The 144,179-nt window shown below is 31.8% G+C and overlaps 10 protein-coding genes and 3 pseudogenes across 17 annotated transcripts in view; 4 read left to right on the top strand and 9 right to left on the bottom strand.

Moving 5' to 3' along the window:
* LOC125849765 (DNA repair protein XRCC2 homolog) overlaps window positions 1-9,378 on the top strand; it is a 12,584-nt gene extending 3,206 nt beyond the window's left edge. The window contains exons 3-11 of the mRNA XM_049529737.1: window positions 3,181-3,338; window positions 4,294-4,364; window positions 5,089-5,151; window positions 6,091-6,228; window positions 6,690-6,792; window positions 8,692-8,728; window positions 8,813-8,901; window positions 9,002-9,136; window positions 9,231-9,378. Coding sequence (XP_049385694.1) covers window positions 3,181-3,338; window positions 4,294-4,364; window positions 5,089-5,151; window positions 6,091-6,228; window positions 6,690-6,792; window positions 8,692-8,728; window positions 8,813-8,901; window positions 9,002-9,025 — 683 coding nt within the window. The 3' untranslated portion in view covers window positions 9,026-9,136; window positions 9,231-9,378. The remainder of the gene's footprint in view (window positions 1-3,180; window positions 3,339-4,293; window positions 4,365-5,088; window positions 5,152-6,090; window positions 6,229-6,689; window positions 6,793-8,691; window positions 8,729-8,812; window positions 8,902-9,001; window positions 9,137-9,230) is intronic.
* An 826-nt stretch (window positions 9,379-10,204) lies between these two features.
* Window positions 10,205-17,563, bottom strand: LOC125849754 (phenylacetaldehyde reductase-like). The gene is made up of 6 exons (XM_049529724.1): window positions 17,331-17,563; window positions 15,891-16,060; window positions 14,548-14,739; window positions 12,309-12,471; window positions 11,322-11,508; window positions 10,205-10,668 (listed from the first exon to the last, which is right to left on the bottom strand). The coding sequence occupies exons 1-6, from the start codon at window positions 17,446-17,448 to the stop codon at window positions 10,512-10,514; spliced, it is 987 nt and encodes a 328-aa protein (XP_049385681.1). The 5' UTR covers window positions 17,449-17,563; the 3' UTR covers window positions 10,205-10,511.
* A 1,695-nt stretch (window positions 17,564-19,258) lies between these two features.
* LOC125849756 (phenylacetaldehyde reductase-like) lies at window positions 19,259-24,009 on the bottom strand (annotated as a pseudogene).
* Window positions 24,010-26,010: 2,001 nt separating this feature from the next.
* LOC125849755 (phenylacetaldehyde reductase-like) lies at window positions 26,011-30,329 on the bottom strand. Of its 3 annotated transcripts, none has more exons than XM_049529725.1 (6): window positions 30,048-30,329; window positions 28,730-28,899; window positions 27,696-27,887; window positions 26,769-26,931; window positions 26,449-26,635; window positions 26,011-26,296 (listed from the first exon to the last, which is right to left on the bottom strand). In XM_049529725.1, the coding sequence occupies exons 1-6, from the start codon at window positions 30,163-30,165 to the stop codon at window positions 26,149-26,151; spliced, it is 978 nt and encodes a 325-aa protein (XP_049385682.1). In that variant the 5' UTR covers window positions 30,166-30,329; the 3' UTR covers window positions 26,011-26,148. The 3 variants fall into 3 exon arrangements, with proteins under 3 accessions (XP_049385682.1, XP_049385683.1, XP_049385685.1); XM_049529726.1 differs by having other exon boundaries at window positions 26,011-26,287; XM_049529728.1 differs by having other exon boundaries at window positions 26,011-26,250.
* A 19,553-nt stretch (window positions 30,330-49,882) lies between these two features.
* On the bottom strand, window positions 49,883-66,072 carry LOC125849757 (phenylacetaldehyde reductase-like). Its single transcript, XM_049529729.1, has 7 exons — window positions 66,055-66,072; window positions 53,141-53,281; window positions 52,076-52,245; window positions 51,548-51,739; window positions 50,612-50,774; window positions 50,292-50,478; window positions 49,883-50,131 (listed from the first exon to the last, which is right to left on the bottom strand). Exons 2-7 carry the CDS (start codon window positions 53,250-53,252, stop codon window positions 49,993-49,995), a joined length of 963 nt encoding a protein of 320 aa, XP_049385686.1. The 5' UTR covers window positions 53,253-53,281; window positions 66,055-66,072; the 3' UTR covers window positions 49,883-49,992.
* LOC125849758 (phenylacetaldehyde reductase-like) lies at window positions 61,442-66,084 on the bottom strand. The gene is made up of 6 exons (XM_049529730.1): window positions 65,916-66,084; window positions 64,524-64,693; window positions 63,225-63,416; window positions 62,272-62,434; window positions 61,952-62,138; window positions 61,442-61,776 (listed from the first exon to the last, which is right to left on the bottom strand). The coding sequence occupies exons 1-6, from the start codon at window positions 66,025-66,027 to the stop codon at window positions 61,638-61,640; spliced, it is 963 nt and encodes a 320-aa protein (XP_049385687.1). The 5' UTR covers window positions 66,028-66,084; the 3' UTR covers window positions 61,442-61,637.
* A 9,320-nt stretch (window positions 66,085-75,404) lies between these two features.
* On the bottom strand, window positions 75,405-84,528 carry LOC125849773 (NAD(H) kinase 1). The gene is made up of 11 exons (XM_049529748.1): window positions 84,379-84,528; window positions 82,313-82,460; window positions 82,100-82,219; window positions 81,086-81,279; window positions 80,251-80,364; window positions 79,981-80,075; window positions 78,565-78,671; window positions 77,985-78,058; window positions 77,791-77,869; window positions 77,258-77,565; window positions 75,405-75,937 (listed from the first exon to the last, which is right to left on the bottom strand). The coding sequence occupies exons 1-11, from the start codon at window positions 84,424-84,426 to the stop codon at window positions 75,629-75,631; spliced, it is 1,596 nt and encodes a 531-aa protein (XP_049385705.1). The 5' UTR covers window positions 84,427-84,528; the 3' UTR covers window positions 75,405-75,628.
* Window positions 84,529-90,807: 6,279 nt separating this feature from the next.
* LOC125849772 (rust resistance kinase Lr10-like) lies at window positions 90,808-93,384 on the bottom strand. Its single transcript, XM_049529747.1, has 4 exons — window positions 92,516-93,384; window positions 92,359-92,391; window positions 92,251-92,280; window positions 90,808-92,111 (listed from the first exon to the last, which is right to left on the bottom strand). Exons 1-4 carry the CDS (start codon window positions 93,324-93,326, stop codon window positions 90,973-90,975), a joined length of 2,013 nt encoding a protein of 670 aa, XP_049385704.1. The 5' UTR covers window positions 93,327-93,384; the 3' UTR covers window positions 90,808-90,972.
* An 896-nt stretch (window positions 93,385-94,280) lies between these two features.
* On the top strand, window positions 94,281-96,632 carry LOC125849776 (rust resistance kinase Lr10-like). 3 transcript variants are annotated; one of them, XM_049529755.1, is made up of 3 exons: window positions 94,281-95,025; window positions 95,173-95,253; window positions 95,360-96,632. In XM_049529755.1, the coding sequence occupies exons 1-3, from the start codon at window positions 94,434-94,436 to the stop codon at window positions 96,448-96,450; spliced, it is 1,764 nt and encodes a 587-aa protein (XP_049385712.1). In that variant the 5' UTR covers window positions 94,281-94,433; the 3' UTR covers window positions 96,451-96,632. The 3 variants fall into 3 exon arrangements, with proteins under 3 accessions (XP_049385712.1, XP_049385711.1, XP_049385710.1); XM_049529753.1 differs by having other exon boundaries at window positions 94,283-95,025; window positions 95,333-96,632; XM_049529754.1 differs by lacking the exon at window positions 95,173-95,253 and having other exon boundaries at window positions 94,282-95,106; window positions 95,333-96,632.
* An 11,972-nt stretch (window positions 96,633-108,604) lies between these two features.
* Window positions 108,605-110,067, bottom strand: LOC125849760 (fe(2+) transport protein 1-like; annotated as a pseudogene).
* Window positions 110,068-120,709: 10,642 nt separating this feature from the next.
* On the top strand, window positions 120,710-124,843 carry LOC125849775 (zinc finger CCCH domain-containing protein 53-like). 2 transcript variants are annotated; one of them, XM_049529751.1, is made up of 9 exons: window positions 120,710-121,571; window positions 122,641-122,823; window positions 122,908-123,087; window positions 123,179-123,282; window positions 123,360-123,617; window positions 123,704-123,845; window positions 124,070-124,300; window positions 124,380-124,456; window positions 124,548-124,843. In XM_049529751.1, exons 1-8 carry the CDS (start codon window positions 120,751-120,753, stop codon window positions 124,411-124,413), a joined length of 1,953 nt encoding a protein of 650 aa, XP_049385708.1. In that variant the 5' UTR covers window positions 120,710-120,750; the 3' UTR covers window positions 124,414-124,456; window positions 124,548-124,843. The 2 variants fall into 2 exon arrangements, with proteins under 2 accessions (XP_049385708.1, XP_049385707.1); XM_049529750.1 differs by having other exon boundaries at window positions 124,067-124,300.
* A 2,462-nt stretch (window positions 124,844-127,305) lies between these two features.
* Window positions 127,306-128,021, top strand: LOC125849759 (fe(2+) transport protein 1-like; annotated as a pseudogene).
* Window positions 128,022-132,053: 4,032 nt separating this feature from the next.
* The window catches only part of LOC125849767 (glucan endo-1,3-beta-glucosidase), a 77,262-nt gene continuing 65,136 nt past the window's right edge, over window positions 132,054-144,179 (bottom strand). For 2 of the 3 annotated variants that reach the window (XM_049529741.1, XM_049529739.1), the window contains exon 3: window positions 132,081-132,469. In XM_049529741.1, coding sequence (XP_049385698.1) covers window positions 132,111-132,469 — 359 coding nt within the window. In that variant the 3' untranslated portion in view covers window positions 132,081-132,110. Of the gene's footprint in view, window positions 132,788-144,179 lie in introns of all 3 variants that reach the window. The other variant, XM_049529740.1, reaches the window with a different exon arrangement.

Genomic DNA, 144,179 nt, shown 5'->3' with positions numbered 1-144,179 from the left:
TAAGGAACTGAGCTGCCGTCTTCTGTTTGCTTTTGTGAGCATCTTCTGAATGCTCACAGATTTCAATTTGAGTAACTTTGATAGATGAGTTTTCAATGTCAGAGGTGTCAGGTTAGCTATTTAACTCTAAGCTCTATAGGTTAATATTTATTGGAAAAAAAGTTTAAAATTCAGTGACTGCACAGAAGATTTGAAATCGTGATAAGATAGATGTAACACAGGATTAGGAGTAGAGTTGTATAATAACGTGTAGGTATTGTAAGCGCAAGAAAGGAAGGAAGGACTCTAAACATTAGGTTCTTATTTTTTTGTATGTCATGGATCTTTTTAGTATGGTGTATTCCATATTTAATATATAATGGGCACTCCGTTAACAGTTGTTGATGCTCTCAGAACATGGAGGTTGAGCAGAATACGGAAGGAAAGGAAAGAAATGAGGTTTTGGAATATGGCATCGTTATGCATCTACTGGATGATGTGTAGAGAATGAAACAGGACGTTTGAAGGAGTTGACAGACCCATGTGGAAGATCGACAACTCTGTTTTCAAGATCCTTTTATCTGTAGATAGTTGATAGATTTTTAGAGTTAAACACTGAACACTTTTATCCATATAGTTTGACATCATCTTGGTGCACATTCATGACATTTCATGGACTTTTCAACAGGAAAAAACATAAATGAAGCACATAGGTATCACTTAAAATTTGGTAAGAGTTGAGAGCTATGCTCCCTTGATTGTAGAGGTTGGCGTTTCACTAATAACCAATATCTTTTTGAGATTTTCAAATGAGAAACTAAAAAGTAGAAAAAACTGTTGTGCAAGGGTTAGAATTATAAAGGTTCCAAATTATGATGTCCACTGAATTTCCACTAGCCCTTGGAGATTTCTTGGTTATCAAAAGAAAAAATTCCAAATTCTGAATGCCTGTAGTGCAAATTATAAAGTGTAATTCAAGTGACAAGCTCGATGCTTAGCGAGGATAGGTGCAAATGAAGCAGAATAGGGGCTTATCCTCTAACCACGACTTATTGTCTCCAAAGGAATAACTTTGCCCCATTTCACCATAACTGGCCCTTCCACAAATGAAGAATACACACACACACACATGTTCATAACAGTAGAGAAACTGGAACTACCTCTGGAAAGTTCTGAGTGAAATGGGGTTTGGAAGGAAATGGGTGAATTGGATCAAGTTTTGTGTGTCAACAGTGAAGTTCTCAATTATTATAAATGGGAGCCCTGAAGGTTTTTTTTAATCACAAAGGGGATTGAGACAAAGAGATCCCATGTCTCCTTTCTTATTTCTCGTAGCAATGGAGGGACTCAACTACATGGTCAGAAAGGCTAATGAAATGGGGTGGATTAGAGGTTTTGGTGCACATATAAACAGAGCCAATAATATGGAGGTCACACACCTTCTATATGCGGACGACTCTTTAGTGTTCTGTGGTGCAGAAGTGTCACAAATTAGACATTTGAGGGCAATACTAACCATTTTTGAAGGCATATCAGGACTACATGTGAACTGGCAAAAGAGTTGCTTGTTCCCGGTTAATCAAGTTAATGACATGCAAGGCCTTGCTGACAACCTGGGCTGCCAAGTAGCTTCTCTTCCCACCAAATACCTGGGGATGCCCTTGGGCGCCAAGAACAAAAAATTGGAAGTATGGAGTGAAGTTTTGGAGAGAAGTGAAAGGAAGCTGACAAGGTGGAAGAGTCAATATATATCCCTGGGAGGTAGATTGACTCTCATAAAATCAGTTCTGGATGCACTTCCGACTTATATGCTAAGTCTTTTTCCACTACCAAAAAGTATTGGAAAGAAACTCGACAAGCTGAGAAGGGTTTTCCTCTGGCAAGGAAATAAAGAGAAGCAAGGATACAACCTGGTTAAATGGGAAGAGGTGACAATGAGCAAAGCACAAGGAGGTCTGGGCATTAAGAAGTTGAGTACTCACAACACCAGTCTGCTGCAAAAATGGTTGTGGAGATTCTGTTGTGAAGATATGGCATTATGGAGGAGGTTTATTGCTGAGAAATATGGCCTACAAAGCAACTGGATAACTGAAGAGGTGAATGGCACTTTTGAGTGCTCTGTATGGAAAACCATCAGGAGAATGTGGCCTGAATTCAGTGCAAAGGTGACCTTCAGAGTGGGGAATGGTTTGAAGACCAGTTTCTGGAACGAGACCTGGTTAGGTGATGTAAATCTGAGGATACTTTTTCCTGATCTGTACATTATCAGTCTACAGCAGAATGACACTATAGCGCAAATGTGGACCCCTCAAAGTTGGGACCTTATGTTCAGAAGGGCTCTAAATGATTGGGAGGTTGGAAGAGTAGCAGACCTACTGCATGCTTTAAACTTGTTTCCAGGCACTGTCACAGAGCCTGACAAACCAGTTTGGAGACTGGATAGCAGAGGGGTTTTTACAGTTAAATCATGCTATTGGGAGAGGAATACCAATCATTCATTGACAACAGTTTGGCCCTGGAAATTAATCTAGAAAATTAAGGTTTCATTAAAAGTTGCATGTTTCACTTGGTTTGTAATTAGAAGAGCTTGTCTCACCCATGAAGTGCTACAAAGAAGAGGTATACAGATCTGTTCAAAGTGCTACAGTGCGGACAGAAGACTGAAGTAAATGGTCATCTGTTTCTGCATTGCAAGATAGCTACAGATCTGTGGAACATGTTCGTTTGGATACTCGGGGCTAACTGGACAATGCCCAGAACCACTTTTGAGGTCCTAACACACTGGCAAGGAATCGGAAAGAGAAGATCAAAAGAAGACTGGTGGAAAAATATTCCTGCTTGCATATGGTGGACACTATGGAAGGAAAGGAATGGGAGATGTTTTGAAGGAAAGGTTAGCAGCCCAGAGGAGATCAAGATGAGATGTCTTAGTCTTTTGTATTTTTGGTGTAAGCAAAATTTAGTGGGGGAAGTAGATAGCCTTGTGGAGTTTAAAAGCCAATTGTAAAGTTAGTTTTGTCTTTTTGGATTTGAGTTTGATGGCACCCCCTGGGGGTTTGTAAATCCCACCTCATCGATTTTGATGAGTTCTTTTGTGTGAATACAAAGTTACCTATTTCAAAAAAAGAAACTAGTAATTAAATATGTTTATGGCCTCATACATTTGATGCAAGTAGTATTTGGTTTATTTTGTCTAATCAGGCAATGGCATAGGCCACAAGCTAAATAAGGTGGATAATTCTCCTAGTGGATCAAAGGATGCACACACAGAATATGGCAAAGAATTGTTCGCTGTCAGCATGAGAAGGTTCTTGTACATCCGCTGTTATGATAGTTTTGAATTTCTTGCTACTCTTAAGGTGAGTTAGAATGAGTACTTAGGTTTTAACTTCCTCATTTTATCTATTTTTTGCTTTCCTACCTATCTTTTCTCTCTTTTAATAAGTCTATCTCTCCCGTCAATAAAGTATAGCTTTTGTTCCTTCAACCTTGTTAATGCTTTGGTAGATCTTTTTTTGTTAATATTATTGTTAGAACCAACACTCAAGACCATGTCTGCAATCTCTTTGAAGGTAGTGATGTAAATAAAGTGACTGAATGTTTGATAGAGGTTGAGATGGTTCTACGTTGACATTGTCTTGTCAAAATATATTGGTGTAAAAATAGAAACTTGTACCCCCTTTCCATTTATCGTAGATTTGTGAGCTAGTTTCGTTTGAGGATGATAAATGTCATTATCTTAGATGTATATTATGAAATATCCCGAAGATAGGGAGTGGGGGTTGGAATGTTAACAATTACATATTAAGGAGGCTTGGCAATGTTGAGCTCCATGGTTAAGAATATGAGATGTAGTCTGGTTATGTGGTTTTGACAATCTGCCTCATGCTCTAATTTTTGGAGCTGCATAAGGCTCAATGTCCATTTTTTTTAAAACATGTTATCAGAGTTTGACATAGGTCAACATTAATCTTGAGTTTAAGCCTCACCCCCATCATTTCTAAAAAGATGTCAATGTGCTTGACTTACCCTAAAGAATAGGGGGTGTTAAAGATATGATTAGGTAAAAAGAAGTGTATCCTTTCAACATTTTAAACTTTTAGACAAGCTGGTCGTGTAATTTGACATAATCCAACACTTCTCACTGTGAATATATGTTGTTAATTTATTTTTTATTTATCATTTTCTGTATTTCTACAATGTATTCTTTTGATTGGATTAGTTTGTGAGATACTTTTTTTTTATTTTTCAATATAAATAATTCAATTTATATACAAGTATGTCACCTATTCTTTCAATCTCGTTTTGTTGCAGACATTGCATTTCCAACTTCAAAAGGAAAAAGAGGCACATGGCAGTGGTGTTTATTTGCTTATGATTGACAGGTTCCTTCTAATGCTCTTCTTGATGTTGAATTTGGTGGTTTAGTTTCATACAAATAATAAAGAGACACTTGAAGTTTTAACAGTAGTATCATTCAACCTACAGAATAGAAGTATTCCTAGGATAAGTATACGGATAGATAAATCAAACAATTCATGATAAGGCATTATTCTTGACTTATCTTTGCTGTTAGGCAGTTTGCCGATTTATTCATATGGCCATGTTAAAACAGCCAATCCTATGGTACTACAGTATGATAGTCTTATAAAGTGACCTTTTTCTTTATCAGGGGAATGTCCAAGGAAGGACACAACTAATTTATCAAAACGTGTCTTGTTATGGGAAAAAGCTTATGTGTTCTCTTCCATTTTTATCATTAATTCCTTGTCCGATTCTTTGGCATGCTCTGTGGGGTGGGGACTATAATCAATTCCTGTTTCCACTTGGACTAGATTTTTTTATTGACTAGATTTGTCATGTAGGTTGCAAGGACTACTGGTTGTTCTCTGTTATTCACCAGATCATTGTCAGGCATTAGGATTGTACTTCATAATTACTACCCATTTAGTGATTATCTGTTAGGCATCAGATCTGTGTTCAGACGCTCCATCTATGTTCCTCTTCCCTTTGTTTCCTTTGGTTTTTTCCTTTTTCTTTTGATATTCCTTGATGGTGTAACTAAGTTCTGTAGTTTATTAAGATATGTTGTTTCTCTTGTATGACCAGTATTGGAGCTTTTTATTGGATGGATCGTGCTTCACCATCTATACCGCCAGGGAGCAACAACAGGTTAGAGTCCACAATAATATCTTACATTTGTAAAGAGAGAAAATAAGTGAAAGATGCAGTTCAAAATGAACAGCAAACAGAGGAATTATGGAGAACCCTGAAAGTTAGTTTATCTCCAAATACTTCCTGCAAGCACCTTAGTTTGTAGCATTTTTGTGGTGTTAAGAAAGCCTGCAGTTTCTGCTACCTATTTATTAGCTGGAAAATGACCATTGCCTGTCAAACATTGTAAGTAGGTGATTAGAAATGCAATTGTTTTGCTTAAGATATTTGCATTCTACTCTCTATGGATCTTTTTTTTTTTTCCTTGGATGAGCTGGGAGAGTACTCGGATTCATCTTAACAGATGAACCTGTTCTTGGTCATGCTAAAATGCTGCATGTGTTATACTAAATTCACATGTAAGATAAATAGTTCTTGGAAACCTGTCTCAGCTCTTGGAGAGTGCTTAAAAGTTTTGAAATATAGACTTTATCAGTTTGAAAGTGGTGCTTCTTAAGAGCATTTTTTCTGCAGGCATGAGCACATAAATGTAGTCTTTTAGAGGTGTAACTCTATTCCTATAATGAAGGTTGCAGTTCAATTGTCTTTTTCTTTGTTTTTGTTGTTTAGCCCCACCATTTTGAATAAACCCCAGTTGTTCAGTTGTCATTTATTTTTCTTCTTTCTCCTGGAGGTTGGGATGGTGCAGGTTGTGGTTTTGGTAACCTCACATGTCATCTAATCAAGTACTATATATATGGTTACAAGTTTCGTTCTGTTTGCTTTCATCTGTTCATGTTTTTCACCTAGCACTCCTCATGTTAACACTTGGTTTGGTTCTTAGGAGAGAAAAGGATTCAGTATGTTCCTTTGCTTTCTGTATAGGTTGCACCATTCTTTTTTGCTTCTTATTCTCAAATTGAGTATTTTAGCATTACGTATTTGTCTTATTACCAGGAGAAGTCTGTCTTTGCAAAGTGTGTCAGACATTGCCGTTCAAGAGATCCAGAAGATTCTTGTGGTGCATCCGATGCTTGTTCTAACTACAAAAGCAGCAAGTTTACAGGATAAATTTACATCTCGCGAAGTTATTAGGTTAGATTCAGTTCATTTCCTTTGTCCAAATTCCAAAATAAATCTTGTATTGCGCATTACTAAAATCTGGTTACAAATGACCAGATAAATATGATAAGTATCCTGTGTATAGAATGTGGTGGAAAAATTAAAGCTCAATATGTGCTGTCTGTCTGTAAATGTGCCCTGGTTTAATTCCATATTCTGGGCTCATTGCTTTGGACAGTTTGTGTTCTGATTGACTAATTTTTAAACTATTCAAGTAACGTAACATGTACAGGACTTTCTCTGTTTGATCATCAATAGTGGTTACTAGCTTGTCCACCTTTGAAAGTATCAATTTAGGATCATTTTGTATACCATATTTATGGAACTGTTCAGTTGTTCCAAAGATCATTTCTTGACGATTTTAAGCTGCTAAATCATACAAATAGTTCTCCTTTCACTTTCATCGTTTTCTGATTTGCAACCACTCAAAACAGGAGTACAGGGCAGTTGTCTATTGAGAGTAACTTGGACTCAAGGACCATTAGGAGTAGTACTAATGCTCAACTGTATCGGGAGTATATGCCTTCAGTATGGCAGGTAACCATATTATATATGAAAATCTTGTGTATAGTCAGCATATTCTTTTGTTTTTTTGGTGTTCTGCGTTTTTAGTTAAAGAGAGCAAGGATCCATTGTGTTTCATATAGCATAGCAACCTAAGAATGCAAGAGTTCAAATGTTCTAGCTAAATTTTAGTATTGCCACTTCACTCTATAGTAGAGGGTTCTCTTGCATTTGCCCTATCAGAGAAAGAAATTCTAGGGATGGTTTATGGATATCTTTTCCTATCTAAAAAAATTATTTGTTGGCCATCTTGTTCAGGCTAAGCATTATAATAAACTATTTCTTTTTAAAGTTATAGTGATTTGTTAATAGAGATGAACTGAGAAAATTCGATGATGAACCATCATGATTGAAGTGTTGGAAGACAATGTGGACCTAAAATCAATTTAGCAAAGTAAAGAACATAATGGAAGTAAAAAATTCATATAGGCGAAATATATTAGATTCAATATTTGCTAGGAATCTTTTAGTTTTTTTTCTTATAAACAATTTTGCATGTCAATGGAAACACAAGAGAACTCAAAAGGGCCATGTTTTTGAATTTTGGGATGGAATGGGTTCTCAACTGAAATGGATATAGTAAGGATTCATATAGCAGACCCAATAGACGTTCTTCACACACCTCATACCCACGGCTGGACATTTGGTGCGTGGACAATTTGGTATGGGGCCCAAAATCAGAAATGAGAAATGGAATAGGTCCTACTCTGATACCATGTAAAGAAATGGATTTTGGGCCTAACTCAACCTCAAGCTGAGGATTGCCCAAGCCATAATAAAGAGACCTCTCATCCCTTAAAGGGACAATGTGGGGCTCTTCACAGCTCTGAATGTGTGTCGTGTTAATTTCTTGCAAATATAACATAGGGTGGAAATATTTCAGTGTTAATATCTTGCATATATATTGTCAGATGGAAAGACTATTATATTGAAAATGTTGTGATAAAGGAACAAAATCCAGAAACTAAAACAGAAACAATCAAAGAATGGTGGAGTTTCTGCCGAAATTGGTGGTTCTTGCAAGTGGTGGTTTATTACGAATCAGATGGAATTGGAAATCTTCCACTATAGGCCTTGAATGTTTGGAAAGTCGGACATAATTTATGAATGAGAGTGTCAGTAACTTCCCTTTCTCCTGATATGAATTAAGTGTGGACTGTGATGTATAGATGAGAAATAGGTAACAGAAAGGCACTATAGCTATATAGGAGTAGTGGCAAATTTTCATAGCACCTCTCTGGTTGAACATCAAAAGAAATGTTAATGCATGGTATGTTGATTCAGGGAGCAGCAAATTTAGTTTGATATTTCATTCATTGCAGCTTTTTGGATGAAGTCGGACACAGACTTTTTATGCTGGGAAAGTTTTTGTTTATGAAATGCTTTTACAAAAAATAAGCGTGGAAGAACATGTGTATTTCTCTTGTAGAAGAATGTCTGAGTACTTGGTGTATTTTCCCTTTTATGTTTTGACCTTAAACATCAGGAATCATGAGCTTCTTAAATTAGTGCTCCATAAATAGATGCTTTTTCGTTCCGTCGAAAATCGATTTTAAGGTATAGATGCTTGTGACCTCTCCCTCTATGCCTTGTCGTTGCAGCCTTTGACAGGAATCCCAGGTTCATTTTTTTTAAGTTACAATCTTATTAACAACATGGGCATAAAGAGGCACCCATATACAAGAAATACACCCAAAAAGTAGAAAACCTACAAAAAGATATGGTTTTCTACAAACGACACCCAATCATCTATATATAAAAGAATGTGGGAGATTTGACAGGAATCCCACATTTATATAACTGTTTTTCTTCAATTGAACATTGGACTTTAAGGGGTTTATTAACCTTAATAATCTTTTCTGGTTGTTGCAGTCCTTTGTTTCACACAGAATACTTGTGCGCCCTTCAGGTATGGCTCAAAAATCATTTAAGCCAAGACCATTTCTTGCTCTTATCATGGATAAAAAGAATTGGCTTTGTCATTATTCTGCAGATAATAGTAAATATCAAAAGAAGCCCATCTATTTATCGGAATGGCTGTTGCCATCCTTGAAGTTATCAGACAAATTCACAATCAATGATGTATGTGCAATCTAAGATTTGAGTTTTTTTAAAATGATGTTCCATCTGTATTCAAGAAGTCATTCTCCTGCTTCACTGATGTGCTTGCCTCAACATGTAGGATGGCGCATACATCGTATCGTGAAATTCAAATGATTTTGGACTGGCTTTTCTCAACCTGAGGTCAAGCATTTAAACTGAAGCCCAAAATGAAATTCCGAAAATGTCACTTGCTCTTCTGGCAGTAGTTTCAACTGTAAGTTAATTTCTCTTCATATCCCTCTCTCTTCATATATACTTGGGTTTGTGTGGATATATTGTATTCAATTACTCTCTGTGGCATGCTGAAGGAAGTGAGATGCAATTATGGAAGCTTTCTACCTATTCAGATTCTAATGAGATGCATACCATAATGAGACATGTTCGGCATGAAATGAACCCGGAATGGAAGCCACTGGAGCAGGAGTGGAGAGAAAGCAAAAGAGGAAAGGTGTTTTCCCATTCGATTGATCGATTCAGAGTTGGTCCAAATTTTAGAGTGATGTGAAAGGTGATTTGTAGGACTCAAAGGTCTTTGCAAGTTCTGGCAACCTGAGAGATGATGGCATCCATCTACTTTCCACCAGCCAATGTAAATGACAATGAAAGCAAGAAAGAAAAGACGTTAGATAGTTCCCGCGTAACTTGATGATTCTTGAGATACTTTCTGTGTTTGTCACACAAATCTGGAGAAGAAGAAAAACTGGACAGTGAAGCAGATGCTGGAGAAAGAAGTTAAAGCTGGATTTTTTTCTAATTGGCAATCTTTCTTGTTGCTGTTGCGATGTTTTGTACATTAAGATAATAACTAGGAATGGCAAGAAGTCTTGTTGGGAAGTTCTTAGGATATATGCTGTGTTTTTAGATAAATTAATGAAATGACTCTCCAGAAGAGCTGTTGAAAGCTTCGTTGGCTCGACTCACTGACCAAAATGGTCATTCGGAAAAAACTTACTCATACCTGGTATTTACACCAAGCAAATGAATGCAAGACATGTATTTTAGTCCTATGGTTAAAATTCTTTATTTTCAGTAAGCATCAGGATGATTTCTTTTTAAAGAGAGTTAGAAGTAGATTAGTTTAATCTTTTAAACTTTTCATATACTCAAGATAATCTGGTTATGTTGTTGCTTTGACAATAGCAAATCCCAAAATCTGAAAATAGTATAACAAAGGACAAAGTTAACTAATAAATGAATCCAAACGATCATCATAATTTACACAGAAATTTCAATAACATGTTTTGCTAAATGAAAAATAATCCAAATTGTTTCAAATCAACTATTAATTTGATATCTGAGCCTGAAAATTTTGGATTCAACTCAAACCTTCAAATATCAATAAATCCATTTGGTCTTCTTCTACAAACCAACTCAATAAAACACAAATTTCTTCTATCAAACCAGTCTATGAAATTCTCTAGATATAGAACAAATTTCAACCTCATCTGATCGAAATTTATTAACGGATATAGCATTCGACTTCTCGATTCTAAAATTAGCCAAAAGAAGGAAAAAAAAGTGTGTGGGGTGGGGCGAGGGGGAGGGGAGGGTACTATTGTTCAACAACCAAAAAAGCTTTGAGAGGCCTTTTACATAGCAGATGAACCTCCAAAAAACTTCTTTTCCTTCAAACTTTCAACAGTTTCTTTGATGCTTTCTTCAAGAGTAGTAAATTCAACACCCAAACTTTTTGCCTTTTCCCTTGATACTTGATAATTTTGCATCAATGGGTTGTCATCAGCACACCTACAGAGTTTATTTTGGAAAGAATGCAGTTCAAGCAATTTCATTGACAAGCTAATAGTATCATATATATTCACAAAATCCTAAGCAACAATGTAGCGAGCCAAAGAATTTCGTTTGGAGGCGATAAATATGATAACAAATATATAAAATCAAAGAGCATTCAATCTATGAATGACTCGGAGTGGATAAGCAAAATATCATATTAAGGTGACATTAGGAGATTGAAATTACACTAAGATCAAATTTGAGAGTAAACTGCCTCCCCTNATCCTAAGCAACAATGTAGCGAGCCAAAGAATTTCGTTTGGAGGCGATAAATATGATAACAAATATATAAAATCAAAGAGCATTCAATCTATGAATGACTCGGAGTGGATAAGCAAAATATCATATTAAGGTGACATAGGAGATTGAAATTACACTAAGATCAAATTTGAGAGTAATCCCCTTCATTTTAAGAATAACACTAGACTTTTCCACAGTCTCTTGTGCGCTCCTCTCTCTCTCTCTCTCTCTCACATACACACACACACACAAAGTGAACAAGAATGAATCTACACATTCAACATAAAACACTATCAACATATTCATCTAACCACATTTGTGTGATAAAAGCTCAATATAGAAGTTCCAACACAAGCAAAAATACTTACTTTTCTGGAAGTTGCATAGTAGGATAAAGGTCACGCAATATCTTCAATATATCAGAATAGTGTGCAACTCTCTCAACCATTAAGTATCTCCCATTAGCTGAAGGGTTCTCAAATGCGAGAATATGTGCATTTGCAACATCTTTCACGTTAACCCACCCAAAAGAGGAATTTGGGTATGTCTCAGCACCTAAATAGCATGGAAAAATGAACATTTGAAATGATGAAAAGAATGGTTGACATCCTTATGGTCAAACAGATTTTATCGTAAGAAAAAAGGGAAAAAGAAAAAGCACGAGTTACTGACCTATTAATACATTTTCATCATTTATATCCTCCACCTCAATTGTTCTGTTTAGTTTATTCTTTGGTTGAAATTTAAACTTATAAAGGTAAATTACTTCAGAACTCTTCTAGCTTAAAGGGAAAAAACATTAACAGTGACTTCACCTCTAGCTCAACAAGCATATCACCCAACCATCATCTTTTGCATAAACTGTAGTTACCATACACCCACCTGTTGTCTAGCCCCTCGCCCACGTATCCTCCACATTCAGGCCAAAGCAACAGGAGAACATTCAACTAGAACAAAAAGACAAACAGGCCCAGTATACTCGATGAATTACTCTCAAATTTAACCGCATTTTTATATGCCATAAGAGAGTGGATGTTTTCGTCATATTCATATTAGGAGGATGATCCATCTAGATTAGTAAAATTATTTGGAGAAATCTAATTAGGTTGATCAGAAAGACAGAGATTTTTTGCCTTGACCTTGCAAATGAGCTTCTCCTTAGAGCTGATTATGGTGGCCTACGTATTCTTCTACTTATGTTAACCATAAAACAAAAATATCACAGCATATATGTTCTGCATTCTTGGCACTCCACATGGCCTTGGTATTCCATTTGTTATATTTAAACATTTTCAAGCCATTTGACCACACCAGATTGAGGTAAAGATCTAACTAATTTAAGTTTAAAAACATACCATTTACCAAGCTCAAGACTGCAGCAGAACTGGTATTAAGTGTAGGCTGTAACAAAGGACCAATAACCATAGCAGGGTTTACTACAACCATATCAATGCCTTTCTCCTTCACAAACTTCCACGCAGCATCCTCAGCCAATGTCTTTGAGAGGACATACCAGAGCTAAAAGGAAACAGGAGAAAATAGAGAGATGTTAACAATTGAAATCTAGGAAAGAAAAAATGGGATGTGAGTGCTTTATTTACACATGCAAACAAACGAGGCCACTTACAGGACACATTGCAAATAATATCATAGCTTTCAATCATAATAGATCAATGTCACATATAAAACAGATGATATAAGCGACAAAGATCAGATGATTCATTATACTTGAAAAGTTAGTGAAACGGCCTAGCTTTAAAACACGCATCTCCAAAAAAAATGTGTCTTCCTAATTCTACACCAAAGTGCTTGGATGAACACCTAAAAGTAAGAAATTATCAAAAGGCTAAATGGTTTGATGGACCCCTGTACTTGTATCCGTTTGTATTTTGGACCCTTTTACTTAACCATTTGTCAACTGAACCCTTAGATTCAATTAAAATGAGACTTTTAAGCACCTCCAACCATGTGTGTAGCTCACTCTCCTTTACATAAATGACATGTCATATCCACGTCATATATATTAGTGCCATGTCATAATTATTTTTTAAAATTATTAACCAAAATTATTTTATAGAAGGTATTATATACTCTTCATATATTAACAAATGTCTGTAAAATTTATTTGTTAACCAAAATTATTTTAAATGAAAGGTAACCAAAATTTGATTCTCCATATAATGTTTTAATAAAAGGTAACATGTACTCTTCATATGTATAATTTAATTAAACAAAATTATTTAATAAAAGGTAACATATACTCTTCATATAAAATTTCTAATAAATGTTAAAAGAGATGTAAAAATTGTTAGTGCCATCTCATTCTCCCCATTCACTGTTCACGGCCAAAATCAACCGGAGAAGCCATTGCCATTTTTGCCGGCGAAATTGCATATACTCTCTCCCTCACCTATCTTCATCTCCGCTGCACACCATCATCATTTTCCTTTCCTCCTCCAACCTCCACAAAACCAACAACCTAAGCTACCGCACCACTAGATCTGACCGAGAAACCTCTTCGTCGCCATGACCTCGCACCCTCACCCCACCTCGTTCTCCTCTCCACTGACCAGTGCCGCCTCTCTCTCTCACTCCATTGCAAAGCAGTGGTCTCCGGCGTGCACCACCAGCGCCGCTTTCTCCCTCCGCGGTTAATCAATGGACTCAAGATGTGCCCAAGATCTGATAAATTGATGTTAATAGATTGTGGAGAAGAAGAAACAAGGGGTGGGTATGGGATGAAAATGGTTGAAAAGGACCAGATAGTGGGTGAAGAAGAAGAAGGATTTTTTTAATTAATTATTTTAAAAAAAATTATTTCTTTTATAATTTTAATATTTTTTAACCCAAAAATGTTATTCACTCGCTTAAAGAAGCGTGTAGTTACACATATTTGCCAACTCAGACATTCTAATGCCACATAAGCTTGGTCAATGGTCAGAGGGATTTGTTACATTGTGTTTTATTTAGTTTAAGGGTCCAGATGACAAATGTTTAAGTAAAAGGATCCAGAATACAAAGTGATACAAATACAAGGGTCCATCAGACCATTTCGCCTTATCAAAATCTTAAGTTGACATAACTGCAAAAATAGAAACTTATGATATTAATAAGAAATAGTGCAGTGACTAAAAGCACTTGGAAATTCTTTAAATTGGATCAACTAGTCATGTTGTCAAGAACCACGGTTAATGAGCTCTTGTTGACCTTAAAATAATAGAAATGTGCCTGGTCCTTCTTACATCCATACCAAAATCAAACCATGATAAAGTAACTTTAAGCAAAGTGCATCTAATTCATCACAAATCTTGATAGCACTTATACAGAGTATATTTTGTTACAAATGTTTTAGGTAACATCTCCGGCTCCTGTTTTAGAACTTTTGTAGATCCCTAGCCTTCCCAGCTCTCACATTTATGCAACAGTATTACACTTTAATTTGTCAAGACAGACGTTGACCACAAATATTATAACACATACAGTAATGGTAAGACTAGCCAGAAGAATAGCTCAATACTAGCTATTTCTATGAGTAATACCTTCATTTGTCTTTGAATGTGCTCAAAAAGAAAAAAGAGAAAAATATATGCACACCTGTTTTTCTTTGCAGTAGTCTGGACTGGTCCACCAGCTCTCATCAACCACAACCTCAGGTGTCCGAGGCTGACCACTATAAGCAACTGCAGCTATGGAAGAGGTTAAAACAACTCGTTTTACTGATGGTGCTTTGGCACATGAACCGAGAAGATTGAGTGTTCCCTTAACAGCAGGATCAAGTAATTCGGCCTGAAACATGGGAAGACGTAGAGTTGATTTGAAATGGGAACCAACTCTAGAAGGACAAACAAGCTAACTTACTTTGAGTACCATTGAAAGCAAGTCGGATGTCGGTTTCATAAAATGGCTACCATTAACATTATACACATTTCATTTTCTAGAGAATGTGATTAATCTTATGTGTGACTACCAATTGTGAACTATATCAACTAGTAAAAGTCCATAAACAAGATCCATGATAAGATTACAAAATTCTTAAGCTTCATAATTACACATCAAGTACATTGAAAGGAGAAAATAGTTATTCCAATAGCTGTATGCTATAATGCTATAATTTAATTATCCTCTCATGGTGTTCAAGCTCGCAACTTTTCCATTAAGGAGGAGACCCCCTACTCACTGATAACTTTCCTCAACCAACCATAACTGTATAGTTTTATAACCACTAGACATGAGTTGATCCAAAGCAGAGAGAGGACTGTCAAGGAGAATTTATCTTACAGATAAAATTCAAAATTTTCTCACACTATTTCTATCAAGTACAATATATTAATTTGAGAATTTCACTCTAGTAGGATGTAACAACTAACTTAATTTACAAGAGGGGAGAAGAAACAATGATGAAAGGATTTCTTGAAACAAAACTGTTACAGCTTTCTATCATAGTCTATTTTTTTTTTACACATTCTTAGTTTTATTTACTAAACAGACAAGCATACAGAAGGAACTTGAAAGAAGAAGAAGAATATATAGTGAAACTTCAATCGGAAAAAGAGAAAGAAAGAAATACAAGTGTGACCGGGCAAATGGAAAAAATGTCAAGGAGTAGAGTAAATGAAATGCAAGTTATATAGTATCTGATTCAAAGAAACAGGACAGATGCTATGGTTCATCAAGCATAGCATCTAGCTCCTTTAATGTACCAGAAGGTTCATTTGTCACTTGTGTTATCCGAAACAGAAGACTGTCCTGTCTTTGATGAATAGCAAATGAAATTGAGTTTGTCATAACTAAGGTTACTTGATATTAAGCTAATAAAGATGCTGACCGTAATACTTTTATCAATACATAGAAACCGCCATTATACTTTGGACTTCTTTCAGCACTACCTAGAATGAACGTAAGCAGTTCAAAATCAGATTTACGAGAACGGAAAGGACCTGTGGGTCTGTAACGGAGTAGTAAAAAGGAGACGCTGTATGGAATACACCTTCACATCCATCAACCACAGCGTCAAATGAACCTTCTTCTAACAGGTTTGCTTTGAACAAGTGAAGCCTCTCCTTGGCCCCACCAAGAGAAAGCAAGTGCTGCGTTTTCTTGGGATCATCTGCACAAAAAAATCACAATTCATTTAACACATAAGCAGTAAACATGACCTATAGCACGGGCAAAGAATGAAATATCTAGTTTTCCCGTTGTCCAAATTTTAAAATAAGCGGAGAGCTGAAAGTTTAAGTCCCAGTGATGAGCGAAACAAGATCAACCTTAGGATATTTTTTCTTTACTACAATCTGACTCAATTTATTTAATAAGTGTGCTAAAAGGAGAAAATAACACTCTAAATAACATGGTGGGATTGTCTCAAAAGATCTAAATCTCTCTAAATCAATACAGGCATAGCTCAGAACACAATACAAAATGGAAGAAAGGGATCTGCATAGGCACCATATCACTTAGTTCAAGAGCGAGGCATGGTTAATTGATTAACTGTAACCAACGCTGGAACTGCTTGCGAGTTGGTTTGCTCTAAGATGTATTTTTACTGGACGTCAAAAGATTATCTATTGAGTATAAAGTTTCAAAGTAAAGAATTAAAAAAAGAAGAGGGAGGGTATGAATCTAGAGGTCGCATCCTTCATAATTTATGAATCTAGGTACAGATACGGGTGTGGGGATTCGGCTAAATTAATGAGAACTCTCAGCAAATGATTTTGCTTTTTCTCCCCAACCAGGTGGATTTTCTCATTTCCCATGAGAATGATTACATGAGTGGTGGCTTTACATGGCAAAGTCAGTCCACCATAATCACAACATCACTTATATAGCAAATTGAAAATCTGTTGTGATTATGGTGAACTAGCAAAGTCAGTTCACCGTAATCACAACCACCATTCCACATACCAAACCACCCCTAATAGTTTAAGCTTTTAGATAAGACAATCAACATAATCCAACAAACAATCAAGCATATGATCTTCATAACCTAAAATTCCAAGATCCAAACAACCCAACACCATCATAAACACAACATATCAATTACATGACACACAAACAAACCAACTTATTTCTACCATTTTTTGCAAAAATCAAATCCAAGAATCAATACCCACAAAAAAAAATCACAAACCCATATCCCCATTTCCCCATCAAATGAATCCAAACCCAAATAACCCAGAAAAAAAACACTCATTTTCCAAGTATATCAACTGCATGGCACACACAAACCAACATTTTAAAAAAAAAATTCAAATCCAAGAATCAATACCCACAAAAATCACAAACCCATATCCCCATTTCCCCACCAAATGAATCCAAACCCAAATAACCCACAAAAAAACAGCATTTTCCGAAAATAAAAAGAGAAAAAAGGTACAAACTTGGATCACGAACAGAAGCCTTCACAGTGTAACCACGATGTAGCAAGAATTTGACTAGCCATGAAGCTATGTAACCTGAAGCTCCTGTTACACACACTGTTTTCGCTGTCAGACTCATTTCTCTCAGCAAAAAAACAAGCAGAAACAGAGGAAAAAACAAAGAAAATGTGCAGTATTATTATTTTAGTATATAAAGAATTGATGGAAAAAAAAGTAATCTGAGAGATTATCCTTAAAATTAGCCACCTATATTGTCTCCTTTATTGGTAGGTATATATTTGGTAGTTTCTAGGTAGGTAGTCCCAATTTATTTATTTTTTAAAATAATTTTTTTTCAAAAAATATATAGAGTATAATATAAAAATATTACGTTACATAACTCAATAACTAATATTATACATAGTGTATCGACCTTATCTAATAGTGTTTGTATACACATATAGGCTAAATCGAGTATAATATTATATATGGAACTATGTGGTGTAAATATTTTCTTTTCGGTATACGTAGACCTAAGTTTTTCTTGTTTTTTAATCAAGGCATGAGTTTCTTATTATATTGACATTATATGTAGCTAATTTCTTAAACTTGTTAGGATATTCTATATAGATATTTGAAGTAAACTCTGTTTTAAGTAAATGTCTCAATTCCTAATAAAATGTTCATAATAGATACTTTTGATTTCAAATTTTGAAGAAAAGTTATGTGTGTTTTCATTTGCCTATTAGATAGTTTAGTTAATTGTGTAAAATATATTAGGGTGATATCCAAAATTATAACAATTATAGGGTATTAAATTGTTAAGTCACAATACTATGAAGATTTGGGAGAGAGTGGAGGTGATGAGGGTAAGGAGAAGGGTGTCCATTTTCGAAAATCAGTTTGGTTTCATGCCGAGATGATGGACTACTGAAGCCATCCATCTTGTGCGGAGACTGGTGGAAAAATATAGGGAAAGTAGGAGGGACCTACATATATATGGACCTTGAAAAGGCTATGACAGAGTCCAAAGAGATGTTCTCTAAAGGTGCTTGGAGGCTATGACAAAGTCTCAAGAGATGGTTTGGGCATGTGAAGAGGAGGTGCACAGATGCCCAATGAGGAGATGCGAGATGCTGGTTGTAAGGGGTGGGCGAAGGGGTAGGGTAAGCTGAAAAAGTATTGGAGAGAAGTGATTAGAAAAATCATAATGCAACTTCATATTATCGGAAACATAACCCTCAATAGGAAGGAGTAGAGGTCGCATATTAGATTAGAAGATTTGTAGGGGTAGAGTTTTGTCTTGCCTTGAGAAGGTTTAGACTTGTTAGTGTATGTCGTAGTACTAGTCGTACCCTTGTAGTTCTTTTCATATGTAGTTATTGTTTCTTTTTTGTAAACTTTACACGACTTTCTTATTAGCTGCTATGTTTTCTTCATTTATTTCTTCTTTCTTTATTAAGATTTGATACACTTGAACTGTTGATCTTTCACATACAGTCTCTCTACCTCCATGAGGTAGTAGTAAAGTTTGCATACACTCTATCTTTCCCAAACGCCACTTAATGAAATTTTACTGAGTATCTTATCGTTGTTCTGATTCACTTATCCTTTTATTAGTTTGTGTTAGTTCCTCAATTATAGAAATAAATGAATCATTTATACTCTATCCGTCTTATTTTCCTTGGCCCCTATATCAAAAACAAATATTCATTTTACTTGCCCATGTTAACAAATTAATACAATTTTTTTATTTTTGTTAGAAAAAACAAGACATGATACCAGTATCTACGCTAGTAGAGATAGCAGGTACCCCGTGAAATAATTGAAATACGACCATGACGACCCTACACCGTCATTATTAAAAAGAGAAGAAAAACATCCTGGAACAGTTCTTTCACAAACATAAACAACAGGCTAAATGCACATTTTAATAGTAAGTTGCTAAATATTATAACAAACACATGTGACTTCCAAATTCAAAAGATAACATGGCTTAAAAGTAGCTCTAATAGACCAAGATAATCGTCGATACAAGGGACGCAAGCTATTTCTACTACATACATGAAGCGTTTACGCCATTAAAATTCTGGATCACAAATCGGCACGTAAGAAAAATTTGTATTATATCAATCTATCCAAGGTATGGTGAACATTAAGGTACAGAAGAAGCATGCTCTCTACTTGCTATGCATCTCAATAAAATTTCTTCTCTTTCAAACTTTCAGCAGTTTCTTTGATGCTTTTAGCCAAGGGAGTGAATTCAACTCCCAATGTTTTGGCTTTTTCGACGTTAAACTGGTACTTTGGCGGAAATGGCTTATCATCAACACACCTGGAGAGTTTAATCGAAAACTTTGAGCCAACTTTATGTATTTTGAGCATGCTATAGTTACATTGTGAAACATCACTTCAAAATTAACGATGCACATTTCGTGAAGATAAACCTTATCGAAGATAGTACTACACGTAGAAGAAGAAACTTACTTTTCTGGGAGCTTCATTGTAGGATAAAGCTCGCGTAATATCTGTACTAACTCAGAGTAGTGTGCAACTGACTCAACCATTATATATCTACCATTAGCTGAAGGATTTTCAAATGCTAGAATATGCGCGAGGGCAACATCTTTAACATTAACCCATCCAGATGTAGCATTTGGGTATGTTTCAGAACCTGTAGTAAAGCAAAACGAAACTTTACCATGAACTCCAACACATAGTAGTAACATAAACAGAACAAAAATAAAAACAACTAGGTTCAGATGACGAGATCAAAAGACAAATCAGCTGCGGTAAGATAAAGCATACCATTTAGCAATTGTAAGATGACAGCACAAGTTGTATTAAGTGTTGGTTGTAACAAACTGCCTATAACCATTGTTGGATTTATTGTAACCATATCAAAAGTTTTCTCTTTCACAAACTTCCACGCAGCATCCTCAGCCAATGTCTTCGAAAGAAAATACCAGAGCTGGCAAAAACAACAATAGATGGTCCATAATTAGCTCCACAAACCCCAAAAGAGCTATCCCACAATCCCTCTTAAAAGACAGTCCCTCATCATTTTCTCGCGCTCATAAAAATATGTTCTACTCTTATCTTATAAAGAAAATAAAAACAAGAAAATGGCCTACTCTAATACGATGGTGTTAGGTGATCGATTATGCCATATGTAAAAAAATTCTGCAAGAACAAACAGCTAACCTTACCTTACGGTCGTAGTCATCTAGAAGATTAGCGTATATAGATACTTACCAGAAAATAGCACATTAAAGTTCAAAAAATGTGAAATCTACGATAGAAATGATTGAGCACCAGTTCAGATGATTATAACGAGTATTTCTGATTTAAACATTTTGGCAAGAATTTGTAAGATGTAAACGAAACACTATACATAACTTCTTTGTAATTGTTAGAGTAAATGGAATTTTTAAGCTAAGGCACCTGTGATTCTCTGCAAAAGTCAGGATCTGACCACCATGTCTCATCAATCACCGTTTCAGGCGTTCTTGGCTTGCCATTGAAAGAAACTGCAGCAGTAGATGATGTCAAAACCACTCTTCTAACAGTTGGTGTCTTCGCAACTGATCCTAAAACATTAAGTGTCCCCTTCAGTGCAGGATCAATCAGTTCCGCCTGCACGTTAACAGTAAGGCTAATCCATTACATCAACAGATGGAAAACCAAAAACTAGAACAGAGAAATAGGACTAACAGATCGAAGACCACTACAGCCAGCTTCATAGGTGAAAGTTTCTTACATTTAACTAGTAAAGGTGAACAACAGTAGAGTGCTACACCTCGCTTATGTGTGTTTTAGTGTCGTCATCAACGCTTAAGGCATACTTTTCCTTGACAATGAGCCTCTTCTGAATAGACGGCACTAAACAATTAATATTTCATCTTATCAAAAAAAAAATAAAAAAAATCAGTTTCTTTGTTCATATATTTTTCATTCAATATCTGTACTCCCTCCGTCCCATTTTATGTGGCAATATTTNTAGAACAGAGAAATAGGACTAACAGATCGAAGACCACTACAGCCAGCTTCATAGGTGAAAGTTTCTTACATTTAACCAGTAAAGGTGAACAACAGTAGAGTGCTACACCTCGCTTAATGTGTGTTTTAGTGTCGTCATCAACACTTAAGGCATACTTTTCCTTGACAATGAGCCTCTTCTGAATAAACGGCACTAAACAATTGATATTTCATCTTATCAAAAAAAAAAAAAATCAGTTTCTTTGTTCATATATTTTTCATTCAATATCTGTATTTTTTTCTCCCTTTGTGCCTTTTTTGAAGTCCACATTTTATTCGCGCTTTGCACTTAACACCTCAATGGACCTTAGAGCTTTTATGCGCTTTTTTGCTTTTGATAAGACTGCTATAGCTAATATAGCTTTGATAGCTCTTTCTCAACTATTTAGCTCTCAAGTCCAATCGCCATTTTAAGTCTTTCTGTGTCAATATACACTACGAAAAGAATTTACTAAGCGAATTCAGAGGCAACAGTTTTATCATGGAAACTGGAGCACTTTTCTCAGTAAATTTTATGTGAAGACATATCATGTAGGCATTGACTAACTCGTGCATAAAATAGGAAGTAATCAAAAAATGGTACTCAGAAGAACAACCCCTTCATCTAGATAATATTTCTACGTCCCAATTTATGTAGTTCTACAACAAGACTAACTACGTAACTCCAAAGAGTAAGCTTGCAAAGTAGACGTCAAAACCTATGTTGCTCGTACTGATCCTCCAAAATGCACTAGTTTTAAAGTATCCGGACATTTTTAGAGAGTCTCAGCAACATAGATCAAAACCATATTAATCAGGAGAATGAGTAAGGAACCTGTGGATCTTTGACTTCAAGGTAACAAGGAGATGCTGTATGAAATACACCTTCACAGCCATCAACAACAGCATCAAAGGAACCTTCTTCCAGCAGGCTTGCTTTGAACAAGTGGATTCTCTCCTTGGCTCCATCAAGAGATGTCAAGTGATCTGTCTTTTTTGGATCATCTACAGGCGGATTCGAAAATAAAAAAAGATTATTACATTAATATAACACAATAGAAAAGCACTAATATAAGGAGGTGATTGTCTAAGTTTATAAGTCGTCAAACTAGCTTATAAACACTTTGGTTTATTAATTCTGAGTGGATGTAGGTCCTTTGAACAACTTCCTTTCTTATGATTCTATGTTTAACTCGACTCTTTTTTAAATCTTGATTCCTCAGACTTTTCACTACGGATTTGCTAAACTACTTCTTCTTCTTCCGCACAAATAAATTAGAGTATTTTGCTCACACTGGTGAGTAAAATCATTCTATCCTAAGAGGATATATTCCATTAACCTCGAATACGTGAGGGAAATAATTTTCTTAAGGTCACACTCTGTATTCAGTGGGCTTAATTTTTTCTTATTGATATTATTTCTGATTTGTTACAGATTTTATTTTCTTTACTAGTTTTAACTTTCTGATTTCGGAAATATGCTTTAAACATTGTTGTAATATAATATTTTTAAAAAATATATCATTTAATATATACTACTTCCATCCCGAAGTAATAATATTTTATTTAATTTTAATTTTCGTCACTTAAAGTGATATAATTTGATATTCCCTATTATTATTAATTTTCACTATGAAGAATGCACAAAATTTTAAAAATTTAATTTAAAAATACAATATATAGCATAATAATTTAAATATAAGATAACAATACAATACATAACAAAAATAATTTAGAAGACCAGTAGATCGTTTTCAGATTTAACAATATCCGAAAAAACCAGTCTATGATCCAGAGAATTGTTATCGTTGTAATTGTGGCTATGCTTTTCTTTAGAAATCTGAAATAAAATAAAATTTTATATTATATGAAAATTATATAGAATGAATTATTTGGAAAAAGGAAAGAAATGATTTATATTCGTATGAAATAAGAAAATAAAAATAATAATATAATAGTCCCTCCGTTTCAAAAAGAATAATCTCCTTTCCTTTTTAGTCTGTTTCAAAAAGAATGAATTTTTTTTTTTTAACATTTTAACTTCAGTTTTCCACGTGGCATGTTTAAGGCCACAACACTAAAGGGCAATTTTGTACATTTGACATAAATTTAATTTAAAACCACAAGATTCAAAAGTCTTCATTATTTTCTTAAATTCCGTGTCAAGTTAAACTAGGTCATTCTTTGTGAAACGGAGAGAGTATCAAGAAGAGAGATTTTTTTTTAAAAAAATGGATTAGAGTTGATTGTTCAGAAAAATGAAAGAACTCTGTATTTGGAGAGATTACTAACACAAACAACCCAAGACAATCATAAACACAACACATCAATTTCATGAAAAACACACACAAAACAACATTTTTCTGCCATTTTTTTTCAAAAATCATAAACACATATCCCCAATTTCTCCATCAATTGAATCCAAACCCAAATAACCCAAAAAAAAAAACCAAATTTTTTTCAAAAATCACAAACCCATATCCCTCCATCAAATGAATCCAAACCCAAATACCCAAAAAAAAAAGCATTATTTTCTAAAAATAGAGAGTGAAAAAAGGTATAAACTTGGATCACGAACAGAGGCTTTCACAGTGTAACCACGATGGAGCAATTATTTGACTAGCCATGAAGCTATGAAACCTGAAGCTCCTGTTACACACACAGTTTTTGCTTCCACACTCATAATGATAATATGGAGTTTTTTTTTTAGCCACTTACCCAATTAGGTCATCTCCAACTCTATACTCTATTTTACTCTTTAAAAAATATAGAGTTCTCTATTTTTTCAGACAATCAATTCTAATTCAATTTTCTATTTTATTTTATAAAAATGAATTTTTTTCTCTCTCCTTAATATTATATTATTATTTTTATTTCATTCTTATTTTCTTATTTCATAATATAAATTTTATATTTTTACCCAATAATTGCTTTATATAATTTTCATGTGATATAAAATTTTATTTTTTCAATTTTTTTATTTAATATAAAATTATATTTTATTCTAAATTTTAAATAACATAAATTGCAAGAAAATATTATATAATATACAAATTAATGAACAGATTCATATAAAAGTGAAATACAATTACATAAACATTATATAAACACTCAATTTTTGAAATAATTACATTACTCCCATAAATGCTCTATTAATGCATTAAGGAGTTCAAAATGAGCATTTTTGTCCTTAATTTTTTTATGTCTAGCTAAAAATTATTCAAATCGGCGATTTTCATCTATCACCATTTCTGTCGTTGGAGTTGGAGCCTCTACGACATTTTGAATTGGTGCATTAAGATCACTTCATCCTCAATTATCATGTTGTACAATATAATATATGTATCATTATATTATGTAGCACTTCCTTTCTCCAAAAACTCCGAATGCACGTTGAACATCTTTTCGGCATGATTCTTGTTTCATCGTGAATTAATTATTATGTTATGTATTGTATTTGATCTTGTATTTAAATTATTATGTTATGTATCATATTGTCATCTTGTATTTGAATTATCATATTATGTATTGTATTTTCAAATTAAAATTTTCATCTTATCATTTTAATTTTGTGTATTCTTTATAGTGAAAATTAATAATAAAATCAAATTATACTATTGTCGAAAATTAGAAAAAATTAAAATACTATTAATTTGGGATGAAAGTAGTATGTATTAAATAATATGTTTTTTAAAATATCATATTACATTTAAAAAGAATTGTGAATATTAAATATTTAATTAATGACATTATATGTAAAATAATATGTTAATTAGAAAGTAATAGAAATAATAATAAAATAATCAAAAAGTAAAATAGAGAGTGAATAGTAGTTCTCCAAATTTGGAGAATTACTATTCATCTCTCTAAATATGAAGAATAGAGAGTGATATGAAGATGGGTTGGAGTGTTCCTTCTCTATTTTACTCTCCAAATATAGAGAATAGAGAGTAAAATAGAAGTGGGTTGGAGATGGTCTAGTACCATTCTCTATGTTTCAAAAAACAAAAATCTTTTTAGTTTGTTAAAATAAACGAACGGAAATGGATTTGATATATTCTTAACTTTGTGTTTTAGAGCTGATATATCTTGTTACAAGGTCATATATAATTCTCTCTATTAAAAAATCAGCTCACATATATTCATATCATTACAAATTGATTCATATATAAGGGTGTACAAAAATTGAATCGACCGATAAATCGAACTGAAAAAATGTTATTGGTTATTGAATTTTTAATGGATTTATAAAAAAAATTATTGGATTATTGGTCGGTTTTAATTTTTACTATTGGGATATTGAGTAGACCGAAACCCAATAAAACAATAATAATTTACTACTTTACCTTTCCTAAATATTAAATATTAATAATTTAATATATGTTCATATCGTTACTAAATGCCTCATATATATTCCTACTGTAACAAGTAATAAAATAAAATTAATTTTAAATTATTTTCTATTTTTTCACATAAATTTTTCAACTTCTTTTGGTTACCTTATTGTTTTATTAGGTTGTGCTGGTTCCAAAATTATAGAAATAAATGCATCATTTGTGCTTCATCTATTTCATTTTACTTTTAACCCCTATACCAAAAATAGATAGACATATCATTCAGTACTTTGCAGTTCAACCACTCTAAATTCTTGCAAGAATATATTCCTTTGCTAAATAATATGTGTCGAAACGTTTACACTTGACGACACCATTAAAGTTGCGGATCAAAAAACGACATAATACGAAAGGTTTTAGTAAAACATGAAGGTACATAAGCATGTTCTCTAGAATTTGCAGATTCATTCACAGTAAGGCTAAGCATTTCAGTAAAATTTCTTCTCTTTCAAGCATTCAGCAGTTTCCTTGAGGCTTTCAGCCAGGGGAATGAATTCAATACCCAATTTTTTGGTTCTTTCGACGTTAGCCTGGTACATTGGCGTAAATGGCTTATCATCAGCACACCTGGAGAGTCTAACCGAAAACTTTGAGCCAAGAAAAGAATTTCAAGTAAACCATATGAAATCAGCTGCTAGTCACTCAACTTTATGTACTTGAGAAACACGGCACGTCAAAATCAAAGATGCACATTTCACAAAGATATTACACACGTAGAAGAAACTTACTTTTCTGGAAGCTTCATTGTAGGGTAAAGCTCGCGTAATATCTTTACTATCTCAGAGAAGTGTGCAACTGACTCCACCATTAAATATCTACCATTAGCTGAAGGGTTTTCAAATGCTAGAATATGCGCGAGGGCGACATCTTTCACATTAACCCAACCCAATGTATAATTTGAGTAAGTTTCAGAACCTGCAGTAAAGCAAAATGAAACTTTACTAATGAATTCCAATATATTGTAATAACATGAACAGGACAAAAATAAAACAACTAAGTTCAGATGCCGAGATCAAAGACAAATCACCAGCATTAAGATAAAGCATACCATTTAGCAATTGTAAGATGGCAGCAGCACTTGTATTAAGTGTTGGTTGCAACAAACTGCCTATAACCATCCCTGGGTTTATTGTAACCATATCGAAAGTTTTCTCTTTCATAAACTTCCACGCAGCATCCTCAGCTAATGTCTTCGAAAGCATATACCAGAGCTGGTAAAAGCAACAAAAGATGAGTCCATAATTATCTCCAAAACCCCCAAAAAGAGCTATCACCGGGATCTCCCCAAAAGAAGATACGAGAATAAAGATACTTGACAGAAAACAGTAGAACAAAGTTTAAATATGTGAAATCTAAAACAGAAATGATTGAGCACCAGTTAAGATGATTATAATGAGCATTTCTGATTTAAATGTTTCGACAAGAATTTGTACGATGTAAACGGAACCACTTTACATAACAAATAAATGGTTTAATTGTTTAAGGAAGTGGAATATTCAGGTGATACTAGAACTGACTTCAACTGTGTTCAAATTTCAAACCTGGCAGTTTGTGACAGTGGAGCTTTACCATCACTTCCCTCCGCCATAAATACTTCTATATAATATTGGAGAATTTGAACCATTTTAGCCAAAAGTAAAAATACAATCCTAAACCATGCCTTGTGAGTTTTGTAATCAGAAACATTCAGTTCTAATCAGACTAAAAAGTTTGTGAAACTAAAATATCACAATGGCGTCAAACCCCCAACTTCTATTAGAGAAGCAATGCACTTCACCACTGGACTAGAAAGCCGAGTACTCTACCGCTGAGTTAGCAACCCGAAGAAAATATCGAAAATAATGTGTAGATCCAATCCAAAGAAAAAGAAATAAAGAGATTAACACTAGTTGTCAAGTAGTTCTATTTTATATTGCTCAAGGGATTATGCAAACAACAGCGCTGCAGACGGAAAACGAAAAGTCAAGTAAAGCACCTGTGATTCTCTGCAAAAGTCAGGATCTGACCACCATGTCTCATCAACCACCACTTCAGGGGTTCTTGGCTTGCCATTGAAAACAACTGCTGCAACAGATGATGTCAAAACCACTCTTCTAACAGATGGAGTCTTCGCAACTGATTCAAGAACATTAAGTGTCCCCTTCAGTGCAGGATCAATCATCTCCGCCTGCATGTTAACAATAGGGCTAATACATTACATCAACAGATGGAAAAAACAAAAACTAGAACAGATAAATACGACCAACAGATCCAAGATAACTACCACCAGTTTCGTAGGTAAGATTTTCTTACATTTAACTAATAAATTTCCAAAAGAATAAGCTTGCAAAGGTAGACGTCAAAACCTATGTTGCTCAGACTCTTCAAAAATGTTGTCGCACCCATGTCATATCCTCCAAAACACACTAGCTTTGAAGTATCCAACATGCACCAGGGGACATTTTATAGAGTCTCAGCAACATAGGTCAAAGCCAAATTAATCAAGAAAACTGAGTGAGGAACCTGTGGATCTTTGACTTCAAGGTAACAAGNGAATAATAATAATAATAATAATAAAATAATAATAATAATGATAATAATAAAATAATAATAATAATATAATAATAATAAAATAATAATAATAAAATAATAATAATGATAATAATAATAATAATGATAATAATAAAATAAAAAAAATTATAATAATAAAATAAAATAATAATAATTAAATAAAATAAAATAATAATAATTAAATATTAATAATAATAATAATAATAATTCAATATCGGCAATTTGGAAATTGTATAAAAGAATTAAGGGAAAAAAGGTAATATACTTGGTCAACATAAAAAAACTTTTAAGTTAATAAAAAAAAGTTCCCCTCCCCTAGCTTTTAGCTTTTGGCTTAAAATAAGTCACTTTGATAATTGTCAAACACTCTAATAAGTCAAAAACTGACTTTTAAGCCAGTTTGACCAGCTTAAAAGTCCATCCAAACAGGCTCTTAATCAAGAAAACTGAGTGAGGAACCTGTGGATCTTTGACTTCAAGGTAACAAGGAGATGCTGTATGAAATACACCTTCACACCCCTCAACAACAGCATCAAAGGAACCTTCTTCCAGTAGGTTTGCTTTGAACAAGTGGAGTCTCTCCTTAGCTCCATCAAGGGATGTCAAGTGATCTGTCTTTTTTTTATCATCTGCAAGTAGATTTCAAATAAAAAAATATATTATTACATTAATAGAACACAATATAAAATCACTTAAACAGGGTCAAGGTAGCTTACAAACACTTTCGCATTATCTACACGTTTAGGGCATAATCAAACCATCTTAGGCTAACTCAATACTAAAAGAATTATTACATCAGCTTGTAAGTCAAGCCTCTCTACTTCTACAAGGTACGAGTAAGGTCTGTGTACAACTGTACATTCTACCCTCCCCAAACCCTACATTGTGCGATTACACCGCATATGGTATTGTTGTTCTTACCATCCAACAATTAACAAATACTATTATTAAACCAGTCATTCTCAGAAAACTATTTCAACAGTAAAATAAAAATATTTATGACAAACTCAGAAAGCAAAACTTTTTGAAAAGTAAAAAAAATAATAATAATAAAAAAATAAATAAAAATTCAGAAAGTAAAACTTAAATATCAACAATTTCAATATTCTCAAACTTGTAGTACTCTTCAATTTATTTTTTTTAAAAAAATTATCCCTAGCTTATCTAAAAGAACTAAAACTATACAAATTGAACATCAAATCATTCAAATATGTGTATGCGATGAAAAACAAAAAGATCACAAATGATCAACTGCAGGTGGATTCAAATAAATAAAAAAATTATTACATCAATAGAACATAATATAAAAGCAATAAACAGGGTCAAACTAGCTTACAATCACTTTCGCTTTATCTACACGTTTAGGGCATAAACAAACCATCTTAGTCTAACTCCACACTAAATAAATTACTACATTACATAGCTATTTCTGAAATTGCCTCTCTACATCTACAAGCTAAGATCCGTCTACATTCTACCCTCTCCGATCCCACCTTGTATGTATGTTGTTGTTGATTGTAATTTACATCCAATAATCAAACAATATAAAATTATCAAACCAGTCATTCTCAAAAAAAAAAAAACTTTAAAAAATTAGCCCTAGCTTATCTAAAAAAAAATACAAAAATTACAGAAATTGAACATCAAATCATTCAAATGTTCATATGCGATGAAAACACAAAAATCACAAATGATCAGATAACTCCATTTTTCACAATTCTGTTCAAGGGAAAATGAACTCTTTTTTTTTTTTACAGAGAGGGATAAGAGTACAAACTTGGATTGCGAACAGTGGCTTTGACAGTATAACCACGCTGAAGCAAAATTTTGACTAGCCATGAAGCAATGCAGCCTGAAGCTCCTGTTACACTTACACACACTGTTTTCGTCGCCATTTTTGTGAGCTCTCTCTATCTATTTTCACCTAACAACACACTCTTTGTTGAGACTGAGCGGTGTGAAAGTCGACAAAAGCTATATTTATAGGGAAGGAAATGTTTTCCGTCCGTTTTATATTACTCCGGCCGACACATCGTGTACGTTCCACTACATCGTAAAGTGTGCGTAAAGTAAACCGACTGATACATGCAAAGTGGAGACTTTTTTAAATGGTACGGAATTTTAAAGAACTAATAAAATAAATTGTATGTTTAGGTAATTTTTCTATCAATATATTTTTTAATTTGGTCTCATTTCATTAAATATATACACATGAGTTCTATGTGGCATAATACACATAAGACACCATATAGATTTCACATTATCATATAAGATACCATATAAAATATGTGTATCTATTTATTTAATTTTATATAAATTTAAGTATCATCTAAAAGAATTGACGAAAGGAACCTAACGTTGAATACTAGGTTTTTTGGTCTCTTACGTACTATAGTTTATTAATTGGTATACACTTCAATTTTGCTTGGTATGTATAATAAATGAAAGGTAAAATGACCGGGATGACTCTTATACTTGGCTTTGTTTGTCAGTTGGACCCTTGTATTCATGATTTTGTCAATTGAACTTAAAACGCTATACTTTAAATCTCTTTCTTATTCTATGTGTGTAAGTGTAGCACAACTGCTTACACATGGAATTTCACGTCATTTTGTAGAATTTCATGTCATTTTTAATGCCACATAATAAATTAAATGTTAAAAATAAAAAATAAATTTGCACGTTAAAATTTTCAATATCATGTTTCATATTTGCTCATAATTGAGCACTAAATTCATGTCAAATTGGTCTAATTCTTCCTATTTTACATGAAATTTTTTACAGCTTAAGCTTCCCAACACAAACCCAATAATTTTCCATCATAATTTTGAATTAATTTCATAAATTCACAAAATTCATTTGTTTTTCTTCAAGCTTTTTCATGAAATTTATCAACTTTTCAGTATACACTATTACTCTTCAAGATTTCAAAATTATCTAAACTTCAAAATTTCACAAACAAAATTTAAAAATCCAAATTTTTAAAAGTGTGTAAATCAACCAAGATTTATAGAGAAGAAATTTGAATCTCAAAATTAAAGAAACTTACATAGTTGAGATAGAGATTTGGTTGGGTGAGGTGAGGGGTGGGGTGGGGTGGGGTGTGAAGAAGAAGAAGAAGAAGGGGTGGGGTGGTCGGTGGTTTCAAGGAAGAAGGAGAGGGTGGGGGTGGGGGGCTGAAGGAAGAATAAAGTTGTAGGCGAGGGAGTGGGGTGGGATTGGGCTGATTGGTTGATTTTAAATTATTTTTTTAATGATTGTTAATATAAAAAATATATAATCAATTGCTTTAAGGGGCGTGCAGTCAAGTATTTTTCCAATTCAGCAATATTAGTGTCACATAAGTTCGGTCAATGGTCAGATGTGTTTAAAATATTGCGTTTTAGTTAGTTTAAGGGCTCAATTGGCAAAGTCGTGAGTATAAGGGTTCAACTGACAAACAGAGTTAATACAAGGATTTCCTCAAGTTATTCCGCCTAAATAAAATAGAAATAACTTTTCCTTGAAAAATGTCTTTACAAAGACAAATTTAGCTCTAAAAAGTTTGATCATAAAATAAGGGAAAACTAACTAACTAGTCAATATTCCGAACATAATTATTAAAAATATCTATAGTTTGAAATAATTGTTAAAATTGTCAAAATGTCAATATTTTAACAAATAAAGCGTATCCTAATATAATTCATTTATCTTCCTTTTATTTCTCAACTTGGGCCCTCCTGTGACTAAATTTAACTTCGTTATTTTTGAAAAAGAAAAAAAAAGACTTTATTGTCCACTTTTCTCTATTAAATTTTTACCCACATTCTCTCCTTTCTCACGATTTTTATCCATACTCCCTCATCTCAATTCCTCCATTTTTCTAAGAAATTTCAATAATTTTCAAAAGATTTTCAACCTTTGATACAGGTAAATACATGGTCATGAAGTGTTTTTTTTTTTTTATATTCTATTTTTCTATGTTTTCGTCTGAAACTATTTAGGTTATTGTGTGTTCTTGTGTTTTTCAATTTCCCCGTTTTCAGTTAGGGATCAGATAAGGGAAAAACACAAATATTGCAATCCAGTGCTTGATTCAAAGAGGACTATAAGAGGTATCACATATAATCATCAACTTTTTGGGGATTTTTCCTCCAAAAATGTAGGCTCTACGGTTAAAATGGCTCAAGAGAGGAGATCTAAATTTCTTCATGATTCTATCCGCGTTCAAGTTCAAGATAGCAATGTCACGTTCAAGATAGAAATGTCAGGGTAAAGACACTATTAATAAAAATAAAATAAAATTTGGGTGCAGAAGATTTCGAAAAACATGATGAAGACCAAGGTGAAGAACAATTTCCTATTAGTTTGTTTTGTATTTTTAATTTCTTTTAGAATTTTGTATTATTTCTTAATTTGTATTCAAACCATTATGTATGCTATTAATATTTGTATTCATTCAAAATCTCATGTTGCATAGTCCATGAATCTTGTATTTGTTTCTAATTTGTATTCATCCTAAAGGTATGCTAACTAGTTATGTATTTTATTTATAGGAAGAACAACTTTCTATTAGTTTGTTTTGTTTTTATTTTATTTTTCTTCAGAATTTGGTATCATTTCTCGATTCGTATTCAAACCAGTATNTTGATAGGGAGGGGGGCGAGGGTAGTGGGTGGGGGAAAATAAAAAATTCAAATTAGAAATATCTTTTAAAAATATTTTTTAATACTTTTTTGGGAGGGGGCGGGGGTAGGGGTAGGGATGAGGGTGGGTAAAAAAATTGAATTTAAAAACAAGCTTTAAATTATTATTTTTTTGGGGGGGTTGGTTTGAGGGTAGGGACAAAATAAATTAATTTTTTCAACAAAAAAATAATTATAGTTTGAAGTTGGAAGAGAATTTTGGAAAATGTTTTCCTTAAGTTTTGAAGGGAAGTCATTTTCCTTAAATTTGAGGAAAATGAATTGATTTGGAAAACATTTTCCAAAACATTTAACCCAACCAAAGAAAATGTTTTCCTTCATACCAAACACACCCAGAGATTTGGTTGGGTGAGGTGAGGGGTGGGGTCGGTTGTTAAGAAGAAGAAGAAGGGGTGGGGTGGTGGGTGGTTTCAAGGAAGAAGGAGAGGGTGGGGGTGGGGGGCTGAAGGAAGAATAAAGTTGCAGGCGAGGGAGTGGGGTGGGATTGGGCTAATTGGTTGATTTTAAATTATTTTTTTAATGATTGTTAACATAAAAAATATATAATCAATCGCTTTAAGGCACGTGCAGTCAAGTATTTTTTCAATTCAACAATATTAGTGCCACATAAGTTCGGTCAATGGTCAGATGTGTTTAAAATATTGCGTTTTAGTAAGTTTAAGGGTTCAATTGGCAAAGTCGTGAGTATAAGGGTTCAACTGACAAACAAAGTTAATACAAGGATTTCCTCAGGTTATTCCGCCTAAATAAAATAGAAATAACTTTTCCTTGAAAAATGTCTTTACAAAGACAAATTTAGCTCTAAAAAGTTTGATCAAAAAAATAAGGGAAAACTAAATAACTAGTCAATATTCCTAAATAATTATTAAAAATATCTATAGTTTGAAATAATTGTTAAAATTGTCAAAATGTCAATATTTTAACAAATAAAGTGTATCCTAATATAATTCATTTATCTTCCTTTTATTTCTCAATTTGGGCCCACCTGTGACTAAATTTAACTTCGTTATTTTTGAAAAAGAATAAAAAAAAGACTTTATTGTCTACTTTTCTCTATCAAATTTTTACCCACATTCTCTCCTTTCTCATGATTTTTATCCATACTCCCTCATCTCAATTCCTCCATTTTTCTAAGAAATTTCAATAATTTTCAAAAGATTTTCAACTTTTGATACAGGTAAATACATGGTCATGAAGTGTTTTTTTTTTTTTTTTTATAGTCTATTTTTCTATGTTTTCGTCTGAAACTATTTAGGTTATTGTGTGTTCTTTTGTTTTTCAATTTCCCCGTTTTCAGTTAGGAATCAAATAAGGGAAAAACACAAATATTGCAATCCAATGTTTGATTCAAAGAGGACTATAAGAGGTATCACATATAATCATCAACTTTTTGGGGATTTTTCCTCCAAAAATGTAGGCTCTACGGTTAAAATGGCTCAAGAGAGGAGATCTAAATTTCTTCATGATTCTATCTGCGTTCAAGTTCAAGATAGCAATGTCAGGTTCAAGATAGAAATGTCAGGGTAAAGACACTATTAATAAAAATAAAATAAAACTTGGGTGCAGAAGATTTCGAAAACATGATGAAGACCAAGGTGAAGAACAATTTCCCATTAGTTTGTTTTGTATTTTTAATTTTTTTTAGAATTTTGTATTATTTCTTAATTTGTATTCAAACCATTATGTATGCTATTAATATTTGTATTCATTCAAAATCTCATGTTGCATAGTCCATGAATCTTTGTATTTGTTTCTAATTTGTATTCATCCTAAAGGTATGCTAACTAGTTATGTATTTTATTTATAGGAAGAACAACTTTCTATTAGTTTGTTTTGTATTTATTTTTTTTCTTCAGAATTTTGTATCATTTCTCGATTCGTATTCAAACCAGTATGTATGCTATTAATATTTGTATTTATTCAAAATCGAACGCTGCTTAGTTTTTGAATCTTGTATTTGTTCCTAATTTATATTCATTCCTAAGGTATACCAACTAGTTATGTATTTTATTTAAGAATGATTACAACAAATATTCATTTATTCCTTTTCAGTTTTATTTTCACTTTTCCATCATATTATTTTTGTATTTTATATATCATTTATTCAAAATACAATATAAAAACTAGAATGAATACAAATACAAATAATATACATATTGGAATTAATACGACTTAGGAAAGGAAACAGGATTCTAAAGAGAAAAATAAATACACAGTGAAAAATACATGAATACAAATATATTTCTTAAATAACTTCAGATTCATTTGACATACCTATTGGAATGAATACGAACTAATAAAGAAATACAAGTTTCATTATACAAAATACAACATGGAAACTAGAATGAATACAAATACAAATGGTATGCATATTGGAATGAATACGATTTAAGAAAGGATACAAAATTTTGGTAAATAAAATAAATACATTGTGAGAAAAGTGCCAAATAACAAATAAAACTATAGGTGTTCAAATTTGTAAATTTAAAAAAATCAAATTTAATAGATAAAACTCTAATGTACTATTATAAAGTTTCATAAAAATAACTAGTTTTAAAAGACAAGGCCAAATAATGGCCTTTAGGAAGAAGGAAGAGACCACCTATTTTAGGTCCCATAATCTTTTGTAATGGAAGTAATGATGATTTTCAGCAAGTTAACCTGATTTGAAATATTCCATCCCTTGATTTTCTCTAGTTTGCTCTTTCTTAATTATATTATGTTAAGTTAAATAAAGAAAAAAAATACATAAATCAATCCATAACAAACTAAAATATTGATATTTTTAATAACTATTGAAAGTGTGGCTAAGGAGTCCTATTAAATGTTAAAATATTGTTATTTTAAAAAATTCTCAAAAAATAATGCTTCAAAAAAGTTAGGTAGTGGCTTTTATAGTTGGGGATATAAAGGAGTGATTATTTTATCTTATGTAGTTATCATATTGAACTTTTTTTACGGTTTAAAATAAGTAATTAAATAGTAAGATGTTTAAGAGAGTTGTTAAATTTTTTCTATTTTATCTTTTATTTATAATTTTTTAGGTTATAATTTTGAAAGAGCTAATTGTTCATATTGATAATTTTACTTTAAATTATTTTATATTTTCAAGAATAGTTTGAGGATAACTAAAAGGGCAAAAGTGGAAAGTGATGTTCAATTTATGTCCTAAACTTTTTTTTTTCTTAATGATATGCATTAATTGCCTTAACAATTCACTTATTTTGAAATGGATGAAGTAATAAAGAACAATAACGAAGATTTTTTTTTTGGATAATAAAGGATTTATTCATTAAAAATAGTTAAGATGTTGTAAACATATTTATATTAAGGTGAATATCAGAGATTTCTCTGGAGAAAACTAAGGAATTCTAGTTGAAGATCAAGTTAGTTTTTCCCTATAAATAAAGGATTTTTCAGCATTATAATTCATATCTAAATATATCTCAAATGTGTATATCACTCCCGAGGAATAAGAAGTCTTCTGTTTCCTTTTACTTTATTATTCTTATTCTCATTGATTTATATATTTGGTCCTTACTAGAATTAATAACACAATGAGGACCAAATTCATTTTTGAAAATGTAAATTTATTTTCTAACATTATTGATATGTCTGAATGAACTAAAAAGCTATTGGTAACATTTTGAAAGGTGGAACAATGAAAGCATTCATAACTGATGGGCTTTTATATAATTTTTGTCCGTTAATAAACATTATTCCTATATATATAATTTTACTGGATAAAAAACTAAACATGCATCGAAATTAAGGGTGACAAAATAAGCAATTTATATGAGTATCTATTTAAATTATTCATTTTAAAGAATTAGATACTCAACTCATTTAAAATGGATAAAAGGTAAGTCAAACTCATATTATTCATTTAAAAGTGGATAATTAAATGAATAAAATAGCTAAAAATAGTGCATTCATCCAAAAAAAAAAGGTGATATTAATATTTTTTTGAGGTGTAGTAATCGGGGTAGAGAGGGTGGGATAAGGAAAAAATCTAATTTTTTTCTGAAAATAATTTTTTTTTAATTAGGGGTTGGAGAGTGGTGGCTAGTAGTGGGGGAGGGAGGTAGTGGTGGGGCCGGGTGGAGTTGGGGACTCAGGGTAGTAAAAAATAAATTAATTTTTGAGGCATTGGAGTTAGGGGTGAGGGTAGAGCCGTTAATATGGGCTAGGGACGTTGGACCGGTCTATCCTAACTCGTGATTTAATAGGGCTGGGCTATGATTTTGTGGGGCTTATAATATGAGTAGGACCAGCCCGTGGACCAAATAAAAATCAATTAAGGAATAAATTAAAATAGAGCATTAAAAATAACAAGGCTCCAAACTCAAAAATTATATAAAATTTTAAATATTAAAATTTAAATACAAATTATGTTTATAAAATATGTAGTTATGCAATACTTAAAATAAAAATCCCTAAAATTTCTAGGGAATCTCCATGTAGACTGTAACTTATTTACCGGCAGTCATCTTCTCTTGGTATTTTCCATTTTCTTATAAACTACTGATGAAAATGGAGATGCTAAGACAACCTACCACAAGTTGATTCAAATGTGCTTAATGAAGATAATGTTTTGGCGTTAGATACACCATAAGTTTTATGAAATTTTTCTAAGAAGTTCATTTATCACTTTTTTATGGATGAAATAATGTCATATTTTTTTGTGTTTTATTTTGATCATTAAAAAAAATTAAGTTAATATTTCTATTTAGTTATTTTTACTTTTACTTGAAATCAAACTTAATAAATATTCTAAAGATAATTTTATTTGTAAATTTGATTAACAAGTAATAACACTATCACGTGTAATGATTTAAAAAAAATAGTAACACTAACACATGTAGTATTGTTTTGTCGATAATTATGATAATATTTTTTAATTATAATTTGATTTAAAAAATATAAAAATATACTATTTTAGAAAGTGGATTGGCTCGGCACAACATGTAGCCCACGTACTTGTGGGTTAGGTTGACCATTTTCTAGCCCACAAGAAAAATAAGTCAGCTCGGCGTGACCCGTCAAATTTCAAAACATGTATGGCTTGGTCCGGATAGGGTAAGTCAGTCCATATTAACAGCTCTAGGTGGAGGGTGGACATGCAGGGGGGTTGGGTGCCGGGAGAGGGGTGGGGGTGATATAAAAATAATTTTTAAAAGTTCTAATTTTTTTTTTGTGTGTGAGGAATGAAGAGTGAGGTAAGAGATTTTGCTTTTGAAGCTTTTAACGTGATCCTTATTATAACATGAATATCTATATTTACTCATATTATTCATTTGTAACTCATTTTAATTCATTTAAAATATGAGTCGAGTCGAGATTTTATCCATTTTTATTTAACTAATTTTTGATCGATTTATATTTGATTTGTTGTCACTCCTAATTAAAATAAATAATTAAAAAAATAGAACAATAATTTTTATTATACTTTTTACGATATAATCATTTAAAAAAATCAATTCAAACATACAATTCTCATCCTTGCCGTCAAATAATTAATAAATACTACAATATTATTAAACCAGTCTAAATGTTTCAACACTTAAAAAAAAAATTTGAGTTTCGTAATTCGATAATCATATATATATATAAAAGAAAACCTTTGGTCTGCCTACGTGGCGCCATCCAAACCAGAATTCTCTTTTAATTTATTTATTTACAAAACTAGTCTTCCCCTTTCATGAAAAGTTGCGAAATTTATGAAGAGTTGCGACGTTAATGAAGAGTTGCGATTTTTATGAAGAGTTTTGACTTTTATGAAAAATTGTGAATTTTATGAAAGGTTGTGACCTTTTTCGAATGGTTGCAACTTATCCAAATATCCAAATAGTTGTAACATTTCCGATAAGGCACAATAAACATTAGTTCACATTACCCTTTGTTGTCTATAAATAGAGGGATTTCCTCTCATTTTAAAACAACAAAAATTATGAACCTCTTCTTCTTTTTCTTTACAATTAAATAGTTGTGTACTTTGCTCCTGTTGAGAGGCTCACTGACACCATTGCTTATGTTGCAGTTCCTGGTATATACTTTTACAGTCATTAATTTATGCTTATGTTATTAAGGATAAATGATAAAATGTAATAATTTTTATTTTCCTTTACATTATTAATGTTTGTTACAACGTAATCTTGTATGTAAGATAATATAGTGTTTTAATTTTAATGATTGATAGGTTTTGAAGTTAAAAGTGGATATCAAATGTAAAATTTTTAAATTCTAGTTTGGTAATTTGATAATCGGTAAATTAAATTTTGACTTTGTATGGTTTTTAGTAATACCGTATTAAAATTGTTGCCGATTGTATTACAAAGTTAATACTATTTCTTTAACTATTTCTATTTTTTTTATTCGTAGGAACATACATTAGAAAATCCACAAGTAAGAAGACATCAAGAAAAACAAATTGATATTTATTAATTAAATAATTCGGTATTCGAAAAATACCGAATACACTATGTCACTAATGTATCATACCAAATCCAAACCCGAACACCATAATTTTAAAATTTTGCTCCCTAATACCATACCGAATTATTGAATATAAAATTACCAAAAAAAAAACAGTTCGGTTTGAAAATTCGATTTTCAGTATTTTACGCCCAACACTCAATCAATAGGCTTGACACACCTTTTAAGATTGTCATTTAGTAAAGCGGTGCATATATATTTTTATTGTTGCAAAATTGGCTTATATATATACTAGAAAGTAATGGCCCGTGCCAGCACGGGCCCAATATTATTATGTAATATTCTTTTTTTAAAAAAAAATTGTTTTTACTGTTTTATTTAAAAGATATATACAAGGAAAATGACTGAGCTTTCGAAAAGTCGATTAAACTTATGGTTTAAGAGAAATCGAATTTCCAAAAGAACAGAGTCGCCACTTAATTTTTAGTAAAAAATCAAGAAAAAATATAAGGTTTTCAAAAGATTTAAACAGATAAAACCAATTGAAAATAAAGAGGGTTCGAAGTTCAATGTACATTCCAAGAAGGTGTTAGGCCCTCGGAATGCCCGCTAACTTGCGGTTGACCGGCGATTTGACTAAAAATAATTTTGACTAATTTTAAAATTTTAACTAAGCAAAAGAAAAAAACTCATTTATTTTAACTAATTTTTGAAATTTTAACTAAGTAAAGAACTCATTTATTTTAACTATTTTTTGAAACTTTAACTAAGTAAAAGAACCTATTTATTTTAAACCCCTTTTTTAATTATTATTTTAATTGAGTTAAATGACTCAAATTATTTTGACTAACTTATTTATTACTATTACTACTTTTATCATTTTATTTATCCTAAGGGGGAATGAACTAAAGGGAAATTTTCTAAAGAGGCATAACATGTGATAAAACGAAATATAAAAGTAAAGCTAAGTATAAATATTTCAATTTGGATATATATATAAAAGGAAATGGCTATCTTCGGGAGTTTAATTAAGTTAAAACCAATTCGTAAACAAAGGTTAGTCAACATAACAAGCAAATAAATAAGAGCAAAAGGGAAGAGAGATATAAGATTTGGGCTTTGGCCCAAATTCAAATTCGTCTGGACCTTTGGTCCACCTGCCTTAAAACTAAAGTTTGCCCCCCAAAAACAATGGAGTTGAGGCCATTTCGATTAGAAATCACTGCTGGCCATTTTTGGGCCTCGCCTCCACACTTCAAAACCTGTATTTTTGTACTTTGACTTTATGTCGATGTATACAGCGTGTATATCACTATATACCAGCTGCCTTTCAAACTTTTTGGAGCTCTAAAATTCAAAGTCCAGCTTGGTTTATCCCCCGGAAACCTGTGTTTCAATTTCCTACTGGCCGACTCGAGGAACATGAATATTGGGCCATAATGGCCCAATAGGAAAATGCAAGGAGGAGAGATATAATCCATGAGGATTCGAGGAAATTTCACATGCAATAAAAATGATAATAAGGATTAGCTTTTGAGGCGAAGAAGAAAAGAGCAAATAAGACACAATTTAATTAAATAACGTAGCGCATGCAATCTGAAACAATATACTACCGAATTCACCACATGACATGGAGTAAATGAATTTAAAACCACATTATTAAGAGCTGAAGTATAAGGAAGTTCTAAGCAAAAATATGCACACAAACATGGGTATAACAGTGAAGTCCTAAGGAAGTAAAAAATGGGTCCAACAAGGGCAACTTATTCAATGAACAAATGATTGGTAAATAATAAAATTCACCACACAAAAGAGGTAGAGGACGTGTTATATATTAGGCAGAAATCATGTTTCATTTGGTCATTTTTTATTCGGACAAGTTTCCAATTTAAGAAGTGACCACTTTAAGAAATTTTATGCCAAACAAATAAGAGACCAACTTAGGCAAGGCAAAGGCAAATTAGTAGCTGTCAAATAAATAAAAGCAAGTATACAGCGCTTCAATATGTTGAAATAAAAGTCGATGACCTCTTAATCATTGACATTTAAATTTCAAAAATCGAAAGGCAAAGCCTACATGACACGAGGATTACCAACAAAAATAAATAAGAACAAAGTAGGAGAGACATGCTAAAGGAAAAATATAAGGAAAAGCTGATCTTAAAAGAACCAGACTGACCCAACATCCTCTATTTGATCCCATAAACATACATATTCACTGAAAATCTCGACATACAGGAATATACCTCGATGAACCAAGAGAAGGCTCAGGCATACACCAAACTGAAAACTTGACTTACGCGTCCCATATGAGCTTAAAAAAATAAGCAGAAATCAACATTCTCAAATCAAATTTACAAGACGGATAGGGGAAGATGAACTTCAACTAAGCGAAACACGAAAGGAGATTGACATGGTTGAAATAATCGACCCCAGATTCATAACAGCAAATATGAAGCGCCAAATGAACTCGCAATATTGATGCGTTGTTTCAATCTTCCAACTCTAGGTGGAAGAACGAAGGAAACGACATCTAACATCAAATCTCATTACACATTATTGCGGATTTACGATGACGGGAAAAAGACTAAGACGAAAAAATATGCTACAGCCAACAAACAGCCTACCAACAACTATATCCATATTCCAATCACAATTGAGATCAAAAGATGAAACAATGGACAAAAGTAAACCAAGAACCTCAACTTTTATCAATATCCGAAAGCAAATAAACCAATTTCATACTGATTTGCGATCAACAGTGAGTCAAAATATTCTTACACTACCTTATACACAGCTCGCACGTTGAGAATCAAACAATCGACACATTGAAAACAAAACGTACTTGAAACGGAGTGAATATTACCTTCCAAGGTGCAGCGAACAGAGACAAAAATGAGCAAGGGAGTCACGACTTTCACCACGCACGTTCCGACTTGAGCAGCAACCAAGAAGTCTGAACAGAATGTTCTTGGGATGTATTTGGTATCTCCTTTTCTTAAATTATTTTTCCTGTTTTCTTGTTCCAAAAAATAATTTATTTATTTTTTCTCTAAACGTTCTCCCCAAATTTTTTTCAACTCAAAAAAAAATCTTCCCCCTTCAAAGTGAATAGACAACTATATATATAGAAAGGAATCACTAGGGTTTCGAGTTTGGGAGGAAAGAGGCTAAAAAATCTCCTTTCAACAAGGAACAATTCAAAATTTAAATTTCCAAAATCCTTTCACCATTTTGGACAAACAACCTTTTTTTCCAAAATTTGACCCATTCCGAAAGGGGAAAGGAGGAGAGAGGCGTGCTTGCTACAGTGCCGTGGAGAGGACGTTAGCTGCTTGCTGGACTGGGCTCGGGTTCGCGATTCTGGGCTGCTGGCTTCGCGATTTGCTAGGTTTCATAACGTGAAGAAGAAGAACGATGTATAGGGTCAGTGCTTTTTTGGTATTGTTGTTGTATGCGTATGTACTGGTGGGTTTTTCTTTTGGTATGTAATATTGTATTTAATTGGTGGGGTGGGTTTTGGAATAAAGAAAGTGGGTTGGAAATTGGAGAAAAAAAAAATGGGGATTAAATTGAAATGTTGGTGGGCTGCTGCTAAGAGTGAAAGATGGCCCAAGTTTGGTCTCAAGTGGGTTTAAGGTAAGGTAGAAAAGAGGTTGTATTGGAATTGAATATTAGGTCCATTTGATTACAATTATAGCCAATTGAATTTAAGAATTTAGCCAAACTTAGTTAATTAGAATAGATTCGGCTAGAAGTCAAATAAGACGGGTTAATATAATTAATTTATGAGCTCTTAAATCTTAGCAAAATAAAATAATTAATTTAACCATAAACTAATCGATTTACCTATAAACTTATTAATCCAAAACTAAAACCACAATTCAAACTAGAACTAAATTAATAAAATATTTATTTTTAACAAAGTAAAAATCTTTTGATATGATTTTCAAACATTTATAAAACATACTAATTACGTATATAATTATATGAAATATATTTATCATTCGAAATACTATAAAAACAAACTGAAATTACTTTACAATAACCTTGAAACTATTTGAATTTTATAAAGCTAATTATTCTAAATCATTTAAAAATTAAGAAGCTCGTGAATTAATTCCTATCGGGGAGGGTCAAAATTGGGTGTCAACATTTACGTGAAATTGGAAATTTTTTTTTTGATGAATCTATCGGTGTGTTCTGTAAAATGTTAATTTTCTATATTTGATGAGCTAAAAGTTTTGCAACATATTTCCTCTAGAAAATAAGGTTTTTTTTCCTTTTGAAATAAGGAAATGATTTCTATAATAAATATCATAACTTGATATCAATTAAAAGTTTGATTACAAGTATGTAGCGTAAGATAATCTTGCATATTAATCGTTTGTTGATATTTTAAGGAACTAAGTTTTACAAGATAGTTATGTACACTTATTTTAAATAATAACAAAATGTGATACATTGTATAGAAAGTTAGTTGAGATGCAGATTGAGTTGTTTTGATCTTTGACCAAAAGATTAAGACCTGATACATATGAGAGAAAAGAAAAAAATATTATTCATAAATTACAAAATTGGAAAGAATCAAATCACAGTTGCTTGAAATAGGAGGTATGTACATACATGAAAGCAAGTGTACAATTACTTCAATATAATGACTTAAGAACCAAGTGTAAAGCTGATAAGACTAGGTAGATAGCTATTGTTTTCGAGGTCGGCCAAAGCAGAGACAAATTCATAAACACAAATACAAGCAAAGTCGATCGAATTTATTCTTTAAGTTCACAAAGAACACAAGCACAAATCTTCTTGTGGTTCATCTAGGAAAATGATCGCAGACTGGCACTACTTTGACTTGAAGTTCCTTCATCATTCAGCTCTTTATTGGTAAACTAAGAAGTGATTGACTGTACAGAGTACTATCTCCAAACTACCTCCAATGCATCGATTAATAAATAAAAAGGACAAACGTAGTTGTTTTACACAATTCAAGTAGCTCATATATCATAATACTCTGAAAAACTATATGAGCTCTAAGGCAGTATATTGATCACAATAATCAAACTACTTTCACTACTAGTAATATAAGTAAATGCAACAAACTATCAACCACAACTACACAAAGGCCAAGATATATATATATAAATAAATAAATATGGTCCCAACAAAATCTATAAAATGGAAGATTTTTTGTACTATAATGAAATAGTCTAGTTTTGTGACTTCAATTGTGGCTTAAGATTTATAGTCTTTTATCATAGTTTTGTGCTCTTTTAACTGAAGACCTTTTGAGGAATAGATTATAATGCCCAAAGTAAAGACACCCTGCACATACCGAGAATCACTTCAAATGATACATTCAAGAGTTCAAAAAAAATACTTACATTGAACCGCTGTTGAACTATGTCTTGAAAGTGTTAAACACTTTAGCCTGTTTTACCTCTTCTCAAATCTAACTCGAACAACGGAAAAAAATTGTGTGGGACATCCCAAGAGCTTAGAATGAATAAGTTTAAAGGAGTGATATTGCTACTTATACACAAGTACACCAATGATAGGCTTATTGTATTGATTAGACTAACAAATAGTGTATATGCAATCACTTACGGTGCTGACTTGTTTTTATTAAAAATCAACGGCAACATCGAAGACAAATTTGAGGCGAAACAGAGAAGCAAAAGCATCTCAAATTTTTGAATTCAACAAAGACGCAATTCTTATAGTCCAACCGGTAACCCTACAGATCTAAAACAAAAGAATCGAATTGGGTCTTGATTTTCATTAAAATTTATGAAAGATGGAGAGAAATTTCAAAATCACAACCCAAAAATATAACCAAAAAGCAGAAAAAAATAACAAAAAACTGCACATTTCTTAATTACACAATATAATCGTTTACCTATACAACAACAACACATGTAGGAAAACCAGACATAAAAACTTGATTTTTTTGCTTTGCAAAATAAAGAAGAGAGACAGAGCATCAACTCTCATAGAATGTCCTAAATGCACATTAGTTTGGCAGCATTGCTACGTGTCTCCTCCAAAGTAGTATTAAGACACGTATGCAACCTTTATTGATGAGTTTGGTAGTGTAAATGACCAAAAGATCCTTATTCATTTATAAAGATGGCAAAAATCAGTCATCTTATTGTCTCTTCTATATAAGTAAGTAAAACTAAAGTATAATAAAAAGAAATAATTTAAATTAATTTGATGTTTTTCTTAATAAATTATTTATTAGGAGTTTATTTTAAAATTTTTTTTTTTATTAATTATACTTTAAAAATATAAATATGACTATTAATAATCTTATATAGTTATTTAATGATATATATAATATTAAAAAATAATTTGTTTTGAATATAAAAGCTAAATAATAAAATTTTATTAAATTATTAACTATATTAAATTTAAACAATTTAATATGTAGAGAATAAAAATGGAAATATATAGAAACTCAATAAAGTTATCATTGTATAGGTGTCAATTGTAAAATTAAATGGACCCCACTATATTCAATGATAGAATGCATAATATGTAATTTAGTAGAAAAGTATAGGATTTTTTCTAAAGATGTTAAGAAGGTCCAAATAATAAGAATACTCATCACTTTGAGAAGTTGGAATGACAAAAATATCCCCACTTGCCAATTGAATGACCAATAAGCAGCCTTTGAAACTCTCTCTTCTAATATATAAAATAATAATAATAAATGTATGAAAAGTTCACATATACCTCTATATTTACAAAAGTGATAAAATTAATTTTAAATTATTTATTTTGATTTTTAGTTTTTTTAAATAATATATATAAACTTTTTTGAACATAAATTATTTTTAAATTCTTTTATTATTATTTGAATTTCTTATTCTTATTTATTACTTCCTCCGTCACATTTTATGTGGCAATTTTTGGATTTCGAGATTCAAACAAGTTTATCTTTGACCGTAAATTTTTCATAGATCTTTTAAACATTTTGAATTATCAATTATTGTGACTTATAGTATTTTTTACATAGTTTACAAATATATAAATTTCGTTTCAAAAAAATTGAAGATTCCATGCGCAAATTTCCGGTCAAACTTAAATTGTTTGACTCTCGAAAAATGAAAAGTGTCACATAAATTGGGACAAAGGGAGTATTATTTTGAGTAAAAATGTTCTTAAGCAATGTAAAATGAGTAAGTGTGTTGGTTAAATAATACTCCCTCATTTTCAAAAAAAGTGGTCTAGTTTGACTTGACACGAAATTTAAGAAAATAAAAAAGACTTTTGAATCTTTTATGTTAAATGTACAAAATTGCACTTTAATCTTGTGGCCTTAAACATGTCACGTGGAAAGCTGAAATTAAAATGTTATTAATAAAGAAAAGAGGTGATTTTTTTTGAAACAGACTAAAAAAGAAAGTAGGTCATTTTAATTTTTTTGAAATAGAGGGAATATATATGATAAGACTAGACTAACGTTTGGCCATAGATTTCCAAATATTCTTGGCAAATATTATTTGGGTGAAATTTCACCATGTGTTTGGCCATAGTATTTGGGAATTATGTTTCACTTTTTTAGAAAAAATATGATTTATACCCATAAGGTTTAAAAACTATCAAAACTAACCATAACTTTGTATTACAAGTCAATTGGATCTTCGTTGCAACAAATAACAAGTAGTGTCCATGACACTAGAGCAATGTGGTCGTTTGGAGTGAGTTCAACAAGATCATTTCATACATTGTGTAGTAGACAAAACACATGATTTTGTTACCCTGAGCCGATTGTTTATCATTTTCATCAACAACCATATCATCACTTTCATATTCACTGAATATTTCATCACTACTTTGGTGTTCACGTAAAAAACTATGTAATACAACGCAAACAACTACTATAGAGGGTGTTTTTGTAAAAGATAAAAATTTGGTGTAAATGTCAATTTTCAAAAGATCCCAAATAATGAGATTTGACCCAAATACTAGACAAAACTAGTATTTGGAAATTTGAGGTATTTACCAAAAATATTTACCAAATAATGACAAAATATATGAACAAACATTATTTATCAAATTTTTCCCCAAATATTATTTGGGAAATCTATGGCTAAACGGGCACCTTGAGTACCACACGATAGTTTGTTGAACTTTCATTTTTTTCTTTTTTATCTTATAGCTCGGCAGTAGGTATTAAATTATTTATTCATTAAAACAAGGACAAATAGAAAAAGTCTACCTAGTTTTTTTTTTTTTTTTTTTTATCTCAGGTGACTTAAATCTAAAATCTATATATATATATAAAGGAGGATTTGTAAAAGCTGATGTGGCACCTCTCATCATCCAGGAAAGCTATTTATCTATTTTTCATATTTTTGACAATTTTCTCATTTTTTTCGTCATTTTTTGTGCATAAGAATAATCATAGGTCACTCTCTTAACTAGCCATTTTTAAAATTGTAACGGTTTACATTGATTGCTTAATTAAAAGGGTATCAAAAATGAAAAGTCCTGACCTATCATATTCCAACTGCTATAATTTCCTAGGAACTGTTACACCTGTAAATATACTCTTAAGGAAAAAAACATACAATATATATAAGTATATAAATGAGGAATAAATCTGATCACCTTGAAGCACATATATGTTGGAAGATCGGTGCAGTGCAAAATGTCGATGCTACATTGCAGTTTCCACATCCGCCAGTAATCATATTACGTTGGTTAGTATTGAGTCACGTAGTCATACATAAATTTCATTTAGAGCGTGCATGCTGCATAAAAAAGTTCTCGATTATTTTAATCCATATCTTATTCACTTTACTTATTATACTTTATTAGGATTCCAATGAATTTTGTTGTTCGGACTGAATTTTGCTATATAGATAACAATATTAGATGCTGTGTTGTTCGGACTCTTTAAAATAGTCACCAATTGTGTGTTGGCTCCTTTAACAATAGTGCAAGTCTGAGCGATAGAGATTCTCATGCTTGCTTTCTTATCGATCTCTCTTCTTATAAATGGAATTAAATAACATTGGTTGTTAATTTTGTTGTATTTAAGGAAGGAAATGAAAAGTTTGAAGACAATATGAAGAGGAGGATAACATATTCAGTGTGGGTGTTAATGTAAAAATATTGGTCAGACTTTGTCTATTCGCGGAAACTTATGACATCGTGAAAGTGATGATTGTGGAGCAATTTAAGTGTAGCATGTATTCTTGAATGACCAATATTTTTTTTTAATTAATCAGAAAAAGAGAAAGGAAGAAATAGATAAAGTAGGTGGAATGTATACAAATACAAATAAGATATGAGTGACTCATGACTGGGTGTATTTAATTGATTTATTTTCATTACTTTACTTTTTTTTTTTACCTTTCAGTTTTAGTTTTTACTTATTGTTTGTCTTACCATCTAGAGTGAAACCCACTAACATGCCTAAAGAATGTGGCCAAAACTAATTGCTTTGATTGTAAATGAAGTATTAGTTGATCTGGTCAGCCTATGGTCTGTCTGAGATTTAAATTATGTAAATCATACCGCTTTGTAAATGTTCCTTGATAGTTGATAAAATAGTTATTGTATCAATTTTCCTCATTTTTTCATTAGTTTTAAATTTTCAACTTCTCATATATTGATTTAAATAATCTTTCAAAAATTATATTTGCATTAATTCGATATTCGAAAACAAAAACTAATAAATTTAAAGATGTGTTTTTTACTATCGTGCAAAGCGCGAACTGATTTACTAGTTATATACTAATTCTTAACTCACTTCATTAAATTCTTAAAATTTTCAACTTCTTTTGGTTAGCTTATCGTTTTATTAGTTTTGTGCAAGTTCCACAATTATAGAAATAAATGCATCATTTGTAATTCATCCATTTCATTTTACTTTAACTCCTATACCGAAAATAGATAGATATCTCATTCCGTACTTTATAACTCAACTAATCTAACTCCTATACCGAAAAAAGATAGATATCTCATTCCGTACTTTACAACTCAACTAATCTAAATTTGTGCAAGAATATTTTCCTTTGCTAAATAATGTGTAAAAGCATGGAATACACTATTAAAAACTAGTTTACATATTTATGCACCATCAACACCTCATATTTATTCCAATTTAAAGTAGCGAGAAGGTGGGCGTGGTCACTGGTCAGCATATTTTCTGCATGCTCACTGAAGTGAAATATGATACCAGTTTCTATGCTAGTTGAGATAGCAGGTACCTCGTGAAATAATTGAAACGTGCCCATGTCGACCTGTACACCATCACTATTAAAAAGAGAAGAAAAACATACAGAACCATCCTGGTACAGATCTTGCACAAAACATAAACAACAAGCCAAATGCACATTTGATAGTAGGTTGCTAAATATTATAACAAACACTCGTAACCTCCAAACACGAAAGATAACCATCGATCAAAAGGTGTTTTTAACAGAACCAAAGATACGATTCTACTACATCCACGAAACATGACGACACCATTAAAGTTGCGGATCACAAAACGACATAATACGAAAGGTTTTAGTATAACATGAAGGTACATAAGCATGTTCTCTAGAATTTGCAGATTCATTCACAATAAGGCTGTGCATTTCAGTAAAACTTCTTCTCTTTCAAGCTTTCAGCAGTTTCCTTGAGGCTTTCAGCCAAGGGAATGAATTCAATACCCAATTTTTTGGCTCTTTCAATGTTAACCTGGTACGTTGGCGTAAATGGCTTATCATCAGCACACCTGGAGAGTTTAACCGAAAACTTTGAGCCAAGAAAACAATTTCAAGTAAACCATATGAAATCAGCTACTAGCCACTCAACTTTATGTACTTTGTGAAACACGGCACGTCAAAATCAAAGATGCACATTTCACGAAGATATTACACGTAGAAGAAACTTACTTTTCTGGAAGCTTCATTGTAGGGTAAAGCTCGCGCAATATCTTTACTATCTCAGAGTAGTGTGCAACTGACTCCACCATCAAATATCTACCATTTGCTGAAGGGTTTTCAAAAGCCAGAATATGCGCAAGGGCGACATCTTTCACATTAACCCAACCAAGTGTAGAATTTGGGTATGTTTCAGAACCTGCAGTAAAGCAAAATGCAACTTTACCAATGAATTCCAACATATTGTAGTAACATGAACAGAAAAAAAATAAAACAACTAAGTTCAGATGACGAGATCAAAGACAAATCAGCTGCTTTAAGATAAAGCATACCATTTAGCAATTGTAAGATGGCAGCAGCACTTGTATTAAGTGTTGGTTGCAACAAACTGCCTATAACCATCGCTGGGTTTATTGTAACCATATCGAAAGCTTTCTCTTTCACAAACTTCCACGCAGCATCCTCAGCTAATGTCTTCGAAAGCACATACCAGAGCTGGTAAAAGCAACAAAAGATGAGTCCATAATTAGCTCCAACCCCACCCCCCTATCACCAGGATCTCGCCCAAAAGAAGATTAGTGTATAAAGACACTTGCCAGAAAATAGCAGAATAAAGTTTAAATATGTGAAATCTAAACAGAAATGATTGAGCACCAGTTAAGATGATTATAATGAGCATTTCTGATTCAAATGTTTCGACAAGAATGTGTAAGATGTAAATGGAACACTTCACATAACTTCTTTGATAGAATAAATAAATGGTTTAATTGTTAAAGGAAAGGGAATATTCAGGTGATACTAGAACTGAATTCAACTATGCTCAAATTTCAAACCTGGCAGTTTGTGACAGTGGAGCTTTACCATCAGCTCCCTCTGCCATAAATACCTCTATATAATATTGAAGAATTTCAATCACTTTAGGCAAAAGAAAAAATACAAATCCTAAAAAATCATGCCTGGTGGATTTTGTAATAAAAAACACAGAGTTCAAATCAGACTAAAAAGTTTGTGAAACTAAAATATCACAATGGCGTCAAACCCTCAACTTCTATTAGAGAAACAATGCACTTCACCACTGGACCAGAAAGCGAGTACTCTACCGCTGAGTTAGCAACCCGAAGAAAATATCGAAAATATTGTGTAGATCCAATCCAAAGTAAAAGAAATAAAGAGCTAGCACTAGTTGTCAAGTAGTTCTATTTTATATTGCTCAACAGATTATGAAACAGCAGCGCTGCAGATGGAAAACAAAAAGTCAAGTAAAGCACCTGTGATTCTCTGCAAAAGTCAGGATCTGACCACCATGTTTCATCAACCACCACTTCAGGGGTTCTTGGCTTGCCATTGAAAGCAACTGCAGCAACAGATGATGTCAAAACCACTCTTCTAACAGATGGTGTCTTCGCAACTGATTCAAGAACATTAAGTGTCCCCTTCAGAGCAGGATCAATCATCTCCGCCTGCACGTTAACAATAGGGCTAATACATTACATCAACAGATGGAAAAACCAAAAACTAGAACAGAGAAATACGAACAACAGATCCAAGATGACTACCACCTGTTTTGTAGGTAAGATTTTCTTACATTTAACTAATAAATTTCCAAAAGAATAAGCTTGCAAAGGTAGACATCAAAACCTATGTTGCTCAGACTCTTCAAAAATGTTGTCGCACCCATGTCAGATCCTCCAAAACACACTCGTTTTGAAGTATCCAACATGCACCAGGAGACATTTTTATAGAGTCTCAGCAACATAGGTCAAAACCATATTAATCAAGAAAATTGAGTGAGGAACCTGTGGATCCTTGACTCCAAGGTAAAAAGGAGATGCTGTATGAAATACACCTTCACACCCCTCAACAACAGCATCAAAGGAACCTTCTTCCAGTAGGTTTGCTTTGAACAAGTGGAGTCTCTCCTTAGCTCCATCAAGGGATGTCAAGTGATCTGTCTTTTTTTTATCATCTGCAGGGGGATTTCAAATAAAAAAAATACACAATATAAAATCACTTAAACAGGGTCAAATTAGCTTGCAAACACTTTCGCTTTATCTACACGTTTAGGGGATAATCAAACCTCTTAGGCTAACTCAATACTAAAAAAATTATTTCATCAGATTTTAAGTCAAGCCTCTGTACTTCTGCAAGGTACGAGTAAGGTCTGTGTACATTGTACGCGGACCCTACATTGTGCGATTACACAGAGTATGGTATTGTTGTTCTTACCATCCAACAATTAAATACTATAATATTATTAAAACTGTCATTCTCAGAAAACTATTTCAACAGTAAAATAAAAAAAAATTAAAACAAACCCAGAAAGCAAAACATAAATATCAACAATTTGAATGTTCTCAGACTTCTAGCACTCTCTGCAGGTGGATTCAAATAATAAAAAAAATAGTATTACATTAATAGAACACAAAAGAGAGGCATTAAGCAAGGGTCAAACTAGCTTACAAACACTTTCGCTTTATCTACACGTATAGAACACATTACATAGCTATTTCTGAAATAGCCTCTCTACATCTACAAGCTAAGATCCCTCTACATTCTACCCTCTCCGACCCCACCTTGTATGTATGTTGTTGTTGATTGTAATTAACATCCAATAACCAAACAAATATAAAATTATCAAACCAGTCATTCTCAAAAAAAAAAAAAACTTAAAAAAATTAGCCCTAGCTTATCTAAAAATACGAAAATTACAGAAATTGAACATCAAATCATTCAAATGTTCATATGCGATGAAAAATCAAAAAGATCACAAATGATCAGATAACTTCAGAAATCCATTTTTCACAATTCTGTTCAAGGAAAAATGAACCTTTTTTTTTACAGAGAGGGATAAGAGTACAAACTGGGATCGCGAACAGTGGCTTTAACAGTATAACCACGCTGAAGCAAAAATTTGACTAGCCATGAAGCTATGTAGCCTGAAGCTCCTGTTACACACACTGTTTTCGTCGCCATTTTTTTGAGCTCTCTCTATCTATTTTCACCTAACAGCACTCTCTGTGTGGAGACTGAGTGGTGTGAAAGCCGACAAACGCAATATTTATAGGGAAGGAAATATTTTCCGTCAATTTTATATTACTCAGCTCATGTTAAACTGATATATATAATTTTATTAAAGTACAATATATACATATAGATTTTACACAATTTTAAATATATTTTATCACTACCTTTTTTTCAAATTGCAAAAATTCTTTAAATTTGGTGGAATCTGAATACATCCCAAAACATTCTAATACTTTGCGTCTTAGTTCCAGATACATCCTTCAACATCCTGATACATCGCATCTCAATTTTGGATACATCACTGAATGTCCTGATACATCGTATAAAGTGATGTATCAGACCGATGGATCGCGTAGAGTAACGTCCTAACACATTGCTTACGTTCCACTACATCGTAAAGTGATGTATCTGATTGATACATCGCGTAAAGTGATGTATCTGATTGATACATCGCGTAAAGTGATGTATCTGGCCGGTACATCAGGTAAAGTGATGTGTCCAACCGATACATTGCGTAAAGTGATGTGTCTGATTGATACATTACGTAAAGTATAGATTTTTGTAGTTTTAAAAAAAAAAACTGGTATGAAATTTTAAAGAATATAATATAATAAATTGTATATTTAGTTAAATTTTTCATCAATATACATTTTAACTTGGTCTCATTTTATATTTATATACTTCAACTTACATAAATAGACACTTGAACTTGTATAAAATTAAAAATATACACATAAATTCCAAGTGATAGAATACACATAAAACACCATGTAGGCTTCATTGTCATATACAATACCACATAAAATATATGTATATATTTATTTAATTTTATATAAATTTAAGTAACCGTCTAAAAGAATTGACAAAAGGAACCTAACGTTGAATAATAGGTTTTTTTTGTCTCTTACGTACGATAGTTTATTAAATGGAACACTTCAATTTTGCTTGGTATAAATAATAAATGAAATAGATATAACTTTTCCTTGAAAAATGTCTTTACAAAGACAAATCTAGCTTTAAAAATGTTTGACCAAAAAAATAATGTTTAAAAAAAAGTTAGGAAGTGGCTTTTATAGTTAGGGATATAAAGGAGTGATTATTTTATCTTATGTAGTTATCAAGTTGGACTTTTTTTACAATATAAAATAAGTAAATAGCTTAATGTTTAAAAGAGTTATTAAAATTTCTTCCATTTTTGTCATTTATTTATAATTTTTTAGGTTATAATTTTAAGACAGTGAATTGTTGATATTGATGATTTTACTTTAAATTATTTTATATTTTTAAGAATAGTTTGAGAATAATTAAAAGAGTAAAAGTGTAAAAAGTGATGTTCAATTTATGTCCTAAACTTTTTTTCTTAATGGTGTGCATTGTCTCAACAATTCACTTATTTTGAAATGAATGAAGTAATAAAGAACAATAACGAAGATTTTTTTTGGATAATAAAAGATTTATTCATTAAAAATAGTTAAGATGTTGTAAACATATTTATATTATAGTGAATATCGGAGATTTCTTTGGAGAAAACTAAGGAATTCTAGTTAAAGATCAAGTTAGTTTTTCCCTATAAATAAAGAATTTTTCTGCATTATAATTCATATTTAAATATACCTCAAACCTGTATATCACTCCCGAGAAATAAGAAGTCTTTTTTTTCTTTTACTTTATTATTCTTATTCTCATTGATTTATATATTTGGTCCTTGCCAGAATTAATAACACAATGAGGACAAAATTCATTTTTGAAAATGTAAATTTATCGTCCAACATTATTAATATGTCTGAATGAACTAAAAAATTATTTGTAACATTTTGAAAGGTGGAACAATGAAAGCATTCATAACTGATGGACTTTTATATATATTTTTTCCGTTAATAAACATTATTCCTATATATATAATTTTACTGGATAAAAAACTAAACATGCATTGAAATTAAGGGTGGCACAATTTATATGAGTATCTATTTAAATTATTCATTTTAAATGAATTAGGCACTCAACTCATTTAAAATGGATAAAAAGTAGTCAAACTCATATTATCATTTAAAAGTGGATTAGTTAAATGAATAAAATAGCTAAAAGGTGTATTCATCCAAAAAATAATAATAATATTAGGTTGGGTAGGATAAGAAAAAAATCTAAGTTTTTTTCTGAAAATAAATTATTTTTTTAAGAAAGGGCTGGAGAGTGGGGGCTGGTATTGGGGGTAGTGGTGGGGTCGGGGTGGGGTTGGGGGCTCTGGGTAGTAAAAAATAAATTTAATTTTTAGGCGCTGGAGTTGGGGGTGAGGGTAGAGCCGTCAATATGGACTAGGTCTGTTGGGTTGGTCTGTCCTAACTCGTGATTTAATAGGGCTGAGCAAAGAATTTTTGGAGTCCATTAGAGCTTTTTAGCTCTACCTGAATAGACTTGTTAATTTGTGGGGCTTGAAAAATATGAGTAGGACTAGCCCGTGGACCAAATAAAAATCAATTAAGAAATAAAATTAAAATAGAGTATTAAAAATAACAAAACTTCAAACTCAAAAAGTATATACAATTTTAAATATTAAAATTTAAATATAAATTATGTTTATAAAATATGTAATTACACAATACATAAAAAAAATATCCCTAAAATTTATAGGAAATCTCCATGTACACCATAACTTATTTACCGGCAGTCATCTTCTCTTGGTATTTTCCATTTTCTTATAATCTAGTGATGAAAATGAAGATGTTAAGACAACCTACCATAAGTTGATTCAAATGTGCTTAATGAAGGTGATGTTTTGGCGGTAGAAACACCATAAGTTTATGAACTTTTTCTAAGAAGTTCATTTATCACTTTTTTATGGATGAAACAATGTCATATTTTTTTGTGTTTTATTGTGATCATTAAAAAAAATTAAGTTAATATTTCTATATAGTTATTTTTACTTTTACTTGAAATCAAACTTATAAATATTCTAAAGATAATTTTATTTGTGAATTTGATTAACAAGTAGTAATACTATCACGTGTAATGATTTAAAAAAAATAGTAGCACTAACACATGTAATATTATTTTGTCGATATTTATGATAATATATTTTAATTATAATTTGATTTAAAAAATATAAAAATATACTTTTAAAAAAAAGTGGATTGGCCCGGCACAATATGTAGCCCATGTACTTGTGGGTTAGGTTGACCATTTTCTAGCCCACAAGAAAACTAAGTCAGCTCGACGAGACCCGTCAAATTTTAAAACATGTATGACTTAGTCCGGATAGGATAAGTCAGTCCATATTAACAGCTCTAGATGGAGGGTGTACAGGCAGGGGGGGTTGGGTGCCGGGAGAGGGGTGGGGGTGATAAAAAAATAATTTTTAAAAGTTCTAAAAGAATTTTGTGGGTGAGGAATGAAGAGTGAGGTAAGAGATTTTGCTTTTGAAGCTTTTAACATGATCCTTATTATAACATGAATATCTATATTTACTCATATTATTCATTTGTAATTCATTTAAAATATGAGTCGAGTCGAGATTTTATCCATTTTTATTTTGAAATGGATGAAGTAATAAAGAACAATAACGAAGAATTTTTTTTGGATAATAAAAGATTTATTCATTAAAAATAGTTAAGATGTTGTAAACATATTTATATTAAGGTGAATATCAGAGATTTCTTTGGAGAAATTAAAACTAAGGAATCCTAGTTGAAGATCAGGTTAGTTTTTCCCTATAAATAAAGGATTTTTCTGCATTATAATTTATATCTCAAACGTATATATCACTCCTGAGGAATAAGAAGTCTTTCATTTTTCTTTTACTTTATTAATTATTCTTATTCTCATTGATTTATATATTTGGTCCTTACTAGAATTAATAACACAATGAGGAACAAATTCATTTTCAGTATTTTTTTGAAAGAGATAAAAGAGTACAAACTGGGATCGCGAAATATGTGAACTCTTCACCTCTTCTTGTATTTGCAGTTCTATGGGAACTCTAATATTCTTTGCAGGGAGAAGAGCTTCCAAGTATTTTCTACTATATTAGTGGTGTCGTATTGTCATATATAGACATTGAATTTTCATTGGAAATAATTTTCAAAATATATAAAAAATAAAATAAATTAAAAAAATTCTTTTCTTTTTAGTTTGTTAAAATAAACGAACGGAAATAGATTGATTTATTCTTAACTTTGTGTTTTAGATCTGATATATCTTGTTACAAGCTCATATATAATTAGGGAACTTATCTGCGCGAAATGAAAAAAAAATTACACCACCCGTTTGGTCGTAAGAAATTCCGAAAATTTTTATTTTATTTGAATATTAATTTGACCATGAAAATTCGAATCAAACTTTATTTATATTTTGTTTTAACCAAATATAAAAAAAATTATGTATAAAAATAGCTTTTTGATAGACTTTTGACTATATATTTGTCCACTCAGGTTATTTATATATATTTAGTCTTTGCTACTCAAGAGATGATTAAATGAAAACATGCTATCAAAGATTTCTCAAAAAAACATACTTCATTATATCACTCAAAAAAGAATATAAACTAAACAAACTTTCATCAGTTTTCTACTCATACTCACCACTCTAATATTTTGGATTCATGAATTGAAGATGTTTCATGAAATGTTGTTATTCATTTGAGTGTAGGTGTAAATATAGCGATGTTCAAATTTTTTTATTAAGTTATGAAGTTTTTTAAATTTTCAAAACTCATAATACACAAAGTAATACTATAACGAAAATAATATGTTCAATCTATTTGAGAATTTTTAGAAAAAAATATTATGCTTCATTAACTTGGTATATAAGTTAATAATCCAAATTAGTATAGGAATTGTATGACGTATTAATAAAATAAATTGAATTGAATTATCATATTGAAATAAGTCAAAACAAACGTGAAAAAAAAGAGATGCTATAAAAATTCAAAAGCCACTTCATAAGACCATTTATTACATTTTCTTAAACATAAATTTATGTTAACATATTTATTGAATTTCAATTAACATTGCAAATTCATATGAATTACAACTTTTTCACCTCACCCATTTTCTCGTATTTCTCATAAATTTACATTGAACATTTTATTATAAATATTAAGTACCAATGTTTTTGAATGAATATTAAATCATGTTTTCAATCTTCAATTTTTTTTATCATGTGTCTAATTTATTTCACAATTAAAGTGTTAAATGAAAGAAGGGTGCAAATAATATTTATTTCATAAAGAGGTATGATATCATCTTGTCTATTCCTATCTATATAAAATTATGTGTTAACTTAAAAATATTTAAAATTGTCAATGCATATATTTGGCCTCATTAATTAATTAAGAATGTGTTGGCATAGCCTTTCTAATGCCTTATTAATTAATTAAAAATGTGTTGGCATAACCTTTCTAATACAAGTCAAGCTTTTGGATGGTGGTAGAGTTGTCATTATTTTTGTCTTGACAATTATTTTTTCTTCCTGAAATTATTCGTCTTTTGATCTTTTTTGTATTGTTAGGTTTTTTCCTTCCTCTTCTTGAAAATCGAATGAAAAAATTAAGTTTTTTTATTGAAAAAAAAATGTTTTCAAGTATTATAAAAGAACACATGGAAAGAAATTAAGATTTTTTAGAAAAAAATGTTATGAGATTAATATAATATAAATTTATATCACTCATATTATTTGATGAAAATTTATAAAGTCAAAAGAATTGATGGAAAATAATTATAGATCATGAAAAATTACAAAAAAATTATTTAAGAAAAATAATAAAGGCAAAGGAAGAGCATATATTGCATGAAGAAAACTCACACATTAAAGTCTGAATTTAACATAGGAAACAATCACCTACTCAAAGTTATTGCATTCGGAAGTATAAACACAAATCAAAATCTTAAATTAAAAGTATAAAATAATTATGCATTTATATTGAATAAAAGAAAAAAAAAGGGCAAAGAATAAAATGTTTTTTATACCTTAGTGTAGGTTTACTTTTCCTGCCCACCGCATTGGATATAAAAATAATTTAAACCATTGTCATTTTTTTCTTCAACTAAATGAATCAAAGACAAACTGAAAAAAGGAAATAAAAAATAAAGTACTTGAAAGTATTATATTTTTGAAACTCCAAAACATTTTTCACACTATTGCATATTTATACTACTTCCAAAACAATCAAAATAGAAAGAAGTGGGCAAATTATTACCTTGAAAATGCAGCTTCATAACAAAATTAATATTTAATAACAGAAGGCTACACGTAGATTTTTGTCTCTTTAAATTCGTTTGTAACAAATCTCATACTTATTGGGAGACAATAAATTTTCATCGTATATAATTACATTAAACAAATACAAAGTATTAATACCTCTTTTCTAGTCTAGAAGGTAAATGCAATTAGATGTGACTATTCAAGAATCAAAACATATTTCAAATTAAGCTAAAGAAGTAATAATATAAGTAAGAAAGTAGACAAAAAAATGTAGAGAGATAAGATAAACGAGTTTTCTTATTCTTCCAAGTATATTCAAGTGTTTCTCAAATCTTCAAGTGCATAACATAATCCTCAAGACTTCTATTTATATTGTTACATAAAGACATATAAAGAGATGACAATAAACATGACATTAATTCTTGAGAATGTGAAAAAATTAAGGGGTGTGGAAGATAAAAGAGAAGGTGGTGGAGGTGTGAGTTTATTACACATAATGGTGCAAAATACCCACAAGACAAAAAAAAAAAAAAAGATGATGAGACTTTTAATTTTTCAAATTATGGGAATTGAGTGGAGTAGTAAATTTTTAGACATTCAATTTTGTACATTAAAAAAATAAATAAATAGAGGAGTAGTAATTGTCATTTTTCTTTTTTATATAATATAAATATAAAAAAATATTTGACATGTGAAGAGTCTCTGATATACATAAATGTTCCTTCATTAATATAATGTTTATTTACAATAAATAGTACTTTTACAATAAATTAAATATTTTAAATATGAAAAAATGCCAAAAAAAAAAAGAGAAAAAGAGAAAAATGAGAATGGAGATCATAGAGAGGTGCCACATTACCTTCTCTATGTTTCTCCTTTATATATATATATATATATAGAGATTGTTTTTGTTATAAAATCAGCTCACATATATTCATATCGTTACAAAATGACTCATATATATCTCTACGGTAACAAGTAATCAAATAAATTATAGAAATAAATGCATCATTTGTACTTCATCCATTTCATTTTACTTTTAACCCCTATACCAACAATAGACATTTCATTCCGTACTTTGCAGCTCAACTACTCTAAATTCTTGCAAGAATATATTCCTTTGCTAAATAATATGTAAAACCATGCAATTAACAATCAAAAACTGGCTTAGTTGTTTATGCACCGTCAACACTTTATATTTATTCCAATTTAAAATAGCTCGGATAGAAGGTGGGGATATCAAGTGAAATATGATACATCTGATTCCAAAATTATAGAAGGTGGGGATATCTAGTGAAATATGATACATCTGATTCCAAAATTATAGAAGGTGGGGATATCTAGTGAAATATGATACATCTGATTCCAATATTATAGAAGGTGGGGGTATCAAGTGAAATACTTCTCTAGTTTCTTTTCTTTTTAGTTTGTTAAAATAAACGAACGCAAATGAGTTGATATATTCTTAACTTTGTGTTTTAGAGCTGATATATCTGATTCCAAAATTATAGAAATAAATGCATCATTTGTGCTTCATCCATTTCATTTTACTTTTAACCCCTATACCAAAAATAGATAGACATATCATTCAGTACTTTGCAGCTCAACTTATCTAAATTCTTGCAAGAATATATTCCTTTGCTAAATAATATGTAAAACCATGCGATTAACAATTTAAAAACTAGTATAGTTATTTATGCACCGTCAACACTTCATATTTATTCCATTTTAAAATAGCTCGGAGAGAAGGTGGGGGTATCAAGTGAAATATGATACCAGTTTCAATGCTAGTTGAGATAGCAAGTATCCCGTGAAATAGTTGAAATGCGGCCATGTCGACCGTTACACCATTATTAAAAAGAGAAGAAAAACATACAGAACCATCCTGGTACAGATCTTGCACAAAACATAAACAACAAGCCAAAAGCCCAATGCACAAACACTTGTAACCTCCAAACACAAAAGATCACATCGATCAAAGATACGATTCTACTACATCCACAAAATGTTTACACTTGACGACACCATTAAAGTTGCGGATCACAAAACGATATAATACCAAAGGTTTTAGTAAAACATGAAGGTACATAAGCATGTTCTTTTGAATTTGCAGATTCATTCACAATAAGGCTGTGCATTTCAGTAAAACTTCTTCTCTTTCAAGCTTTCAGCAGTTTCCTTGAGGCTTTCAGCCAAGGGAATGAATTTAATACCCAATTCTTTTGCTCTTTCAACGTTAACCTGGTACGTTGGCGTAAATGGCTTATCATCAGCACACCTGGAGAGTTTAACCGAAAACTTTGAGCCAAGAAAACAATTTCAAGTAAACCATATGAAATCAGCTACTAGTCACTCAACTTTATGTACTTGAGAAACAAGGCACGTCAAAATCAAAGATGCACATTTCACAAAGATAAATCTTATCGAAGATATTACACGTAGAAGAAACTTACTTTTCTGGAAGCTTCATTGTAGGGTAAAGCTCGCGTAATATCTTTACTATCTCAGAGTAGTGTGCAACTGACTCCACCATTAAATATCTACCATTAGCTGAAGGGTTTTCAAATGCCAGAATATGCGCGAGGGCAACATCTTTCACATGAACCCAACCAAATGTAGAATTTGGGTATGTTTCAGAACCTGCAGTAAAGCGAAATGAAACTTTACCAATGAATTCCAACATATTGTAGTAACATGAACGGGACAAAAATAAAACAACTAAGTTCAGATGACGAGATCAAAGACAAATCAGCTGCTTTAAGATAAAGAATACCATTTAGCAATTGTAAGATGGCAGCAGCACTTGTATTAAGTGTTGGTTGTAACAAACTGCCTATAACCATTGCAGGGTTTATTGTAACCATATCGAAAGCTTTCTCTTTCACAAACTTCCACGCAGCATCCTCAGCTAATGTCTTCGAAAGCACATACCAGAGCTGGTAAAAGCAAGAAAAGATAAGTCCATAATTAGCTCCAAAACCCCCAAAAAGAGCTATCACCAGGATCTCCCCCAAAAGAAGAGTAGTGTCTAATGTCATCAAAAGAAGAGTAGAGTATAAAGATACTTGACAGAAAATAGCAGAATAAAGTTTAATATGTGAAATCTAAAACAGAATTGATTGAGCACCAGTTAAGATGATTATAATGAGCATTTCTGATTTAAATGTTTCGACAAGAATGTGTGTAAATGGAACACTTTACATAACTTCTTTGATAGAATAAATAAATGGTTTAATTGTTAAACGAAATGGACCATTCAGCTGATACTAGAACTGAATTCAACTGTGTTCAAATTTCAAACCTGGAAGTTTGTGACAGTGGAGCTTTACCATCAGTTCCCTCTGCCATAAATACTTCCATATAATATTGGAGAATTTCGATCATTTTAGCCAAAAGAAAAAATACAATCCTAAACCATGTCTGGTGGATTTTGTAATAAAAAAACATTCAGTTCAAATCAGACTAAAAAGTTTGCAAAACTAAAATATCACAATGGCGTCAAACCCCCAACTTCTACTAGAGAAGCAATGCACTTGACCACTGGACTAGAAAGCCGAGTACTCTACCGTTGAGTTAGCAACCCGAAGAAAATATCAAAAATATTGTGTAGATTCAATCCAAAATAAAGAGATTAGCACTAGCTGTCAAGTAGTTCTATTTTGTATTGCTCAACAGATTATGAAACAACGGCGCAGCAGATGGAAAATGAAAAGTCAAGTAAAGCACCTGTGATTCTCTGCAAAAGTCAGGATCTGACCACCATGTTTCATCAACCACCACTTCAGGGGTTCTTGGCTTGCCATTGAAAGCAACTGCTGCAACAGATGATGTCAAAACCACTCTTCTAACAGATGGTGTCTTCGCAACTGATTCAAGAACATTAAGTGTCCCTTTCAGTGCAGGATCAATCATCTCCGTCTGCACGTTAACAATAGGGCTAATCCATTACATCAACAGATGGAAAAACCAAAAACTAGAACAGAGAAATACGACCAACAGATCCAAGATGACTACCGCCCGTTTCGTAGGTAAGATTTTCTTACATTTAACTAATAAAGGTGAACAACAGTAAGCCTTCAAGACAGTATCTTCAAATACAGTATTATAGCTCAATGTTGTCATAGGAAAACTTCGGCCCTGAAACAAGGCTCAAACGTGTTGAGCACTACGCCCCGCTTGAGGTGCGCTTTAATATCCTCATCAAGGCTTCAAGGCATATTGCTTTGATAGCTCTTGCTCAACTATGTAACTCCCAAGTCCAATCGACATTTTAAGTCTTTCTGTGTCTGTATACACTACGAAAAGATTTTACAAAGCGAATTCAGTGGCAACAGTTTTATCAGGAAACTGGAGCACTTTTCTCAGTATCCTTTATGTGAAGACATATCAAGTAGATATTGACTGTCTCGTGCATAAAGTAGGTAGTAATCAGAAAATAGTACTCGGTAGGATAACTCCTTCATCTAGATAATATTTCTACGTCCAAATTTATGTGGTTCTGTTTGAGCGGGCTCAAAGTTTAAGAAAGAAAGAAAAAAATCTGAAACTTGTAATCTAACACAAGCATTAGACACTTGTGTGATGATAAATCAACTCATTAAAGGATAAAACTGAAATTCTAAATTTGAAATCATTTTTAAATGTAGGAAGTTGACATTCTTTTTGGGATAGAATCAGAAAAGACCTGCCACCTAAATTGGGACAGAGAAGTACCATAACAATTTGAAAAGTAACTTCGGTATAAATAGCAGAAAGAACAGAAATTAGTGAATAACAAAGGAAGGCCACAACAAGACTAACTATGAATTTCCAAAAGAGTAAGCTAGCAATCGTAGATATCAAAACCTATGTTGCTTAGATTCTTCAAAAATGTTGTCACACCCGTGTCAGATCCTCCAAAATGCACCGTGTCAGATCCTCCAAAATGCACTAGTTTTGAAGTACCCAACATGCACCAGGGGACATTTTTAGAGTCTCAGCAACATAGGTCAAAACCATATTAATCAAGAAAATTGAGTGAGGAACCTGTGGATCCTTGACTACAAGGTAAAAAGGAGATGCTGTATGAAATACGCCTTCACACCCCTCAACAACAGCATCAAAGGAACCTTTTTCCAGTAGGTCTGCTTTGAACAAGTGGAGTCTCTCCTTAGCTCCATCCAGGGATGTCAAGTGATCTACCTTTTTTTGATCATCTGCAGGTGGATTCAAATTAAAAAAAAAAATTATAACATTAATAGAACACAATATAAAAGCACTAAGTAGGGTCAAACTAGCTTACAAACACTTTCGCTTTATCTACACATTTAGGGCATAATCAAACAATCCTATGCTAACTCAATACTAAAAGAATTATTACATCAGATTTTAAGTCAAGCCTCTCTACTTCTACAAGGTACGAGCAGTGGCAGAGTCAGGTTTTTCAATAAGGGGGTTCAAAATCTAAAGAAATAGACACACAAAATAGCCGAAGGAGGTTCGACATCTACTTGATATACCTAAAAAATTATTTTAACCATATATAAATAGTATAATTTTCCGCCGAAGGGGTTCAGATGAACCCCTGAGAATAAGGTGGCTCCGCCACTGGGTGTAAGAGTGTACATTGTGCGATTACACCAAGTATTGTATTGCTGTTCTTACCATCCAACAATTAAATACTATAATATTATTAAACCTGTCGTTCTCAGAATACTATTTCAACAGTAGAATTAAAAAAAAAAAAAAAACAGAAAGGCGAAAGCAAAGCATAAATATCAACAATTGGAGTGTTCTCGAACGTCCAGTACTCTTCAAATTAAAATGAACTAAAACTACACAAATTGAACACCAAATCACTCAAATGTGTGTATGCCATGAAAATAAAAAAGATCACAAATGATCACCTGCAGGTGGATTTCAAATAATAATTAAAAAAAGTACATTTATAGAACACAATAACAAAAGCACTAAACAGGGTCAAACTAGCTTACAATCACTTTCGCTTTATCTACACGTTTAGGGCATAAACAAACCATCTTAGTCTAACTCCACACTAAATAAATTACTACATTACATAGCTATTTCTGAAATTGCCTCTCTACATCTACAAGCTAAGATCCGTCTACATTCTACCCTCTCCGATCCCACCTTGTATGTATGTTGTTGTTGATTGTAATTTACATCCAATAATCAAACAATATAAAATTATCAAACCAGTCATTCTCAAAAAAAAAAAAACTTTAAAAAATTAGCCCTAGCTTATCTAAAAAAAAATACAAAAATTACAGAAATTGAACATCAAATCATTCAAATGTTCATATGCGATGAAAACACAAAAATCACAAATGATCAGATAACTTCAGAAATCCATTTTTCACAATTCCGTTCAAGGAAAAATGAACTCTTTTTTTTACAGAGAGGGATAAGAGTACAAACTGGGATCGCGAACAGTGGCTTTAACAGTATAACCACGCTGCAGCAAAAATTTGACTAGCCATGAAGCTATGTAGCCTGAAGCTCCTGTTACACACACTGTTTTCGTCGCCATTTTTGTGAGCTCTCTATCTATTTTCACCTGACAGCACACTCTGTGTGGAGACTGAGTACTGTGAAAGCCGACAAAAGCCGTATTTATAGTGAAGGAAATATATTTCATCCGTTTTATATTACTCAACCCATGTTGAACTGATATACAAAAAAAATATAATTTTACACGAATTTCATAGTGTTATTATATTCCTACCTTTTTCCAAATTATAAAAATTCCTTAAATTTGGTGGAATTTGGATACATCCCAAAATGTTCTAATATATCGTGTATTAATTTGGGATACATCCCTCAAAGTCCTAATACATCGCATCTCAGTTTCGAATACACCACTCAACGTCCTGATACATCGTGTAAAGTGATGTATCCGACCGATACATCGCGTAGAGTAATGTCCCGACACATCACGTACGTTCCACTACATTGTAAAGTGATGTATCTGACTGACCGGTTCGATACATCACTTTACAAAGTGATGTATCTGACTGATACATCGTGCAAAGTGATGTATCGGACCGGTACATCGGGTAAAGTGATGTGTCCTACCGATACATTGTGTAAAGTGATGTCCGACCGATACATTACGTAAAGTAGAGATTTTTGTAGTTTCTTTTTAAAAAAACTGGTATGGAATTTTAAAGAATATAATAAAATAAATTGTATATTTAGGTAAATTTTCCATCACTATACATTTTAACTTGGTCTCATTTCATATTTATATCCTTCAACTTACACAAATAGACATTTGAACTTGTATAAAATTAAATATATACACATGAGTTCTACGTGACATAATACACATAAGATACCATATAGGTTTCATTGTCATATACAATACCACATAAAATATGTGTATCTATTTATTCAATTTTATGTAAATTTAAGTAACCGTCTAAAAGAATTGACAAAAGGAACCTAACGTTGAATAATAGGTTTTTTGGTCTCTTACGTACGATAGTTTATTAAATGGAACACTTCAATTTTGCTTGGTATATATAATAAATGAAATAGATACTTATAACTTTTCCTTGAAAAATGTCTTTACAAAGACAAATTTAGCTTTAAAAATGTTTGACCAAAAAAATAATGCTTTAAAAAAGTTAGGAAGTGGCTTTTATAGTTGGGGATATAAAGAAGTGATTGTTTTATCTTATGTAGTTATCAAGTTGGACTTCTTTTACAGTTTAAAATAAGTAAATAGCTTAATGTTTAAGAGAGTTATTAAAATTTCTTCTATTTTCTCTTTTATTTATAATTTTTTAGGTTATAATTTCAAAAGAGCTCATATTGATAATTTTACTTTAAATTATTTTATATTTTCAAGAATAGTTTGAGAATAACTAAAAAGGAAAAATGGAAAGTAATGTTCAATTTATGTCCTAAACTTTTTTTCTCAATGATGTGCATTGTCTCAACAATTCACTTATTTTGAAAAGGACGAAGTAAGTAATAAAGAACAATAACGAAGATTTTTTTTTTGGATAATAAAATATTTATTCATTAAAAATAGTTAAGTTGTTGTAAAACATATTTGTATTATAGTTAATGTCGAAATTTCTTTGGAGAATAGTAAGGAATCATAGTTGAAAATCAAGTAAGTTTTTCCCTATAAATAAAGAATTTTTTTGCATTATAATTCATATCTAAATATACCTCAAATCTGTATATTACTCTCGAGGAATAAGAAATCTTCTTTTTTCTTTTACGTTATTATTCTTATTCTCATTGATTTATACGTTTGGCCCTTACTAGAATGAATAACACAATGAGGAATTCATTTTTGAAAATGTAAATTTATTGTCCAACATTATTGATACGTCTGAATGAACTAAAAAACTATTTGTAACATTTTGGAAGGTGGAACAATGAAAGCATTCATAACTGATGGACTTTTATATATATTTTTTCCGTTAATAAACATTAATAATTTTACAGGATAAAAAACTAAATATGCATCGATTTTAAGGGTGGCAGAATAAGCAATTTATATGAGTATCTATTTAAATTATTATTTTTTAAAGGGAAAAGGCTCAAATATGTCATTGAAGTATTGGAAAAGGTTCATTTATGCCATCCGTTAAGAATTTGGTTCATTTATGCCATTACCGTTATAGCAAAAGGTCCATTCATGCCACTCTTTCATTAACGGAATCATATCCAGATTTTCAAAACCATTAATGTGACACGGCCTCTTATTAGAGGTCCACGTCACCAATATAAAATCAGGTCATTTAATTAAAATAAAAACAAAAACCCAAAATCCATTAACATAAAACCAAACCCGACCCATACCCCAAAGTAAAAAACCACAACTAATACTCTGTTCTCCATCCGGCAACGCATGAAAGGATAATAAAACTATAAATTCTCCACCAGTAACCCATTGAACTTTTTCAAGATTCAATTTTTTTGCCCCAATATTCAACTCCATATGAGTTTCCTTTGGAATTCCTTCAATATTCCCTTTTAAATTGTTTTCTTTGTTCTCCACGGTTTTCCCTAGTAGCTGATCCACTCCTTCTTTCTCCATTTTTATATCTTCTTCTTCCTCTGTTTCTGCAACTACAGATAACAAAAAAAAATATCATAAATAAATTCATATTGCAGTGGTTTTACATTGATCACAGCGATGGTGGGATCTTGGGAAATTGGGAATTTAATGAAGTGTGATTATAGCTAAAAGAGTTTTTTACTTTAGCATGTAGATCGGGTTTGATTTATGTCAATGGGTTTGGGTTTTTGTTTTTATTTTAATTAAATGACCTGATTTTATATTGGTGACGTGGACCTCTAATTAGAGGCCATGTCACATTAATGGTTTTGAAAATCTGGATATGGATTCCGTCAATGAAGGAGTGGCATGAATGGACCTTTTCTATAACGATAATGGCATAAATGAGCTAAATTCTTAACGGATGACATAAATAAGCCTTTTCCAATACTTCAATGACATATTTGAGCATTTTCCCCTTTTTAAATGAATTAGATACTCAACAGTCATAGATGAAAAAAAAGTGCATTCATCGAAAAAAAATGATATTAATATTTTTCTGAGGCGTAGGTAATCGGGGTAGAGAGGGTGGGGTTGGGTGGGATAAGAAAAAAATCTATTTTTTTCTGAAAATAAATTATTTTTTAAAGAAGGGGCCGGAGAGTGGGAGCTGGTAGGGGGTAGTGGTGGGGCCGGGGTGGGGTTGGGGGCCAGAGTAGTAAAAAAAAAATTTAATTTTTGATGCGTTGGAGTTGGAGGTGAGGGTAGAGCCATCAATATGAGCTAGGCCCGTAGGGCTAATCTGTCTTGACTCGTGATTTAATAGAGCTGGAATAAGATTTTTGGAGTCCATTAGAGCTTTTTAGCTCAACCTGAATAGACCTGCTAATTTTTGGGGCTTGAAAAATATGAGTAGGACTGGTCCGTGGACCAAATAAAAATCAATTAAGAAATAAAATTAAAATAGAGTATTAAAAATAACAAGACTCCAAACTCAAAATCTATTTAAAAATTTTAAATATTAAAATTTAAATATAAATTATGTTTATAAAATATGTAGTTATGCAATACATAAAATAAAAATCCCTAAAATTTCTAAGGAATCTTCATATAGACTGTAACTTATTTACCGACAGTCATCTTCTCTTGGTATTTTACATTTTCTTATAAACTACCGATAAAAATGGAGATGTTAAGACAACCTACCACAAGTTGATTCAAATGTGTTTAATGAAGATGATGTTTTGGCGTTAGATACACCATAAATTTTATGAAATTTTTCTAAGGAGTTCATATTATCACTTTTTTATGGATGAAATATTGTCATATTTTTTTGTGTTTTATTGTGATCATTAAAAATAATTAAATTAATATTTCTATTTAGTTATTTTTACTTGAAAGCAAACTTAATAAATATTCTAAAGATAATTTTATTTGTGAATTTGATTAACAAGTAGTAACACTAACACGTGTAATGATTAAAAAAGATAGTAGCACCAACACATGTAATATTGTTTTGTCGATATTTATGATAATATTTTTAAATTATAATTTGATTTAAAAAATATAAAAATATACTTTTTAAAAAAGTGGGTTGGTCGGCACAACCTGTAGCCCACGTACTTGAGGGTTGGGTCGACCATTTTTTGGCCCACAAGAAAAATAAGTCAGCTCGGCGTATCCTGTCAAATTTCAAAGTATGTATGGATTAGTCCGGATAGGGTAAGTCATTCTATATTAACAGGTCTAGGTGGAGGGTGGACAGGCGGGGAGTTGGGTGCCGGGAAAGGGGTGGGGGTGATAAAAAAATAATTTTTAAAAGTTTTAATTTTTTTTCCTGTTTGAGAGGGAATGAAGAGTGAGATAAGAGATTTTGTTTTTGAAGCTTTTAACATGATCCCTCTTATAACATGAATATCTATATTTACTCATATTATTCATTTGTAACTCATTTTTATCCATTTAAAATATGAGTCGAGTCGAGATTTTATCCATTTTTATTTAATGTGTTTTTGATCGATTTATAGTCGACTCGTTGTCACTCCTAATTAAAATAAATAATTAAAAAAATAGAACAATAATGTTTTATTCTTACAATAAAGTCTTAAAAAAAAAATCAATCCAGACACACAATTCTCAACCTTACCGTCTAATAATTAATAAATACTACAATATTATTAAACCAGTTTAAATGTTTCAACAGTTGAAAAAAATTGAAACTTTAAAACAAACCCCGAAAGCAAAAATTAATTATCAACAATTGATCAAATGTTCTAGAACTACCAATACTCTTCAAAAATAAAAACATTTACCCTAGCTTATCTAAAAAAAAAAAAACTAAAATTACACAAATTAAAGAAAAAATGACCAAAATGGTCATTTATATATGGGTAATGCTTTATGTTGATCCTTAAGATATTTCACTTGATTGAAATAATCCTTAATATAAAAGAAAAGTGTTCATTTTAATTTTTAATGTATTTCATTTGATTAAAATAATCCTTAATATATAACAAAAGTTGTTCATTTTGGTCCTTTACCTTAAATCTAATAGATTTATATATAAAAAAAAAAGGATTAAATTTAATTATATAAACCGTACTATAGATATTGAAATTTTATGGACTCTACAAGATGAGTTCAATTTGATTTGAACTTTACAAGGTGTGTTTAGTTCCCATTAGATTCTTGAAGGATACTCAACTCAAAACCCTAATTCATGCATATATAAAGGGTACTATATTCCTTTTAAGAGGCATTTGGAAAATTCGGCAAATTCACAAATAATTCATAGAGAGATCAAATCCAAATCATCCTAGTTCGACGAAAATCTTATGCGAGAAGAATCACCTCGAATCATGGAAATCTTATGCGATAAGAATCACCTAGGATCATGGAAATCTTATGCGAGAAGAATCAAGGGATGAACAAAATTGTACTCACAATCTTGATCAATATAATTATGTTTCTTCCTTTTTTATTTATGATTGCAATTTATTTTCTGTCACTTTGAAATTTGTTGCAACAAATTGGCATGCCTAGTGGGATCAAATATGTCATTCATCTCTCCTCTTATAAATCAAATCTACAAATTTGAAGCTGCAAAGGTGGAAAAATGATTAGTACTTCAAGCCTCGTCTTTGAATTTCATTCAAGTTTATACTCCGACAAGCCTTGATGCAAGGGAGCATTTGTAGACACTGAAATTTTATAGGACTCTACAAAACGTGTTCAATTTGATTTGGACTCTACAAGATGTGTTAAGTTTCCATTAGGATTCTTGGAGGCTACTCATCCCTAAACAGTAATTCATGTCTATATTCCCTTTAAGAGACATCATGAACATTCCACAAATTTATGAGATATTCATAAAGAGATCAAAATCAATCATCTTAGTTCGAGAAATACGCGACAAACAACATAAATCATATGAGAGATGAATCAAGAAATCATTAGATTTGTACTCACAATTTTGATCATAAACTGTATTTTCTGTCACTTTAACATTTATTCTTGAGAAACCATTTTTCAGTATTCTTGTAAGTGAAAATGAATAAAAAAAATTAGAGAGAGAGAGTACAAAAGATATGTAGCCTGAAACTCCTGTTACACACACTATTTTGGTCGCCATTTTTTTTAAGTGAGAAGGCCAACAAAAGATATATTTATAGGAAAGAAAAAGAATATGGATTCCGTTTTATATTACTCAATCCATGTTGAATTGATTGATACTTTTTAAAAATTAAAAATAATAGTATTAATAATGATTTAAAATATGTGTCCGCTTAACTCATTTCATATATTTCCTTTGTTCCTATTTATATGTCATTATTTTAGATTTCACGTTCCTTAAGAAACTTAATAATTTTACCGTTATGACTATAATTAATAATAAAGGCATATTAGGAACTAAGTGTAAAACTATTCATTGATTTTATAAAGTGACAAATATTTTTAAACATATCAAAATAGTATAGTGGACAACTATTGTTGGACAAATAGAGTATTATATACTCCTCCGTTTCTATTTGATTTTTCTTTTTACTTGTTATTTTTGACAAATTAAGAAAGAACAATTTTTTCTTTTCTTATTATTACATTCTCAATTTATTAATATTGAATTAATGTCTTTGAAAAATGTAGTGAGTAAATATGTTTAAGACTCTATCAATTAATAGGGGTAAAATGGTAAACAAATTATATCAATAATTATTTTCTTAATAGGTGTGTCAAGTCAAAATTTGACAAGTAAAAAGGAAGGAAAGAGTATTAAAAAAATTACTTCATTTGTTCAATCGACTATTGACTTGACACACCTTAAGAAAATAATAAATAATAGGGGTAATATATCTATGATATCATTTAACTTTATTTTTTGAGAAATGTGTAAGATAATAAATCATACTCCCTATGTCAAACAGTATTTGTCCACTATTGACTTTGCACAATTATTAAGAAACTATAAATAGAAGGGTGATTTTACTATATCTCCTTTGAATATAATAAATATAATGTCTTGAAAAATATAATAGAGAAATGACTATAATTAATGACAAGGGTAAATTATAAACTAAGTGTTGGATGTCTCAAAATAGTATAGTGGACAACTATTATTAGACGGAGTGAATATCATATTTGTTCGTATACTTTCTGTAAAAGGTTATGTTTATTCTTTATCATATTTTTTTTGTTGATATAATTATATTTATCATTCAATTTTAGGTATATATCATCCTTGAGTGGTTTATTTTCATGTTTTTACTCTTATTACTTATGTGGTGTCTATGTAAATATATTTTTATTCTAATAAAAATTGTTCTTAATATAAATTTTTTACCCAATTCAATATATTTATCTGATTTAAACGTTGCTAGCCTTCACTAACAACATCACCATCCTCAATTCTTATAATTTATCATCATTTGTCATTATCACTAGCAATTTAAGATCATTACTATTAACTATCATTATTATAACATTATAATATTGAATGTGTATTTAAATTCAGATATCTAAATTTTAATATATATTTTAATATCCTTAAATTTAAACATCTTAATAAAAACAAATAGAGCCTAGAAAAATCATGGCGGCTAAGGAGAAATTGACAGAAGGAACATAACATTCATTTATTATTATAACAACATCATAATATAAAATATATATTTAAATTCAAATGTCTAAATTTTAATATATATTTTATTATTTACATTAAACATCTTCATAAAACATAAATGGAAACTGAAAAAAAAATCGTGGCGGCTAAGGAAGAATTGATTGAAGGAACATAATGTTGATTTATTATTGTAACATAATATGATATTGAATATGTATATTAATTTCAGATATCTATAATTTTAATATTATTTTATTATTTTAAATTTAAACATCTTAATAAAAATAAATGGAGACTAAAAGAACCGCGACAGCTAAGGAAGAATTGATAGAAGGAACATAACGTTGAATTATTATTTTAACATTATAATATTGAATATATATTTAAATTTCAAAATCTTAATAAAAATAAATGGAGTGATAGAAGGAACATAACGTTGAATGCTTGCTTGTTTGGTCTCTTACGTACGATAGTTTAATTCATAGAAATAACTTTTATCTTGAAAAATATTTTTACAAAAATAATTACAACTTTTAAAAAGTTTGACCAAAAAAGAGCTATAAAAAAGTTTGGTAGTGGCTTTTATAGTTGGAGATATAATATAAAGGGGTAATTATTGAATTGTTGTGTTCATGCGTTAAGAAAAAAAGTATCGATCCAATGTATATTTATTAAGAAAAAAAGTTCAAGACGTAATTGAACATCATTTTTTATTTTTGCTCTTTTAGTTATTTTTAAATTATTCTTAAAAATATAAATAATTCAGAGTAAAATCATAAATATAAACGATCAACTCTCTTAAAATCATCACCTAAAAAATATATATGACTTATGAGGAGAAAAATGAAAAAAAAAAAAAAAACTCAATAACCCTCTTAAATATTGGACAATTCACTTATTTTGAACTAAAAAAACTCAACTATTTATTTATTTTGAAATGGAAAAAGTAATAAAGAATGAAAATAACGATGACATAAAGATGAGAACAAATAGATTTAATGACTGTCTATTTTAAAAATAGTTTTAGTCAAATTTGATCTAATATATACTCCTCCACAATAAAGTACAATTACGACTTTACACTTTTTCGTGGAGTAAGATATCTACTTACACTCTCCCCTCTTCAAACACCACTTGTAAAAATATACTAAATATATTATTTATCGTTAGTCAAAGATTTAAACGTTAGGTAAATGAAAGGATGCCACTAAATGTGACAGATCCAAAATTGAAGTCCCAATTGGAATCAAAAGCAAAAACCATCACTTCTCTATTTCAGAAAAAAATCAAGTTGGTTATAAATTTTTCTTATTATTTATTATTTATTTGCTAAAATTGAGTAAATTTTTTTTTAAAATATTCGAGTTGATTATAAATTATGAACTAATGAATAAGCCCTATTATTGGTTATTGAAACACTAATGACTTTCTAAAAAAGAGTTTGTCTTGTTGATCGAGTGCTAGGAATTTCACGAAGAGTGTCAAAAAAAAGGAAAAAAAAATTATTGTTAGTGAGATTCTGTCGAAAGGGAAATTTCACGAAGGGTCTCCAGAATATGCTATTTAATCACTTCGTGTATCATTTTACATTTTCCGACGAAAAATGTCTAATTGGATACCCTGATTATAACATAGCTACGCTCCTGAACACGAAGGATGAAAGCGAGTCAGTATGCTAATTCCTCATTTGCAAATCAGCCCTTCCTGTTGGTTCTATTTCACTCACTTGTCGATACGCGAAAATTTCGCGTAAAAATAACCATACAAAAAATGGTACAAACTTCCTTCTATATTCTTATTATTATGATTATATGTCTAAGTTACCACAACAATAAAGCACCTAAAGTTGAGACTCATCATCCTCATAGTTAATTCTACATTTGAACTTATATATATATATAGGTGTATATATGTATCATGATCCCTCTGCTTCAAAACAAGACATATTCGGAAAACCTCTCATTTCCTTATCAGATAAACGGTTAGTACAGATGATCATGTCTCGCGAGGGCCATCAAAAGATTGTGTCTTCCTCAAATTCCAGTGAAGACCTTCGTGTATGCTACGTAAAAAGTCACTGGTGGAATCAGCTTGACATGCAGTTGGTACAGGCCAAGTAGCCATGCTACAAACAAGGGCGTCTCCCGGTGCTAGCTTTTTCCTGTCTTTTCCGTCAAATGACGCCCATGCATGACCTCTACTGTTGAAAGGTACTTGTACTCGGATTGTCACATACTCGGGCAAAATGAGAGGACGAAAGGATAAAGAATGTGGGCAGATAGGTGTAAAGAGGATGCCAGGAACCTGCAATATGGTTCGTAACAGTAAAATTGTTAAGGTTATAATCAACTCGAAAGACATCAAATAGAGATAACTATGGAAGAACACACTGCATCGTCATTGTCCTGATTGCAAAATGAAATATTAAACATGGAAGCAAAATTCTATCTACGACAACAACATACCAAGTGTAATCCCACAAAGTAGGGTCTGGGAAGGGTAGACTGTACGTAAATCTTACCCCTACCTCAAAGGTAGAGAGGTTCCAATTGCAAATCCAAAAGGAACCATGGTCTTAATGTGGCTCTATCTGGAAAAGCTATTGGCAGACATGGCCCCTGGAGTGTGCCTTAAGCACCTTCGCTTACTAGCCAATCAATTATGGCAGAGATGGGACAAAGTCACTTCCAAGACCACAAATTAACCTATTTTATCGACCATGACTTGAGCCAAAGTGCAATACAAAGGTTAATATATTTAAGACGCATGATCAACGAACATCTTATTAACTGATGATACTATGGAGCTGAAGTTTTCTAATGGAACAATCTCCGATTTGGCAATACAATAACAACCCAGCGCCCACAATCTTTATGCTCAAAAGGTTTATAAAATGCAACATTTGCTCCTTCTAAGGACAATCTAGCTACTTATATGGACTTTTGTCTAGGCTTAATTGCTAAGGCTATTGTAAAATGAAGACTTCCTTGTCATTGTAAGAGTGTAAGACAATAGCCAAACACACGTTCTGTCATAGGTCCCTAGAAAAGCTTAAATAGATCACAAAATTCAAACTATTGTCAATTCAAACCAAATAAACTATCTACCACCCTACCACCCCATCTTCTGTCCCAATCACCCAACCAGACCATATATATTCAGCCAACAATAGGTTTCAGCATTATTCCATGCGCGCTAGATGAAAAAAAACTGGCACACTTTAAAATGAGGAATCAGAAATGGTTAAACCAGTGCTTTTTGCTTCCTAGCCTTCCGGTTTAAAGTAATCTGGCCAATTCTTAAGAACTAACCAAAGACAAATTTTATGGCTGATTAAGTTTTCAAAAGGCTTCCACTCATCCCAAGAACTCAAACATTCAACCATAAAGCAGAATTTTGCATATAATACAAATAGCTAAATCTGCAAGTTGAGGATGAATACAAATAAGCAATATTGTAATTTGGCATGACGTCTTAAGTTGCAGTAAAATAACTGTTAGACCCGTGATAACTTATAACATCCAGAATTATTACAAACCAGCAGTAGCTTATTAAACCAAATCATGTCAGCTTGAGATAAGAGCACCTAATCGTTATATAAGTGATGAGTATGAGAGGATTTACCTGAGGATGGACCATTGAACCTCCAGCTGCAAGAGAATATGCAGTGCTTCCAGATGTTGTCGACAAAATTAAGCCATCCCCTTGAACGCAGGTAACAAAAGAATTATCGCAATAGCATTCTAGATTTGTTAAAAATGATGAAATCCCACGGTCAATTGTGACTTCGTTTAGAACAAGTATGGGCTCTTCACTATCCAGATCACTTTTAGCTGAATCTCTAATCACGTGACACTGGAGACGATGCCTCAATGTGATGCTTATGGGACCACGAAGAATTGAATCGAGATATTCCTTGTAACGCTCACTATCTGGAAATGTTAAAGCTAAACAGAGAAGAGTAATAATCATGCCAATACAAAGCTACTGTCTTCTGTGTTGTATGTTTAATAGACAGGTTTTTATATATATATTGATAGAAGGAGCTTGCTTTCATTTCTTTTATTTCCATGTAATGATGTAATTAGAGTATCCCATTGTAGCTTGCGTATACCACATATATGAACGGAAATCTTTTAAAAGGAAGAAAAGGATACAAAATGGGGTCATGAAGCCAAGAGAACCCAAAGAAAATGGGACAACGGGAGGAACTGGACCTTTGAACATCGATGCTGCCTGCAATATAAAACATGTTGCAATTATTAAACACTCTCCCGCCATGAAACATTTATCAAAACCACATGGTAGAAGATAAAATTCTAGTTAAGAAAAGACAAAACTAACTACATACCCAAAGGACGGTTCCATCCCCACCAAGAGTTACAACAAGATCAACCTTTGAGTGGAGAGACATAATTTCCTTGTCTGCGACAAACAAGAAGTTGCTTTAGCAATTAGCATTATCTTTTCATACTTATAACAGATACGACGAAAACATTGTTACTATTTTAAGCTTCTCATCCACAACAGCTCTAGAGATTACATGTGCTCATTTCTACTTGATGTTGGTTGAAAGGGTAAGAGGGAATCTCTTAATAGCTGAAATTTAGGTAAGCAGAAAAGTTTTGCGAGAAAATGGTTGCTTCTCGGTTAAAATGGCGAACAAACTTAAAACTGCACAATAGTACGGTAAGATAACAAAAGCAATTAATAGATGCTTGTTTTGAGTTGTTTATCAAAAAGGACCAGATCATCAATAATAATCTCCACACACGAAGTTATCCATACACGAAAAGCCTAAACACAGTTCAAAATATAATGAACCCATAATCCAAGATTTGGCCACACAACATAACGTTAAAGTGAAGATTTGAAGAGTTATATACACTTTTAAGCTTACTTTATAGAAAGGTAAAAGTTTTACCACTCACCATTTTCCCAAGTTTGTACAAACTGGTAGTATGATGACTCTGTTAGAAGTTCAGTGCGCACCCGCGGTTCAACGACAATGTTCAAGCTTTTCTGCTCTTTTAGCCATCTGGAGAAGAAAAGAGATAGATAAGCCTCTAATAAATTCAAACATATGTAACCAATTAAATAATTGGATAGAGGGATTATGAGAACTAGAAAGTGAGAAAGTAATCCAACAACACGATGATTATACGATTATATCAAAAACAAATAATTGGAGATAAGTGATCACAGGGAGGATTTTTATCAAAGGATGGATAATCATTTGCGGCATAACGAAACGAGAATAGAAGTAAACATGATTTGAGGCCTGATAAATGGTAACATCAATTATAACTATGATTTAGGAGAGAACAAGAAGAGAAATTTTAAAACAACCAAGAATTCGTTAACTTCCTTTATATAAGGTTGCATAAAGCACCAAGAAGCAACAAAAGCCTCAACACAAACTGTATTCTCCACCATTCCATTGAAAGGATACAGAGGTCATTTATAGGCTGCACACAGTCCTCTACTAGAACTGCAAAAGAAGAATTACCATTTTTTTTGTTTTTTCGTAATGGTGGCGTCCGAGCTAGCTTAAGCCCACCTCATCTATTTCAATGGGTACCAAGACAAATTACCAAATTATTCTTGATTCTTGGAACTAATCACTGAAACCTAGAATCAGCTTGTAACATTATTAATAAATGAAAAAAATCCAAAACCATTTAGATATGCTTCGAGGCTTTCCCATATAAAAGTAACGATTTTCTCTTCTTATTTGATTTTCATTCCAAATCATCCTTCCAAGCACAAAAATAGGCGAATCCTTCCCTTTGGGAAATGTGTATTTAAGATGGGAGTCTATCTAACAACATTGGTATTTTGCAAAGCATACTCTAAATTTCCTATTTAGTTGATTGAAATGAGGATACCATTTTGGAAGTTCCCAAAAAAGGAAAGGACAACGCACACAAGAATCTGAGAAAAGAACCTAAAGCCAGAAATGTGTTGTTTAATTATGTAGCTATACCCTACTATTTAAAAGCATAAGTTACCCAAGAGAGGATGACATTTATTACTACATCTTGCGAGGCCGAGCATGTAAGAACTATGGGAATGTCGGGTGATGAATGATGAAGAAACTCAAACTCGAACCTATGGCCATGTTAACTGATGTAACTAGTTACCTTCTGCTTGAAAGCTTTAGCTGTTAAAGGTCTATTTATCTAATTCAAGCAATTAAGAAATCATTTGACCAGTTCTATATCTGCCGAGGATAAACCTTACAAATGTTACACGTAAAAGCATGCATTACCATTGAATTCTAGTACATTTTTTCACAGGAAGACCAAAAGCGGATAAAAAAGAATGATTATACTCTAATATTCTACCTGACCAATTCTGAACAAAGTATTCTAACAGCAGTTGAATTTGGCTTTGTCAATATAAGCACTGTTTGTGGGGGAGATTCCCACTTCAAAGAAATCTGAAAAAGAGAAAGAACAAACAAATGATTCCCCGCTCAGACACAAGTGTTTTTCGATAAGTTTGTTTAGCGGAAAGTAAATTTTAAAGCAACAGTAAAAAGAAGCCTAAGGTATTCATTAGAAGTTCTGTTATCATGGGCAAACAAGGCAAGAAAACTGTAAAATTAGACGGACCTGTTTACTGCTGCGTTCAGCAGTTGTTATGTTTCCTTTTTCAAAAGAGACAATATCGTGTTTTTTCTGATCACTTTTTTCACCTTTGCAACACCATGACAACTTGAATGATGCCTGTTTCATTAAAAGAATTATTAATAGGCAATATTCCAAGAGTAAACCATAAAAGCATTAGAATATAAGAAATAGGACACGGGACAGAAAGATCTTGTCTCGTGCCACACATGCTGAAGTTCATTCTGCATTCAATATTGAAATGGATAGCTAATTAAAGCACAACAATTCACCGACATTGGAAGATCTTGCAACAATTACAGCCTCAAAGTAAGCAATAGCTGTCAAATGTGGCAGGATATTTACACAGTGCTCGGAGAAGTATATTTCACACCAACATTTTTTTGGGGGGGTATACAGCCAAGTAATTTGTATAACTAACAAAATCAGTACTGCTAGGAGTCTGTAACAACTGGAGGACACTTATAGGGAAGCCCGGAGCACTAAGCTTCCGCTATGCACGAAGTCCAGGGAAGGGACTGACCAAAAGAGTCTATTGTACACAACCTTACCCTACATTTCTGCAAGAGACTGTTTCCACAGTTCGAACTCGTGACCTTTTGGTCACATGACAACAACTTAATTAACCAATTACACCAAGACTTCCCTTCAACAATGAGGAAACTTAAATTATTTAAATCATTTACAACATGAAATATATATATATCTAAAATCTAGTGAGGACAAAGCAAGCATATTCGCACTAACTAATTCATGGCAGACAAAAGTTGAGCAACAAGGAAAGTTATAGTGCAAACAGAATAGGTCTACATGGATCTACCTTTCTGGTCATCTTGTTTGGAACAACACTGGCATCATGATCATGTTCTCCATCACGAAGAACCTGATGAGAGCAAATTCCATGCTCCCCACAACACCTGTCGGATTTCTTCACAGCACCATCTGATAGTAAAGGTTTGTTTGTCAAGTGTACGACTCGCCCATTCTCATCCAAATGCTTCTCTGATGGCATTGCTACAGTGGAAGCCAACTTATTTTACCATAAAGCAAGGTTTTTTCTAACAAACGTAATTCGATAGAAAGCATGTAGTGCTTCAAGAATGATAAAATGAGGAATAATACTTTAACCACAGTTTTCTCAACTCTTTCTACTGTATAGACTGCAGGACTGATTTATGACCTTTTACAACCACACTTTGCTTCAATGTAGTTACTTATCATTTTTAGAGAAAGAAATTAGATGACCAATGTTGTACTAATTAGAGACCAAATTACCCTTTCATCTTCAATTCATTTCTTTGATTCTCCTAGAATCGCTCCCAACTCGTCCATAGATACTTATAATATTTCATTTTACAAAATAAAAAAATAGAGGATTCGGCAAGAACGTCTAAGCAAGCATTTTAGTAATCGATGTTCCTAATAGGAAGATTTTGGGATCATCATTGCATTGATAAAGATTTTATTACTTTACAAGAAAAAGCAGTAGATAATAATTTAGGCTATAATGTCTAAGCAAGCATTTTAGTAATCGGTGTTCCTAACACTAGAAAGATATTGGGATCATCATTGCCTTGATAAGATTTTATTACTTTGTGAGAAAAAGTAGTAGATAAGAGTAACAGTTTGTTTGAAATGGTGAAGTGGCATCAAAATGTAGACACGATTATTAATGGATCCGGTAATCATGAAGAATAGGAATGGTGATCAGAGACGAGAGAAACTGAGATTGAGATGCAACCAGTGCACAACACATAAAAAAATTTCAGCTGTAGGCAACTGCTGCAAAACCGTGTGCTTTATAGTAACACAGAAGTCCTCTTTGGGAGAGTACCTTTATTCTCCAACTGCAAATTATGCGTCCTCTCCAATTCATATTTACGCTTCCATTCAGAAGCCTCAGCTTGTGCAGAAGCCTTCCCTTCAGCAGCTTGTCTTAGTGCCTTTGCGACAGCTAACAAATTAAAGAGTAAAAATAATTGTATTATATACTGTAGCAAATTCCAAACATTGCCAAATAATTAATCATGGTAAAAGCAGATCATACTTCTCAAAGCCTCGGCAAACTCAATCAGATGATCATCAATCCCGTGAAGAATAGGCTGTTGAATAAGTTCTTCTACAGCCTTCTCAGAATTCAACATGGCAAGTGAATCGCTAAAGGCGTTCTCCAGTGGCAAAACACTAGCACTTCCCTATTTAGAAAAGGCCAGAAGTATTGCAGGAAGTTAGAGAGCCAAAGACAACGAGTAATGTACAAAATGCAGTATCAATGTCTAATACACAAGGAAGCGTCGTAGATATAATAGATCATCAGAATCTCAACAAACAAGAGGAAGGTTATTTATGATATGTGCTGTCCAAGAAGAGATTAAATATCATAAGTTCTTATGAAACTTTTAAAAGTTTTGTCGATTATTGTTTTTTGTGAAACACAATAGGCCAGAAAGAGCTTCATCATACTTCGTGTACAACAGTACTCATGCAACATTTCATAGATGACGTTTTTAAGGTGATGTTAGTATTCTGGTTTTAGTTTAAACAATATCTAAACCTTAAAAGGAGATTAAAAAACTGTAAGATCGCATGATTCCATCTTGTATCTTTTTCCTTCCCTGTATCTCGTACTTCTAGTCATTATTTTCTTTTTGTTGACAAGAGAACCCGCAGCCGCTACTCATTATTAATACTAAATTACCATAAAACATTATCTTAAAATCAGATGCATACAACACGATTATCTTCATTTCAAGAAACAAATTGAAAACAAAAGTGGAGTCTCTCCAAATATTTTGATCATGACTTGGATATCATGAGCTGATAAAAAGTCCGAGATATAAGGAATGTCCATGAACTTTTCACAGGGAGGAACTTCTGTGAATTATAACATGAAAATAGGTTTGCACTAAAGAAAAATCTATCAAGGTAATAGGGAAAGTTCATCAACTAGCTGTAAGAATAAATAGAGTGAAATGATTTGAACCCAACCCAGAACCATAACGTAATAAATGGAGTCGCGCACAACCATTACATTTCAGAAATATAATAAAAAGTTACTATATATCTCTCATACTCTTCTGCACATGTAACTCGTTTTAGGATCGACATGTCTACTAATGATTTTTTTTCTCTTTTGGGGCTCAATGAGCTTAATTCTTTGGAGTTTGAAGTGGTCGACATACTAAAATGTATGCCTGGAGCAGAGCTAATCGCTCAATAAGTTCAGTAAAGAAAGAAAATGCAAGAGTTAATGAGAACAGACTTGCCGATGAGCATTCAAACTCAAAGTCTTAAGACATTGGATAGATTAGCCATTAGGAGGATCCAATAGTTCAATTGATCATCGAAATTGCTTGACGCAACAATGAAATTGCTCAAAAAATGTCCACCTTAGCCGTTCCAATTTAACAAGAAAAAAAGTCAATCACCCCGCTTCCACCGTGCTTGGTGGGGCTCCGTGACGGAGCCATAAGGGGTGTCAAACAACACCCTTTCCCGGAAAATTACACTGTTTAGCTAGGTCAATTTTTTTTTTTATGTTTTATGCCTATACTATATGTTGACTCCCCTATGTCTACTTTATATTGTGACACCCCTTAATAAAAATCCTAATTCTACCACCGATGGAGCTAATACCCCCAAAACATTTCCCTGGATAACAAGACTTGTCATTAATGCATATAAAAACTTCCAATAACCATGATTATTTCGTAAATCAATAATTCAACTATCTCAATCACCCAGAAGAAACAACTAGAAATCATTTCTATATGTCATTGACTTGTAGATCAGCAAAAACTACACATTCTAACAAAATCTACTCCCTCTGTCCCAATTTACGTGGCACAGTTCAAGTTTCGAGATTCAAAGTCCTAAGCTCTAAACAAATGCCTGGAAACCACGTAAAAAATACTATAAATCACAACAATTAACAACTTAGTTGACTTGTGAAATGACCAATGATAATTTTCTATATTTAGTCCACAATTGAGCTAAAACCAAACAATTTTCCATTCAATAGAACTAGAAATTCAGTTAAATTCACAGATTTCATATTGGAAAAATAAATTTAAAACTCAACCAAAAATAAAAAAGGGGGTGGGGTAAGCTTACATTAGAGGTGTGTTTGTTTGGAGACATAGGAGTCTGTTTCATTGACATGAAAAATCAAGAATTCACCAAACACCTCTCTCCTTCTCTCTCTAAAACTATCTCTTTCTCTCTCTACTGAAAATATATCAGTTACAACTTAAAGGATGTTGAAACACACATATACATACAATCAATATATATATATATATATATATATAGAGGGAGTGGGGTGGGTTGTGGGGGGCTAGGGGTAAAAAGGGAAATTTGGGTAAAGAAGAAAGAAGGTGGTGGGGGCCTATTATAGACGCGTGGGAAGTCAAGGAGACAATAGATTTATTTTTTTATATTTTTTTTGGTGTGTTGATCTTTGCATTATGTTTGGTCAAACTACTATTTACTCATAAAAGTCCCTACTAATTGGGAATTTTACACTTTTTTGACTTTTTTTAAAAAAATCTTTGGATTGGCAAGATTGTTTTAGCTCACTGACATTGACTAGAGTTTTTAACTCAATGAGTTTTAACATGTTTTATCGTGAGTTGAGAATTTATTAAAAATAATTTTTTTATTTTATTTTTGGGAGATAAGGTTTGTGTTTTCTTTATTTTTTTCAAATTATATTTTGTGGAACTACACTATATATTGTATGTTGTTGTTTTTGAGTCCTCTTTGCTTTTTTCAGATCACACTTCGTGAAACTACACTGTATGTTGTTGTTTTTTTTTAGTCCTCTTTGCTTTATTCAGATCACACTTCGTGGAACTACATTGTATGTTGTTGTTGTTGTTTTTTTTTTAGTCCTCTTTGCTTTATTCAGATCACACTTCGTGGAACTACATTGTATGTTGTTGTTGTTGTTGTTGTTGTTTTTTAGTCCTCTTTGCTTTATTCAGATCACACTTCGTGGAACTACACTGTATGTTGTTGTTGTCGTCTCCTTTATCTTGACTAGAGCTTTTAACTCAATGAGTTTTAACACTTTTTGTCGTGGGTTGAGAGTCTATCGAAAACAATCTCTTATTCCATGTACCTTTGAGATAGATATAGGTTTACGTCCCCATTTACTTTTTTCATATCACATTTTGTGGAACTACATTGCATTATTGTTGTTGTTGAGTTTTAACGCTTTTGTTTACGCCTGCTCTACTTTGACTAGAGTTTTTAGCTCAATGAGTTTTACTACTTTTGTCTTGAGCGGAGGATCTATCAGAGATAGGACCTCTACTTTATTTCTGAGATTAAATTAAGATATGCGTACATCTACTTTTCTTAAACTTCACTTTGTGAGATTACAACTAAATATATTATTATTATTAAGCTTTAAAACTTTTGTATAAGTAATCTATCTACTAGAGGTATATAGTTTTTTGGTTAGTTCAAAGTTTAGATAGACATATAATATTGACTTGTTCTTAAAGTTTACTTGCTTAGGTCCCTATAATCCACATACAATCTCCATGTTTCATATATAGGGGCTTTTTAAAAGGATTTTGTGGTAATTATTTAGCGATAATAATAAATATGATATTTATAATTAATATTTTATATAAATTATAAAGTAAAAACAAAATTCAAAACCGATAAATATATATTTTGTCATCACACGATACATTTAATATTTAGTCAAATATATAAAAACTTTAACTATCATAATCAAGGTCTATAGTAAAGTGAAGTAATATCGACATAAATTATGATAGTTAAAGTGTTATATATTTGACTAAATATTAAACGTATCATGTGATGACAAAATATATTATTGAAATAATTATAATTTCGAAAGAATTTTTTTTCGAAAGATTAATAATAAAGACCATATTGTCATGTTTGCGATGTTTCTTTCATTTACCAAAGTCCAAACATTGCTTTAATTGTAGTTGGAGAAAGGATGACTTGACTAGTTAAGTCAAATAATTTAAGAGACTTGTAGTCTCTTTTTCATATTATATTTTACTCTTTTGTCCCTTTTTACTTGTTATATATTTTCTAATTCGATTTCTCTTTTTATTTGTTATTTTTGATAAATCAAAGAATGATAATATCTTTTTCTTATTATATCCTCAATTTATTAAATGTCTTTGAGTAAACATGTTTGAGACTCTATCAATTAATATGGGTAAAATGGTAAACTTACTATATCAATTATTGTTTTATGAATACGTGTGTCAAGTCAAAATTTGAGAAGTAAATAGGGACTAAGGGAGTATTTTTTTAATTGGTTTTTGACTTGGTGTTCAAAACTTATGTTAGGAGTCCTGATTAAATTTAAATTTGCATCACGGAATTTCATATTATGAATAAAAGTGCTTCCTAATAAAGACAATTTCATTCAAACTTTAAATTTTGATCAAAGATGAATGAGTACTTAGTACTTAATTACCATCTACACACTATTATTGGTATATATTTTAAAATTTAATTATAGTAGTCTCTCTGTTCAATAATAGTTGTCTACTATTGACTTGACACACACTTTAAAAACAATTAATAATAGGGACAATATTACCCTTTGAATGTACTCCCTTTGTCCACTATTGACTTGACACATTGATTCAGAAGTAGTAAATGATAGAGATAATTTACCAAATCACCCTTATTAAATATAAATCATCTAAACATTGGAAAATGAATAACATTTAATAGCAAGAGTAAAATAGACATAACATGATACTCCATCCGTTCACTTTTACTTGTCACTTTTTCCTAAAATAGATTTTCATTTTTTACTTGTCACTTTTGACAAATCAAGAAAAGACAATTATATTTTCCATGTTTACCCTCAACATTAAATACTCTTTCTTCAAATCATTTTTCAAGACTTAATACTAAACATCATTTAATAGGAATAGTTTGGTAAAATACCTATATTAATCTTTATTTTGTTAATGGGTGTGCCAAGTCAAAATGTGACAAGTAAAAGTGAACGGAGGAAGTAAATCAGACAAATATTGTTGGACATCTCAAATTAGTAGTATAGTGGATAAGTAAAGATGAACGGATGGAGTATTAAATTAAATGTTTTGGGAAATGTATTAGATATTGAATAGTATTTAATAACCAATGTAAAATAACAAGCGGAAGCATTAATTATCTCTAAATTTTTCAAACAGGATAAATATTATTATACACTTATTTTTAATATAATGAACAAGTATAAATGAATGGAGGGAAAAAGTTTATATGGCCTTCAAACTTGACCTTGGCTATGGTTATGTCATGTTCTTCTTTCTACTTTGAATTTTTCCAAGTTGATTTAAGTCTTTAATGTAACTGCTCCAAACAATTAATGACCTTTGAAATTTTAATCCTTAGTTTTGAAATCCATACACATTAAAAAATGTCTATTCATGAGATTGATGATTCAGTCGAGAAATCAATAACGATGATATATTCAGTATAATTTCTCAAATAAAAATTTGAAAAAAATAATATATACGCAAATTTTATTTCTATTTTAAAGAAAATTAGAAAAAATATTTTCGATACTCTTCTCAGGAGGAAAGATTCCATCTAAAAGGGGTCCTTATTTTTGTATTCAATTTAGAGATTCACAAATCTTATTATTGAATTATATATTAGAAATAGAGAGTTTTTATATATTTCAAAGAATATTTAGAGGGTGTATTTAATATGAAGAACAATATTTTAAACACTTGATTTCTTCCACAACCCTTATACTACTATAGTTGATTCCTTCCACAACTCTTAATTGTACATATTCATCATCATTCACATCATTAAAAAATAAACGATCTTAATTATACCGTATTTAGATTCATATATATATATAGTATTTTAATATTCTGAAAAGCATTCAAATTTAGATAATTTTAATCTTAATAAAAATAAACGATTTAAATTTTTACTTTATTAGTGAATGGTCAATTCTTCATCTTGTAATCTTCTTTTTTCATCTTCCCTCCCCGTGCCCACAATTTTAAAAGAAAAGAAAGGACCTAAATGAAAGGTCATAGTGCATATAATATAACCATATAATACCTCCCTTTGTTTCAAGATAATTTTAGGATATTTTTCTTTACCAAAAAAAAAGGATATTTTTTATTATTCAAAATTGCTTAGAAAGAGAATATATATATATATATATATATATATATATATTATTATTATTATTATTATTATTATTATTATATAGAAAGAGCAATGTGTTGACCAATCAAACTCTCAACAAAATATTTGACATAAACAATTTATTGACCAATTAAATGCATATATTCTGCTTTAATAAGGTCATTATCAACCACCCAATACAGTCTTGATTCATGATAATAAATATTTTTTAAAAAAAAATGACTTTTATTTAAAAAAATATTTAGTCCAACATATCACTTTGCATTCATATAGTCATATTTTTAGTTTACACTCATACAGTCAAAAATAATTAAAGCTTGCAGTAGTATTTATATTTATTTGATTATATAATCAATGTATCTATTTTGTATAAAAATGTATTCATCTTGTATAATAATTTATAAAAGTGTATAACACATCACTAGCCACGCTACGATTTTCAATTACTACTTTTCTTCAAATTATGTCCAAATTTGAAATTTAATCTCTTTTCCTCAAACCTTTTTAACTGTGATAAATTATCTTTTTAATTTTATTTTTATCACTTATATCTTACAAAATTAATACTCTAACCACGATTTGAGCTATAATAAGCACAATAACAAATCAAGTATGAATCATTCAAGAGACGGATACATTAATTAAAGTAGATTAATATGAAAGCAATCTAACTTTTAAGTTATATACCGTATGAATCAATTTGAGTAAGAGCTAAAAAATATGACTCGTTTTGATTATAAATTTGAAAAATCAAGTAATTGAAAATGTAAAAATATTTATCATCCAAATATAAAGGTGGAAATATATTTGAAATTGTAAGTTGAATAATTCAAATATGGATTACTCTTCTTATAGGATATATAAATTGACTACATTTGAATTATTATTCTCTTGCAGAATATTATTCATAGATTTTGTGGACGGTCTCTTTGTTGATTTTCTATGTCTATATTTAGATAATTTGGACATTTTCGTTTTTGGCTTGATTTGCAGTTTCTTTTTTATAAAGGGGAAATAATGGATTTTAGTCTCTGTGTTATTTGACTATGCACATTTAATTATTAGTTATTTGAAGTGTGCGATTTTGGTCCTTGAAGTTAACAAAAAATTTACTATTTAACAAAATGATTAGTTGAAAAAATATAAAATATAAATTGTTGGTGATTCTAAATACATGAAGTTATATATATAATATAAATTAAAATTATATTTTTATATATTTTTAAAAAATTTACAATTAGAATGATTATTTTAAATATATAAATTGATCTCATTTGCTTCTCTGTTTGTTCTGTTTTTGATTCATTAGCAACTCGTCCTCCTATCTTTTTCAATGGTTACTAATCAAGGTCAAATACGATTACATTTGAAAGGGTTTAGTAGGTGGACATGCTCTTTAAGGCTATCAATGGTGTCCTAAAAACTTTCAGTCTTTAAAAAATTTAACATTTTAATTTTAATTAAATTTAAATATTTTTATACACATAATTCTTCAAGCATTTATAATCATCAACCCTTCAATTTATTTTATTTTACATATTTTAAAATAAAATTTATTCTGTTAAATAGTTAACTTTTGTTAACTTCAAGGACCAAAATCGCACACTTCAAATAATTGAAGGTTTAATGTGCATAGTCAAATAACACATGGACTAAAACTGAAATTAGGCATAATATAGGGAATAAAATTGCTATTACATCTACATAAAATAAAATATTGTATTTTCGTATAGTTATTTTGCAATCAACTAAATTGTGACTCTTTAAAATTAAATCCCTCAATTTGGAACAATCGTCATTTACGCATAATTTTTTTTTTTCAATCTACGCAAAACGTCGTTCCTGCCAAGGTTGTATGTCTTTTTTCAATCTACTCAAGTCTAACCTATTTGGACTCCTTAGAGGCTCTAACCATGGAACACACATATCCTAAAAATGCACGTTTCTCCGATAGAAATGACTTCACCGATCGGGGAACACATTAGATATTTATCTAAACCAGTAGGTCCTTGAGCGGACCCCACGTTAGCCTCAAGACGTTGGTCTCTAACTATAAAAGTATATGCTTGAGCTTGAGAAGCTTCTGGTCCAGTATGTCCTTAAAATTCACTAGGATAAGTGTATTATTGAACCAGAAAAAACAAGAAGCAATGAAACCAAAGACGGCTAAAGCCCCTAAATTAAACTATAAGATAAGTAAGCCTCTACAAACCATACAAGTGCGCGTCGAGCCCATGCGAAAGGTTTGGTTAAAGATAGAAATAGAATGACTATCGGAGATATTAGTGTGCACTGTTTCGTTTCCATTGTTTCTTGTAGATTGTTTTAAATTCAAAAAAGTTTAAGGTTTATACATTAATGATATACAAAATATTTATATAATTAGATCATGAATAAAATAGTTGCATGTAACAATGTTTAGTTAACATTGATTGGTAACTCTAAATAAAGTTCGAGATAATAGGAAGGTCTGTGTACACTCTACCCTCCCCAGATCTCGCTTTTGGAATTAAACAAGCAAAATCTTCAACCAACAATTACATCTATTTTTGCAGAATCAGAACAACTCTCAAGCAACTTCACAGACTCAGTTGAGCTTATTGAAGAACTAGTTAGATTGAAGTTCAATGAGCATGGTTCCCGCGATTCAGAAGGCCTGGGAGGCGTTTGCAATGCTTGTAATTCGCCTTCAAGCATTTCCACTACTTTAGTCATTGAGGGACGATCGAGTGGATTCATTTGTATGCACCACAAAGCAACTAAAGTTAGCTTCTTTACGTCATCATGTGTCTCATCTAGTACTTCAATCTCCTTTCCCTTGTTGAGCTGATCATAAATCCAATGTGGGAAGTACTGGCTTGACATATCCTCTCTGGCTGCCGAGTTTGTTTTCAAGTCTACGATATCAATGAGTAACATTCCAAAGCTATAGACATCTGCCTTATAAGATATTGGACCAATGCTTCTGTTGATCAACTCTGGAGCTACATAACCAATTGTTCCCCTGGCTGCTGTTAGAGTAACAATGCTCTTATCCGTCGGGTATGATTTGGCAAGACCAAAATCAGATAGTTTTGGAATGAAATTCTCATCCAAAAGTATGTTGTGTGGCTTGATGTCAAAATGTAGAATTTGGATGTCACAACCTCGATGCAAATATTCAATACCTCGAGCAACTCCAAGAGCAATTTCAAACTTTCTTTCCCAACTTAATAGTTCAGCTCCTCCTTCTCGAGGTGTGATGTACTTTTCAAGGGATCCGTTAGGCATGAAGTCATACACGAGAGCACGCTTACATCTCTCAGCACAATAGCCAATAAGTTGTACTATGTTAACATGATGAATCCTCCCGATTGTGGCAACCTCGTTGATGAAGTCTTGCCCATCAGCTTTGGGCTTACTCAATATCTTCACTGCTACATTAGGACCACTTTGAAGCTTACCTTTATATACTGAACCATAACCTCCTTGGCCTAGTTTCTCTTTAAAGTTCCTAGTCATCTTTCTTATGTTGGAGTTGGAATATCTAATGGGCGCGAAATTGTTCTCACCATGCAGGAAACTTTCAATTGCATCATAAATAGACAAATGTCTTCTTCGTAACTCAATCATTAGAAATACAACTATGAATGGAAATAGAATGATTCTTGCCACGATGCTAAACCCTGTGTACAACCATCACAAATAAGCAAGAAAAGTTTGTGAATGGTTAAATTAAAAATTCAACCACCAACATCTGCACCATCATTTCGACATTAGAATGATTTCTAGTAATAAATTTGAAAGACGAAAGATGTGACTTACCAGCTATGGGAAGTATCCAAGGGATGATTTCTGCAAAATCACCAATAATCAATAATTTAGTTAATTTAACTTGCAACAATACCATTATATGAAACCAGAATTGCTTACTTGCAAGAATGCGGAGAACATGTTTTTGATCAACTTGATTGTGGTCATCCAAAGAGAAAATACAGAACCGAAAAAAGAAAAAAACAGTTAAGACTTACACAGAAAATATTGCTAAAAGTGTCTTATATTCTAAGCAGGACATTGGGAATGTGCTTACCACACGACGTTTTGAAGAATCTAAAATTGTAAGCTTTGCAGCTGCGATCAACATAATGAACATCAGTTGAATTTTCACCTTCACAACTATATGGATAGGAGGAGCACTCGCAATAAACTTTTCTAAACCAAGAAAGCTCAAATCCATATGCCAAAGCATTATGCAAACTTAAAATAGAAATGTTGGCATTTGCATCCTGAATACGCCATGAAGTCATTGACATGAGGTCTACACTACACCCGACTTTCAAATCGGATGGTGATAATTCAGCCATGGTTGCATATGTGTGTCCCTTAAATAAATCAGAAGACACATTGGAAGCATAACTCCTGTTGAGACAATTAGTGATTTCCACAAAATCTGGAGAATTTAAGGCAAATGGACAGCTGAAGAGAGTGATTGGTACTGTTAAATGAACAAAATTAGGCCTAATAATAAGATCAAAACCAAGAGGGATAGTGTAAAACGTAATTGAATTCTGAGGAAGAGAGCAAATAACTTGGTCTCTTATACCAGGATCTACAAGACGGATAGTGGAGTTAGCGTAATTGATGGCTTGAACATAGTAGTTCAGTGATCCATACCAATTATGTGGAAATATTGTGAATATTGCGCGATTTCCTTCACAGCTCAATTCATAATTTTCATCGCCGCAGTGCTTTGGATCACTTTTCAATCTAAAGGGATAACTGATGTTACGAATATGCCCACAACTAGAAGGGACACACTGCTCTGTCTGTTTTGCAAATGGGGTTTCTGAGAGCTGTATGAAGATGAGGATTGTAAGAAGAATCATTGTTCCTCCAGACATTATATTTTTATGGGGTATTTCCCTCTTCTCTGCAAGGTAGCAGTCAAGAAGATCTAGCAACCAATTCTAAAAGAACAATGGCAAGTCTTCATGAAGTCTAGTAAGTCAACCATGTAAGGGAAGTCAACATATCTCTCATAGTCAATCTTGGAGGCACAAGACTTTTCTTGATAAAAGAGTGTGGAAAAATCAAACCATTAAATGAAAGAAAAATCCATACAGAGAGTAACACATCTTTAGATCATATATTGATAAAAACAAATTAGCTGCTGCCGAACTTAATATCAGAGCACGTCATATCATAGGGAGTTAACAAGGAAATAATATGAATTATATATGGTGAATGTTTTAGAAAGAATTTGTTTTATGAAATAAGAAAATATAAATGAAATAAGAAATAATATAATAATAACGAAGAGAGAGAAATATATTCCTTTTTGGTGTAAAATTTGATGTAGTGTTGGAGTTGATTACACAAAAAATAGTGTTGACACCAAATTTGGTGTTTGGGTTGGAGATGCCCTTAAAAGAAAGGCATATATAATACATAAACATGTTCTTTAATTTGGGTTCATCTGACATCTATGCCCTCCAACTTTGGTGTGCACAAGTAAACACTTAAGCTTGTAATAGAGTTGAACAAGTAACCCCACACATACTACTTGGTGTTTTACGTGACAATTTGCATCCTATGTGACATCCTACATGTATTATGCCACGTAGAATGCATGTGATTACTTATTTAATTTTATACAAATTTAAGTGTCTATTAACATCCAAAATTGGAAGGTATGAATGCTAGTTAAGGCCAAGTTGAAGATCATATTTATGTATTATGCCTAAAAGAAAGGTCTCAAGTCATCATGAAGTAAGGGAGGTCAATATGTCTCTCATAGTCAATCTTGGAGGCACAAGACTTTTCTTGGTAAAAGAGTGTGGAAAAATCAAACCATTAAATGAAAGAAAAATCCATACAGAGAGTAACACATCTTTAGATCATATATTGATAAAAACAAATTAGCTGCTGCCTCCCCAGGTTTGGAGTGTGATAAACTTGGTATCAGAGCAGATCGTGTCATAGGGAGTTTACAAGCCGTGTCAGTCGAGATGACCATCTTTTTCCTCTTGCACTTGCTTTTCATCACCATGGTATTGTTGGCTATGGTTGGTGATGGAGCATATGATTGCAGTGAGTCCAGGTGTGGAAGTGATGGCCCTAGCATTCATTTTCCCTTCAGGCTTCGTCACCAGCCAGAATATTGTGGTTATCCAGGCTTCGAGTTATCTTGTGACCATAAAAACCAAACCATACTCGCACTTCCCAATTCACTTATACTATCTGTTGGAGAAATTGATTATATGTCTCAACAGATTCTCCTTTATGATCCTGAACGCTGTCTCATTTTTAAGCTATTGCACCTTAATTTATCAGCATCTCCTTTCTCCTTCACTGTTCATGAACCTTATCTTACACTAGGTGATTTTTCGATTTTCAAATGTTCTGGTATGCCTGCAGATTATCAGAACCAACATCCAGATTGTGCCTCTGACAAAGCAATATTTGCTGTTCACTACTCTTTGAATTCACTCCCCCCTACAACTTGCAAAAAGATTTATGAAATTCCGTCAATTCCCTTCGATACAATTAACAGTTATATAAGACTCAGTTGGCTTAATCCAATCTGTAAATACTGTGAAGGTCTTGAAAAGGATTGTGGCTTCAAGAACTATACTAAACAACTGACTACTCAGTGTTTCGATCGACCATTCACAACAAAAGGTATTAACTCATTAAAAAATTTACCTTTGTTTGATGCCATGATCATGTACTTCTCTTTTCCANAAGGTCTTGAAAAGGATTGTGGCTTCAAGAACTATACTAAACAACTGACTACTCAGTGTTTCGATCGACCATTTACTACAAAAGGTATTGACAAACCTTTCTTTAATGCCATCATCATGTACTTCTCTTTTCCATAACAAAAAAATTGTGTTAATTCTGGCAGGCACAGTAAAGAAACCACTGATTGCAGGTGGAGTTATAGGTCTCATTCTTTTGGGAATTATTATGATGGCACTTTATGAGTGTTATAGCTCAAGCAAAATTGAAAGAGAGAATCAAGCCAGAGTTGAAAATTTTTTGGAAGACTATAGAGCTCGCAGACCGACGAGATATACTTATGCAGATATTAAGAAGATAACAAATCTGCTTCAGGAAATATTGGGAGAGGGAGCTTACGGGATCGTTTATAAAGGAACACTTTCGAATGAAATTCATGTTGCTGTAAAAGTTCTCAATGATTCTGAAGGAAATGGGGAAGAATTTATTAGTGAAGTTGCAGCAATGGGGAAAATCCATCATGTCAACGTGGTTCGCCTAGTTGGTTTTTGTGCTGATGGAGTTAGAAGAGCTCTAGTGTTTGAATACTTGCCAAATCAGTCACTTGACAAGCTCATTTTTCCGACAAGTTTCAAAGATAATATCACCCTTACTTGGAAGAAGCTTCATGATATTGCTATGGGAATAGCAAAAGGGCTAGAGTATCTTCATCAAGGATGTGACCAACAAATCCTTCATTTCGATATCAAGCCTCAAAATATTCTGTTAGACCATAACTTGAACCCAAAGATCTCTGATTTTGGTCTTGCCAAGTTATGCCCTAAAGAGAAAAGTGTTGTCACTATGACTGAAGCTAGAGGAACCATGGGTTATATTGCACCAGAAGTATTGTCAAGCAATTTCGGAAAAGCGTCTCATAAATCTGATGTCTATAGCTTTGGAATGATGCTACTTGAAATGGTTGGAGGGAGGAAGAATTTTGATGCAAAGGCGGATACTAGCCAAATGAACTTTCCCGAGTGGATTCATCAGCGGCTGAATCAAGGAGAAGAGTTGAAAATCAGGATTGAGGAAGATGATGATGTTATACTTGTAAGGAAATTGGCTGTTATAGGACTTTGGTGCATCCAATGGAATGCGACAGATCGGCCATCCATCAAAGTTGTTACTCAAATGCTAGAAGGAGATGGGAGCAATCTAACTGTTCCTCCTCCTTTTACAACAAGAAACACCACTCACGTTGGCCCTTCTACGCAAGAGTTGACGGTAATATCAGAACTATAATGAATGGAAGCCTAACTTATGGATAAACTCCTGCATCTTAAGTTGTAATGTCAGAGTCAGTACAAGTGGAAGTCTGAATTTTGGTATTTTCATTAGATATGTGTTAAGTCATTATGTTTAGCTGCTACTTTCGCAACTCTTTTCCATCCAAAATATGTATTGTCATTCTGTCATGATTCTAAACTCAAGACTCTCAAAAGTTGTTACATATGCAACATCCTAAGGGGTCGTTTAGTTGGCCGCATCAGCAAAATAATCCTAGTATGTTATAATACAATGTTTGATTAGCCGCACAACAAAGATGATCTCTGCCATAACTAATGCAACACTAATAATATAATTACCTTAGAATTTACCCCATTCAGAGAAAACAACTACTACAAAGAATTTGCAAAAGGTGTACAAGTATCTACAGAATTACCATTAAATTTATGTGCTGAAAGTATCAGATACAATTCATAGATGCCAAAGAAATACCTGAATTGTCTCCACGGGTGTGTAGCCTTAACAATATTTCTTCAAGAAGGATATGCCCGAATCAAACTGTAATTGATGTGGGAGACATCAAGTTTCAGGTTTTGTAGCAATCAAATAATACAATTCCATAGCAAGGAGACAACACTCTACTTCCTTAATGTTAAGCATAGACCAACAAAAGCATAGACCTCGAGTTTAAGGTGTGTAGTGCAAGTTTCTCCATCAACAGAAAAACTATATGAACAACATTCGAGCTAACTTTGCCTTCAGATAATGGACTACAGAAGTTCAAGAGCACCAGAATACATTGCAGCAAGGCTGGCACCAGAGAAGCTTTCCAGATTGTACACTGACCTTTTAGAGTCACTGCAAAATTAACATAATCTCTTTATTGGACGATGTTGTTACGTCTAAGGAGAGGCAGCCTATACCAGTGTAAACATGGCTATATGTTGGAATGGTAGCAATTGAACAAATAGAATTAATGCATAAACCACTGCCTCCGTTGATGTTTTCACAATATCTATGCAAACAAAATATGCTAGTCATATCCATCAAAATTTCTTGAAAATTATTCGTGTGACCAACTAACTTTAGGTTCTTCAAACTTATCCCATATGGAAACAACCCACCCATTTCCAACTTGCTTAATTTCTAGGAATACATGTAGTACTTGGCCATGATCCCTTTCAGACATTTTATCAAACAAGTAGGAAACAACTCTACTTGTTTCAATTCTAGCGATGTATTAAAGCATACACTGTACAAATCAATCTCTCGAGGATAAAGGTGTTAAATTTGACAAGATTCAAAAATGAATTAATGTGAAGATTTGGTAGTTAAGAAGATAATTCTTCATTGGTACAAAAGTCAAGATAACACCTTTTGTAGGTGAAATTTAGGTGAACCATAAAATGGTTTCACAAGGTAAATCTTGACATTTTCTAATTCATTCGTAACACACCTCTCACTTCTCATCTTCAAATGCATTTGATCTTCTTTCTCTCTTGTAGTATTTCACTCGTACTCTTTTGGAGTGAAATAAATATTGGTTGGTTGTGTCCGAGGAGTAGGCAAAAGAAAACAAAAGTTTGCCGAACCTCGTTAATTCCTGGTGTTCTTTTTATTGTTGTCTCATTTACTATTTATTAGCTACCTTTAGATATAGCAGTTGTGATTTCATCAATCTCTATATATTCACCTTCCGCAACAATTGGTATCAGAGGCAAAGTATTATCTGAGTATGCTCTGTGGTTGCAGCACAATTTGAACTTCCACATCAAAAAAAGATTTACTTTGATCTTTGCATTGTTAGCTAGTAAATAGTTTTTTGTAGCAAAAATGGGAGACAAGAAAAATGATGAGTCCACATCAAGTGTCAATAATACGTCATCATTGGCATCTTCGCTTATGACATGAATTGTATCAAATGAGAAATTTGCAGTTGAAATTTTTGACGGGTCAGGACACTTCGTAATGTGGCTAGGCGAGGTCCTTTATGTTCTTTTTCAACAAGGGATAGATATCACCATAGAAGAAAAATAACCATACGGTGTAAGAGAAGAAGATTGGAAGATTATCAACTGTGTTACTTGCGGTACCATTCGATCTTACCTTGCAAGAGAACAAAAGTATCCATACACAAAGGAAACATCTGCAAATAAATTATGGAATTCATTGGAGGAAAAATTCTTGAAGAAAAACAGTCAAAATAAACTTTACATGAAAAGAAGATTGTTACGCTTCACTTATATTCCTGGTAGCACAATGAATGATCATATCACCAGCTTTAATAAATTGGCGACAGATTTGCGTAATATGGACGTGACTTTTACGGATGGAGATATGGCCTTAATGTTGTTAAGTTCACTTCCCGATGAGTTCGAGCATCTTGAAACTACTCTACTGCATGGGAATGATGAAGTATCTCTCAAAGAAGTTTGTTCTGCCTTATATAGTTATGAACAAATAAAGAGAGAAAAACAAAAAGACGGAGAAGCAGAAGCATTGATTGCGAGAGGTCGTTCTCAAAATCATATGAAAACGAAGAAAGGGAGATCCAAGTCAAGATCCAGACTCAGCAAAGATGAATGTGCCTTTTGCCAAGAAAAAGAACACTGGAAGAAAGACTGCCCAAAGTTGAATAGCAAAGCCAAACCAAATAATGGGAAGGCTGTCATGGATTCAAATGTGGTCGATTGTGATGACTCTGATTACTCACTAGTTACAACAGATCCATCTAAATAATCTGATATATGGTTGATGGACTCAGCTTGTAGCTATCATATGTGTCCCAATCGGGACTGGTTTGTTGATTTACAAAAAGGAGAATGTGGAGTTATTCACACCGCAAACAATAATCCTCTTACCGCATATGACATTGGTTCAATCCGATTAAAGAGTCATGATGGATTGACCAGAACATTTACAGATGTTCGATATGTACCGGATTTGAAGAAAAATCTCATTTCTATAGGATCCCTAGAGTCAAAGGTATTCAAAGTCATTGCAAATAATGGCGTAATGAAAGTATGCTCCGGTGCATTGGTGGTAATGAAGGCAATTCGAAGAAATAATAACATGTACCACTATCAAGGTAGTACAGTTATTGGGACAGCTACAACAACGCCCAATGACGACAAGGAGGCAGAAATGACCAGGCTATGGCATATGTGCTTGGGACATGCTGGATTTGAAGAAAAATCTCATTTCTGTAGGAGCCCTAGAGTCAAAGAGATTCAAAGTCATTGTAGATAATGGCGTAATGAAAATATGCTTTGGTGAATTGATGGTAATGAAGGCAATTCGAAGAAATAATAACATGTACCACTATAAGGTAGTACAGTTATTGGGACAGCGGCAACAACATCCAATGACGACAAGGAGACAGAAATGACCAAGCTATGGCATATGCACTTAGGACATGCTGGAGGAAAATCCTTGAAAACTTTATCTGATCAAGGATTGCTAAAAGGAGTAAAAACTTGCAACTTAGAGTTTTGTGAGCATTGTGTCAAGGGAAAGCAAACAAGGGTTAAATTTGGAACAACTATCCATAATACTAAAGGTATTTTGGATTATGTTCATTCAGATGTTTGGGGTGCTTCTAAAACACCTTTATTAGGTGGGAAACACTATTTTTTAACTCTTGTTGATGACTTTTCCCGAAGACTATGGGTGTATACGATGAAAATACAAGATGAAGTATTGAGAATTTTTCTCAAATGGAAGGCGATGATAGAAACTCAAAGTGGCAGAAAGATCAAGTGTCTTCGCACAGACAATGGTGGAGAATACAAAAATGATCTTTTTCATAAAATTTATGAGGAAAATGGCATCGTCAAACATTTCACCGTCTGGAATACACTGTAACAGAATGGAGTGGCAGAACGCATAAACCGAACTTTGCTGGAGAAGGTTCAGTGTATGTTGTCCAATACTGGCTTGGGCAAAGAATTTTGGGCTGAGGCAATAACATATGCATGTCACTTTATTAATCGTCTACCATCTGCTACTATTGGTGGGAAGACACCATTAGAAAAATGGTATGGAAAATCTGTTGAAGATTATGATTCTTTATATGTATTTGGCTCAATTGCATATTATCATGTAAGAGAGTCAAAATTGGACCCAAGAGCAAAGAAAGCTTTATTTATGTGAATTACTTCTGGAGTCAAGGGATATCGTTTATGGTGTCCAGAGATGAGAAAAATATATTTTCAGCAGGGATGTTACCTTTGAGGAATCTTCCTTGACAAATAATGTAACAGTTGAAGATGTCAAACAAACTGATGGTGCTTCAAAGCAGGTGGAGTTTGAGGGAAAAATAATTTTCCCAACATTGGGATCAAACGAGGAAATAACAGAAGATTTTCCTCCGGAAGAAGAGTCAGTCGAAACGGAGGTTCCGTCTCAAGAACCTCAACCACAACTTGAATCAATAGCAACCAGCAAGCCAAAATGACAATAAGAAAACCTGCTCGACTCATAGATATGGTGGCTTGTGCGGACTCAATTGCAGCTGATGACATTTCTACCACTTATAAAGATGCAGTCCAAAGTTCAGAAAAAGATAAGTGGAGGATTACCATGGATGAAGAAATGTAGTATCTTTATCATAATCATACATGGAAATTGGCCAATCTCTGGGATGGCAAGAAAGCAATTGGGTATTTGCAAAGAAAGAAGGATTTCCTAACCAAGAAGATGTTCGCTACAAAGCAAGATTGGTGGCCAAAGGATACGCTCAAAAAGAGGGAATTGATTATAATGAGGTATTTTCTTCAGTTGTGAAACACTCCTCCATTAAAATTTTGTTGGCTTTGGTAGCACAGTTGAATTTGAAACTAGTTCAGTTGGATGAAAAAACTACATTTTTTTACATGGAGACTTGGAAGAGGAAATCTACATGACTCAGCCAAAAGGATTCAAAGTTGACGGAAAAGAAAATATGGTGTGCAAACTTGAAAAATCATTATATGGATTGAAACAATCTTCTAGACAATGGTACAAACGATTTGACAAGTTTATGTTGCAACAAAGGTACATAAGAAGCAAATACGATCATTGTGTGTATTTGCGCAAGCTTGAAGACGATTCCTTTATATATTGTTGATGATATGTTGATAGCTTCTAAAAGTCAAGAGGAAATTGAGAAGCTAAAGATTCAACTAAGAAAGGAGTTTGAGATGAAGGATTTGGGTAAGGCAAAGAAGATTTTTGGCATGGAGATAAAAAGAGATAAACATTCAAAGAAACTCTATTTATCTCAGAAAGAATATTTGAAGAGGGTACTAAATTGATTTGGTATTAATAAGAAAACGAAGTCGGTTAGCACTTTGTTTGCTTCCCATTTTAAGCTGAGTGATGCACTTTCGCCAAAGAATGAAGTTGAACGAGAATATATGGCAAGAGTACCATACACGAATGTTGGTAGCTTGATGTATGCAATGGTTTGCACAAGGCCAAATATTTCACACGCCGTTGGAGTTGTAAGCAGGTACATGCATAATCCTGGAAAGGATCATTGGCAGGTTGTAAAATGGATTCTACGATATATTTATAATACTGTAGATGTTGGCTTGGTTTTTTAGCATAAAGATAGTCAATATCTTGTTGGATATTGTGACTCGGATTATGCAGGTGATTTGGGCAAACGAAGATCAACTACTGGTTATGTTTTTACTATTACAAACGCACCAGTTAGTTAGAAGTCTACTTTTCAGTCAACAGTTAATTTGTCTACCACTGAGGCAGAGTATATGGCAATTACAGAGGCTACGAATGAGGCAATTTGGCTTCAAGGATTGCTTAGAGAGCTTGGTATTGGACAAGAAGGAATCACAATATTTTGTGATAGTCAAAGTGCTATTCAATTAGCGAGGAACCAAGTTTATCATTCAAGGACGAAACATATTAACGTCCGATATCATTTCATATGAGACATCATCGAAGAAGGTGGAGTCATAGTGAAGAAAATTCATACTATGGATAATCCTGCTGATATGCTGACAAAAGTGGTGACTGCGGTCAAGTTTCAACATTGTTTGAACTTTATCAACATTGTTAAACATTGAAGATTGAGGTTGAAGACACAATAAAAAATTATTGTTGAGAGAAAGTTGAAAATGGAGAATCTTGCCAAGGTGGAGATTTGTTAAATTTGACAAGATTCAAAGATGAATTAATGTGAAGATTTGGTAGTTAGAAAGATAATTCTTCATTGGTACAAAAGTCAAGATAGCACCGTTTGTAAGTGAAATTTAGGTGAACCATAAAATGGTTTCACAAGGTAAATCTTGACATTTTGACACATTGTGATGTCATGGATGACATCAATAGGAAGAATTCACTCCTATAAATAGGTAGCTCCTAATTCATTTGTAACACACCTCTCACTTGCCTTCTCATCTTCAAAGGCATTTGATCTTCTTGCTCTCTTGTAGTATTTCATTTGTACTCTTTTGGAGTGAAATAAATATTGGTTGGTTGTGTCCGATGAGTAGGCAAAATAAAACAAAAGTTTGTCAAACCTCGTTAATTCCTGGTGTTCTTTTTATTGTTGTCTCATTTACTATTTATTAGCTACCTTTAGATATAGCAGTTGTGATTTCATCACTCTCTATATATTCGCCTTCCGCAACAAAAGGTTCTACCTATGATTTATCTCACAGTTCATACATTAACTTCCTAGATTAGAAGTTCAAATGTTAATTCCACCAACAACAAGTATCAGGTAACTCTACTCATCAAGACTAAGAGTTTAGAACAAATGGGAATAAATCACCTAAAGTTTTATCTTGTTTTGTCAAAAGACCTCTATTGGTCCTACCTAATGCAACACTGACATAGTAAGTCCAATTGATTAATTGTGTAAAAAAATATTTCTTTCTAGTAGGGTGAACTCACTTACTATTGTAGTAATAACTTGAGATTGATGTAGAAATTCATAAACTTTAAATTTTAAAGTATTCATACTATATATGAGTAAACTTGATAGTCGGGAGGTTGATTTATCTCACAGTTTATTCATTAACTTCCTGGATTAAAAGTTCAAATGTTCATTCCACGGGAAACCTGTCACCTCCCACTAGCAATAGATACCAGGTAGCTCTCTCCATCAAGACTAAAAGTTTGGTAAGTTCAATCGATTCGCGGTGGAAAAAACATTTCTTTCTAGTAGGATGCAATAAGTCCGAAATTTTGGACACCTAGTGAACTCAGTTATTATTGTAATATTAACTTGAGATCGATGTAAAAATTCATAAACTTCAAACTTTAATTATTGCTAAGGAAGAAAGGTTAATGGAGTATGATAAAAGAGAGAAAAGGCCCAAAAGAGTCCTTAACGTTTTGGGTTTTGATTTAAAATAGTCTTTATTCTATAGCATGAACTTGTATTTATTCATTTGGTACTAACATTGAGCATGAATGAAAAAAAATCTTGAGAGAGATCACACCATTTGGCTAATGAAGAACATATGATCAAAGAAGCAATTGGCAAAGTTTATAAGGTGACTAAAATTTAAATTTGTAAATAAATTGTTACAATTCAACATTCAAAGAAATGATTGAAAAACAGTCTTGGAGATGGAAGAATTAAGTTGTATCATTCTTTTCTCCCTTGCAGTTTTGATTTTCTCTGCATTTTCTCTTACCACTGGAATTCTTTTTGTGACTCGAGTCTTCTTTTTTCATACTAAAATCTTCTCGATTCATATTGGGATCTTCCTATGAATCTTTTCCCCTCCGTAGATTCCAATTATATTCATTTTCAACAGGTGAAAGACTGGTAGTACACTGTGGAAATGTAAGGAACTTTAATCAAAAATAAGTTTTACAATTTCTTGCGTTTTGTCAAATATCTAAGAATCAAAACTAATGAAGGAGCATAATGTTGTTCAACGATACTTAATGTGAACATAAAAAAATATAATAGACATAAGGTATATAAATTACCTTATAGAGGTTGCTGATAGAACGAAATATTTTACTTCTGGGTATTCCTTGCATGATACGGTAGGTTCCATCATTTTCATCTCTTGTCAAAAGTTTTGAGCCAGGATTGACGTCATTTTCGTTCAAAGGATGGTCAGGATTATTTGAAAGACTATCTTCGCCCGTGACTTTGTTGAGCTCAGGCTCCCCTGAAAAATCATGCATAACTGAATGAGAGGGTATCATAAACGGGGGAAAATTACAAGTTCAAAAAATAGATTTCAGTTGGAATCTAATTCTTTATGCACCGTAGGCTACAACTCTGACATTTGTCATTTAGGTGCGGAGTTTCTATCCTTTAAAAATATATCGTTCTTTTTTCATGGAATAGATGGGATAATCAGAACGGTACTATGTACCCACTGATTTAAATTTAGAATCCACCTCTACTTTTCCATTCAAGTAAATAAATAAATAACATAACATAAGTATCAATTAAAATTCTTTAAGTACCAGTAATGTCTTGTTGTAGTTTCTCTTGGATAGAGTCTTCTTGGTCCTTTGTTGTTTTACTTCCATCACGTTCTTTAGTTATCTCGTTTTGTATTGCCACCTACAAATTCACTTTATTTTTTAACAAATGATTGAAAAAGAAATATTTATTGACAGAAAATTCACGCCATCAAAAAGAAAATCTTTCCCTCAAAATTAATGGTCCAAAATTGAAAACTAATTAAAACATTCCCTCAATTAAGTAAATAAACATAAGTCATGATTAATTATTTACCTCGCATAGGTCAAGAAGGGAGTCAAACTTCAAACTCTTTGGTATTATTTCCTTAATTAATTTATCAATGCTTTCCTCCATTAAGGTATGATCAGACTCACCTGAAAAATCACATACAACCAAATGAAAATAAAATAATTAATACTATATAACTCAATTGTAAGATGTTTGAATAAATTAATATCATGAATAATACCACGAATAAAGTTAATTAAATTTTTTGGATTTATCTCCATCTCCACGTCAAAATAATTTGAAATAAGTAATATAAGTCAATTGTAAATGCTGATTTCTTAAATACCGTTGATACCTTCTCTTTGTTGTTGTTTTTCAAGTTCTTCCTTCTCAAAAGAGCCATGTTGCCCCTTTTCCTTTTTGCTTTCACTATGTTCTTCAAATCTCTCGTTTTGTAACACCCTCTTACAACTTTCCTCTTTATTTTTTTCGAGTGACTGAAAGTAAAAAAAATTATTATGTAACAAAAATACCATGATCAATGAATTATCTAAATTGGATGCTAAAAAATTATCTTAGATGGGGACATAATTAGATAAACAGAAGATATGAAAATTACCACAGCAATGAAGTCAATAAGACTGGAACTATTCACCATACTATCTGGTACTCCTTGTTGCACATGATCGTCTGCATCTACTCCTTCTTTGATCAGAAGTTTTGAGTTACGCCTTTTGTTCTTCTTTTTTTGTCCAGATTGCATTTTGCACTTACCTTAAAAAATATATTTATTAAGCATTTATTGAACCAAATTAATTTTATTAATGATATTTTGAAAATTTAAATTCGACCAATAGTTATTAAATTAATTAAAAAAATAATTACTTAATAAGAGTAAAACTAAAAGCATAATTAATACAAAATAATGATAAGATGTAGAATAAATTTATTATGTACCCTCTTCTTTTGATAAAATTATAACATGACAAATACTATGGAATAAAAAGGGATTTTTTTTTCCCAAATATGTTATGCTTGACTTAAATTAAACTTAACTAGATTGGGTGACAAAACTAACTCAACCCGCTTAATCCATCTAATTCGTTTAAGTCGCTCACTTATTCACTTAATTCAATTCAACCCATTAAAAATTGGGTTGATATGTAATTGACAATGAGAAATTTTGTCAAAATATTTATAAAAAACTAATTTTTAATTTGATATGTTATATATAACCATAATAATAAAAAGAATATTAGGTACTAAAATATTTTATAAGAACAAATAAAACAATTGTGAAATTGGGTTGAGTCTTGACCCGTTTTGTAATCAATTACCTGATTCGTTTTGACTCAACTCATTTTAACCTAAGCAAATTTAGATTGATTTGGATCTTGACCCGTCTGTTGACTAGATCCATTATAATATCCTCCCCTCCCCCCAAATTTGACTCAACCCACCCAATTGTCACTGATAATTGAGATATACTCATACAAGTAGTGGAATAAATTAAACAACTCCGTAAGACATAAAACAATCAAAATTTAGGACCGAACATGAAAAAATTAATTTTACCATAAAATTGAAGGAAATAAAAAAAGTGAGAACAAACATTGCTAAAACAAGAAGAACCACATATATGTTAGATATAATCCATAAATTCAGAATCAAGAGAAAAGGAAAAAGAACACATAGTCCATAAATTCAGAATCAAGAGAAAAGGGAAAAGAACCAAGATGTTTTCCTTGAATTGAATGAAGGAGCAAAATCGTGTTTTCCTTACTGGTTCATATGTTTCGTCTTGGCCGCCGAGATGTTCTCTTGAAATTTTAAATTGAAATGATGAGGCAAATGAGTGTATCTCACGTTTTATAGTCTATTCTTGGACAATGAGTTGTTCCCTTGAAACCCTCATTTAGAGCCGTCAATATGGGCTAAGCTAATTGGGCCGGTCTGGCTTAACCCATGATTTGATTGGGCCGGGCTATGATTTTTGGAGCTCATTTAAGAAAAGGGTTTTTTAGCCCGACCTGAATAAATCTGCCAATTTGTGGGACTTGAGAAATATGGATAGGGCCGGCCCGTGGGCCAAATAAAAATTAATTAAAAAAATAAAAATAAAATAGAGTATTAAAAATAACTAGAGTCTAAACTCAAAATCTATTTAAAGTTTGAAATATTACAATTTAAATTCAAATTATGTTTATAAAATATGTACTACATAAAATAAAAATACTCTAAAATTTCTAGGGAATCACTACGTAGGTCATAGCCTATGGAATATTGTTATAATTTTTGTATTTTATTGTGATCATTGGAAAACATTTAGGTTAATATTTCTATTTAGCTATGTATGTTTTTACTTGAAATCAAACTTAATAAATATTATAAAGATAATTTTATNCCGGCCCGTGGGCCAAATAAAAATTAAAAATAACAAGAGTCTAAACTCAAAATCTATTTAAAGTTTGAAATATTACAATTTAAATACAAATTATGTTTATAAAATATGTACTACATAAAATAAAAATTCTCTAAAATTTCTAGGGAATCACTACGTAGGCCATAGCCTATGGAATATTGCCATAATTTTTGTATTTTATTGTGATCATTGGAAACATTTAGGTTAATATTTCTATTTAGCTATTTATGTTTTTACTTGAAATCAAACTTAATAAATATTATAAAGATAATTTTATTTGTGTATTTGATTAACAAGTAGTAACACTAACACCATGTAATATTGTCTTGTTGATGTTTATGATAATATTTTTTAATTATAATTTAATTTAAAAAATTATAAATAATAAGCTTTTAAGAAAAGAGGGCTGGCCCGGCAAAGCCTGTAGCCCACGTACTTGTGGGCTAGGCCGATCATTTTTTGGCCCACACAAAAAATGGACTAGCCCAGTCTGACCCGTCAAATTTCAAAGCATGTATGGGTTAGCCCGGATGAGATGGGTCAGCCCATATTGACAGCTCTACCCTCATTTATTCAATTTTGACACTTTAATTTGCTACTTATTAATAAAGACGTGGAGGACTTTTAAATTTTTAATGATATTCACAATTAGAGTTTTAAATTAATTATTGTCAATTTTTTCTTTTTATGTGTCATGATAGTAGTGATATTTTAACACTAATTGTGAAAGTTAATCAAACTTTGTCTTTTTATTTTATTTTTTATTTTGCGATGAACACAACTGATAGTTATTATAATCTCATAAAGCTACCCTAATCTAAATTTTCTTTAACAACAAAAGTAACCATATGAGAAATCAATTCAGATTCAACAAAAAAAATGAATTTAGATATTTAATTTGATGATACGAAATTACGCATTATTTCCACTACTAATATATACACATTGACAATGCAAACAAAATTAGAATGAAATCAAAAAAAGAATAATTTCATGCCCATATGGGCATATCGTGTAGTTAGATGCATTACACGCACCACGGATATCGTATCAAGGGGTTTGAAAATAAATCCAATTTAGGCCCATATAGCCATAATAGACATTCCACCGGCACCTAATAAAACAGCAAGATAAGCCCATGATTGAAGCTTCATATTATTTCGCAATTTGGTACCCATAAAATCAAAAGCAAGAAGATCCACAAGTGCCATATAATTCAATAAGCCAGCTGAACATGCATTCAACAATCCCATAACTATAAGTGATGTTGGACTATTCTCACTATACACATTTGCTAATCCAATTCCAAGTGCTATACCAAATGGTGTTGTTATTGAGAAAAACAACACCAACATTGATTTCATCCTCATAGTCCGCCTAAACGCGAAAAATAAAAAAATTAGAACAGAATTGAGACATAGTTATTATTGTTGTATATACGTGATCGATCAAAAATATATACCTCGAGTATGCAACCTCCTAGACCCATTCCTTCAAAAAGTTGATGGAAACATATAGCAACTACTAATGGCCTAATTGTACATGGATTATTAGATGCACCCATGGATAATCCTATCACTATTGAGTGCACAATTATCCCTAGCTCCAAAATCTGTATTATATATGATCGTATCGACAGTCAGATCTCTCTTAGATAAACAAATATTATATAATCATTAAAAGATTTCCTTCTCTATCGAAAGTGTGATTAAGCTTAAGATTTTACATTAAAGTTACTAATTTATAAATTTTTTTAAAATAGATTTTTTACATCTTTTTTTTCCTATAATAGTCAAAATATTGTTTATATGTCAAATGTTTGTTATAGGTGTATAACAGTCATTCATTATAACAGTTAATCTCTAAATTAAGGATGATGTCATAGAGAGGTCTGACTATACGTTAGTAAATATTGTACCTGAGCCACAACCCTATACCTAAGCAATTGTGAACCTTTATCATCACATTTGAATACTAGTACTCCATGAACATGGCCATTTTGAGACTCCATCTTAGCATTATTTTGAACATAATCTCCAACATTTCCATCTCCATTTTCCAATTTCTTCTTCTTAAAGCAACTCATGGCATACGAATCAATGCTTAGAGTTAAAATCGCGGAAATCATAGCAACAAACATAGTAAATGGGAATTTTCTTCAAGGATTCTCAGGCAAGCAATTTGACCTAAGACAATCGAATTAGTCGGGTAAAACATGCATGTACCCCATGGCTAGTATAACTCCGGAAGCAAATGCCTTAACCAACACGAATAAAATTGTATCGGGTTGTAACGCGGAAATTGTACGAGAGAAGAGAGGTAAACAAACACCAATCATACTTGTCATAAGAATTGAAACAATGGCAACAAGTTTCAACTTTAATGCCTCATTTTTGTTGTTTGTACATCCTTGCCTATCACTATTTGAACCACATTTCGTTGAAGTATTATTATTTTCATATTCACCTTTCGTTTTCGATGGAAAAGAGATAAGGATGACGTTCAGAAGAAAACCAGCAAATTTGGAAGAAATAGCCATATTGGAGAATTTTGAAAATTAAGTGTAACAAACTTGATGGAATTTTTATTTGAATCTTTATCTAATGATCTTATATGAATTTTGAAGTTTAAGCTAGTTGATTGAAAATGACATTTTTACCCTTGTGTTTAATCTAAGTTAAGGTAGTAGAGAGTGTAATTTTTTAGTTTTATGAAGGGTAGAATAGGAAGCATGACAAGCTTACGCTATGCGTGTGGTGTCATTGTTTTAACTGTGCAGTGAATGTTAAAATCACTAGCAATATGTAGTTTTATACATGGTTAAACTGACTTGTTATCCTACGTGGCATTATGTATGGGTGATGTGTTTTTTTACATTCGTGTTTATTTTTAAAAAAACTACTACTTAGTAAAGTATGGTTGTGGAACACATATATCATTTATGGACTTTAAAATAAATTTCTTATAATTTAATTAAATTAAAAGAGATATAAAAAATATATGTATGTACTTTATAAAAAAATATTCTATGTCTTTGGCACATAAAAATAAAATAAAAATTAATTAAACCTCAAATATCTTGTGATTTAAACTCGAGTATAGCGGGGCATCACATCATGAGGCCAAAGAAAAAATATGAGGTATGCTATTGAGCTTATATTACTAATTATAAGAAATTTTTTTAAGTGGTGAAAAAGAAACTAAATGATAAAATCCTGTTTTAAAAAATGATGAAACAGAAAGAGAACATTAAAAGAATTTTTCAACTTATTATATAATATAGGTATTCATAACTTGTTGTTTTGGAATTTGGATGGCTTAGTAGGTTTGGCGGGTGGTCATCCATATAGATGATTTGGGATGGGATCGATACCTCCTCAATGTCTTATGAGTCGAGCTTGTCGTATAGGGCTTGCCTAGTGCGGTTTACATTCCCTGTGTGATTTGCCTATTACACAGTGGGGGTTTACCCAGGGCACACAAAGTGCTCACCCAAAGGTCAGAGGCTATGACAGAGATTGTAGCAATTGCGAATTATCCTGGGTTCCTAAAAAAACTTGTTGATGATTAACATTAATCATCTCATCATTTCTCTCCAATTCTTCCTCACCCTCTCCCTCATAGACAGAGACAAAAATTTCAGTAAGGAGTCTTAAATATAAATAAGTAATAGTTAAAGTCGGGAAAATTTCAAGAAGATAAAAGGGGTAGGACAAGGTGCAACAAAAAAGATTAATCTTAACCCGCTATAATTCAATTTGTCTTATATCTTCCTGCTTTAACATTTTTGTGTACTTTATCTTGCTCCATCACACCCTTCTTTTAATTTTTATTTTATTTAGTTTACAATATTCTACATTACCATGAGCTTTTTACTATTTTTTCTTGTTTCGAACTAGTTTTAACTATATATTAACTTTGAAAATTATCAAGATTCTTATACGATAAAGAAACTAATATAATTTATGAGTTATGAATGAAAGGGAAATAGAAACATAATAATAAGAATTTTAATGTAATTTTTATATTTTGGAAAAAGGATACAAAATGAACATAATTTTTTTTTAAAAAAAGTGATAATATATTGATTAAATATGCTACGTTAGTTATAAAAATCTACTATTATGAAAATAATAAAAAAATTGTAATATTGAAATAAATATGTTTTGATGCACATGTAAAATTAATCAATTATATATACTTGGGTCTTACTTTTACCAATGGGAAGGAGGGAATAATGGGTCTTAATTGAGCTTTTATCCAGGGGAAATAATATTGAAAACTTATATATATACACGTCTTTATTTACAATACTTTCTATTATTTTCTATCATTTTAAAATATTACAAAAAATTCTTATTCTCTCCAAAAAAAAAATCCAATCTTCCGGATACCAAACTCATCCACTCCAAACCCACGTTTCTCATTCCTATTTTCACTCCTTCAATCTCTCCGTATTTTCACTCCCACAATCTTATCAATTAATTCCGTCATTACAATTTGAATTTCAAAATTCTTTCTCTCTCTCCCATTAAACGAATTCAAATCACTGAATAATTTTTGTATCCCAAAAACTGAAACTATTTACAAGTTCATATGCCCCATTACTTTTATACCCTTTTTATAATCTAGCGCAAAACTATCCAGGCCAATTTTGCCTCCTTCGTTGCCTTCTTCTCCAAGCTACCTTTTACGCGAAACTACTCACTCCAATTTCGCCTCCTTTGTTGTCTTCTTCTTCTTCTACTCAAAGTTTCTTTAGCGCTTTGCTATACCTTCTTATTTTTTCTTTTTTCCACCAATGTCTGTCATGCTTTCTTCGTTATTCACTATCTGTCATTTCCTTATCTCCATAGCCTCATACACAAATTATGGTGTTGGTCAGGATACTTTATCACAAAATCAATTCCTAATCGGCGATGAGACTTTAGTTTCATCCAACCAGAAATTTGAATTAGGTATGAGTGGTATCAAAGAAGAAAAAGTAATTCTTCACCGAAAACACTATTCAATTACTCCTTGATACTCTGGTGGTATCAAGGAGAAAGAAGTAGTAATTCAGTGAAAACTGGCTAAATTGATACTTGATATCATCAGAGTATACATATACTCTGGTGGTATCAAAGAAGAAAAAACAATTTTTTTCACTGAAAACACTACTGATACCATCAGAATATATATACTCTAGTGGTATCAAGGAGGAAGAGGTAGTGATTCAGTGAAAACTAACTAAATTGATACTTGATACCACCAGAGTATATGTTATCGAAATTTGAGAAAAAACTCATTTATGTCATTCGTTAAAAGTTTGGTTCATCTATATCATTTATGTTTGAGAAAAGACTTATCCAAGTCATTAATTGTTAACTGAAATGGCATAGATGAGCCAAACTGTTAACAGATGACGTAGATGAGTCTTTTCTCAAAGTTCGATGACATTAAGTTTTTTCTTTTTAAAAATTAATTTAATTAATAACGTGACTGAATCATAATTGATCACGTGTAAAAAATAATTTTGCAAAATTGGAACCGTTTTCCTTTAACAAATAATGACATGAATGAGCCTTTTTCAACCAAAAATGGCATACCTATTTTTAAACAAATAACATAAATAAACCTTTTATCAAAATTCGATAACATATTTAAATCTTTTACCTTTAAATTAATCTAATTTAAAATCATATCATAAAAAAATTGAAACATGAACTATGAATATAAAGAGTCCTAGTCAGCATTGTTTTGTCCAATTATGTGAAAAGACAAATGCCACCAAAAATATAGAGAGAAGAAAGTAAGATAAAGACTAGACATTTTTATTATTATTTTGAAAGAAAAAGGCAAACTACACATTCCCCAATGTTGCAGTTTTTTTTTTTTTTGCACAGCAAACTAAGCTTTAATTCTTGTGCTGCAACAGCACGTACGCCATTTGTTTTTATTATATTTGCTATACCCCACCCCCCACTTGTCCCATATCCCAACCGCAAATTTTCTTTTTGAGTTTTTTACTCTGCGATACTTGATATTGTCATTGTACTAATTGTATTATTGTAATTTTTATTTTGATTTGATATTCATCATTATACATTATTGTTTTCAATAATTTGTTTTGATTTATATTGTTTATTCTGTTTCGATTTATTGTACTATTTTGTTGTTGATTGTTGATCCTTTTGGCAGATTTTGCATTTTTTTTTTGTGACTGTTGTGTTTTCTTTTTTATATTTGGAACTGTTGCATCTAAGCCAAGAGTCTTTTGGAAATAGTCTTTAATACCCTTCACGAGGTACTGATAAAGTTTACATACATTCTACCATTTTCATACTCCACTTATGAGATTTCATTGAGTATGTTGTATTGTTGTGCTGGGAAGTTCCACTAGTTAGAGTTAAACGCTTTCTATCAAATATGACTTCATATACATGACTCAAATATCGATATATCTAATTAAAGATAAATGAGTGATGCGGGATCATTTGATAATTGATCAGAGTTATGCAAATATTAATAATGTATGAATTAGTTATGAATCCATGTATAATTCATGCAAGTATTAGTTATGAAGGAATTAGTTATATTTGTTTGGTGTGAGGGATATAAATAAATAATCCTTGGATAAAAAAAATCAAGTAATAAAATGTTGATATGTTGTTTGGTTGTCATGTTTGAGATAACTTATCACACCATTTATACCATGTAATTAATCATGGGATAACTTGTTCCCAATCAAATGACCCCTGAATAGTTATACATTCCACCTTCTATCTTACATAAAATAACGCATAGATTTCCTCATAATTTATACATGTATTAGTGATACGATTTTTAAAATTGTCAACCAAATATCATATTAATTTTATACATGAATAACTTATTTCTTATCTACTTACCAAAGTCCAAGCGTCATATAAGTTATGTAAAAATTAATACATAGACAAATTATTTCTTTTTCAGCTACCAAATGATCTTTTATCGTTCTATAACAACCTTTAATAGTTCCAATCATAGTTCTTTATGGAATCCAAGTTATATAAATTTAAGTGTTTATTTGTGTATGATTAAAATTGAAATACATATCAACCGAAATCAAATTAAAAAAAATACATTTATGTTTTATGTGTTATATCTATGTGTCACTGCTCTAGTTATGTACATGTGTATCCCTAAATATTAACCAATTTCTTGTCTTTCATGTATGATAATGTTTGTGCTCCCCTAAAGTCTAAAGGAAACTTTAACAGCAGCAAGTAGTAAGTACTCATTTATTTTTAATCAGATGTTTTAAATTTGAATTTCTCTAGATATGGAGTCACTTTAATAATGCTTTACCCTTTTATGTGTGACTTTCCAATATAAATTTAAATTTAATCAGATTCTGATAAAAATATCAAATATCAAACACCAAATAAAATAATAAATAAATCAATCTCTTCCAATACCAACTACAATCATTTGGAGGTTGATGAGCTCAAGTACTAGTATTGTTCATCAGGTAAACTCCGTGCATCCATTTGACCCATAATCAGGGTCGTCTTAACCCCTAGGCCACTAAAGTCATCGCTTGGGGCCTCATATATTTTGGGGCCCCATTTTTTTAAAAAAAAATTACTTATATATGTTATTTTTAAAAAAAGATATATGCACTACGAGTGTTATGATTTCTACTAAGGAAATTGCATATGAGATGAAAATAAACCTGAATTTCGTAAGAAACAATTTGATGAAAATATGAATAGCGAAATCACAAAGTCCCTTGAAAATCTTTTAGAGTTGATTGCTTTATATATGTAGAGTAGATCAAACTATTTTTTTCACTTCAAAATCGATTTGAACCAATTGAAGCATATGGAAATATTTTTGATTTCTTATTCAGTGGTAAAATATTGAAATCACTAGATGATGAGAAATTAAAAAATATTGTCTTAACCTTAAACTTTCTTTAACACGTAATAGTTAATCTGATATTGATGGTTTAGAATTATTTTTTAAATTAAATGTGTTTAGGGAAATAATACAAGTAGAAGATAATGTTCTAACGAAAATATTCAATCAAATAAAAAGACTTGATTCTTTTCCAAATACACATATTGCTTATAGAATAATGTTAACAGTTCTTGTAACTATTGCCTTAGTCGAAAGAAGTTTTTTTGAAATTAAAATTGTTTAAATCTTCTTTAAGATCAACAATGTCTTAAGATAGATCAAATGAATTAGCTATATTATCATTTGAAAAGAAATTATTAAAAAAAATGATTATAAAACAGTACCTAATGACTTCGCATCTAAAATAGCTAGAAAAGTAGATTTTAAATAAAAGTAGAGCAACTTTACATATAACAAACATACAAATCAAATTTGTATGTTATAACTATAGTTTGCTTAATTGCGCTCCATAACAAATTTTACGTTTGCTATAGTGCTTTTGATTTGTATAATTCGCTACAAACATCTAATTTTATATAAAATTGTTCAGTTTTGTATAAATTCATTTATACATTATAATTTGTATAATAAGATCTGTATTTGTATTATAAGTGTATAGGACGAAAATATATGTATTTGTATTTGTATATACACTTCTCTCTCGCTTTCTACAAACACAAACGCATTTTATACATTTTATATCGAAATGTATAAAATGGCTAATTGTATACCGAAAATGACTAATTGTATACTGAATCAGATGGCAAAAAAAAAGGAGATGTTTGCTGCGAATTACAATTAAAATAAACTATGGCTATAACATTTAATTTGAATTAATAGTTTATTATTTCATACAATTTTCCCATAAAAATATATATGATGAAAAAAACAAAATATTAGAATCCCTCTCTTAAGTTTTATTTTAAGCTTCCAATGTTGTTGAGTCGGCTTTGCACATAATCAATCTTTATCAGTCAGTTGCCATAAAAAAAGTGAATGATGTAATATTTCACTTCTTATATCATCTCACATTCAGTCCACTAAAATTCTTTGGCATACAAATGAAACTAAGTGGGATATTTTTTCAGTTTGTTTGAAAAATTTTCAATTTGAACTTGAGTTCAATCATATTTTTTACTAAAAATATTTAGAATTTAAATACTATATTTTTCTAAATATTTTTACTTATTTATTAAAGTACACAAATAAGTAAATCCAAAGAATATTTTCCTACCTGCCAAACACACCAACTTCTTTTTAAAATAATTGTATGTTGATTTGTCTCATGAGTTCTAGAAAAAATAAAAACAATATATTAATGAATTCCTCTAATTAAATATATATAAAATAAAACATCACACATACACAAGTTCCACTGTCTACAGGCAACAGTTCTCCATGCCCACCTCTATCAAGGCAGTCTAAAACAGGGTTGAACAGACACTTTGACCTTTGCCCTATATTTTTTATTTTGGTTTCCCTTCATTGTCGGATACTTATATTGAAATTCGATTGAATTTGAATTCACATCAATAAGTTTCATATTGGAGGTAAAACGTTCCCTAACAAAGATAATTTTGTACCAAGAGGACTCAAATTCGAGATGTTTAGTTAAGAATGAAAGAGTACTTATCAGTCTACCACAACCCGAAACCTTTACCTTGTATATTTTGCCAAGTAACATCATCCTTTTAATTTTATTTTATTACATCTAGATAAGAACAAGAGGATTACAAGGCATAGATTCAAACTTTTACCAACAAAATAAAATTTCAAATAATTAATAGCTAATAAAATCTGCGCTATATAACATGAATCCTTTCTTGGTCCTAGGTGATCTTTTATCACTACATTTAAATTTTGGTAGACAAAACTTCTCAATACTAAAGATAATATGCCTTCTATAATAATAGAGAGATACTGAAAACACTTTTAAACTTGACGTAAATTATTAGTTTCATTTCTAAACTATTGACAATCTAAAAAATATATCTTTATTTGACTAACTAAACTTATATATACCCTCAATCTGTCACATGACATTACAAATGATCTCAAATTTTTGTAAGAACATTTTACTCTTAATAAAAAGTAGAGCGAAGTGTTGAAAATATCCTAAATTTAACAAGAATTTAGGGGTATATTTCACTCATGGTGCAAGATCGGTGGTGTATTTAAGTTCATTTAATTAAGTAAATGTGTGTTTTTAAAACTATTAATAGTTCAAAGATAAAATTGATTATTTACATTAAATTTAGAAATATTTTTAATAATTCTCTTCTAATATAATATTATAGAGATAATAAGCACTTGTAATATTATTGAAATACATAAAAAAATTCTATTATTTTTATAGTTTTTTTTTTTATCATTTTACATTTGTATGAGAAGTATTGGGACAAATCTCTCCACATAAAAAGGACTTTTTAGTCCACTCCAAATGACCAACTCTCAATCAACCACTACATATTAGGATCCAATTATTGAATTAATCTCTCTTTGCTATAAACACTCCTTGACTTCGATTATTTTTCGAACTTCGTTAACGTAGAATATTTTGTGAATCAGATTGTGTTTACTTATTGTAAATATTTTATTTTATCTTATTTTTAATTACTCCGTTACATTCTTTTCGATCATTTTCACTTATTCAATATTTTAAAAATAAAATTTTATTTTTACATGTCTATGTTAACATATGAAGAAAATGTAATTATGTTTTTCATGTTTTATCTTCAGTATTAGTTATTTGTTTATTTTAAATTCATTTTAAAGATCTAAGACTAAACAACAATTAATATGAGTATCATTATAAAATATTCATATTAATCATTTTAAGTTATGTGCAAAGTTCAAAGTGGACAAGTAAAAGTGAAGGAAGAGATATATGATTAATTTTGATTAACACAGTAAATAATAATAATTGAAAAATAATTGTAGATGTTGAAACTAATTTTATAGCTAAAATTATTACTTATTTGGATTGAGGAAATTTAAAAATGATAATAATTATTTGGTGTCCTTGGTAGTTGGTGAGAAGACTGTGATATAACTTTTTTTTAAAAAAATAAAAATGAGTAAAATGTTCTTAAAATTAGTTGTAAAAAATATAAATTTTTATATAAAAGTAAATAGAGATAACTAAAAGTTATGTTATGGAGGAAGTATTTCATAAAAAAAATATTAGGATAAAATCGTACTTTTTTTAATCAAACAAAACATATTATAACTTATAAGTTGTCTGATTTTGGATAATAATAACTTTGATATTTATCAAACGTGTAAAGAAATTTATAAAATATTTAAAATTTACGAGTTTAATCAAACACCCAGACCTCACCTAGTGGGATTTCACTGGGTATGTTGTTGTTGTTGAGTTTAACCAAACACCCTTTTATTTCTATTTCATTTTGTCTCTTATATTTCAATATTTTTTTTTTAACCTCATTCATATTCCATTTGTTGAAAATATTGTGGCATCTATAAATTTGTAACAAAATATTTATTATCTTTGTGTTCCTAACAATAATAATACTTAGATGAATTGTTAATTGAACTTAAGTTTTTAAAATAATAGGTTGTTGTGTAAAAAAGAATATGAAAATTGAGAATAGATAAATAAATATACTCTTAACTGTCTTCAAAATAATTAATAAGAAGAGAGGGTGTGTGATTTTTTTTCCATCCGATATAAATCAAGCAAGTAAGTTAAGTAAGACAAATCAATAATCGTTTTACCAATTCAACTATGTGTAGAACACTATGCCCATAAGCTCGGCCGAAACGAATTGTTCGAACCCCAAGCGACAAAGAGACAAACTATCAGACCGAAGAAGCAGTGACTATCATTACTAAAGTCCAATAATTACGAACAACCTCAAGCTGATAGCCCAACTCAAGCTGAATCAATAGAGATTGAAGCCAAGCTTAAAAAGACGAATCAAGGAACTCAATTCATGGAATAACATGATTTATTCCATTAATCACATGTTTTCTTTTTGTTTTAATTTGAAATATGAAAAAATCATTTTATATAAAAAAACACTTTTTATAAAAAAATAATTTTATACTCAAAAAACATATTTTTTCATGGGATGTCTATTATATCCCATTCAAAGTCCCATAGACCCACACACTTGTATAATATAAGGTATATAATGATTGCACCAATGTAAGACCAACCCATCATTGCCTTTTATAACATGGTTGATATCTTTGCCATCCTCTTTCTAATAATTTCCCAAAAATAAAATCCACAAAAAAAACATTTTTTTCTATATAAATAATAGTACTACTATTAATTTCTATGTTTCAAAATAAGTAGTACTATTATCTTATCTTTTTGATACTTATTAAAAAAATAATAAATATATTTTATAATGTATTTCAATTTTTTTTCTTAACACGAATTATTCATATCAATTAGAGTATTATTTTATAAGAACGTACAAAATTCAAGTTTAACAAGTAAAAATGAATATATAAAATATAAATAATTATTTGAAATATTTTTTAATTAAAATGATACTACTTATTTTGGTACGAAAAAAATATTATCCTAATAAAATACCTCCTCTGACATCCATATTTTAATTTGTTTAAATAATACTTTTTTTTTTGGAACGAAAGAAATATTATCCTAATAGAACATCTCCTCTATTTTTCTTTTAAAAATAAACCCATATTTATTGTGGGACAAAAATATTAATAACATACCCCCTATAATAGCTATGTTTTTTTTTTTTTTTGTTAAAATGACATTTAATTCAGAATAATTTTTTTTATCTAATATAATACTCCATCCAATATTCTTTTTTTTTTTTTCAAAGCGTTACTTATTTTGAGACAGATGAGACAGAAATATTAATAAAATATCCTCAATAATAGCAATAATTTTTGTTAAAACAATATTTTTTTCGGAACGAAAGAAATATAATCTCAATAAAATATTTTAATAACAATATTTATTTCGAGACGAGATCTTAATAAAATACCCTCAATAATAGCCGGTTTTTTGTTGTTAAAATGACACTTATTTCGGGATGGAGAGATCTTGATAAAATACCCTCAACTATAGCTGTTTTTTCTTTGTTATTAAAATGACACTTATTTCGGGATGAAGATACTGATAAAATACCCTCAATAATAGCTGAATTTCTTTTTATTAAAACGACACTTATTTTGGGACGGAGATATTGATAAAATACCCCTCTACAATCTTCTTTATATCATCTTTCTCATCAACCTCTATTTAAAACCCTAAAACCTCTTTCAGTTTAAGGTGAAAAAAAAAATCACCATGGATTCATATGAAGCAACAAAAACAGTTTTATCAAGAATTGAAAGTTTGGATCCAGAAAATGCATCAAAAATCATGTGTTATTTACTTACTCAAGATCAAGGTGATAAGGAGATGATAAGATTAGCATTTGGTCCAGAAAATCTGTTAATTTCTATTATAAATCAAACAAAAACTCGTTTAGGACTTTTATCGAACAGCTCATCTGCACCTACAACACCTTCATCTTCTTCCCATTTTGGTTCCAATAAACTCAACCCATTTCCTCAATCTTCACCTAGAATCATGATTCCGAACAATGGGTTTCAATCTTCACCTGTTTCTTCTCCATGGTCAGGTGGGTCGCCGCCAGTTTTTTCAAGAAGTCCTAGACCCGTGTCGTATGCTGCTGTTGTGAATGGTTCTGGGTATGAAGAACAGTTGTTTGACCCGGTTATGAGTCCGAGTGGAAGAAGTGATTCAATGGGTATGGGTTTTTGTGAGGAAAATCAAGAAAAACAGTTACATCGTAGGAGTTGTTCAGTGAATGATGTTTTTCTTGGTGGTGGTGGGTGTGAGGAAAATGGTGGGTTTGGTTGGAGGCCTTGCATGTATTATGCTAAAGGGTTTTGTAAGAATGGGAATAGTTGTAAGTTTATGCATGGTGGATTTGGTGATTCAACAGATGAGTCTTCTGGGAATGTTGAGTGTTTTGATGAGATTATGCGTGTGAAAGCGTTACAGCAACAGAGATTTGCTGCTGCTTCTCAGTTTATGGCTTCTGGAGGTCGTCATCCTTTTGGTTTCAACAGATGCATGAGTGTTTACAATGATAATCAAAGGTAGCTTTAATTGAGTAAAGACTGTTTTTTTTTTGCTTGTGTTTGGTTGTATTTTGAGTAAAGTTGTTGTCTTTGGTGTTTTCTGGAATCTGGGTTTGTGGGTCTTGCATTCTTTTAACTCTGAAATTATTATGCATAATGTAACAACTAATCTTTACACTTAAAGCTCTAGCTTGACCATTTTTGATGTTGAAAATTTGAGCTTTTGAAGTTGTGGTTTGGAAATGCATTTTAGTTGGAAAAAGTTTGAAGTCCTGTGAGTGGAAGTTTCAAAAACCCATATCTTGAAAATATTTGATGAAAATCAAAGTCTGATCTAATTTCATGGCCAAATAGATATTTGAAGATACAATTCTCAAAATCTATGGCCAAATGCTAGTTTAGTGTGTCTACTGTCTAATGGTTAGTTAAAATACTAAGCCTTGTGATCTCTGGGAGGTTAAGGATTTGAACTGAGTTGATAAATTCTGGAAATAAGTCGGGGCCCACCTTTTTAGTTGAAACTTTAGATTTTTGGGGCTGGCTGGTGGCATTGGGGTGATATTTTCTTGTGTTGTTTTGATTTGGAAGAAAGTTATCTACTTTAGCGTGTTCTTGAAAATGGACTTTTGGGTGTTGCATTGTTTTGATTCTGCCATTCTTAGCATAGTGTACCAACTAATTTTCAGTTTGGCTAGAGATTTGTATGTCAGTTTATAGGCATGAGGTTTTGTGAATTCCTAGTTGTAGGTGGCCCTGAATTGTCCCTAAAGGCAAGTTACCAAGTATTGAATGAAATGTCCTAGACATTGTCAAATGCATGTTAAGGATTAATATGCATGAACCCATCTAGTTTGGGATTGAGACTTTAGATTTTTTTTATAAAAATGTTTTCCATGTAAATTTGTGACGGATTCTGGATGTAATGATGACATTCTGATGCTTTATAGTCTATTTACTTGCTCCATGTTGTGTGAGCCTGTGCTGTTATGTACTGTTTAGATTTTGGGTTGAGACATTATTGAGGTTGAGATATCGAACATTGGCTATGTCTACTTAGTTAGTGTTATTTTCATGGTCTGAATTGCAGATCGGCTGCAGCAGCATTAATGATGAGTGATGAGTTCCACAAACATGGTCGATCCTTACCCGACAGAAATGAATTTTCAGCAATGGCGCTGGTTGGAAATTCGAGTTCTTGTTTGAGACAAATTTACTTGACATTTCCTGCTGATAGCACATTCAAGGAGGAGGATGTGTCTAATTACTTTAGGTTTGTGCTCTTCTTGCTTGTATTTGATCAATGAAAATCAAGTTGAACGAAGAATTGACTTTAGCCCTTTGATTTGTTTTGAAGTATGTACGGGCCAGTGCAAGATGTTAGAATTCCATATCAGCAGAAGCGGATGTTTGGATTTGTTACGTTCATCTACCCCGAAACTGTGAAGCTTATTTTGGCCAAAGGCAACCCTCATTTTGTGTGTGATTCTCGTGTGCTCGTTAAACCATACAAAGAAAAGGGAAAAATCCCAGACAAGTATGGAATCATCATCATTATCTTCTGTTTTGATTGATTTCTGATATATACGTCTTGCATGACTAATATTCCATTCTCAATTGAATTGAAGGAAGCAATTTCATCTACAGCAGCAGCCTATTGATAGAGAAGAGCTCTCAGCATGTTTAAGTCCCTCAGGGATTGAGTCTAGAGAGATATATGACATTCCCTTTGGTGAGAATACTAGCTAGATTACTTTTTTTCTTCCAATTGTACGATTGAGACACTTAAAAAGTGTCTTTTCTGTGCAGGAGGAAGGATGTTTTATAATCCGCATGAGATGTTGAGAAGAAAAATGGAGCAGGATGCTGAACTGCAGCAAGCGATTGAGTTTCAAGGCAGAAGGTTAATGAATTTGCAACTAATGAAGAACCACCATCACAATAGTCACTTCCAACCCAGCGTAGTCTCTCCAGGTGTTCCATTTGCCTCCCAGATGCAAACTCAGTTTCAAAACCATCAGGGTTTTGTTTGTTCGTCTAATGGCATCAACCAAGAAGCCTTAGCAGGTAAATACTTGGAACAAACACTTCTTTGTTTTCTTTGTTTTTTTTTTTAATTATAAAGTATTGATTGGTTTTTTTTTCTCCGGCAGAAAATAATGGTGTCCAGGAATCCATTAAACCCCTAGCTAATGCAGCTGATGAGAATCAGGAGATGCCACATACAAATAACAGAAATGGCAGTTGCAGCAAGGAGCAGGCCTCAAATACTGACAACTCCGATCCTCAAGATAGGTACTAAACATCAAATTTCTTTGATGAAACTCTTGAGGTTTATCAAAGTGACGTTTTCAGTTATGTTGCTATATTTTGATGCCTTCTCAATTAGTTTTCTCATCGAAGATGCTCAAAGTATGATGGCATTGTTTCTTTGCTATGTAGTGTGTATTGGTTCAATTCTCTTGTTATTATCTCGGATTCTTTCTAATGTTTCTGAAATTTCTTTGTCCTTGAAGCAGCTTTGACCACAACCTTCCTGATAATCTATTTGCTTCTCCTACAAAATCGGCTGCAGAACAACATGTTGCGTTTTCAACTGATTCAGCTGCAGCTGATGTTAGTTCCGCAATACCAATGCCTGCTACTGCTGCTGCTGCTACTACTACTACTACGAACAATATCCCTATGCTTCCCACCACTTCTGCCTTCAACATGGCTTCTCTCAAATCATGTTACTTTCAGGTTCCAAGGTAGTACTTAAAACTCTAGCCGTGTTCTTCTCTTGCTTGGTTTCAATAGAGCACTTAATGTGAGGTTAACATTGATCAGGTTTACATCTGGCCAAGAAGGCACTGAAACTTAAGTGTTCCAGTTGATCATCGTTAGCGAGGAAGGGGATTAACTTGGTAAAATATCTTGTACATTAGATTCGCTTTCATCTTTCTTATCTATAAATAAATATACTTAACAAGATTCTCATTGTGTTTGTTTATGCAGAAATGTTGGTAGCATTATATACAAGTAGTAAAAGCCCTCTAGCTGTATAGCCAAAACACAACAGAAGAAAAGATTTGTAAGGAAGATCTCCTCAAGATTATTGCCATCATCAATACCATACTACTTACAACAAAATACATAATGCATAGGTAAATGACAGATGAACTGATTTATGGGAAATGGGGTCCCTCTCTTTGTTTATTTTTGTACCCTCTTTGTAGTTTGTGTGCTGGACCACACAGAACACAATACCATAACAAAGGCTAGTAATAGTAGTAGTATCCATTAGATATTGTAGTACCTTTTTCTTTCTCTGCCTTCTTAATCATAACTTGCTGTCATGTAAAATTTTGATGTAGAAAAATTATAAATCTTTTAGATTTGCCTTATCATGAAAAAATTGAAAGTCTTGATAGATTACCATGTTTCTACTAAATGAGTATATATAGATTTAGCTTGTCAGCAGTTAAAAATCTGTTGCAGCCACTTGATAGAATGATCCATGAGGGATCCAAAAAGGGAAGACTTGGTAAAGATCTCCCTTTTTTCATCTTTCATCAAGGGAAGAATGCTTCTCCTACCGTCGTTTCAATTTGTTTGTCCCACTTTGAATGCCTTATTTCTTTTCAAGACTTTTCAAGACAAACAAATTGAAGTGAAAGAAGTAGAGATTACACTTTTTTCATCATTCATAATGAGTAGAGGGTGGGGTGGGGTTAAAAATAAAGTTTTCTTTTTATGTATTTAAAGGTAACTTTAGAGGACTATTTTGTCTCATTTTGTGGTGTTTCCTTTATGTGGACATGAAAGGTGAAGGGCCATACAATCACATGGCTACTGACACCATTTGAAGGTACCCACCCCACACCACATCACCATAAGGCAGGCTCCTTCCACTTTGAGTACCCCATAGACTTATTCAAACTTGAATATATGTTTGGCCTTTTGTTTTTATGGGTACTGATGTCCTTTCTGTTTTGTCATTCTTAGCTTTAATCTACTGTCCACATGTGCCCCAAAATTTGCTCCTTTTCCCAACAACTATTCACTACTCCCTCCATTTGATTATTACTTTGAAATGGTCGAGAGTTATGAGGTCTCATGTTCTAATTTCAATCGAGATAGAAATACTAATTGATTCGTTTCATCTGTTCGTATCTTGATTGACAATGGTGGGAGGTTGAAGAATTTTCATGAAATTAGTCGAGGCATGTGAAACTGACTGTGGATACTATGATCATATTAGTTCTAATTAATATGATGAAAAAATGTATTTTAAAATGTTAGTCATAGTTTGGGTAGTAGTTGCGAGTTTCCCTTGTCATTAAAAAAAAATGTTAGTCATAGTTTCTATAATTTAATTCTCGACAAATGAAATGTGCAAGTAAGAACGAGGGGTTATATAAGTAAAAATAATGAATGATATTCAAATGAATATTTGTTACCTTTTACTAGTAAATAAAAAGAAATTACTTTACATTCTATGTCTAGTTTGATAGTTGAACTCCAATCTCTCATGGTTTTCATCCTTTAATATTTAAATATGTATTCTCACCAACATTGTATTCTTTTAATCTCATTTTATTTTTACATGCTTCTTAGAAAAAATATTAATCAAGTCATTTTATTTTTGTTGATGCCTTTAAAAAAATATAGGAGAATTCACCTGAGAATATTCACAAAGTTCAATGAGTTCAAGAAAATGGATTTAATGAAATTTTGAAGAAAAAAAATAGACTGTGAACTATTCAAGAGTCATGAGTTTCATATTCAAATTTTAGTGAAGACAAAAATACCATTTTTTGTGTTCTATTTCACGTGACACTATTTGATTTGGCATAATGGTTAAGGAAAAGTAAAAACAACGAGTGGTATTCGAGCTAGTTCGTGTTCAGTTCGATCATTTTATTGGGTATTTGTTACCTTTAACTAGTATTGATAATGTTAATATTGGACATATAAAAAGAAATCACCTTAAAATATATCTTCTCACCAACACTATACTCTCTTTTTCTCAAATTACAAAAGTATCTATTTTTATTTATTTATACACTTCTTAAAAAATATTAATTAGGAGAAATTTTCAATATTTTATTTTTATTTATATCTTTAAATAAGAGAGGAGAATTCAGCCACCAAGTTCAATGAGTTCAAGAAAATGGATTGTGTAGCTCAACTAATATGCATGTAACCTTAGCTTATAATATAATATTATTTTTGTGAAAAAAAGAAAAGAAGAAAAAGGACTTTCTTAGTTGCATATGTTTATGATTTTTTTTTTTTTTAAATATTTTTTGTAAAGTCCGATATTTCTTATCAAGAATAAATGCACTTTTTCTATCTTATTTTAATTGTCGTTTAAACTTTTTTGATACTTAATAAAAAAAAATATAAAATATAATTTATCGAGTGGATCAATCCAAAATATTAACCATACGCGCCTTACGCTTAATGCCACGTAGGATAACAAGTCATCTTAACCATATGTAAAACTACATATTGCTACTGATTTTAACATTCACTGCACAGTTAAAACAATGACACCACACGCATAGCGTATGCTTGTCATACTTCCTATTCTACCCCTCATCAAACTAAAGAATTACACTCTCTACTACATTAACTTAGATTAAACACAAGCGTAAAAATGTCATTTTCAATCAACTAGCTTAAACTTCAAAATTCTTATAAGATTATTAAATAAGACTCAAATCAAAATTCCATCAAGTTGTTACACTTAATATTTCAAAATTCTCAAATGGCTATTTCTTCCAAATTTGTTGGTATTCTTCTGATCGTCATCCTTATCTCTTTTCCATCGAAAATGAAAAGTGAATATGAAAATAATAATACTACAACGAAATGTGGTTCAAATAGTGGTCGACAAGGATGTACAAACAATAAAATAAGGGGCATTAAAGTTGAAACTTAGGTTTTGGAGCTAGGAATAATTGTGCACTCAGTAGTGATAGGATTATCCATGGGTGCATCTGATAATCCATGTACAATTTAGGCCATTAGTAGCTGCTATATGTTTCCATCAACTTTTTGAAGTAATGGTCTAGGAGGTTGCATCCTCCAGGTATATATTTATGATCGATTGCGTATATACAACAATAATAACTGTCTCAGTTTTGTTCTAATTTTTTTTTATTTTTTCGTGTTTAGGCGAACTATGGTATGAGGATGAAATCAATGTTGGTGTTATTTTTCTCAATAACAACACCATTTGGTATAGCACTTGGAGTTGGATTATCAAATGTGTATAGTGATAATAGTCCAACATCACTCATAGTGGTGGGATTGTTGAATGCATGTTCAGCTGGTTTATTGAATTATATGGCACTTGTGGATCTTCTTGCATATGATTTTATGGGTACCAAATTGCAAAATAATATGAAGCTTCAATCTTGGGCTTATCTTGCTGTTTTATTAGGTGCTGGTGGAATGTCTGTTATGGCCATATGGGCCTAAGTTGGTTTTATATATGGCCATATGGGCATGAAATTACATTTTAGTTTTATTTCCATCATCAATGTGTAGTTGTGAGTAGTGGAAATAATGTGTAATTTCTTTTTTCGATTCATTTTAAATTCGTGTTATCAAATTAAATATCTGAATTCACTTTTTATGTTGAAACTTAATTGATTTGAGTTGTTTTTGCGCCTTGAACTAGGATAATTTCAAACTAGAATGATGTGGACCTCCGCATATGTAGTTGCCAAGCAACAAATTCATTGTTCTTGCAAGTCATGGTATTGATCGCGGGAAGGACAACATCTTCACAACTCGAATGATCAGAAAGTTTCATAAGTAAATTAATCAATCTAGGGATAATTTCAGAGATCTCCCCTCAGGTTCGACTATATAACAATAACCTCCTTTGTGGTTTGAGATATTACATTCATCTCCCTTATTGTAATATTTTTGTAACAAAACTATTTTAAATGATATATTCTCCTTAATTTACCGAAACTACCCTTATTTGCCAACTTTTATTATTCTTTGCTTTTAAAATATAAATCTCCTCTCAAAGTTTTTATAATCGAAGAAAATTTCAAGCAACAGTCATCTTTGTGTGTAGCAAATCAGTGTAATTATGCATAAAACATTCTTTTTTCTTCCTTTAAACTTTTGCTAATAAGAAATAATGATTAATATATAAATTTCATATCCTCGTATTGGTTCATAAGCAAAATCACAAGGGATATTAATGTTATTAAGCCAAACCTGAGGGGATATCTCTGAAATTATCCCATCAATCTATTGTAAATAAATCAGTTCGGCCAGTAGCCTCCAAGAACTCTAATAATACATATTGAGTTTATCTTGAAGCGCCCTACAAAATTTTGATATCTACGTGTTCTTCTATATTGGTTATTAAAATGTTAATTTTATTTTTAATATTTGGTCCACCAAAAATCACAACTTATGCTATCAGATCGCATGTGACACATCACACTTGACCTCATCTTGTTCTCCCTTTTTTGTTATATGTCTCCGTGTGGTTATTTTGAATTTAAGTTCTCCACTTTTGTTCTTGCTTTTTTTTAAAAAAAATTTTAAATATATTTTTCCATTTGATTTTCTTTCTTATTTTCTCTTCTTCATGCTATCCTTTTTCTATGTTATCCTTCATTTTTTCTACGGATCGTTTTCTAATTTTTGTCTTTTAGCAACGTTTATTCTTATTTTTGCCTTTAACAAAACTTTTTTTCCCCTAAATTTAACTGGAAGCAAGGACTACAATTCTGAAAATATTTTACCCACCAAAAACTTCAAGAACTTTATGAAATTTTCTATCACTGAAATGTTAAAAGAAATTGAACAAATAAATATGCATTTTAATGCATTTTGTAGTTTCAAAGGTTGTGCTCTTATTGATATTAATGTGCTCCAATTTATGTTAACATTGAATACAAAATTTGCATCTTTGGTAAAAATTATATCAAATTTGAGGATGCTTATTACCTCAAGAATTTGTTTATTCTGTTTTTTATATTTTTATTTAAAATATTATAATAATCTTCTTTTCATGTGTATTCCAAAGGAAAACATCTATTTTATGTCTTCAAATATATTATGCTTACTATAGAACTAGTCATTATTATGTGTTTATAGTTTATAGCTATGTATGCAAAGAGTTAGTATTCATTATATAATATATAACTACATGAAAAATTCTTAGCTAATAGAATATTAGTAATTTGTTGCAATATGATACCTTTATGATACCTTGGTTCTTATTTTCAAAAAAATTATTAATATACAATACTATTTAATTAAAAGTTCTAAAGTATCAGATAAAATTATATTGTCATTTAACTAAAAGCTTAAAAATTTAAAAATTTAAAAAGAAACTTAAGTACATATTCAAATTTTCCAAATATTAATTATGACTTTTTAATACGTACATAGCGTAGTTACTTTCTAGTGGTTATAAGAAGAATTTTGCTGAAAATTAAAATTGATTATAACTTAGAGATATTGAAACAAAAATTCGACAATTTGAAAAGAAAGTGCATTCTTGTGTCACTATACAAAAAAATTATAAATTTTTTATATTAAAAAGATTTGAAAATGATATTTAATTCTATATAATATATAATTTCAAATTATCATAATAAAAGGTCCCTTTTTTTCTCTTACATTTTATTTTGATTTGTTCAAATGTGTGATCAAATTAGGTTATATCTCTATCTCTCATCAATTAGTACATATATCTACCCCGGACATTTTAAACACCAAATGAGAAATCACACATAGATATATCTGAGCATTCTCCTGCTCTACGAAGTCGGTCCCCTTTTCCCAATTTTCTTTCTTCTAAAGAGGCTCCACCATCATGGAGCTACAAATCCCACAACTAGTTACAAATTTTAGAGGAATTCAAAATTTAAACGCGAAGTAAATTGGAGTAGATTTGAGTTTTTCATGTTTGTATTATTTGTATAATGTTTGTATATCAAATTTTTGAATATTTCTATAAGAAAATAGGAGGGTTATGCGACTGAAAACTTAAAATCAAGGGAAAATTACTTGCGTGTACACTTTTTTAAAAATATTTATGACATATGTCAACATCATTCTTTTAACCATATATAACAATTTGGCTGAATGACAGTATTGCTAAAAGTTGCAAATGACAACACTTTTTGCTAAGTTTAAAGGAACAAAATTGTTTTAAATCAGTATTGCTAAAAGTTGATAAAAATGGTAATAAATTAAAAGTATACTTAAAAGTGGTAATTATTAAATAAAAGACCTTCACTTATGTAATTTTTCCTAAAATGAATGTGTATTGTGAGATAGTCCAACATCACTCAATCATGGGCTTAACATTATTAGGTGTTGGTAGAATGTTTTGTTATGGCCATATGGGCCTAAACTGGTTTTATTTTAGGAAAATTGTATAAAATAACAAATTATTAATTCAAATTAAATGTTATAACCACAGTTTCATTTAATTCTGATCCGTAGCAAACACTTGTCATTCGCCTCTCTCCCCAAAAATCTCGGTCGCCACTCTCCCTCGCCTCTCTCACTTTATACAAACACAAATGTATAAATTGGGTTTGTGTTTGTAAAAAACGAGAGAAAACTGTAAATACAAATACAAATACATATATTTTCGTCATATACACTTATAATTATACAAATACAGATCTTCCCCTACCAATTCTCTTTTGCCTTTCTCTTTCTCGCTTTATACAAACACAAATTATACAAAGTACAATGTATAATTTGTATTGTATAAAGTGAGAGAGAGAGAGAGATTTGATATACACATATTTTATTTCTATTCAATTGTATACAAATTCAAATTTTATGCAGATATACAAACATACAGAACATATACATATACAAATCCATAGACACATACGCCTGATTTATACAAATCGCTGCGATTTATACAAATCAGGTGCCTGCAATTTTATACAAATCAAAGTTGCGTGCGATTTTTTTACAGATCTGTTTCTCCATAGCAAACATAAAATTTGCTATGCAAACTATAACTATAGCATACAAATATATATGATTTTTATGTTTGCTAAACCTAAAATTTACTCTTTTATTTTCAACCTTTTTTTGATTCGGTAAGTGGTGCGTGTAATACAATCAGTTATATATAGCTAGGGGTAAATAAAGCTTTATTTATTATCCAATTTCATTTTAAATTCGTGCCACCAAATATATGAATCCATTTTCTTTATTGAAGCTTAGTTGATTTTTGTAAAATCCGTTTCTCTTATGATCGATGAAGAAAAAGGTTTTTTTTCAATATTGAATATATGAATTATTTTATTCATAGAATCACCACTTGGAATTGAGTTATGGTGTTCCAAGTCATGAGTTGAAACTTGAAAATGGTAAAAAATAATGTGTCTATAGATTTTTCATATGATTACTTTTTTTTTTTTTTTGAAGAAAATTGGATAGACAAAAAAGGCGACTTTATAAAATTATAATAACTATATATCAATTGAGTGATCACATGAGAAATCGAAGAAAAAGTAGGAAGACATTTGCATATGAAGGGAAAATCATAGGATTCTTCATTTGTTAATTATCACTATACATAAATTTGAGATCATATTTTGCAGTTTGATTTGGATAGAAGAGTCCAAAGTGATTTTCTGTGACTTCTCCTTGCTTTTGATTTTCATCAAACATTGCAAACAAATAAGTTTCTATGATCCTTCCTGGTTTTTTTGGTGTTCCAGCCCCGCTTTTTACATGATTAACCAAATTTCTATAATAAATTTGAGCATTTTCGAGAGTTGCTGAAGGGTGTCCGTTAGAAGGCCAACCAGTTTCCGATACAACAATCTCCACATTTGGTCCTCCGGCTTTCTCTATAGCAAAATATGTAGAATCCAAAAGGGCATCAAAAAGATTTTGATATCCTATCGAATTTTCACCTTGTTGGTTGAAAAGTGCATAAGAAAGTGGAATATCAACCATGTTATAAATATGTCCAAAATAAGGGTAAATATTGGCTAAGATTGGAAGGTTATTTCGCGCTAGAAATTCAATTATAGGGTTAATGAAACCCTTAAATTCTTCGCTAAAGGTACTATCTTTGGGTGGGTAGGTGTTGGCTAACAAACCTGAATATGTCGCAGTTGAGACCTTGATCTTATCTTGTAACCCTGCTGCTGATAACGCGTTGTAAACATTTTTCATCACCGGAAGAACAAATTGCGAAATTTGACCATTAGATACTTCATTTCCTATAGGTATATATTTGAATTTAACATCTGGGAAATGATTTTTTATATTATTTTGAACCCAACCATTAGCATTTGAAGGATTGGTTAGGGCTTCAAGATCTTGATTTGGGACATCAAGAATTATTTCAATGCTACTTCCTTTGAGAGCATTGAAGAAATTTGTATCTGGATAGTATATTCTCATCTTTCTAATCCCATTAGCCTTGTATAGATTTATGACATCTTGATCTGATGGTAAATTGTTGACAATTTTCCCATAACATACTCCAATATTAGAATATGCCCCTATAACAACAACAACAACAACAACAACATATTCAGTGTCATTTCATAAGTGGAGCTTAGGGAGCATGTGTGCACCTACACAACCTTAGTTACTCCTAACGGCCTTATGAAGGTAAATAAACTGTTTTCGATAGAGTCTCGATTGAAGTAAATCATATCTAAGAAACAAGAAAGAGAAAATGATGTCAAATCACGCTCCAATATTAGAGGGGAAAAGAAAGAGAAAATGATGTCAAAACAACAACAATAAAAATATATTCAGTGTAATCCACAAGTGAAATTTGGGGAGCATGGTATGTACTATGTACGTACACAACTTTACTCTTACCTTATGAAGTTAAAAAGATTATTTCTAATAGTCTCGACTCATCAAGTAAACCATATCCAACAAATAAATAGCAAAAAAGATTGTTAGACAAAAACAAAATAGTATTATATTCGTTCTTATAACAATACCATACAACAATCAAAATATATAATATGATCCGAGTAACCAGAGTTAACATAAATATAACTAGAACCTATGTGAAAAAAAAGAAATAAGTATATATACAGTCGATCAATAACAATTCTAAATTTAATAATTCTAAATTATGAATTCGCCTTTATCGCGTGTATGTGTAGAGAAAGAAAGAGAAAGACCTGTCATTTGGACATGACACATCAACAACCCAATAAGTAGAAAGATAGTTGCAACCAAGCCACTTTTATTGAACAAGTAGCACAAAGCCATTGAGGCAAAATGGAACATGTAATTTGTATATCAAAAAACCATTTTATTGCTTCTTATATAGGAAAATATTAAATACACATTTCTTTTCTTGTTTGTTAGCGCTGTTTTTAAAAAAATTATAGCTACAAAATTAAAGTTGGAGAATCCAACCATACCAAGTGAAGCACTACATGGTATAATAGTGCAATTTTGTCAAAATTGAAGAAAATTTGCACAAATTCTAACCCAAAAGTGATGGAGGTATATGGAATTGTACAAGGAAAAAATGGATTGCATTTAATATATTTGCATGATGAATGTTTATTAGGTTATCATAACATGACACATGAAAATACAATTAGCTCTATTTTGATAAAAAAGAACTTACATATATTTACTCATTATTTGTCTTTTTTTTAAGTATTTTTTTTTAACTATTAATTTAAGTGATTGTGCTTATATTGGTGTATTTTAATAATTAAGTGAATTTCGAGCTAAATGATCAAGACAACCACCAAAAATAAGTCACGTCCGGTCTTGGGGGCAGAGCTTGAGCCAAGAGGGTTCACCTGAATCTTATTTAATGAAAATTTATACTATTTAATAAGTTCAGATATTTTGTATTCTATAAATATATTCTAGACATGATTTTTAAAGAATTAATTTGAACCTTTAAATACAGTACCGTGAGTTAGGTACAATTTTTGTATGCACATATGATATTTCTATATTCACTTGAAAAGTCTTGAATTAGATGTGCCCCACATCTTCATTAGCTAAAATTGAATAGTATTTGTTATAAAATAATAAAAATAAAAATACAAGACAAGAAGAGATGTTGAGAAAGAATATTTTAGAGAGGGAAAAAAATGAAGAAAGAATTTAATGTACAAATCAAAATGAATTGATGTAGTTTCTATTTTAACCTTAAGAAAAAATGTTGTTACGAGGTTTTAGATTATTCTGTAAGCGCCTAGCTTGATAACAAGGTATATCTTCAAGAAGTTGCTACAAGACTTTTCTAAAAGCTGTTTGCATAAATTGCTACAAGACTTTTCTAGTCAGTCAATCATGCTACCTAGCCCCGATATTTTAGAAAACAATTTACAAGATGTTTTGTCACGTCCCGAGTCTACATCCTGGGCGGGACTGACACTCGAGAATCATTGCTGACCCCAAACGGACCCTTGCCTTGGCTTACTTACTCAACGGAAGGTTTAACTTATCAATGTTGACACCCAATTTTGACCCTCTCCAATATAAATTAATCGTCGAGCTTCTTCCATTTTTAAACTATCTAAAATAATTAGTTTTATAAATTTCAAAAATATTTTGCGAGTTGTTTTAAACAAATTATGTCACTTATTATAACTTTTAGATAATACTTATATTTTACATATTTATATATATAATTAATATATTTTATGAACATTCGAAAATCGTCTCAAGAATATTTAGTTTTACTTAAATATTTGGTTAACTAGTTTAGTTATATAATAGTTTATATTTTTGAAATAATTAGTTTATAATTAAGTTAATTATTTTATTTCGTTGAGATTAAGAAGCTTGTTAATTGATTAATATTAATTCATTTTATTTAATTGTTAACCAATTTCGTTCATATCAATTCAATTTGGTTACATCTTTAATCCACATGGTCTTTTTCCTATTACAAATCTAGCCAATCTTTTATCTCCATCTAAACCCATTTTAAGACAAGTTTTGGGCCTTCTCAGATTTCAGCAATTCAACAGCCCACCAAATAACCCAAAAATGGGCCCATTTTCTCCTTTTCCTACAACCTTTCCAGCAGCCCACAACAATTCCATTCAAAGAAACAATACAACATACAACACCAATACCCGGCCCACTATCAATTTCCTATACAACAACTTGAGGAATTGACACAGACATACAACTACTATATACAATTGGCAACATATAACCCAATATTAATTAACAATTAATAGTCCAAAAAAAAAAAAACACGTAATAGCCTAAAGGAATATAACGACTTTTTATAGTTTTTTTTAAAAACCATGTTCAACCAACCAGCATTAATTAAGGAGATGTGGGATTATATTTTCTTCCTTATTTTTAACTCCTATAATTAAGGAGGTTAGATTTTCAGTTTCTTTAAATTCTCAAACTCAACTTTATTATCACTCTATTTTTCAAAAAAAATAATATTAAACACAGTTTACAACAACATAAATATATATTTGATTGTAATTTTATAATTTATTTTTTTACCAATCGATAGTAATTAGTTTATTAAAAAACGGTTGCCTGAATGAATTTTTTTTTTAATTAATTGACCCATTAAAAGAAGGTTATATCAACTTTCAAGGAAGGATTTTTTTAATTCTTTAATTAACTTATCAAAAGATGGCGACTACTTTTAAGGTAAAAAAAAATATTATTAGTGCTCAATTAACGTGTATTAATTATCAAATAATTGACAATAATTAATCAAATAATATAAGAGGCAATGCTTTTTATTAGAAACTGTAATAACACGTATGCAAAAATTATAAAATAATTGAAGTTACAATTACATAATGTATACATAAAAAAAAATCTATATGTATACACAAAAAATCATTCATAAAAATAGGCGTGAAAATATTATTGATGTATACAATAATTGTAGCATGTATACATAAACTTATAATGTATACATAAGAATGTTACCAACAATTATATGTTATAACTATAATGAATACAAGAATGAAGTTACTATGATAAATGTACAAATTAAATTTTATTCATAAATTGTACATGTGATTTTTGTTATGTATACGGTAACTGCACTATGTATACATTGGTTCGTATTCATTTATGTATTTACCTAATAAATTTGTATACATTTATTCAAATTGAGATTGACATTTATTGGTATACATTTGTTTGTATTTATCAAAATCAACATTCTAATTTTTTACGAGAATCTTATGAGAACATTTATTACCCATGAAATTGAAAACAAAAATTCCAAATACTATAACCTGAATTTTTGCGAAAAAAAAGTTTTAAATTTTTTAATTACACAAATCACGAAATTTCAAAATTAAGTGGAAAAACACACTATATAATTATATGTTAAAAGAAGATTTTGGGAGGACCAATGGATAAACATACATCTGATTTGCATAAAGAATAAGAAAAAGATTTAGAAGAGCAACAAATATACATGTGAAAAAGATTTTAGAATTAAAATTAAAAAAAGGATTAATAACCTAAATTTTCGCAAAAACAAAATTGAAAAAACCTCAATTCCACAAATCATGAAATTCAACAATTAATTGGACAAGCACAAAATTATATATTAAATATTATTATTAGAAGTATCCATGAATAAACATATTGTTATATCTGATTTTCATAAACAAAGTGAATTAAGGAGAAGAATAAAAAATTTGAGAGAGAAACAAATATATGTATAAAAAGAATTCTAGAAAGAAAATAACGGAGACAAAAAAGAGAAAGAAGTCTATATTAAAATGGTTGACATACAAAAAGGAGAGATAAAAAAGGAATAATAAAACAATATATTTTACCTTTTCAAGAAAAAAAGAAGGAGCAATCAAACGTGTTTAGAGAAAAATAAGGGGAATAGAAATACATTTTTTAAGAAAAAGCAAAATAACTATTGAATGCCAAATAAATAAAAGAAAGTCCTTTTTTTGCCAATAAATTAAAAAGGGGCTGTTTTTTTGCCAATTTAGTCTATAGGTTGTCATGCTGTGCCATTTATTCCAACAAGATACCAAATTAACCCATTCACTACAACAACATACCGATACAGACCCCACCTCTGTACTTCGTTCTTCTTCCCAGCAAAACCAGAAGCGAAACCCAGAAATCCAGCAGAAAATCACGACCCAGCCCAGCGACTGCACGCACCGTCCACGCGGCGTTTTCACGCCTCCCAAACGGCATTAATTTCATTAGACGAAAAGCAAGAGACAACAGGTTCGTTGTCTTCTTCCTCCCACGTCCCTTTCAATTTGTACAATGGCAGCAACAGGCAGCAAGCACGCGTCTTACCCCCTTTCCTCTTCCGAAATGGGGCGATTTTGTAGAGAAAAGTATGTTTGCCTCTAATGGTGAATTTTTTTTTTGAAGTTTGAAATTCGAGTTGGCCCCAATTTCTATCCGTTTCCCCCCTAATATCTACCCTAATTTCCCTTTATATGAACATCTTCTGTTCATTTTTAAGGGGGCAGGGAATTGAAGAAAGAAAAATAGAGAAAAATTGGAAGAGAACAGTGAGAAAAAATGGGGAAAAGTTGGGAGAAAATTTGGAAAAGGTTGGAGGAAATAGTGGAAAATGCAACTTGCATCTTAGATTAGTATAGTGAATAGGCATAAAATAATTTCTTTCTTGTTCATTGCTTGTCGGGATTCATAGGAGTACCCGAAGTTCACTTTGTGTGGTGTAATAGCTAGTTTCAGCTCTTTACCGTCTCGGTTTGCTTCCCGGAAGAAGGTAACACCTCCTCCTTTATAATATTTTTCCTGTCTGTTATCTTTCAAAAAATGTGTTTCCAGTGTCTCGGTGGCCTGTGTTGTTGCTGCTTGTCATTGAGTTCTTGGTATCTTGAAATGTTGTGTATATGTTTTAAATGATTTCATTGTCTACTCGTGATGTCGATTTCAACTTTGCAATTTTCATGTTTAGTTCATACTCATTCATACCTCATTTTAGTGTTAGTATTCATGTTATCTTTGTTAGGATTGTTTAAGCGTGTCAAACAGTGATTGTCGTGGCCTCATTTTGTAGATTTCTTGCGTGTGTGTTGTTACTATTGCTATATCTATTACTTGAAATAGACATTTTTATCTTTCACCCCTTTTATGAAACTGTGAGTGCTAAAAGCTCTGTTTCCACCCATGCCTAGAATTATCTTATCTGTTATACTACTTTGCTAGTATTATGTGCTAGTTTTTGGTTCATTGTTTAGGATGCTTAGCTTCTTTTAGTGTCATATGGCCAGATTTTTCTCGCTGCCTGTTGGTCATTGTTGGGTAGAATACTTGCTCTTTTAGTTTCTTGATGTTGCTCAAATGTGTGGAACTTTATATCAAGCTTGTTCTTTTTTTATATATTTATTATTTTGTTCACAAATGATCCTTTTAACTACTTTGAACTCTGTAGAATACACTGCTTTAATATTATGCAATATACTATGGAAATTGAATCTTTATTTTATGTTCTAGCTAGTAGCTTTCTGGTATTAATGTGCTACTGTCTCATGTTAAAAAGAAATGAAATTCATCCTTTAAATGTTTGGAGTTCATTATTATTATTAAATTGCATGTTTAGGATTCTGCAAAGAATGATGCTAAGTTCGAGCATGTGTCTTTGATATAACACTTATGCTTCTCCTTAAGGAAATTTACTTTGACTACCTTATTTAATTGAATAATAATTCTCAAGACCACTGTGTTTGTTTTTGAATAAATGCATTCCCGTATTATCTTTCTCAAGGTAGACATTTTATGTCATATAACTAGTGTGGGAATTGTTTTGATCTTATCTGCTCAAATTGCTCGAGAATTGTGATTTAAATTCATTTTCTTTTATAGCCATTTACTAATCTCTTTCTCTTCCTTCCGCTTTTGCATGTAAAATCTGCCCGAGTTCGCCAAGAACTCACTCCTTCCTTTGCATTTCGGGAGAGTCGTAAAAAACTCCAATTCCTTCATTTGAGTCAACCAACCATTAAAACTGACGAACATGCCCCGAAGTTGGAAACATGTGCAAGCAATCAAGAGTTGAAAAGATTGGGCCCACTCTTTATTATTTAAATTTGTATTTTTGTTATTTTTGGCCCAAGCCCTTGTCCTTTAATTATTAATATTCTATTAGAAGTTTAGGACAGGTGAAGAATGGGCCAAAGGTCCAAAGGAAATTATTTCTTTTAATTTTGGACAGGTGCCACTCAAATGGGCCTTTGGCCCAAAACGAAAATGACCCAAATACTGGCCCAGGCGGACAGGAAAACCACATTTGGACCCAAATCTCTTTCCCTCTTTGTTTTTTTTCATTATGTTTATTTACTTGTTAATATTTGCCATCAATCTTAAAGTTGAAAATTCAAATCCCAAAAGACACCCATTTTGAATCAATTACTTAACCAGATTATTCATCTCTTATTTTAACTTGAAAAATAAATAAATAATTTTACAAAAGGCTTCACTCAGGTAATGTTTCAATATTTTCCCTTTCCTCCCCTAAAATGGTCTTAACTATAAATTTGTTCAACTCAAGCTCAAGTTAATCTATTTTTAGCCAAATAATTAATCATCGGATAACCGCATTAGCAGGTGTTCTAGGTGCTTTAAAATCCTTTCTAGAACACTAATATGAACTCCCGAACCCCCTTATATTTTCATTAGATTTCTGTTTTAACCTTTTGAAAAAGTAATTTTTCTTGATTTTTCTTCAAAAATTAAGTGGCGACTCTAAAACCAGTCCAATTATATATTTTAAAATAAAACAAAATGACGACTTCCGCTGGGAATTTGAATGGTTATAACTTTAAGATTAAGTTATTTGGCTACATGTTTTAACTGTCTACTTGTTTTATCTATCGCTTACATTGAATTGTGGCATTCATGGCACCCGATTCCGCCAAGCGACAAATAGATTGCATTAGGAAAAAAGGCGGTTGCGTGGCTTACCACGGCTATTCTTCAGAAAAAACACAAGTCTAATTCTTTGGAAGTGATAAACGAATAGTTGGCTTGTGGTCATCCAATGTCGTTTATTATTCTTCACCCCGTTGTTTGTCCAACTCGGGAAACTGTCATTTCTAAACCAATTCTAGTCAACCTAGAGTAGAGCGAAACAAAATCCAAATCTAAGCATTAGCCTAAGACGACTTAATACCCAAGACGTATTAAGTGCATTAGTTAAAAAACCAAATATCATGCCCAAGGTCCATGACCTAACGACATATCATATTACTCGATATTTGAAAGATGTATATATGGAAACCGGTTTGTTACCTATTTGGGGGAGGGGGAATCTTAACTGGATTTTATTTTGTAGGTATGAATCGATTTCCTAAATTCGACATGGTAGTGAAAGCCCCAGTTCTGCTCAAGATGTGGTACAATGACCTCACAGTGGTTCACAAAAGGTCCCTCAACAAATACGTAGGAGCCCTAACAGAACTCATCAACATAGTTAAGTGGCCCGAACTGATTGAAGTTCTCACATACTATTGGGACAACGAGAAAATGGTGTTCCGATTTGGAACCATGGAGATCACCCGAACAATTGAGGAAATTCGGGACGGAATAGACACAATCGGTACATGACTTGAAAGAAGAGTGAGAAAGCAGGAAAACATCTTAATCCCTAATAGGCCTACTCTCGAGGATATCGTGAATTGGCTCGGATTAAGAAAAAAATACGCCTACTGGGCAGAAGGTTCTAGCGTTTCTTTTATGGATCTCTATGTCATATTCGGGAATGCAAGCTTTTATGCGAATTACAACCAAAAGTTCAGGGTCACTTGTAGGGAATGGGACAGGATCAGACCTTTGACATTTACTACTGCACTATTAAGCACCATGGGTTTTCCACACGACCCGAGCCTCAATATCAACACCCGAGTGATAATGCTTGCACACACTCTATTCCATGGGCATCTGAACCAAGGGCAAGTGAAGTATTATCCTATCGCGCCTGTCATCCTTTTCGACATGTACCGTTCTCTAGGTAGGTGTAATGAAGGACATCGTTGCTTTCAGGGCTGTAATCTCCTCCTTCAATGGTGGATAATGAGTCACTTGGTGATTAGACACGAAACTCAAGAACTCCATACCCTCGATGAGCATAATGTTCTTAAGAGCTTGAATGACATGTTGTTCTGGGTAGACGTAGAAAAAAGAAGAACCAGAGAAGGATGGGCTCAAATTTTCTCTAAGTTGAGAGAAGAAAATATCCAGTGGATGTTTGACCGTTTCATCTCGAAAGATGCCATAGTACGGGGAGACATACAACTTGTGCTTCCCCTACAGGTATTCCAGGTATTCGCCCGTATGCGCCCATCCGGGTCCTGATGCAGTTCGGAAGAAGACAGACTACACCTCTAGAAGCATACTATCGTATCTATGTGTTCGACATCGGGTATGATAGACTGCCTGAGGCTTCAGAGATGTTGAGAGAATGGAAAAGAGCAGTGCGAATGAAAGACGCTACCATTGCCGCGGATCGATTTAACGCTGGGTACGATGAAACCTACAAAGCTTGGTTGAAGGGCAATATAGAAGGTATCTCCTTCTTAGTTCCGAACATTTACCGCAGTGTGGAGGATAAAGAGTCCTAAACTTTGTTAGAATTAAGAGAGGTTAAAAGGGAAGCTCAGGAAATGCACGATGAATTTCTCCGTAAGCAAGAGAAGGATAAGTACACCCTCGAGAGTGTAACTCGAGAATTAGAAAGCTTGAGAAGCGAATTGGGAGAGCTTAACTTATGGATTGGAGATAAGAAAAGTGGAATGTGTCTCGAAGACTGGGAAGAGAAAGGCAGCCGGAGCGAAGGATACTTGCTAATGATTCAATATAGGCAACAACATCTCATGGCACAAAACAAAAGGAACAAATCAGAGGCGGGGCCACCGAGAACATTTTAGTGGATTTTGCCCTTACGTGGGTTTTTCTATGTGTATTTATTGTTGTTTGCCCTTGTTTGGGATTGTCTTTCTTCTATTTTGGTACTCTTTTCAAATGACCCTTGCGTGGGCCTTTCCTTTTGTGTTTTCCGTTTATTCCCTATTTCCCTCTGCTAATTGTCGCTTTTGAACGTTATTTTATATGCGAAATTTGCTTTGAGGTAACAGAATGTTTCAATTCTACACATACATCTTTCAAATGCGCTAGGCCTACCCTTGGCATAAAAGGCCCCCCTACCTGTTTAGGACACGCGATATATGCTTATGTGTTTTAACTGCTCATATGATATGTTGCTTTGGATAGGGACATTTTTAGCCCACTCCTTTTCAATTTTTTTTTGAAATCTCCACAATGCCAAAATACAAGTCACTACCAAAATGTCCGACCAAAATTCAATGAGTCTTGAGTTTCTTAGCCAAAAATAAAATCCTACTACCAAATCCTAAAACGTTACTCTGGCATCTCAGGAAAGGTAAAATTGTTGCTAAGATGGAAAAGGGCAAGATTGTCAAGTTGGAGACGACTGAGGAGAATTTAAGGATGAAACTGCGCCGATTCAAACAAGAGATTCGAGAAATGGGAAAAAGAAGAATGAAAGTAGAACTAGCCACCGCAGCTGCGCAAGCAAAAAGTGCAGCACTAGACACGGAGTTAGCGGCTACGATGGCAAGATATGCTATCATGAACGAGGAGACGGTCGCTATACGAAAGGAATATGTTGTCTTTAACAATGATATAACCATGAGGCTTCAGAAGATACGCGGAAAATGCTCTTTCTTCAATCAAGAAACCAATAGTGGTCCCAAAGACACTCACCCTGGAGCTACTGGAGAAGATACCGATAAAAAAATCATCTATATGCCTCCCTTCCTGGGACGTTTGAAAGGAGGAGACAAAAAGATCACTCTCCCAGCTTATGAGTGGACTCATAGCGTGGGGGTAAGAGTCGTGCCGTGTGCTCTTATTTACGAGCACCTTAAGGCTTCACACATACTAATGCCTCTCGAAGGAACCACTTTTGGGTTTGGGGATGAAAGCTCTCAAAAGACGTGTGCCTACCACCTGAACCAAAGAGGACACACTATAGAAGAATGTGTGGAGCTTAAAGAAGCAATCCGTAACCTGATCAACGTTGGGGAGATCCCGTACATGTGGGGTGAGAACATCGTCCTTACCTGTGACCAACCGGAGCCCAGTATGTCGGTCACTGAGCACACTTTGTTTTATTGTCACTACTTCACACCTTTTAAGAAACGTTGTTGGGTATCTACAATCTGTTGGTTCGAAAAAAGTCTTGGCCTCTATCAGAAAGGATGACGAAACAATCGATCTCGTTGGGATTGAAATATGGAAACCCTGCCCTTATCATGATGCCATAGATCACAACATTGGAAGGTGCCTCGGGTTTCGCTATGACGTGGAATCCCTCATCAACATGGGAAAAATTCAAGTTGAGTTTACCCCCAGTTATTAATGTTGCAATAGTCAGAAGAAGAAGCTTTGATGAAGGCACCATCTATCTTTTAGGAATTTTATTGTCTGTTTTTTACTTTCCTTGTAATCACCAGAAATGAATGAACGAAAATGAGAATTTCCATTTTGTATTCGAACTACGTAGGACCTGAATTCTCCTTGGGAGATACGTAGGCAGCCTTTCAAGGCCGGGCCCCCATCTTTTTAAAATTTTCTTTTCCCCTTCATTCTACAAGG

This window comes from Solanum stenotomum, unplaced genomic scaffold (genome assembly GCF_019186545.1).
Source record: "Solanum stenotomum isolate F172 unplaced genomic scaffold, ASM1918654v1 scaffold10327, whole genome shotgun sequence".
Taxonomy (NCBI): Eukaryota; Viridiplantae; Streptophyta; class Magnoliopsida; order Solanales; family Solanaceae; genus Solanum; species Solanum stenotomum.
The sequence above is the reverse complement of the archived record's forward strand: the minus strand, read 5'-3'. Positions and strand labels throughout refer to the sequence as shown.

What these genes read in the sequence shown, in the direction of transcription:
- LOC125849754 (XM_049529724.1), bottom strand. Translation starts at nt 17,448, where the DNA reads ATGAGTCTGACAGCGAAAACAGTGTGTGTAACAGGAGCTTCAGGTTAC. An exon ending in ACTACTGCAAAGAAAAACAG is followed by an intron (nt 12,472 to 14,547) that starts GTGTGCATATAT and finishes GTTTCCTTTTAG; the next exon opens with CTCTGGTATGTCCTCTCAAA. An exon ending in AGTCTTGAGCTTGGTAAATG is followed by an intron (nt 11,509 to 12,308) that starts GTATGTTTTTAA and finishes CATGCTATTTAG; the next exon opens with GTGCTGAGACATACCCAAAT.
- LOC125849755 (XM_049529725.1), bottom strand. Translation starts at nt 30,165, where the DNA reads ATGGCGACGAAAACAGTGTGTGTAAGTGTAACAGGAGCTTCAGGCTGC. An exon ending in AGCCACTGTTCGCAATCCAA is followed by an intron (nt 28,900 to 30,047) that starts GTTTGTACTCTT and finishes ATCTACTTGCAG; the next exon opens with ATGATAAAAAAAAGACAGAT. An exon ending in TTGAAGTCAAAGATCCACAG is followed by an intron (nt 27,888 to 28,729) that starts GTTCCTCACTCA and finishes GTTAACATGCAG; the next exon opens with GCGGAGATGATTGATCCTGC.
- LOC125849757 (XM_049529729.1), bottom strand. Translation starts at nt 53,252, where the DNA reads ATGGCGACGAAAACAGTGTGTGTAACAGGAGCTTCAGGCTACATAGCT. An exon ending in TTGGAGTCAAGGATCCACAG is followed by an intron (nt 51,740 to 52,075) that starts GTTCCTCACTCA and finishes GTTAACGTGCAG; the next exon opens with GCGGAGATGATTGATCCTGC. An exon ending in ACAATGAAGCTTCCAGAAAA is followed by an intron (nt 50,132 to 50,291) that starts GTAAGTTTCTTC and finishes TAAACTCTCCAG; the next exon opens with GTGTGCTGATGATAAGCCAT.
- LOC125849758 (XM_049529730.1), bottom strand. Translation starts at nt 66,027, where the DNA reads ATGGCGACGAAAACAGTGTGTGTAACAGGAGCTTCAGGCTACATAGCT. An exon ending in ACTTTTGCAGAGAATCACAG is followed by an intron (nt 62,435 to 63,224) that starts GTGCTTTACTTG and finishes TGCTTTTACCAG; the next exon opens with CTCTGGTATGTGCTTTCGAA. An exon ending in CATCTTACAATTGCTAAATG is followed by an intron (nt 62,139 to 62,271) that starts GTATTCTTTATC and finishes GCTTTACTGCAG; the next exon opens with GTTCTGAAACATACCCAAAT.
- LOC125849773 (XM_049529748.1), bottom strand. Translation starts at nt 84,426, where the DNA reads ATGTCAATGAAACAGACTCCTATGTCTCCAAACAAACACACCTCTAAT. An exon ending in CAAACAAACACACCTCTAAT is followed by an intron (nt 82,461 to 84,378) that starts GTAAGCTTACCC and finishes TTTTCTAAATAG; the next exon opens with GGAAGTGCTAGTGTTTTGCC. An exon ending in GGGATGGAACCGTCCTTTGG is followed by an intron (nt 77,870 to 77,984) that starts GTATGTAGTTAG and finishes TTTATATTGCAG; the next exon opens with GCAGCATCGATGTTCAAAGG.
- LOC125849772 (XM_049529747.1), bottom strand. Translation starts at nt 93,326, where the DNA reads ATGTCTGGAGGAACAATGATTCTTCTTACAATCCTCATCTTCATACAG. An exon ending in TGTTCTCCGCATTCTTGCAA is followed by an intron (nt 92,281 to 92,358) that starts GTAAGCAATTCT and finishes GTGATTTTGCAG; the next exon opens with AAATCATCCCTTGGATACTT. An exon ending in TTGGATACTTCCCATAGCTG is followed by an intron (nt 92,112 to 92,250) that starts GTAAGTCACATC and finishes GGTTGTACACAG; the next exon opens with GGTTTAGCATCGTGGCAAGA.
- LOC125849776 (XM_049529754.1), top strand. Translation starts at nt 94,434, where the DNA reads ATGACCATCTTTTTCCTCTTGCACTTGCTTTTCATCACCATGGTATTG. An exon ending in TCGACCATTCACAACAAAAG is followed by an intron (nt 95,107 to 95,332) that starts GTATTAACTCAT and finishes TAATTCTGGCAG; the next exon opens with GCACAGTAAAGAAACCACTG.
- LOC125849775 (XM_049529750.1), top strand. Translation starts at nt 120,751, where the DNA reads ATGGATTCATATGAAGCAACAAAAACAGTTTTATCAAGAATTGAAAGT. An exon ending in AAGGGAAAAATCCCAGACAA is followed by an intron (nt 123,088 to 123,178) that starts GTATGGAATCAT and finishes ATTGAATTGAAG; the next exon opens with GAAGCAATTTCATCTACAGC. An exon ending in CAACCAAGAAGCCTTAGCAG is followed by an intron (nt 123,618 to 123,703) that starts GTAAATACTTGG and finishes TTTCTCCGGCAG; the next exon opens with AAAATAATGGTGTCCAGGAA.